Source organism: Gracilinanus agilis, chromosome 6, assembly GCF_016433145.1.
Source record: "Gracilinanus agilis isolate LMUSP501 chromosome 6, AgileGrace, whole genome shotgun sequence".
Classification (NCBI taxonomy): Eukaryota; Metazoa; Chordata; class Mammalia; order Didelphimorphia; family Didelphidae; genus Gracilinanus; species Gracilinanus agilis.
The window spans coordinates 176,473,450-176,617,628 of record NC_058135.1 but is presented as its reverse complement, the minus strand read 5'-3'; the positions used below and the strand labels follow the sequence as shown (position 1 = coordinate 176,617,628).

Genomic DNA, 144,179 nt, shown 5'->3' with positions numbered 1-144,179 from the left:
CCATTCAAGAATATTCTACATATTTATTAGAATGCATTATCAAACAGATTTTGAAACAAACATGCCAAACATTTAAACCAAATTAATTCACATCAATTTATTTTTATTTATTTTCTAAGCAGAGCATTAACATTTTGAAAATTTTTAAGATCCAAAATTGTCATTCTTGCCTTAGAAGCTATTATTTTTAGTATGAAGCTTCAATGGTATAAATTTCATACTATTTTCCCCAAGTTTCCTAGAATTATTGGATTTTATCTCAATAAATATTTTCATATACTACATTCCAGCAGATAGATGTCAAATAAGCATGTGAAAAGAAACTTTTCCTCTATTTCCCTGGTTTTAAGTTGAATGTGAGTTTAGGGGAACAGCATTGGGATAGAATTGCAAAAACCCTTCTGCCAAGCTTAATGATAATTTAAGTATATGAGGTAATTCAATAAAGCTTTTTTTGTAGGTTAATGATATCATCTATGAAATTCCAAATTTCTCACCAACTATTAAAAGTGTTCTTTGGGAAAACTGGCCATTGGATAAAGGCGTATTTATTGCCTATGATGATGACAAGGTGTATACATTTGTCTTTCATAAGGATACTATACAAGGTACCTAATTATCTTTTTTTTTTTTAAACCCTTGTACTTCGGTGTATTGTCTCATAGGTGGAAAATTGGTAAGGGTGGGCAATGGGGGTCAAGTGACTTGCCCAGGGTCACACAGCTGGGAAGTGGCTGAGGCCAGGTTTGAACCTAGGACCTCCTGTCTCTAGGCCTGACTCTCACTCCACTGAGCTACCCAGCTGCCCACCTAATTATCTTTTGATGGATTTGTTAATAGGATTTCTTTTGGTGACTAAATTAAACCAGAATAATCTTTGTACTATTTATACTCATATTTGCCATCAGCTTTGCCAGATGTGTCTAAAAATGTTAAAAATAAGAAAAAAATCTTTTTTTTTAAAAAAATGTTTCTATAATCCAGGTTCCAAGGTAATTTTGGCAGGTGGTACCAAAATTCCATTTTCTCATAAACCATTGCTGTTATATAATGGAGAATTAACATGCCAGACACAGAGTGGAAAAACCAACAATATCTACCTTAACACCCATAACTTCCTTGGCAATTTAAAAGACCCTGAGCCTAATGAGCTGAAACAAATGCTGACGCTGGCTTTAATGCTAAAAAGGTAGGATTTTAAATAGATAAATGTATATGCACACACAATTTTTGAACTTTTCATTTTCTTTTGCAGCAATATAGATCAAATTCCATTCTAGTTGATATATATAATTTCTAAGATAAAAATATTTAAGTTTTAATATGAAATTTTAATATAAATAGCTCAGCTCAATCTAATGAAAAACTTATTGTATAATTGTATTTGATATAGCAAAATTCTAATATGAGAAAAAATTTAGATAATTCTTCAATTTTGTTATACAGAAATTTGATCAGTTTCATTAATTTTTATTATAATATGTATTGATCAATATTAATTGATCTGTCTAATTAGGTATCAAATTAATATAGTTAATTAGGCATAGTGATCATTTTCTCAGAATGGCTATTTACCTGTCTCTGAAAGGCAGATTAAATTAAAAATTTAGATTAAAAATGGAAAATAGGATAAACTGTTAAGGATATGAATATATTATCTCATAAAGCAATAGATTTTTCCCAGAGGAAAACATGATCATAAAGAAGGATGTGAAGATTTAGAGAAATATTATTTTAAAAGGAAAATGGTTTATATTACCAGAGCAAGCTCTAAAAAGAAAATCACAGATTAAGAAAAACTTGGGGGGGAAATTAATTTCTATTTAGAAGGCATTTTTATCATATTTGGGTAGGGGCTTCTAATTTTTTTATAACCTCTTTGATAGTTTGGTGAAACATTTATTCCTAAAAATAATGTTTATTGACTATGTCCATAATTTAAGGAAATACTAAATTTCAATTAGAAGTTAGCGAAAATAAAGATGTAATTTTTTTTTCCATTCATTAGGACTTACTGGAATCTATCCATAAAGAACTTGTGTGTCCATCAATCCTGAGTTAAGAACTTCTGATCTGTGGCATAATTTTAAGTCAGTTTATCTTTGTATTATAGGTTTTCTGATGCCTGGGAATTGTGCAAAATCCTCAATGATCAAGATACTTGGAATGAACTTGCTAGAGCCTGCCTACATCACATGGAGGTGGAGTTTGCAATCCGAGTTTACCGTACAATTGGAAATGTTGGAATGGTGATGTCTCTAGAAAAAATAAAGGTAAAATATAAAAGATAGTTCAGGATTTCAGTGAAATTGCCAAAATAATTTAAACACATATTTTAGGTATTTCCTTTTTCTATTACTACGTATTTGGATAGAAAAAATAATATTCTCTTTTTGTTGTGTTCCCTCAAAAGATATGTGTTTTTATTTAATAGCTCAATTTTCATCATATTATTGTACCATTTCACATTTGGATTATTTAATTTGCACAGATTCGTTTTTTAAATTCTTTAACTCTTGAATTTAAAAAACCCAGAAACCTGTTTAATCATTTTCAAGTCTAGATATGTATTTAGATATAGTCATTCCTGTTTGACTTTCTGAACTGATTCCCCAATTCAAACAAGATAAATTTTAACAGGTATAAAATATATAATGTATTAGCAGTTCCCATGAAATAGACTGAGCAATCCCATGACTACAAACTATGTGACTAGTGAAGTGAGCAAGTAAACACACAGGGGTTTCTAGAGGGGAAAAGGATGAAGGAGGAGTGAAGGGTGATTGCTTGACACACAGTAACACACTAGAAATCTCACCAAACACACAAATACAGGATTTGGGAATTGATGGTAACAGTTGGGAAGCAACTGTCAATTCAGACCAACTCAGCTAGGGTTTTCCTATTAAATGACAATGAGCCCTTTGGGTTGTGGAATGAAACAGGAGGAAGTTATAAAAACACAGTTTAATAGCTAATTTAAGAGTAAAAGATGTGGGGAGAGGTCACACTACCCTAAATAACTATAGACAAACTACACTACACATAACACCTATGGGATCAATTCAAGGTTAAAGATCTGGGTAATCCCTACACTAACACTATGGCAAGCAGCCAGGACACAAGGGAATAATGGGATCTCACGCAGATGTTCTTGATCAGTAGCTCAAATGTACCAGTTAGGCCTAGAGCCAGCCAAAAGTCAGGGAGATTGATCTTGCTTGTCCACCAAACAAGACAGCTATTCTCAACCTGCACTTCTAGATCTTGCTAGTTGAGATGTTGCAGATGTTGCTCAAGGCACCAAGATACTCCAAATCCACAGGCTCTCAGGAAAGTGCTTATGACTTCTCCAACTCCTTCAAAATCCAACTGCCCTTCAAGAGAGTCCTCTGTGTTCAGTCTCTTGCTGTGTTCCAGGTTGTAATTTTAACTCCTGCCAGCCTGCCTAGCTAACTCTCTAAATCTGCTTTTAAAGCCTAATTCCCTATTACACTAGAGTATGTTATAACTATCCAAAATGTTAGTGTAAATCATACTCACTTCAGTAATATTATGTTTAAGTAAAAATTCAGTCAGAAAAAATAAATATTGCAATCATAGCCACATAAATGGAAATATTATGTCAAGGGAATCTAACATTCCTCTCTAGTTTGAACTGGTTAGATGTTACATGAATTGTATCATACTAAATCCTAAGTACCATAGTTTAAGTTATACAGAAACTGGAGTGTGTCCTGAAGAACAACCAAAAACCAGAAATGTTTAAAGTGGAGAAGAAACGATAAAGAGAAGTGATAACTAACTTCAAATGTTCATATATTTTATGGAAGGATTATTAGTTGGCTATTAACTGGGAATAACGAGTGGAAATTACTTGGACTGAAATTTCAACTCGATAAAAGAATGAATTTCTTAACAAATAGGACTCTGAAAATTAAATGTTTGGTATAATGAAGTAGGGAATTCCTTATCACTGGTGATGTGAAAGCCAGAGAGGCCTAAGTGACTAATCTTTAGGGTTAGTATATAAAGCATTCTTGCCAAGTAAATGGACTCAGTGACCTTTAAAGACTCTCATAGATCCATAACTATGGATCTATGAAACTGATAACAAAAGAAAAATTCTTTAAAAAGAAAATAATAGTGAGGGGGCAACATGGAAATTTGTCAGGGCGGTCATGTAGTAACTTAGCAAATCACAGTCACCTCTAAATTAAGAGTACTTTCCCTCTCCTTCCCAAATACAGCCTGATATGAAGCTTCATCAATTTCATTAGAGATTTTAGCTATGGAATGGTTTAATCTAAAATAAACCAAATCTAATTATCTGGGCAAGATTCTAAAACAAATAACATGATAATGGTCTGACCTTCAGGGCTTTGTGTTAGTGCCAATAAGTAATCTAATACCAGAGATTGCAATCGTATTTTCCCAAAATATCAAGACAATTTTGATCTTAAGGTTAGATTAGCAGCAAATGAAGATAAGACTTTTACATACCAAGTTGTGATGCTCTGACTCATTCTTCATATCTAAATATTTTCAAGGAAATGTAAATCTCATCCCTTTGCCAAAGGTTTCCCTAATTTCTGTGTTCATGAATTCCTAGAACCACTGCAGCCATCCCAGCATAGCCTCATAGAAAATTACATACATGCAATATTTATCATTTATAATTCAAAAATGCTTCTATTTTCAGGGAATAGAAGATCACAATCTTTTAGCAGGACATCTTGCCATGTTTACAAATGATTTCAGTTTGGCTCAGGATCTTTATTTGTCATCTATTTATCCCACTGCTGCATTGGAGGTACGTACTGAACTGCCTAAATTCTTGTATTAACTCTGTTTTTGTTTGTTTAAAATAATTTATGTTTTTAAAACCTTACGGCAAAATTGATTCTTAGCTAATATTTTGATATTTCTTTGTTGAATCTAATGTCATCACTATGGCTTTATTATCCACCCATACAGTTGTTACCCTTCCGTGGCTTCTCATCCAATGTAACTCTTATTCATTTTGCCCCATAAATCCTGCACAGTATATGTATCTAACATAATCTATGTGAAAAGGTTTGAAAGATATAAAGCAATATTGATTATATATTTGGTATTTCAATACCCTGTTGATTTGAAGCTTCATTTCCCTCCCTTTCCTCCTAGTTGAGGGGGGAAGGAGGGGGAGAGAGAGAGAGAGAGAGAGAGAGAGAGAGAGAGAGAGACAGAGACAGAGACAGAGACAGAGACAGAGAGACAGAGAGACAGAGAGAGACAGAGACAGAGAGAGAGAGATATGATTTCTGGATGTATATGCACATTTGTATATGATAGAAATTCCTTTCACTGACACAGATTGCCACCCCTATACATTTTATCTTTTTTTGAGATTAATTTTATTTTAGAAAAAATGTACACATATTAACACATTTATATTATATATAGGCAGCTAAATGGCAGAGTGGATAAGAGTGCCAGACCTAGAGTCAGGAAGACTTTCTTCCTGAGTTCAAATCTATCTGGCACCAGACACTTAATAACTGTGTGGCTTTAGGGAAGTCATTTAACTCTGTTTGTCTCAGTTTCCTCATCTGTAAAATGAGCTAAAGAAGGAAACGATAGACTACTCCAGTATCTGTGCCAAGAATATCCCAAATGAGGTTATGAAGAATTGTACATAACTGAAAAATGACTGAAAATTATATATACTTAAAAGAAAAAAAAAAAACCTTACCTTCCATCTTAGAATCACTACTGTGTATTGGTTCCAAGACAGAAGAGCAGTCAGAGCTAGGCAGTGAAAATTAAGTGACTTGCCCAGGGTCACACAGCTAGGAAGTGTCTGAGGCCAAATTTCAACCCAGGACCTCCTCTCCTCAGGCCTGGCTCTCAATTCACTGAGCCACCGAGCTGCCCCCGATTTATACATATATTTTAAAATTAATATGAGTTCAAGGATAACGTATAAAAATTTACCATTTTGTACTGATAAAGTACACATACCAATGAGATCATGAATCTATTGAAATTCAAAGTAATTTGAGATAGGTTTATTTTCTTCTAGGAATTCATTGATATTTTATGCTGCATCTTTTGAGATGCCCTCTGAACCTCAAAATTAAAATTAGGATTCAATGTTTTAAGAATATGTCTGCTTTTGCAACTAGGTCAATTTCTAGAGCGCACATGAGTAATGACAAAGAAATGATCCTCTTTCATCCCTGCCCAACTATGTGTAATAAGATCCCAGATCTGAAAAAAGAATTCACTTATAGAGTCAAAAGACTTAAGTTGGGTCTTCTAGTTCAACGCCTTCATTTTATAGATCAGGAAACTGAGATTTAGAAAGATTAAATTCCTCAAAGTCACACTAACTAACTCCAGATATTCTTTCTATTCTTCCTTGCTCTTCCTAGAGTATGCCAGAACTCCAAAAAGTGATGTAGAGAATATTTCTTAAATCTTGAATAAAATGTAGGATCTAAAAATATTTTCATATGAGATCATTTATGCCCTTGGATTTGTAGCTAAGTACAGGACACAGTAAACTGATTTTAAAGGCCAGGAAAAAGACCAATATCTTCTGTTTTATTTCTCTGTTTTTCGAACACTGTGATTTTTATATTTTTTTAAGATTCCTATGTGATATCAAATAGCTTAGCTGTGATCATCTTACCATTTAAATGTTGACTTTAACCTAATTGTGTAGATACTATTTTATTACATAGCATTTGTGGGGTCCAACTGATTCTTGCATGAGAATTTTGTCTTTGTCAAATTTAAAGTATTTCTTTTGTTTAACAGATGAGACGAGATTTGCAACATTGGGACAGTGCTCTACAGCTTGCTAAACGTTTGGCCCCAGAACAAATTCCATTCATATCAAAGGAGTATGCGATTCAGCTTGAATTCATGTATGTTATCTGCTTTATATGTCCATCCAAAATTATTAATAATAGCATTTTTTTCAATATTTTCAAAATAACATTTTTAAATATTCCTAAATAATTTATTGCCAGATGTGTACTTTATTCAGTAAAAATACTGACACAAATAGTGGTTTGATTCGTGTTCTATTTTAAACAGCTTTGGATTTTAAATTATCATCCATGATCCTAAAATAAATAAGCCAAGCAAAATTTTTTCCTTTACCTCTATCTCACAAGAAGCAACCTTTCTCCTTGCCAAGGTAAACTCCTAAACATGCACCCCTTATTCTCTTCCCTCTGTATTCTCCAGAATATTATCCCTTCTGTCCTTTTACTCTCTCTCACTAATCTTTAGCTTTCTGAATCTACCAGTTCCTTCCCAATGTCTACAGCATACTTTTATCTCTTTCATTCTGGAAAAACCCTTACTTGATCTGACCATCCCTGCTGGCTATCATCCTATCTCTTTCCTTTCTTTCTCAGCTAAACTTCTTGAAGCAGTTCTCTACAGTCACTGCCTCCACTTCTTCCCTTCTTATTTCTGTGCCCTCCATCTTCTTTATTTCTGCCTCCCTCCCTAAACTGTCTCACTTGATGATCACAGTAGGTCCCTTGAGTTTAATTATCATCTCTATACAGATGATTCCTATAGCCACATATCCAGCTATGATCTCACTCTTGAATCCCAGTCTCAGATTACTCATTGCCAACAGTCACTTTATTAGTCAATGGGGATACAAAAATGTAAAAAACATAGGTCATACCCTCAAAAATCTCACATTATCATAGGGAATACTACATTAAAAATTGTATATATCTGCTATATACAGTGTAAATGTAAGGTAATTTCAGAGAGAAGCAACAAGCAGGTGTGAGAGCAGGATAATATGGGAATGATTTCCTGAAGAAGGTGGCATTTGAGCTGAATCTTGAAAAGAGCCAGTGAAACCGTGACACACAGGTAGGAAGAAGAACATATTAGGCATGGAGGTCAGCAAATGAGAAGGCAAAGTCAAAGGATGTCACCTTGTGTGTGAGGAACAACAAGAAGGCCATTGAGATGGATTGTAGAGTATGTAGAGGGGAATTGTGTATAAAAAAGGGGACAGTTTGTGAAAGGTTTAAAGTGCCAAAAAGATATTCTGTTTGATCCTGGAGGTAACAGGAAGACACTGAAATTTGTTGAGTAATGAAGATGATATGGTCAGACCTGTTCTTCAGGAAAATCACTTTGGCAACAGAATGGAGAATGGATTGGAATGTGGGGAGAAAGAAGCAGGTAGACCAACCAGCAATGTTCATTATGAAGCTAGTACAATGGAAGCACAATGAAGAAGACAGTGAATGGAGCAGGTAGATTTGAATGAAACATTGGAGGAAGTCCAAGAAAGAATATTGTACTCTTCATTTTAGGTATTTGTCTGTCAGAAGCAATTTTTATTAGCTTAGCATTAGTCCAGCATTGTTGCTAAGAAGAAGAAATGTCCAAACTGGCATAGTTCCCCCCCATGCCTTCAGACATGCTTCTACCCCAAGACAATTTAAAGTAACACTTGTAGGAATCTTAAACAAGAAAAACATCCAACAAACATCCACCTTTTCTCCTTCTAAATTTTGTATCTCTTATGCCAACCAGCTAATTCACTTTACAATTCTTTCTTCCATAGTTCTCACTCACTTTCCAATTTTTAATTCCAGTGATCTCATTTCATTCATAAAAAAACTAACTTTTGTTTCATCTCTTCCAGAAATCCTAGTTGAATTTATTGCTAACCTGTATTTTCCTTTAAATCATTGCTTGTATATATTTTAGAGTCATGCATGCTCATGGGTTTTTGTCTTGAGTGTCTTTGTCAATAATAACTTTTTATAGTGGGATTCTTTTTCTGTTTGTTTGCTTATTCTTCCAGCTAGCTTCCTAAATTTGGACTTTATATTAGGGCCAATCTCTATGTACTACGAGGGAGAAGGTCTAGGCCCATGTTGGCAAGCCTATGGCACACATGCCCGAGGGGAGCACTCAGAGCCCCCTCTATGGGCACACCTGCCATCACCCCAGCACAGAGTTCACCACAGTTTGTTACTAGAAAGTCAGAGGGATGTAGGGCAGGGCTGCTCCCCTCCCCTTCTCCATGCAATTTGCAGTTTGTGCACTCAGTCTCTAAAAGGTTCACCACATTGGTCTAGGCCAGTGATGGGCAAACTATGGCCTGCGGGCCAGATGCTACCCCCTGAAATGTTCTATCCAGCTGCAAGGCATTATTCCTAATCTGACAAATACAATGAGCAGGATACAGTACAATGAAACTTTGAAAGAGTTGCCTTAGAAACAGACTGACAGATGAGCATTTCCTTTCCTTTGGCCCCCTCTTAAAAAGTTTGCCCATCATTGGTCTAGGCTAATCCTATTGCTGGAATATTGGATGTTGTGTTATTCTAAGATCTCAGGTACAGCTCAGACTCCATCCGCTCACCCAGGCTGGTGATTCACTATGATAATTCATGGATTTTCCCATTAGGATTTGGTCTGGTACATTTTCTAGATCTCTTTGGAGGGGGTTTGGGGAGATGCTTGCTGAGTCCTACCATCTTGGCCCTGCCTCTGATTAGTTGCATCATTAATGAATCTGAGCAGCATGAGGGCTGACTATGTCATCTATTTATTTTATATTCCCCACTGTAATTTATATCTATTGTAGCATCTGGCACAAATGGAACACTTGATAAATGCACCTAAAGTGAATTGAAAGAAAATGAACTGGTCTGCCTTAAATAGCCACTTTATTCTCAAAACAGAGTGTGTTATTCAACTTACACTTCATTCTACAAACAAATGTTAATAGAAGTATTCAATCAAATAATACTTGCTTGTTTCCAAAATTATTCCTGAGTCTCAAGCAACTCTGTAAGACTAAAAGACAAATTTATAAACGGTTTTTGTTGTGCATTGTTGGAAGGAATTCCCATGGAGACAAAATCAGAGGTCCTTAATGTATTGAAATGGGCATAAAGGAGTTAATGTAAGGTATGTGAACATAATATTTTTACTTTACTAAAATATGCTATGATTTCTCTTTTAGGGGTGATTATGTAAATGCCTTGGCTCATTATGAGAAAGGAATAACAGGGGATAATAAGGTAACCTTGAATAAAGACCAGAGAATTATAAATTCTTCTTTCCATTCATATGGTCACCACCCTAATTTAGGCCCTCATCACTTCTTGCTTAACCTATTGAAGCAGCTCCCTATTGTATTAATGTTTTCCTCTCCTCTCTTTAATCTAAATACTCCACATAGTTTCCAAAGTATTCTTCCTAATGCAAAGGTCTGAACAGGTCCATCCTTTTCTCCCTCATATACTCTAGAACATTCAATGGCTCCCTATTACCTCCAGCATAAAATGCAAACTCTTCAGCTTGGCATTTGAAGACCTTCATAATCTGGCACCAGCCAACCTTTCCAGGCTTATTGCACCATCACTCCTCATTATAGAATCAGTATTCTCACATACTGGACTACTTCATACTTACAGAACACAGACTTCCATCTTTTCTCTGTCTGCCTTTACACAAGCTTTTTCCCAGACCTGTAATGCACTCCCTTCTCCCTTTCAATTTAGAATCCTTAACTTCCTTCAAATCTCATTTCATATTCCTTCTCCTATGGAAAGCTCTTCCTATTACCTCCTTTTCACCAAATTATGTATATTTGTTTTTCATTCAGTCTTTATATCCTCAGCTTTTATCACAGTGCAGCACACATAATAACTACCTAGTAGCCACTTGTTGGATTTATAGTCCATCAATAGACAAATCATTATCCTCTTATTAATATGTTTTTTCATGGCCTACGTGCTTTATGTCCAGAACTTTATTTAACTTATCAAGTGGCTGGGTATGGTAGCACATGCTTATAATCCTTGCTCCCAGGGAGGCTGAGACTAATGGATTGCTTGAAGTCAAGAATTTTGAGCAGCAATAGGCAAAGCCAAATGGGTATCTGCCCTAAGTCCAGCAACAATATGGTGAGCATCCAGGGCTGGGGCGCCCCCAGAATGCCTGAGGAAGAATAAACCAGCTGATGTAAGAGACAGAGCATGTCAATCAGTAGTGGGATTGGGCTCATGAGTGGCCACTTCAATTCTAGCCTGGGCAAAATAGGGAGACCAAGTCTTAAATAAATGAATGAATGAATGAACAGATGAACAAATAAATAAATGTATGTGTGCATACACATATGTGTATATAGGTGCTTAGTATATGTGTATATAACTTGATATCTGCAAATAAATATATTTAAAGTAGAATCCAGTATCATAAATAAGGCACTGTAACAATCTAATAAAAAAGTTTATAAAAATAAAATCTAACCAGTTTTCTAAAGAAAGAAAAAATCAATACTCTGACAATTGGCAGATGTGAAACAAAACAATAAATCAGATGTTTTCCACATCTCCTTAAAGCACTGTTAAAAGATTTGATTAAATACAGCAGTATCTTTGCCCCAGCCTGGAAATGGTGAATTTTTATTATTTTTTTCTTTCAATAGCTTTCTGTTAACAGAATGTTTTAAGTATTTGTGTTTTTTTAATTCCAGCACCTAGAACATGATGAAGCCTGTCTAGCTGGAGTGGCTCAAATGTCTATTAGAATGGGAGATATTCGAAGAGGGGTCAACCAAGCCATTAAACATCCAAGTCGACTCCTGAAAAGGGATTGTGGCACCATTCTGGAAAACATGAAGGTATTCTTTCCCTTATGTAGATATTCATTTGAAGAAAATGAGTTAGTTATTCTCTTCATAAAGATCAAATTGTCAATACTATCCTATTGCAGCAATTTTCAGAAGCAGCCCAACTGTATGAAAAAGGGCAGTACTACGACAAAGCAGCATCTGTTTATATCCGCTGTAAAAACTGGTAAGAACCCCCCATATAATTTAGAAATCTTTTTTAACTTCCTTCTCCTCCATCATAATCACTTGTAGGCTTCTCTGCCTTTCCCCATGTTATTTTCAAATTGTTCTTCCAACCCTGATACTATACCAATATCTCTATAGACTTACAGAATCAAAGAATTTGAGAGCAACTTAGAGATAGGTCATCTAGTCCTCCTACTGTCTTCCTCATACAGGAATCCTTTCCTCAGGCGGCTCTTTTCTTTACCTTTTCCCCCTGCATTTTCTATCTCAGATAAAGAGACTGAAACTAAGTATTTTATATTGAAAATAAGAGTCTTTGAAGGTGGTAGTTGGTATGGTAATGTCCTAATTGGGATTAAATTATTAAATATTCAGAGAAATAATATCCTATCTTCTCTCTACTTTCAACACCTTACCACCAAGAAAAGAAAAAAGACATTGACTCTACAATATGATTTAACAATTGAGATTTTGAAAAATCAAGGCGATTTTTAACAAATCAAGAATTTATAGTAATAAGTTAATTTTAATTTGAATGAATAAATGAATAATTAAGATTTTTATTGTGCCATTTCTCTAGGGCAAAGGTTGGTGAGCTTCTACCTAATGTTTCTTCTCCTAAGATCCATCTACAGTATGCCAAAGCTAAAGAAGCAGATGGAAGGTTTGTATAATTTCTAGATTATGTAAAATGTTATATTAATATAAGTTTTAAAGTTAACTATCAAAAGGTGAACTATTAAAGGGGAGGCAGGGCAAAGAAGAGACATAGAAATCTATCTCCTTCATATTCAAAACTCTTAAAAAATATTGAAAGCAGCAGGAGCTGTTCCCCAGTAGTTAAGCTGTCAAAGGATATGAACAGTTGTCAAAAGAAGATCTACAAACTAAAAATGAAATAAAAACATTCTCTAGATCACTTTGGGAAGTAGCAAAAAACTAGAAACCAAGTGGGTACTCATCAACTAAGCAAAAGCTAAGCAAACTGGTGTATGAAAATATAATGAATATCACTGTGCTCTACGAAGATTTCAGCAAATTAAGACAAAGATTTGTATTAACTGATAAAAAAACAAAGTAGAACAAAATAATAAAATGCAGTATGAATAAAAGGATTATAAAAGGTCAAAAAGAGATCATATCCTGAGAATTCAAAAAGCAATAAATACAACAGATAACAGATAATGAAACAGACCTTTATTATATTATTCATAACAGAAAGGAATACTGCAAGATCAGAATATTGTTATAACTCATCAGATAAAGTCACTTGCTTAATTGTTTTTCTTTATTTCAAAGTGTTAGGATAAGGATTTTAATTAGCTTAGTTAGCTTTGGTAGAAGCAAGGGTCTCAACTCAGAAGTAAGGGTGTTTGCACTTTTGAGATATCCCCTTGTAGTGAGGAGAAAGATAATTTGCTGTGGATCCTTTAAGGATTGGGATAAGACTGGGAAAGAACTCTGGGCTTCTGTGTCTCTGGAAGCCTGTGAGAACAGAAATGGTTTTTAGCTCTCTCTCTGAGCAGTTGAAGATTAAGAAGAAACATTTAAGATAATTAAGAAGAAATAAGAAGAGATTTAAGTTAAGAAGCAAAGACTTACTATTTGAAGTTAAGTGTGTCATTGACTGAAGAGTTTTTCCTCCCCAGTTCCTGGAGGAAGAAGCTGCCAGAGAGAGGCTCTGCCCTGTCTCTCTGACTTACTTGAGCAGTTAAGAAGAATTTAGTTACTTTTAGATACTGTTTATTTTAGAGTGAAGAAATACAGTTTATAATCTGATTTACAGAGTGCTTTCTCCCTATCAGCCACAGGGAGCGCTGAAGAGCAAGTTAAGCTAAGCTGTCTGTGAAACTTGTGACATCAGCAGTTAGAATCTTTTGAGTGGATACAGAGAGAGGTGCTGCAAATATATATTAAGATGGTTAAGGAGATTTATAATTTAGAATAAGGTAGTAAGATAGAAGTTAATCAATAGATGGTAAGTGTAGTTTAAGTCAGGTCTACTTCAACAGACAAGAAGCAATCCTGTGAGGGACAGTTGGTTAGGTTGTTTTTTTAGAATAAATTAGAATAAGGATTTATTAATAGATCTCCTATTTAGTTTCTACTTCCTACTTTTACTCTTCCCTACTCTAAAAAAAAAAATAGCATTGTATTAGTCTGACTCCAGCCAGTTCTTTCCACCCCCTGAACCTGCTAGACCCTGACAGCTTTAGCTGTATCAATACCAACACAGTCAGATATATATATAAAACCTATTACTATACAAGTTTTTATTATCAACCTTTACATTATTAATACAAAAGTTTATTATTAACCTTTACAAAAGGAAAGCTCAATTAGTGGATGGGGTGTTGAAATGACTATAATAAAAAGACAAAATTTCACATCAATAAAATCTAGTTTTTTAAGTTAAGAAATTTCACTTGGACACTGATCATTTATTTCTTATAGATATAAAGAAGCAGTTCTTGCTTATGAGAATGCAAAACAATGGAACAGCGTAATCCGAATCTACTTGGATCACCTTAATAATCCTGAAAAAGCTGTTAGAATTGTCAGAGAAACCCAGTCTCTTGATGGAGCCAAAATGGTAGCCAGGTAAATTATTCAAGTAATCTCCTAGGTCTTCGGTAGATATCAGGTCAACTAGATTTACATCTTACACTTGCTTATGTGACAAAAAAAATAAAAATAAATACTACGCTTGCCTCTGTCCTACTTTTTTTAACCCAATTGATGGCACAGAAGTACTAACATTTCCCCAGCATCCTAACTTTGAAGAGCTAACTCTCAGCTAGATAGGGTTCAGTATTTCTTCTACTTTAGAAGCTTTCCCTATTCAAGGTAAACACCTCTCCTAACTTATATTCATTTTCTTCGCTAGATGTCCCACAGAATATTATTTTGAATGTCATCTTATAACCTTTTGTAATATTTAACACATTAATCCAGAAGGGTTTTATTCTTCCGACCTTCCTTCTCAAACCTCTTCAGTTAAGAGCACTGAGTTTGAAGCCAAAGGACCTGGGAAACCTTGAGTAAGTTAGTTTCCTCCTTTGTATGAGGAGAGAATTGGGCTATATAACTTCTGAAGTCTCTTCTGGTTTGAATCCATGATCCCAAGATCATAACCTCTTCAAAAAGTCCTTTGATGGGGATTCCAGATGAAAGAATTGTATCTAAAAGATTTGATTCCATTTTCTAAGACTTGGAGAAGGCAGTTTTATTTCTATGAATGTCAGTTTTTCTCCTGGCTTAAAATGAGATATTGAAATGTTTTTGTTATTTTTGTTTTTGTTTTTCTAGGTGAGCTAGGGAAAGGGCATTTCTAAGGTATTAATGCTTATAGTAGAATTGTTTTTCTAGTGCAAGCAAGCAAGAAATTTGGTCTTTCCCCTGTATCCCTTCAGGGGGTCTCTTCTATAACTCCAGGCTATCAGTCTCTTCCACTCCTTTTTTTTTTAAGAATGAATTTTTCTTAGGCTTAGCTACTTTTAAAACCTTTAGAGTCATGGCTAATTGGTTTATTTATCTCATCCTGTGGATCCAATAAAGGGATCACAGGGAGATAAGCCTTATTATCCCACAAAAACTTCATCCTGCTCACTATATTCTATAACTACATCATCCTACCCAATCACACTCACCCTGCCTTTGTACTCATAAAATTTTACATAATTTGTATAAAGGGTTGCTCCTATTGAGGGCTCAAAAGACTTTGTGTTTTCTTTTTTAAAAATAAGTAACAGATTAAGGGCATCTAGGAGCTCAATGGCTAGAGAACCAGGCCCAAAGATGGGAGGTCCTAGGTTCAAATGTAACCTCAGACTCTTTTTAGCTGTGTGATCCTGGGTAACCTCAGTTGACTACCTCCGTGTTGGCAAACTTATGGCACGTGTACTGGAGAGGGCTGCTCCCTTCCCCCTCTCCACCGTGCCTGAGGACATTTCTCACATGCCTCTCCCCTCTGCCCAACAGCCCAATGGGAGCACTTCCCCCCTTCCTTGTCTGAGGTAAGGGGGCGACTCACATGCAGTGTAAGGGTGCAGTTTGGGCACTCAATCTCTAAAAGGTTTACCATCACTGATCTAACCTATAAGGGGTAATAATACTTTCTGTCTTAGAATTCGTACTAAGACCAAAGGTAAGGATTTTTTTTTTAATTTTAAGTAATAGAGTACTTTTCAATATAAATTATAATCCAATTTGTGGTAAATAATTTTATTCTAGATTCTTTCTTCAATTGGGTGATTATGGCTCTGCTATCCAGTTTCTTGTTATGTCCAAATGTAATCATGAAGCTTTTACCCTGGCCCAGCAGCACAATCAGATGGAAACCTATGCAGATATCATTGGTAAGTTTAGGGGAGAAAGGAGTTAAGTTGCACAATTAATTCTTTAAAATAAATATTAAAAAACAAAATATATAAATAAATATTAAATAACCGGAAGTTTAGTGGATCAAGTAGGTATTTTAAAAATATATATTAAGTCTCCAATATGCTATTTTAATGCTCATCAATAGGGCCCTATAAGTGAGACCACTTTATAATTAGATCCATTTATTATTTTGGTTACTTAGCCCCTTTGTGGATGTATTTGACTAGTATTTAATAAATGTCACAGTAAAATTCCTGAGTGGCAAAGAAAATGTATTGTAATCTGCCATTAGGTTGGATCGTTTTTTAGTTTTAAGAATATTAATAAGTTAGCAAGTGAAAAAGTCATATTGTGGTGATCTGTGGCATGTATTGGTGATGACTGGTATTTAAGAAGTAATTATTAATCTATCAGTAAAGCTGTCACTGTGATTTGAAAAGAATCAAAAAGAGACTTATTCTCAAAATTCATAACTGAAAATTCTTTAAATAGACTTAGAAATTGTTGAAATCTTTAAATTTCTATTTTAATATCACAAGTCCTTATTTAATGTCCAGGAAGTCTTTTTGTGACAAAATGTTAGTGATAATTAGCAATAGTGGTACTGAGAAAAAAAATAGAAACAAAGGTTGGGGGGGGTTTTGTACCCAAAAACACATTGCAATTCTCTAATAAATAAATACCCAGGGAATATCCTTGCACCATATCTGGTACATTAAATTACATGTTATGACCTTCATGGTATCTAGGTAGGATAGTAGAGTACTGGGGCCTGGAGTCAGGAAGACTTCTCTTCCTGAATTCAAATATTACCTTGGACACTTAATGACTGTGTGACCTTGGACAAGTCACTTAACCATGATTACCTTGGTTCTCTCATCTGTAAAATGAGTTGGAGAAAGAAATGGCAAACTACTCCAGTATCTTTGCCAGGAAAACACCTAATGGTGTCACAAAGAATCAGATATGAATGAAACTACTGAACAAATTGTGAACAAATTTATGATTTTCATATTCAAGACTCTAAGTAAGATGAATTATTTATCTCATGGACTGTCTATTCCCATCTTTATTACAGTCATCAGGCTTCAGACCTTGAATCAGAATGTTTGTGTAGTATCTAGAATGTTGAATTATTAATGCTCAGCCTCTAGATCTAGGAACTTATGATCCCTGTTTAGGAAGAGGGTCATAAAACCTTGAATTACCTTCTTAATCCCCTCACCCTTTCTTTGGCAATCAAGAAAAATCAGAAAGCATTCTTTTCTCTTATTTCAAATTAATCTAATTTAATATCTTTCCCTAAGTGCCTAGATTGCAGAAAGATAGGTGCCCAATAGTTAAAAACAAAAGTACAATCCTGAGGAAGACTGAGGATAAAGTCAGAAAGAAGAAACCAAATATAAGGTAGGAAATGGAAGGGATAGGGTTGGAGAGAGATGAGAAAAATTGAAAAGGAGCAAGGAATAGCAGGGGTTAGTGGGGGAAAACTGCGTATTCCAATTACAAATAGAAGTCATCAAGTAAACTTTGTACCACTGTGATTTAATCTTATTTAGAGAGCTATCGAGTTATTAAAAACATGTAATTCTTTTTTTAAAAGAACTAAAATAAGAATTTTTAAAATATTAATTCCAGATTTCCTCATCTTTTATGACAGTTTGCTATTTCTAATTCATTTTTCAGAAAGAGAAATAGTGAAGTGCAATGGAGATGGTCATATGCTTAGAGGGTATTAACATACTCATCTGAGGGGAAGCTAGGTGTCCCAATGGATAGAGTACCAGGCCTGAAGTCAAGAGGATCTGGGTTCAAATCCAGCCCCTCAGACACTTCCTAGCTGTGTGACTTTGGGTAGGTCACTTAACCTTGTTTGCCTAGCCCTTGCTTCTCTTCAGTCTTAGAGTTGTTACCAAGACAGAAAGTAAGGATTTTAAAAAAGAAAAAAAAGCATGCTCAGCTAATGCAAATTCCTCATGTTAGAGCTTGCTTCCAACTGACTTGGAGGGAATATGAGCATTTAAAGACGTTGTATACCTGGAAAGTCCCAGGTAGATAATCTCTCTATGAAATCCCACAAATGTGCAGAGCCCAATTTTATCCCAGATGAATTTGTGCAAGTCACAAGTTTGCATGTGTACAGGCTCTCCTCTGGATCTAGGCTGGCTCCTTCCCCTCAGGGTCTAGGGCACTTTGAGCAATTTGGGAGAGTCTCTTTTCCGTTACCATTAGCTTAAACCCCCCACCAGCTATGTTCCCCACAGTGTTAGTGCCAGTGTTAGCTTCTCATACTTGAACTCAAGAGGCTCAAATTCAAAATCCTTTGTCTGGCATTCAAAGCCCCTCAGAACTTAGCTTTCCCTTCTCCTCATTCCCTTTCCAATCTTCTTATACCTTACCCTATCATCACCACCACCCACACGCACACACATACTCTCCTGTCCAGTGATGCTAGCCCTCTTGGATTGTTCTTACTCTTCACTTCTACCTCCTGGCTTCCTTCAGATCCCAAATAAAATGTCATCTTCTGTAGGACACTTTCCCAATCGCTCTTAATTCTCAGCCTTCTCTCAGTTAAATGTTTCCTATTTGTCTTGTGTTTAGCTGTTTACTTGTTGTCTCCCAGTCAGTTCTGAGCTCCTTGAGGGCTAAGAGAGTCTTTGGTCCTTCCTTTGTATCCCCATGTTTTAGCATAATGCCTGGGTATATAGTAGGTGCTTATTAAATGCTTATTGACTGACAGTGTGGTGATCCCAGTTCCTTTTGTGACCACTCAAAATCATATAGATTTTACAATTTCAAAAAATACAGGAACAAGCATCAACATTTCCCCCAGTACTTTGGGGTATGCTTCCCCCTACACCATCTTATTCTCTAGGGGAAGTAGATTCCAAAACCTAGTCCAGTTTCTACATAGCATTAATCCTACCAAATTCCTATCCAAAGGTAGCATAGTTGCTGCATGAGTCCTTGTCTCAGTCCTGAAGGCCTCCTTGCTTCCAAAGACCAAGGCCCATATCTCAGAGCCACATGGATTTAAAAGGGAGACGACCCTTATAGCACTTTCTTTCACCAGATATAGTAAGTAAAGGAATCCAACCATGAGCATAGCCAAAGAGACTAACCTGAGGCTGATTCAGTCAGTAAACATTTATCAACCACCTACTATGTGTCAGGCACTGTGCTAAGCATGATGGATACAAATATGAAAAAAGAAAACCAATCCCTGCCCTCAAGGAACATATAATCTAATGAGGGATGACACGCAAAAAGAAACTGCAAAGTAAGTGGGAGGGGGGGTGGAAGGTACATGACTATGGAAATGGTGGAAAAGTTGGAGAAATCTCAAAGTAGTGCAGTCATGTTAGAAATGAGATATTCATAGCTGAGCTCCCTCCTTACATGGAGATTTTGAGGTTCATGGCTCCATCCTTCATTCAGAAAAGGAAAAGGCAGTGGATTACCAAGGCTGATGAGATCTTACAGGACAATGAAATTTTTCTAATAATGAATTTACTGGGGGCAAAGTGGAAAATTCAGAGAAGTCACAAAGTAGTTCAACCAAGTGAGCAGAGGAGATGTTGTGAGCTAAACTCCATCCTTAATTGGAGGCTTTCAGAACTTTTTTGATTCAGAGCCTTTTCAAAAATGCTCCCAAGGGGCAGCTGGGTGGCTCACCTAGATATGGGAGGTCCCAGGTTCTGGTCTCAGACACTTCCCAGCTGTGTGACCCTGGGCAAGTCACTTGACCCCCATTGCCTACCCTTACCACTCTTCTGCCTTGGAGCCAATATACAATATTGACTCCAAAACAGAAGGTAAGGGTTTTAATTTTTTTTTTAATTCTCTCCTTTTTGGCTATACAGCCAATAAAAATGGATTTGTCTAACCATATGGTCTGCAAGTTGGATCCAGTTAAAAAATGGAAATGCATGGCCTATAGTCTCTCTTTAGCATTTCCATTCCATGTCCTCATGAGTCTACCAAAAGCAGGCTCCTTAAGCCTCTCTGCATGGGCAATCTATCATTCAAGTACAAAGATGCACTCTAAACATGCACCAGTCTCCATTGCAGAAGACCATAGGGCAGTGATGGGCAAACTACAGCCCTAGGGCCAGATGCTGCCCCCTGAAATGTTTTATCCCACCAGCGCACATTATTCCTAATCTAATGAATACAATGAGTAGGATACAATACAATGAAACTTCAAAAGAGTTGCCTTAGAAACAGACTGACAGATGAGCATTTCCTTTCCTTTGGCCCCCTCTTTAAAAAGTTTGCCCATCACTGCCATAGGGTGTTCTACCAAATGAATATAAAGTACATCAAGTATAATGTCCTTTGATTTTTTAAAATCTAACATTTCCTCCTTGCTCCCTCTTACGTACCTATTTTGAGAGGAAATCAAAAAGTGTTTTCCCTACATAATTCCTCCCCTAGTCCCAGCAGTTTATGCTTTATTGAAATAGCAGCCACTGCTGCCAGCAGAGCCTTCTGTAAGCAAAATGTGATTTGCCATTCCCAGATCAAGCAAAGAAAAAATTGGAAGAAAAGCACATTTCTAATAAAGGCAGAGGAGAGAGCTATATGGTACTTACTTAGCATGCTCTCACCTATTTACATCTTCCTCATTTAGTCTGATTATTTAGAACTATCATAACCTGGATGGATTCAGACTATAAGCTAGGGCTGTAGCAGCTACTTGAACCTTTGCCCCTTGGGCCAAAGATACTAAATCTGAAAGCTGAAACTCGGAAAAAAAAAATTAGCTTGAGGGGGCTGAAAACAATAAATATGAGAACGCTGAAACTCAAGAGAGTTAAGTGATTCCCTTTTTCATCTAGTGGCAGAGTTCCTGATTACCAAGCCAGGATTCTTATCATACACCAAAAAATATAAATATCTTTTTGCTTCTTAAAGATTATCTCCATTTCCTTCCCATTCTCATAATTACTTACAAAATTGCTGAAAGAAGGGAAGAAGTTTGGTCTAAGTTTACATTTCTTGATTCTTATCGACTCTTAAATCTATAATTGAGGATGAATTTTTTAGATTCAAGAAAATCACTGAGAGCAATGGTTAATTAAGCCAGGATCTCTTATAATTTCTATCCCTCATTTATCATTTTATGTCAAAAGAAGAAATCACTAGAAAAGTTAAAGGAAGACAATAGTACTGATAGTTAGCAAAAATGATACATTGTTCCACTTTACAAAACTACAATCCCTGTGATGTTCTAATTTTTTAATATTCTGTAGATTTTTTTTTAATTTTTACTAAATATTAACTTTGGTATATCTTGCTCAATGAACTTATGTTATAGGTTCTACAGACACAACTAATGAAGACTATCAAAGCATTGCATTATACTTTGAAGGAGAAAAGAAGCATCTTCAGGCTGGAAAATTCTTCTTCTTATCTGGTCAATATGCACGGGTTAGTATTTGCAAAGCAGAATACTACCAGAATTCATAAGAATAACTAAAGGAAAAAATTGAGGTTTCCAAGGGAAAAATTGAATATTACCTTCACTATCCCAGCTACATGGAGTCAAATCCTTCAGTCCTCTTTGATCATCACTTCTTTGTCCAATCAGTCACTAAGTTTTTTCTAATGTCCCTTTTCTTGTCCATAGTCTTGCCAGACTCTTATCACCTCCTGTGGATAAGAGCAGATGAAGAGAATTGAAAGATGACTTAAATCTTCTTAGTAAAGCAAGGTCATTTGTCATCTGCTTGGAGTGAAAGAATAGAATTCAGGATTTAAATAGTGGGGGAAAGTACTGGAAGAGTTGCTATGGAGAGTGGGAGTCTAATATTATATTATTTGCTGACAGAGGACCCTCTGTTACTACCAAGTTTCCTGCTCACCATCTCCTAAACACATTGTAGCTGTTCTCATGTTATCCTTTCTTTATTCCTTGCCTCCCAACTGGTAGACTTTACTTCTTTTCCCTAAAAATCCCACCAATCAAATTTCACCTATTTCATCAAGCCTCCTCCCTAATCACTAATAATATTTTCTCTAAAATATTATAGAATTTATTACAAATACCATTTATTTTACTCTGAAGTCATATGCTGCTTTGTATTATAATTTAATTTTACATAAGTGTGACTTTAAAATGATGGAATGATCATTGTAGATTTTAAAATTAGTTCCAATACTTTACTGTGAAACTGCATATAGTGTGTTTTCACAGTTACATTGTAGATTCCTTGAGAAGAGGGACAGCATGATATTTTCTTGGGTGTTCTATAATTCTTAAATGCTCAGAAAATTTTGTAGAATTGAAGTATGCCAATTATAGACTATGCCTTTTGAAATGAGGAAACATTTTCATATCCTTGAGTATCAAAGGTCAGAAAAACCAAAATCTTCAGTTCTCCCATCTCCTAAGTTTCTTCCTACTTGAAAAATATTAAGCATCTGTTGTTTTAGGCACTAGTTATGATGGAGACATTTTCAGAAACTGTTTACTCATTATATTCACTTAGAAAAATGTAAAATGTGAAAGTGGCTGCCTGAATAGAAGCAGACCAGCCAGCTCCCACAACATATTACAGCAAAAACCTGGAAAAACAAATAATGATCAAGAAATACAATGAGAAACAATAGAGAATTACTTCTTCCAGAATAGCACAAAAACTCATCCAGAAGCTATCAGTAATGGGAAAGTGGAGTCATTAGGAAAACCAGCACTAGCACAAAGAGGCAATTAGTAGCCACCTAGCATGGCCAGGTATGGGTTAGAAACTATAGGGTTCTAAATCTGAAGATAGCAATGTAGAGGACTCCCATAGAAAGCCCCAGAGAGGTTTGAAACCTCTAAGAGCCACAAGAGTGGAAGGGAGCAGTATGCTACTGTAGCAGTGCCCAGAAACCCAAAAGCTCTGAGTTTCCTCATACTTTATCTTAAGATACTTTAAAGGTACCTAAAGACACACAGCTCTGAATGTCAAAAATATAAGGCAGGGCCTTTGATCCAGCCATACCATTGCTGGGTTTATACCCCAAAAAGATCATGGGGGCAAAGACATGTACAAAAATATTTATAGCTGTGTTCTTTGTGGTGGCAAAAAAACTGGAAAATGAGGGTATGCCCTTCAGTTGGGGAATGGCTGAACAAATTGTGGTATATGCTGATGATGGAATACTATTGTGCTCAAAGGAATAATAAACTGGAGGAATTCCATGTGAACTGGAAAGACCTCCAGGAATTGATGCAGAGTGAAAGGAGCAGAACTAGGAGAACATTATACACAGAGACTGATATACTGTGGTAAAATTGAATGTAATGGACTTCTATACTAGCAGCAATGCAATGATCCAGGACAATTCTGAGGGATTTATGGAAAAGATGCTACCCACATTCAGAGGAAAAACTACAGGAGTGGAAACACAGAAGAAAAACAACTGCTTGAACCCATGGGTTGATGTGGACATGATTTGGGATGTAGACTCTAAACGACCACCCTAGTGCAATTATCAATAATATGGAAATTGGTCTTGATTGATGACACATGAAGAAACCAGTGGAAATGTGCATCGGCTACGGGGGGAGAAGGGGGAGAGGGAAGAGTAAGAACATGAAACATGTAACCATGGAAAAAATTTTTCTAAAAAATAAAATTTAAAAAAAATATATATACACACACACACACACACACACACACACACACACACACACACAGAGGCAAGGGCTAATACCCAGAGGTGGAGGTCAGTGAAGAAATGATACCAAGCAAAGTGAACTACTTCTACCTGAAATCTCACCAGGGACAGGGGCTGGGTCTAGCCCTAGCTCTCACACAAAGTTCCAATTTGAGAACTCCCAACTTCAGGGATAAGTAAACAAAACACACCCAACCATTATAAAAAATTATGGTAGATCCAGAGATCTCCTAAAAAGAAAGAGTAACAACACAGTTTTCCACAAGGACTTCATGACTACCTAAAAGAAATATAGCAAGAGATTTTTTTAAAAAGGAAATAATCCAAAAAAGAAGAGGTAGAAGGGCAAAAAGTAGCTTAGAAGAGAAATTGATAAGCTTACCCAAGTAACAAACTCTAAAAAACTAGTATGGACTAAATAGAAATCAGTAACTCCATGAGACAAGAAGAAAGTTAACAAAATCAAAAGACTGAAAAAGAAAAGAAAATGTAACATATATAATATCAGAAATAACTGACCTGGAAAAAAGGTCAAGAAGAGGTAATTTAAGAATCACTGGGCTCTGTGAAAAACTAAAAAAATTTTTAAATCCTGGACAATGTACTTCAATCATACCTGACAACTTCCCAGATCTATCAGAACTAGAGAACAAAGTAAAGATTCAAAGAAACCAATAATTTCCTGGAAAAAAAAACTCCAAAAGGAAAAGTAGCAGAAATACCATTGCCAAAATTCAGAACTCCCATATCAAAGAAAAAATATGCAAACATTAAAAAAGAGGCAGTTCAAGTACCAAGGAACACAGCTTTTGATATAAACAAGATCTTGGAATCCAAAAGGCAAAATAAATTGATTCCCAAAACAAATGCCCTCCTGCAAAGTTGAGTTTTGTAGGATCTTTCTGATAGAGAATCTGTAGGAGAACCCTGCAGAGAAAAACAACGGATCTTGAGTAGAATAGAGGACTTTAAAGCTTTTTTGATGACAAGACCAAGCCAAGTAGAAACTTTGAAACAAACAGAAGAATCAATAAAAACCTAGAAAGAAATATTTAGTTGAGCAACTGAAAGGAGCTATAAGCTGATGTGAAGGAGAATTTAAACTTTTTGTTTATTTTAACTTAATCAATCAAGAACTTGGAGACCCCCGGCTTTCACACTTACTTAGTTATTAACATTTAGTTGGTCATAAAAGATCACAAGCACTGTGCTGCCCCTACCCCAACCCTCCCAATCCCCAGCAGTACTAGGCAAATCAACTATGATTGGTTCCTGAGTAGTGATAGACCAGCCTACAGTGAAAGGAACTAGAAACCAGAGAGACAGGAAGTGACATGGAGAAAACTGCTTATAAAAGCCAGCCTGAGGGCATTCTGATTCATTCTGCTGCCTTGGTGGCTCTTGCTGAGGGAGGGCTTCTGCATTGGTGTCTGATTGGATTCTGCTGCCTTGGTGGCTCTTGCTGAAAGAGGGATTCTGCTGCCGTGGTGGCTTTTGCTAGACTACTTCTGCATTGGAGGGATTCTTCTGCCTTGGACTTCTGCATTGGAGATTGATTCTGCGCTGGTAAGACTCTTGCTGAAGAGACTACCATGACTCCTGTTTGGAGATCGGGACCTAAGGGAACCTTTGTCAGAACTAAGCTGGATTTCTTCGGATCTGAACTTAGAGAATTTAGCTAGGCAATATCTTCTACCTCCTTCCTACATTTCCCTTTCTTATTATCTCTACCTTGCTTGTAATAAAGCTACTAACAGCCTTTTGACTTAAGAGTTAATTATTATAAATGGTGACCACAATATTTTTTAATTCTTATATTTGTTTGACCCGTTTTAATTATTACAATGATGATGTACTAACATTCTAATAATAATTCTAATTCTAAAGTTCTAAATAAATAATAATTCTAATTCTAAAATAATTCTAATAAGGGGAGAACAATTGTCCTTTCTGAAACTTCTTAATGTCCTCTTTTTTAAAATACAATTTTTATTTTCTCCTGCCCCTTCTACCTCCTTCCCTCAATGGAGAAAGCAAGAAAAACAAAACCCATTTTAAATATGTATAATCAAACAAACCAAATTCCATGATAGCAAAATCAAAACAAACAAAAAAGCATGTCTTAATCTGTAATTTGAGTCTATCATTTCTTCTTGAAGGTGGTACTATTTCATGAGTCTCCTGAAATTGTGGTTGGTTATTGTACTATTGTTATTACATATTAGCATTTAGTTACCAACTTCTAAGTCACCCTTACCAATCTTTATTTCTTTCAGGCACTTAAACATTTCTTGAAATGCCCAAGCTCAGAAGATAATATGGCAATAGAAATGGCGATTGAAACGGTAAGAAATTTTTTCCAGCTAACGTTTTTCTGGGGATGTCAGTTATATCGACCTGGGATTTTGTTAATGTAGGAAATTCTTGGCCAGAAAACTCCTCTCCCAATGTATATTAGCACCTCCTCTGCTATTTATAATCTTAGAGAGTTGCCTGGAGACTGAGAGTTCAAGTGACTTGCCTTGGGTGACACATTCATTTTGTGAGAAAGGTGAGGCTTTTTAATTAAGGTCTTCCAGGCTCTGAGACCAACTTTCTAAATCCATTTACCTCACTTAAAACCTTATTCAAATTAATGATGAAAAATATAAAATTTTCTAAAAGCATTTAAAGTTTCTCAGAATTTTCCAAAAGAGAAAAGATTTTTCTTTTCTCCTCAAAGTTTCTTTTACCCTATCTAGGTCTGGCCTGGTAAGATGCTTTTAAGATAGAGTCTACTGTACATTTTAATATTTAGTATTATATTTTTTGTTAGTAATCAAACCTTATCTATTCCCAGGAAAACACAATGGTCTTGAAGCCACATTTTAGTGTTTGTTATATATCACAATTTATTCGAGCAGAGTTTTTGAATGACTATCACTCATATGAGTATATATGAGTGTATATATATATATATATATATATATATGAGTATATAGTATATGCTAGATATCATATATGAAAGGAGAGGTCCTAGATGCTGTCCTCAAGGAGAGGAAGCCATGTGGTATGAGGAAGTGAAGAGTGACACTGGGCTGGAAGTCACAAGAGCTGCTTGCTAGTCCAAGCATGAACTAACATGAAATTTGCTAACTCCCTGTGTATGTTCATGAGCAAGTCACAGACCTCACCGAGCACCATGTTCTCAACTAAAAATTAGAAAATGAGATAAAAAGATATCTATTTTTCCCTTCCACCTCTGATGTTCAGTGACTTCTAAGAGTGTGTGGTTCAGATGTAGTAAATTATTTTAAATAAGATCTTTTTCAAATCTCTTGTGTCTGTTCCATGTAACTATGAAATATGTAAGAGTGGAGATATCATTATATTCTTTTCTGCATGCTTTGTAATATATATGTGTACATATATTTTATACACACACATATATTTGTATATACTACTATCAGAGATTTATGTTTTTTCTTTTCTTTGATTTAATAGGTTGGACATGCTAAGGATGAAGTTTTAACCAATCAGCTAATAAACCATCTCCTTGGTGAGAGTGATGGCATGCCTAAGGTACTGCAACCAATTGTTTCATTTAACTTTTTAGGGTTTTTGTCTATGAGGTTTTCTATCATTCTGCCCTCTGTGTTTTAGTTTTTGGAAAAATTTTTTTATTCATTTGTCATTTAGAATGGACATTATAATTCATGAAACACATTGATAATTCTCTCTAGATAACACTGAGACAGTTGGGCCAAAGAGTAGCTCTACTAAAAAATGGTTTTTGAAGACATCTCATAAAATTATGCCTGTGCCCTAAAAGCCTAAGTACTTGTTATTTTAAATTCACAAGTTACAAGGAGAGAGGACAGAATGCTGTTTGGAAAGAATATATTATGCTCTTTCACTGAGATTCCATAAAGAAATATCCCAGGAGAAAAACAATGTATAAACTTATTAAGGAAAAATATTGAGTTATTCAATTCAAAAAATTTATTAGGCATTTAAGTATAAGACAATGTACAAGTCATTTGATCTCAAAAAGTTTATATTCTTTTGAGGAAGCTCAACATATTCCCAAGTATATGAAAAGTAATTCAAGGTTATTTTCATAAAAAAGAAATCCCATAACTCTGAAGGTAAGAGAAGGCTTTATGTAGGAGGTGGCACCTGAACTGTAGATTCAGGGAGGGAGCAGTGGGAAGGATGAAAATCCAGATTACTTATGCCAGGCACAGAGACAGGAGATGGAATTTTGTGCACAGGAAACAACCAACAAGCCAGTTTGACTGGAACGGAGAGTGAGCAAAGAGAAATAACATGAAATAAGAACAGAAAAGTAACTGGATGCTAGATTTGAAATTCTTTAAACATTATGCTGAAGAGTTTGTAGTATCGTATCTTAGAAGTAGTAGAGGAGCCTTTGAGGATTTTTATGTAGGGGGCGGCATGGTCAGATCCATGTTTTGGTAATATCAGCCTGGCAGATATAGACAATGGCTCGGAGAGGAGAGATACAAGAAGCAAGAAGACTTGTTTAAAAGCTATTTCAATCATCCAAGTGAGAAATGATGAGGGCCTAAACTAGGCTAGAGACTATGTGAATCAACAGAAGGGGTTGGATGTGAAAGATGTTGTAAGTGTCAGAATTACAGGACTTGATAAATGATTGCATATGGAGAGTGAGGGAGAGGGGAAGTGAAAGATGGCTCCAAGGCTACAAACCTTTGTAGCCCCCATTGAAAACATTAGCCCATTACAACCATAAGAATAATCCCTGGCATGATGCCTTGTATGAATGGGCACAAGAGAGTTTACCACAGAGGCTCAGACTCAGGCACCAACCAAAACAGACAACATCACAGAGCTGGGGCACAAGTGGATTGTGAAGCTATTGAACTTCTACTACAGTGCTATAGTGGAACAGTATCTGCCTGAGGGCAAAGAAGCTGGCCAAAAAAGGAAGACTTTAAGAAGTTATTGACTAAGAGAGGGGCTAGGATTAGGGTTCTCTCTCCACAATGAGAGGAGAACAGAAGGAAGGCCAAAAGGTTTCATAGACAAGGAGGACAACTTTGGAAGTTACATATTGAGTTCATATATATTTATAAAATCAAGTCCAAATTGGTAGAAATCCTCAGTTTCATGTACAAGCCCTTCCTTTTGTTTTACAATGTCTATGGAAATGCTTTTTTTTTTTTTTTGGTATTTTTAAACCTTTACCTTCCATCTTGGAGTGGTAAGTGCTAGACAATGGATCAAGTGACTTGCTCAGGATCATTCAGCTAGGAAGTATCTGAGGATAGATTTGAACCCAAGATCTCTAGTCTCTCAGCCTGATTCTCAATCCACTGAGCTATCCAGCTGCCCCCTTTTTTGGTTATTTTTAAAGTTCTGAATTTTAAAAATGAAAATAAAAACAAAAAAACCTAAAGTTCATAATAAGATGGCTGCTTGAATAGAGAAGCAGTTTAGCCCAACGCCTGCAAAACTACCTCAGTAAAAACCTAAAAATAACACTCGCCCAAATAATGATCAAGAAATCCAATGAGAAAAAAAAAAAAAAAAACAATAAGAGGGGGCAGCTGAGTGGCTCAGTGGATTGAGAGCCAGGCCTAGAGACAGGAGGTCTTGGGTTCAAATTTGGCCTCAGACACTTCCTAGCTGTGTGACCCTGGGCAAGTCACTTAACCCCCATTGCCTACCCTTACCACTCTTCTGCCTGGGAGCCAATACACAGTATTAACTCCAAGACGGAAGGTAAGGGTTTAAAAAAAAAAATAATAATAATAATAATAACAATAATAATAATAATAATAATAATAATAAAATTTTTAAAAAAAGAAATCCAATGAGAAATTTCTTCACTGATTTCATCAATCTCAAACCATATTTTAAAAAATCATGAAAAGCCCTGAGCAATAGGAAAGGGGGTCCTCAAGGAAAGCCAGTTCCTGCACAGATGAACAAGATATAAGCCTCCCAGTTGTGGGTAGAGATGGACCAGAAATACCCGTAGACTGAATTGCTCTCTGTGAAAGCAACAAGAGTAGAGACCTCCAACAAGAAAGTCTCAGGCCGGTCAGAAATCTGCAGTGTGTGCTTTGTAAGCAACCAGGCATGGCAGTGACCAGTTTAGGCCCCGTGTCACCCAGACTAGGATACTGCAGGCCTGGGATCCTGAGAATCATTGTGTCCTGCAAAACCATGAAGGACCTTGAAGACTCAGCATTCCAAATTTCAAAGATGTAGGGTAGGGAGGGACCCTAAAAGCTACCAAAATTCTTAGCACAGACATATTCCATAACTGGAGGTCAGTGCAAGAACTCAGGCGACACAAATTGTACAGTTCCATATAATCATCTTTTTATATTCTGCCTTATATATGATAGTGCTCATTTATTTGTAGTTCAGAGTAGAACAAAATAATTAATGGAAACCTGTTCCATCTTTAGAAAAACAAATTCATACTGCTTCTATCACCTGTACTTGGTCAACAGTGGTGAAGTTGTACTAAGAACATAAAAAAATGGGGAGGAGTTTCTAATGGAAAATAATTACCTTTTGACAAAAAGAAAAAGCCAATTTAAAACAGGTAGTTATAAAAGTTATTTAACAGTGTTGCGCTCTTATGGGGAAAAGTAGGGGTGTTATCTTAAATATTTATCTGGGTTCAGAAGGGTGAGTAAGAGACAGGAATGGACAATAGTCTGGGACCAAATAAGTTAGGGAAACTGGGTTTAGCTGTTTGGGGAAATGACAGTTGACAAGAATGACAGTTAGGCCTTAACTGTCACCTTGCTTCACCTGAACAGGAAATCTGTGAAACTAGCAAATAAATGACAAGAGGGCTTATAAATAAGTTTAATTTAAGGAAACTATAGTCTAAAGAAGGGAGAAGGGGTTTCTACTCTACCAGTCTATGGGCAAGTCTCAGGGACTTATCTACACTAAGTTAAACCTATAGCAGGGCAGGGCACAATGGAGATCAGGATGGAAAGTGGGATCCTCACTGCTGAGTCCTGTCAAAATCCAGCGATGGTACAACTTTCCCAGGTCTTCAGCCAGTACTCCTTCAGGTGGGTAGATCTGGGAGCTAACCCAGCCCAAGTTAACCAGCAACTCAGGTTCAGTGTAATAGTCTCTACAAAAAAATCTCCCACAAGCAGATGACAATCTTCCTTCTGGATCCCAGGAAATCAGGGTGCATGCTCCACTTCCTCTGAGGTCTCCCAGGGGTGAGTTACAACTTGTTCCCAACCACCATGGAGTTCATCTCAGAGAAAGCAGCACCACTTCCTGCTTCCCCATTCCATTTAGAATCCCTCAGCCCTGCCTGCTAAGTCTCCTAAATAATAATTTATTAATCTACCTTACAATAGCGCTCAACATTGAAAAAATCAAACCTTCTGATCAAAGTTTGATGAACTAACATTTTCAGTGTTACAGAAGGAAAGAATGTGGCCTGCCCAACTAGATAAGCCATTAATAATTAGAGGCAGCATTATATTGCAAGAGAGACAGATTTCATCCTTGGAAATGAAAGAGTGAAGCTTATCTTGAAACAAATGAGGCTTTCCCCACCTGTTTGTTTGTTTTTAACCCTTATCTTCTGTCTTCGAATCAATATTGATTCCAAAGCAGAAAAGCAGTAAGGACTAGGCAGTGGGGATTAAGTGACTTGTCCAGGGTCACACAACTAAGAAGTGTCTGAGGCCAAAGGACTTCCCAACTCTATCCATTGAACCACCTGGTTGCCCCTTCCCATTTGTTAAAGAGTATATTCATAACCAAATCACCAGCAAAAAAATTAACACTAAGTTCTTAAAGGAAAAAAATACATAAAAGTTGAAGTATTATAATAATTCAGCCAGATGAGCATTGAAGATTCCTGTTATTTCATCAAAAGGCACAAAGAGCTTTGTAAAAATCCTTGAATCTAGGCTAAAAATGAAAAAGTACCATCAAGGTCTGAAGAGTTTTGTTCTTTGTCTTATTTTGACTTTCTCTGACAATGATAGTCAGATTTGGGTTACCGGATAATCGGTGACAAAAGGTTAGAAGAAACACCCCCAAATAAGGCTCTTTTAAATCTTTTTACTACTGTGGAATTGATGTGTTTGATCATACTAGTTGAGAACTATGGAAAAGAATCAAGAGGTTCTCATGATAAATGAAATTAAAAGGTTACAGACAGTTAAAAAAGATGGAAACATTTCAAGAACAGGCCTGAGGTGCAAATAATATACTGTAACACAGAATAGCCAAGTATGATAAGATAACACCTGTCAGCTGGAAACAACTCTGGCCATTGAAAACCAAAGACTAAGCTTTCCCTCTGTGCCTTCCCAGATGTGCCAGGGGCCAGTAGGAGGGAATCTGCATATTTTCTGAAGCACTCTGTGACTGGACTTGAAAGGGAAAAAAAAGAACAAAATTCTCCAGGGATAAAAAACAATTACACAGCTACCAAGCAGTACCTTGGGTTGGAAGGGAGCTCTGGGACCAGCTCATCTAAGGCCCTAACCTTACACAAGAGGGAACTGAGGCCCAAGGGAGGGAAAGGACTTGCCCACAGTCATACCCAGAATCTGGGACAGAATCCAGGTGTCCCTGCCTCCCCCACCACACTACTTCTTAGATAAAATGGGGGGAGTGTTGATGTGTTTGCCATTCAGTTCTATTCTAGTCAGGGCTGGGCCTGTCAAGGCTGGGAAATAGGCACTCTTCAGATCAAGATGGTTTGGGATGGCCAACAGGTATGGAAAACAATGATAATTAAAGTTTTAATTACTGTAAAACAAAAAAGAAGATAACAAAGAAACACATGGTCCAACTTCTCTATCCATCTGTTCATAAATTGGAAGCATTTCTTTCAAACCTGTAAATCAGTAAGACAAAAAATTACTTTGCTAGTGTTGTTGGTAGGCATTACCAACTCCTGAAGGTCCAAAGACACAAATGACTAGCTATATTACAGATTTTTTAACAACTCATTGTTGCCTCCATTTAACAAAACAACATGCCTAATCAAAGAGAAAATGTTACATAATCTATAATAAAAAACTAATTATCCTAATGGTTTTTTGAAAGCACTGACATTTGAGATCATAAAGATTATTATTACAGTTTGTATTTTGGGATTCTTCTCCCCATTCCCATAAGTAAAAATGAGAACTTATTTGATCAGGATGGTAGGGAAGTGAGGGATGGGCTGTTAAATTAGCATCCTCAATTCTAAAATTGAGAATACCCCAAGAATAATTTAACAAACTCAGTCTATTCCTTCTATTTCCTTTTAGTTTCCTCCTCATAAATCTGTTTCTAAGGGAATTACTAAGCATACCTGCTTTAGGTAGATTTTTGGTTTAATAAAATAAAAGCATTCTAAGAGTGAGTGATTGTCTAAGAACGAAATAGAATAATGCCAATAAATGAAGAATGAATAACAAATTTTATATGTGAAATATAATTTACACAGTGTAAGGGTTAAAATTAAATGGTTGGACTTGTAGGCGAGATAAGATAGATATATAAATATGTAGATAAGGTTTTTTTGTTTTTTTTTTTTTTATCCTGGGACTCCATTCTAGGAGCATAGGGCCACAACCAGTAGGCAATGGGTCACACAGTCGCTCAGGGTCACCCAGCTGGGAAGTGACTGAGCCTGGATTTGAACCTAGGACCTTTCGTCTCTAGGCCTGGCTCTCAATCCACTGAGCTACCCAGCTGCCCCTATTTTAGGTTGCAGTTTCTTTAGCAGATGTAGTTTTTACAGGGTGGGGTTGCTAGCCCCACGCCCAACCCTCCTCCTTTTTTCATCCGGGCTAGGGACCGTCCTTGGCCCAGGAGTGGTAAGGGTGGGCAATAGGGGTCAAGTGACTTGCCCAAGGTCACACAGCTGGAAATGTCCGAGGCTGGACTTGAACCTAGGACCTCCAGTCTCTAGGCCTGGCTCTCAATCCATTGAGCCACTCAGCTGCCCCTAAGGTAGATAAGGTAGATATATAAATATGTAGATAGCAGCCAGGCTTGTTAGGCAAGGCAGGAGGGTTCCAATCATGGAACAGTGAGAAGGAAGGAAGTCTTTCCTGAGTGACTCTGGTATGGCTGAGGCAGTTAGATGCTGGTTTTAACTGTCTCTAGTTAAGAGCCCAGGAAAGTGGATTTGTCTCCTACAAGAAACATTAATCCTGTGGAAATTCAGGTTTGAGCAGTGAATTTAGCTCTGGATGGTGGACATCTAGACTGGTTCAGTTTCCTGTCTTCATCTCTGTGGATTAATTTGCTATGGACCTGTGTTTCTGGAAAACCTTAGATCAGTGATTCCCAAAGTGGGCGCCACCACCCCTTGGTGGGTGCTGCAGCGATCGGTGATGGCCACAGGTGCATTTACTTTCCTATTAATTGCTATTAAAATTTTTTAAAAATTAATTTCCAGGGAGCTAAGTAATATTTTCTCTGGAAAGGGGGCAGTAGGCCAAAAAAGTCTGGGAACCAGTACCTTAGATCATGGCTGGAGTTGAGGAGGACCCAGTTGTGAGACATCCACATCCCCTTCTAGCCAGCCAAGCTGGATCTGACAGCCTGTGTTAGTACAGAGTAGATTTGACCCACCTTTCCAGTCCCTGAAGTTTGTCCATAGATTCTTAATTTAATGTGACCTATCCCTTCATCTCTTATTATTAAACTCATTATTAAACAGTTTTCATAACTTACAGACTACTTCCTTCTCTAAAACCAACAAGGGACCCACTTGTGTCAGTTGTAATCCCTGGCTTAGATAAGAATGACAGGTTTAGCTGCCATTCCTAACCCTGCCACCATTCACTCCCAGCTGTGTCTTGTATTTGTGGGAGAGGGTGTGATTCCCCATTTGTATTTGTGTCAGGCAGTTATCCTTCTTCACCCCTTCATTCCTCCTTCATCCCCTTCTCCATCTACTAACCCCCAGTATTTATTATTTACCTATTTCAGACTAAATATTTTAAAATATGGTTGCCAAAAATGTATTACTCAAGTCAGAATGACTTTTTATGGTATTTTATTTACAAAAGGAGAAAGTGAAAGTAAGTGAAATGAGAGAGAGAGAGAGAGAGAGAGAGAGAGAGAGAGAGAGAGAGAGAGAGAGAGAGAGAGAGAGAATGAGAATATTACTCTGGCCTGGTCTGAACCAGGCAGGGCTTCAGAGGCCCCAGCAAAGGGGGGCCCAGAGGTAAATTAAACAAGAGTTCTACCCACAAGGCCTCCAAGACAAGGGGCCTCTCCAGAGGCTAGTACCTCCAGAAAAGTCAGGAAAAGGAGTTAGCCTTTTCATTCACCCACATGGTAGTCCTAAGGGAAGATCCAAGAGCAGTCTTACCAGAAGCAATCCAAGGTCCCAAGCCAGAGCTCCTCCAAGGCCAAGTTCAAAGGAGCAAAAGCTGGTCACAGGAAGTTACCACCATTTTTAAAGACAGTTCTTTGTGTCACTTCCTATGTCTTCCTTCCACTTTATGTGGACCAATTGCAGTTTTAGCTTTGCCCAGGGGGGCAGTCAGTTGGCTTTGATTTGTCACCCACTATAGCACATGTGGGTCATAGACCTCCCTCCCCACTTAAGGATTAAGTTGGGGTGTATACATTCCTGGGTGGCTAAAATCTAAAAATAGCTAGGGGAGAGTTAATCTCATCTTCACAACAGGATTAGCAAATTTTAAACTTTACAAAGGTGGCATATAGTATAAAACAATACATTTCTGGAATGTTATACATATATATATATATAAAAGTAGAGGTATTGTTTCTAAAATAATTGACAAATTACATGTTATCAATACAAACTTTCAGCTATTTGTCAGTAAATGTTATTCCAACTGAATTATATTTTCACTTGATCTCCAGCTATTTTGCTTTTTTAGCTAATTATCTGTAAAGGAAGTGATAGTTTCTCTAATTATAACTTCTATTATGTGGTTCTAATTAAGGATGCGAAATATCTGTTCCGCTTGTACATGGCTCTGAAGCAATACAGGGAAGCTGCTAGGACTGCTATTATAATTGCCAGGGAAGAACAATCTGCAGGTGAGTGCCTCAGGATCCAAACTGGTTTTTCCTATATGGAATCACTGTAATTTTCCATCTCAATAAGAATTGCATATTAGATTGTAAGAAGTCTGTTCAAAGTAGGCTTCTTTCTAGTCAAAGGCAATCTCATTCCATGTTTTATTTAACAATTTCCTTCTACAGTCATCTCATTATTTACATGGTAAGGATGAAGAACAACAGTGCAAAGTAGGCAAAACTCATTTCACTTTGAATTTGAATCATCTGAACTTTTTTTGTAAAGATATTTTATTTTTTAATTACATGTAATAACAATTTCCACGTAAGTTTTCTGAAGTTATATGATCAAAATTGCTTCCCTTCCCAAAGATGATAATCAATTTAATCTGAATTTTACATATATTATCATGCAAAACATAATTCCATATTGCTCATTTTTGTAAGAGAATAATCATATAAAACCAAAACCCCAAAATAAAACTGTAAATAAGCTAACATGAAAAATCATATGCTTTGATCTGCATTCTGACTCCAGTAGTACTTTCTCTAGAGGTATATAGCATTCTTTGTTATAAGTCCTTCAGAATTGTCCTGGAGAGTTGGTTTCCATCATTTTATTATTTAAAAAAAATTTTTTTTACCAATTACATGTAATAACAAATTTCTACATGAGTTTTCCAAAGTTATATGATCCAAATTATCTCTCTTCCTCCCTTCCCTCCCCTGTCCCAGAGCTGGCAGCAGTTTGATCTGAGTTATACATTTATTATCATGCAAACATATTTCCATTTTGTTCATTTTTGTAAGTGACTGATCTTATAAAACCAAAACCCCAAAACAAAAACCCAAATAAACAAGTGAAAAATTTCATGCTGTCCTCAGCATTCCACCTCCAACAGTTCTTTCTCTGGATGTGGATCGCATTCTTTATCATAAGTCTTCAGAATTGCCCCGGATCATTATGGGGCTGTTAGTAGCAAAGTCTATCATGTTTGATCATTCCACAGTCCAGAGGAGCAGAGCTATTTACACAAAGGCATGAATGCAAGAGAGAAAATGTGAAGGATTGTACATTTGGCCTCATAGCTTGGGCTGAAGTATATACATGGGGTTAAGATTTCTAGAAGATCAGTACACAGATAGTCACAAGCTTTATTGTTATGTGATGCAACAAACAGCCAAAATTAGAACATATATCCTTACACTAGTGCAGTGGTGAACCCTTTAGAGACCGAATGCCCAGAATGTACCCTCACAATGCCCGTGAGCCCCCCCAACCTTTACCCCAGACAGGGGAGAGAGAAAGTGCTCCCATTGGCTGCTGGGCAGAGCAACGGGGGAAGTGAAGAATATCCTCAGGCACACAGAAAGGGGGAGGGAGCAGCCCCTCCGGCACATGTGCCATAGGTTTGCCACCACAGCACCATGGCAACATAGAGACCTGCCCCCACATGCAAAAAACTCACCCAGCCCAAGGGTGAAAGAGATGTGTTGGGGACAGAATGGGCTCAGGGTGCTCAGGGCTGAGGAAACAAAACAAAAATGAAATAGTCCTTGCCCTCAGTTAGCCTGTATAGAGCCAAGCAGGCTAGCTCACATCTGGAATCACTGCTTCTAGGTAGGGTGAGGCTGAGAAATTGCTTGAGCTTATGAGTTGTGATCTTCAGTGCTTTAGGCAGCCCTGAGTATCCACACTAAGTCCAGCATTACCCAAAGCAGCCCATATCAGAAATGGAATAATCAAAGCTCCTTTGCCCAACACTGTGGGATTGACCCCATGAGTGGCCCCTGCACTTCCAGCTAACATAAGAAAGGGAGACTCAGTTTCAAAAAAAAAAAAAAAAGGAAAGCTTTTATTCTTTCAGAGGAAATGAATACATTCATTTACTCAAAATACAGAGTAATTTTGGGGTACGAAGAAATCTGGGGGAAAAGAAAGGCTTCATGCTTGAGACAGTGCTTAAAGTGAGTTTTGAAGGGAGCTAAGGCTTCTAGGAGGCAAAGAGGAGTGAATTCTAGGCCTAGAGGGGGCACAAAGGCACAGGGATGGCTGATGGAACCATGTGTGAAGAATAGCAAGAAGACCAATTTGACTGGAATGGGGAGAGACAGAAACTAGAAGTAGCCCTAAGCATTCCAAGAAAACTTTCTGGGATCAGAGTAAGAAATGTACATCTTTCCACAGACAGAAAACAACCACCTTAGAAAAATAACAACCTAAGAGTGAATTGTGCACCCTCTGCCTTGGAACATGAGGAAAACTTAGCGGTTAATTTAATGAAGGCCACATCCTCCTAGTTCAGAATTTATCTGGAGTTTGTGTTCAACACCAGGCCTCACCTTTTACAAAGGGCAGAGAAGGACAGCCAGCATAATGAAACCATTCAAGAACTGATTAAATGAACTGGAGATGGCTAGCTTACAGAATAGGAAACATAAAGGGAACATAGAAGATCTGTTTTGAGGAGATGGAAGGGCTGCCCTCTCTAAGAGAAATTAGACTTATTCTACTTGGTCCCAGAGGGCAACTCCAAGGATATTGCTTGGAAGCTGCAGAGGCCAATTATTTCCATTCTTTCCCTTTGCCCTTTTTCCTCAACTGTAAAATGGGGAAATAGCAGTGTTTATCTCCCAGGGTTGTTGTAAGGACTAAAGTATTTATAAAGCACAGTCACTGGCACATTCTAGGTGCCACATAAATGCTTATTCCTTCCTTCTTCTCCCTTATAGCTAATCTTATTGTTGTTTGGTGTAGTTATTTAACAGATTTTTTCCCTCCGAGAACATAAAGACTATATCATGTCTTTTTAATTATCACTCAAAACATTTAGCATAATCAATTAGATCATATAATTCATTTGTGAAATTAAAAAATCTGCTTCCACAATTTTTAGGTTCTATTTAAATTTGTCTTACATTCTCTGCTTTTTTGGTTCAAGGAAACTATCGAAATGCACATGATGTTCTCTTCAGTATGTATGCAGAATTAAAAACTCAGAAAATCAAAATTCCTTCTGAGATGGCTACCAACCTTATGATTCTGCACAGCTACATTTTGGTGAAGGTAATATATTCTGAATGAATAAGATTCATATTTAAGACTACATTTTGAGGTGGCACTTTAGAACTGTTTTATTTTGCATTTCCCTATTAATAATTTAGGGCATTTTTTTCATGTGGCTGGCTATTAATACTTGGATTTTCTCGTTGCGAATTACCTTTTCATATCCTTTGACAATTTGTCGATAAGAGAATAACTTTTATTTTTACATTCAATTCAGTGGCTTATCTACAAGTTCTTAAAGAACTCTGGAATGTGATTCTTCTAGCAAGTAAACAATGAATGTGCTGTTCCTGTTTTAGCAGAAAGTTCTAATAGATGGCTAAATAGATACATTACTATGACTAAATCTTCCCTCTGCTTCCAGAACTCATTATTTCCTCATTCTGGATGGATTTTATACTCCACCTACAGTGTTTCTTCTGTTTCATGCTCCACTAAATTTTACCCATCATTGAAATCCCTCTGTGGATCTCCTCACGAAAGGCAGACCTTTTTGATGTATAGTGTTATTCTTTGAGGCAGCTAGATGGTACGATGGATGGTGGTGGACTTTCAGCCAGGAAGACTCATCTTCTTGAGTTCAAATCTGGTCCCAGACACTAGTTGTGTGGCCCTGGACAGGACACTTTATCCTGTTTGCTTCAGTTTACTTGTCTGTAAAATGAGCTGGAAATAAAATAAGCTGGAAAAAGAATGGCAAACCACTCCAGTATCTTTGCCAAGAAAACCTCAAATGGAGTCACAAAGTGTCAAACATGACTGAAAAAAATGGCAATATTCTGTTAGCCTTTTTAGCAAATCTTTTCCTTTGAAGTGATACAAAAAGGCAACTTGGAATTTACAACCTTAGAACTGATACTTAGTATTGATTCTAACTCAGCAAAGTCATAGTGAAAACGACGATATTAATATCTAACTCATTGCATTTCCTTTTTAATACTTAAGTTTTCAGCTATAATTGCAGTGAAGTTCAACTGAGAATAACTAATTCACTCTGAAAACTCCTATACCAATTGAAATACTATTACTACTATTAGCTAGTAATTTTTTTGGTTTTTCCATGGAATAGTGACTTCTTATCTCTTAGATAATGGAAATCTAGTAGTTATTTCTGTAGAAACAAAAGAAAAAAACTAAAAAATTCATGTTTTCACATAAGCATTCATATAGAGCAGTGGTTCCCAAACTTTTTTGGCCTACTGCCCCCGTTCCCGAAAAAATATTACTTAGCTCCCTGGAAATTAATTTTTTTTTAAATTTTAATAGCAAGTAATAGGAAAGATAAATGCACCTGTGGCCATCACCACCTCCCTGGATTGCTGCAGCACCCACCAGGGGGCGGTAGCGCCCACTTTGGGAATCACTGATATAGAGGAATAAGGATATAAGTTTTTTTGGATATTTCCCTTTAATTATATAATTTCTTTTAGATTCATGTTAAAAGTGGAGATCATATGAAAGGAGCACGAATGCTTATTCGTGTGGCCAACAACATCAGCAAATTCCCATCACGTAAGTATTATGAAGAGCTCCCTTTTACTTATAAAAACAGTCTGTGATAAACAGTAATGCTGGGGCAGCTGGGTAGCTCAGTGGAGTGAGAGTCAGGCCTAGAGACAGGAGGTCCTAGGTTCAAACCTGGCCTCAGCCACTTCCCAGCTGTGTGACCCTGGGCAAGTCACTTGACCCCCATTGCCTACCCTTACCGCTCTTCCACCTATGAGTCAATACACAGAAGTTATGGGTTTAAAATTAAAAAAAAAAAAAACAGTAATGCTAAGGGTTATTTTTGCAGCTGCTTAACTCTTTTTGGTTCCAGATTTGCTCCAACAATAAGACGCATTTCTCCACGGCATTTTTTAAGTGCTAATTCACAGCTCTACCAATAATTTGAACATTGTGTTTTCCTAAAGTCCTGCCAACACTGCATTGAATCCCTATTGGTGTAACCTTGGAGTTATTTTGTTATTTCTATGATTATTAGAAGTTTGGGAGTGCCTGTGTGAACAGTTCTACCTTGGACAGGACTATCTGTGCAAACTTTGCCTCTGGGATTCTTTTTCTCTATCAAATGAGAGGGGCAGCCCAAGATTATTGGTAGGCTCCCCTTCCACCTACTGTTCTGTTTTTTGTTTGATTTGTGTGATTAACAATTTATACCTCCATTAAGAATTATTCAGCTTTTAGGGCCAGCCAGGTGGCTCAGTGGATTGAGAGCCAGGCCTAGAGATTCAAATCTGGGTTCAGACACTGCCTAGCTGTGTGACCCTGAGCAAGTCACTTAAACCCCATTTGGAACCAATACACAGAAATAATTCTAAGAAAGCAGGGAAGGGTTTTAAATTTTTATTCTACTTTTTACCATTATCCAGTGTGAGAATGTTTATTACTATTGTAAATGTATGTCATTTGCTTAAATAAAACTAGTCTTTCCCTGCATTAGAAACCATCTAAAATAATACAGCCATTGTTCTGGCCTGTTTTTATACCTTTAAAGAAATTTTACTGTTTTTCTGTGCTGTTTGTATTACAGACATTGTACCTATCCTGACTTCTACAGTCATAGAGTGTCACAGAGCAGGCCTGAAAAACTCTGCTTTCAGTTTTGCTGCTATGTTGATGAGACCCGAGTACCGCAATAAAATAGATCTCAAATATAAAAAGAAAATTGAAGCAATGGTGAGGTGAGTGGTGTCTGTTACTTCTTTGATTTATGTACCAAAAATCAGTGTTTTAAAATGTAGCAAGATCATTATCAGCTGGAAAGAAACAAATGAGAGAAAACTTGATTCTCTTTGATTACTGAGCCATTATCAGATTAAGAACTGTGTGCATCCAGAAAGCACCCAATGAGCAACTTGTAGGCCCTCTCCTACCCCTCTCCTTTATGAGGAGCAGCCCCGGAGGCACATTAGGTATATTCTTACTAACAGAAGCAGCCCACTACTCTCTAGTGTCTCCTTAAAAAAAAAAAACTATAAAAAATGTTTTTGTAGGAGAAAAATGAACAGAAGTAGAGCATAATTCTCAGCTACAGTATCTCTGATCTCGGAGCTAATGTTATATCCACATGGATGCCTCTGTTTTGCTATTCTACTTTCAGAATAAATAAGGTTATGCCTATAAATGATGCATGATTCTTCCTCACAGGAGACCTGACACATCAGAAGTAGAAGAAGTCTCCACACCGTGTCCATTTTGTGAATTCCTGCTCCCTGAGTCTGAACTACTCTGCCCTGGATGCAAAAACAGTATCCCATATTGCATTGCCACTGTAAGCTTCATGAAAAATAGCCTGTCCTTTGTGTTTTTCAAGTATTTGAATGTTTAAATGTGACCCACATTCTCTTTGCCTTCTGAAACAATTCTTTTATCTTCTGAAGCACCTATCTTTAATGAATATGTTAGTTTACACTTAAGATTCACAATCAGAAATGCTTATTGAAACATCAAATTATTTTTAAATCATTAGAGCACCATAAACTGTCTTAAGGATAGATAAACATTTTATGAATTAGGATTGTAATCTCAGTTAAGAATTCCTGTCTTTTTGTACCTTCTATAAAAAAACAAACCATTAACAAGTCTGTTACTTAGCTATCCAAGCCTAAACTGGCTTTAGTCCTTTTGGTTCTGTCTACTTATTTGGTGATTGGCTGCCTCTAATTGACTGCATAGAATCAGCTCTATGAAACACAGTAAGGATATTTCTTGTAGATGGTAGTAATTGAGTAGAGGCTTACTTTTAATAATGTAATATAGTGAATACTAAAAAAGCATACTTTTAAAAAATACTCATTTCTTTCCTAATGGTACTGGATCCAGGGTCGGCATATGTTAAAAGATGACTGGACCGTATGTCCACATTGTGACTTTCCTGCTTTATATACGGAATTCAAAAGGTAAGTAAAAATCATTTTATCCTTTGATGTAATAATTTGTTTTAAATGGGGATTTTAGTTGATATGCAGAAGATACATTTATCTTTACTTTCCCCAAATCCCTAAAAGTTGAAGTGGTGTTCCATGAATTTTAAAAACTTTTTAAAGAAAAGAGTTTACTAATAAAATAAAATAAACATGGTAACATTTCCACTCACCTCTTTTGTGAATAAAGGATGAAAAACTGAATCGTGTGAAAGGGAATTCTTTATTCTCTATTTTGAGTTAATACTTTGTTAGCCATCAATTCACTTGTGACTTGTGAATTCTCTTACTTGATGGCTAACAAAGTGTTAACTCAAAATAGACAAAGAGAATAAAGAATTCCCTTTCACACGATTCAGTTTTTCTGAAGGTATCAACTTTTTATCATAGGATTCACAAGTTTCTGACTGATTGAGTTATCACCCACTTTAGCAAATGACTTGCAAACACTCTTACTTAGTGTTAAGTAAAGGTGCTTTGAATTCTGGAGTTATCACTCATTTTAGCAAGTGACTTGGAATTCTCTTACTTCTTTCAAGTAAGTAACTTGGGAATTCTCTTACTTGATGGCTAACAAAGTATTAACTCAAAATAAATAAAAGAAAATAAAGAATTCCCTTTCACACGATTGGCACACAAATACATAAACCACAAGATGAATTATTTTTACACCTGATGTAAAAAAACAAAATCAAAAAATGCTCCGGATCTAATTTACCCTGATTTCCTTCCATTCAGCTTGCTAACTACAGAAAACACATGCCCTATGTGTTCTGAAAGGTTAACCACTAATCAGCTTCAAAAAATAACAGATTTTGCACTGTACCCCAGAGAAGTGGAGCACTGAATACATCCAGGTAAATGTTACAATACTAGTTCTCCTTTCTAAGATAGCATGGCCATAATTTAGAAACACAAACATCAAATATTTATATTACTAGAATGCATGTTATATCATGGGTAGTGGATGGGTCCAAAGAACATGAGGCCTACTCTGAGTTTTGGTAAAATCATAGTGGCCTGTAACATTATTCTCAGTAAAGTTGTCCAGGTAACATAACAAATATTTTACTATTTAAATCATGACTCAGTTGAAAGATTTTATAAGACATTCAACTTGTTAAAGGTTCCCTAAATTTTTCTTTTCCAATATTCATTTTTATCCAATATTCAATTTGTATTTTAAATTTCCTACTAATTTTTTAAAAATAGAAATTAAAGTTAACTCCATTTAATACAGCACAAATCACTTTTTTTACTTTCAGTTTCTGAATGGCCAAATTAGCCGTCAAATATACATGGCTCCAAGATAAGAGAAACACTTCCTATGGAACATGACTGAAGAGTATCCAAATGGAAGATGTAGTGACGATATAGTAATGATGTTTTTAACAGCTTTACACTGAGGATTGTCCTTCACAAGTGTCATCTTGAGAAACTGTACTTCAGTGGTGATGCCATCATTCAAAACATTCTTTATTGTGAATTGCAATTAGTCAGTTTATGAACCAACCAAGAAAATCAATCTTGTTTTTTCAATTCAACAAAAGTTGATTAAGTCTCTGCAGAGCACTGTGCTTAAGTGCTTAAACACTGAATTTATAAAAATAATTTCGATACTTACATAGCACTTTAAATGTTTATAACATATTCATTGGATCCTTGCGACAACCTGGTGGGCCAAGCGCTACGTTTTCCCATTTTACAAATGAGGGCACTAATGCCCAAAGGTTAAATATTTATTGTTTGGCAACATGCAACAAATAAGTGTCAGAGGTGGGATTTGAACCCATGTCTCTCCTGACTCTCTAAGCTCAGCATCATAAGTGCTCCACTCATCATCATGAACCCAACTCAATAAGCATTTGTTACACACCTACTAAGGGCACATACTGTGCTAAACAGTGGAGTTGCAGATACAAAAAAGCTCCCAGCCCTCAGAGAGTCTGTGTTCTCCTGGGGACATACCACATGAATAACTTGAGAGATGTCTAGCAGAGACAATCGAGGAGCACCTTGTGACAGGGGTGCCTCAGCTAAGCCTTGCAGGAAAACCAGTGAGTGCTAACACTGGGGACCAGCCTACGCAAGGCAAAGCCTCCCGTCACGGTCAGGAAAGCAGTTCCAGGGGTGGGATTAGTCCATGAGGTGAGTCAGGACAGGGAGAGGCCCTGAGGACCGGGGGCAGCAGGCCCATCTCCTTGGGCCTTCCGTGGTAATCACTGGACAGACACTGGGATGGGAGAGCTGCCTTCTGCTGCGTACAGGGCTTCTACGCTCAATACTCACCAGTGGTCAAAAACGAATTAGAAAGCAAACTTATTAAGGAATCCTTAATTCTTTGAACTTTTGGCTTGAACATGCTACTGATTTCATACTTTGTCATTACTTGTTTCCCAAAACCCCTGGAAATGACCCTACTTGTTAAAGAATAGTGTATAGCAGGTATTTCTAGAGAGCAACCCAATGGCACTATCAGCAAGTACATATCCTTAAAGTAGGGACAATGGACTTCATTGTTTTGCTAACTGTATTTCAACAAAATTATTTTCTTTTGTAAGCCTATATGTTATTGTATGCATTTAAAGACATTCTGACAAGGAGTTCATAAGCTTCCCAGTCTGCCAAAGGAATCTGACACAAAATAAGGTTAAAGAGCCCTAAACTAAACACTCAGCATCCCACATTTGTTAGGGGTTACTGAATCAATTTAGCAATATACCACAACTGCATCATGGGGATAATTCCAATGACACAAATATACATATTAATTTTTACCTAATTGTGTGATTTTCCTTGGTCCTGCATTTCTGAATCTCTCTTCACTAAAGGTCTTTAAAGAGAGACTAGACAACTATTTTTTGCCAACAAAATTTGTGTTCAGATACATCTGTTGCACCCCCACTCCCAACCCCTGCAATTTTTTCTTTATAGCATTAAGTAATAGTTTTTTCATAAGTAATAGAAAGGAACTAGATTCAACTCGAATGACTAGTATTCTGAATTTGTAATATTCAAACTGTTTTTATTCTTTAAAGAAAAAAAGAAAATCACACTTTTTGAAAGCCTCCTTTTTCAAGAAGCTACTTTAAGAGATCTTTAGCTTCCTTAAAAAAAGAATTAAGTTTTATAGTCTGCTTCAGCGATTCATTGACGAATGCAACTTAATAGCTCTTAAAAGCAGTTGCTTTCAACCCTGTCCTATTCACCATTATTAATACTTATCTCTTCTCTTACCAATTCTTTGAACCTTTATGACTTCCTACCTATATATTACCTAGCCCTTTCCTGAATATAAAAGATTCAGCTAGTATAAAATGTCTGTTCAGCTAGTATAAAATGTCTGTTCCCTGTGGATTGTGCTTCATTTTATTGCACTGAGTGGCCAGAACAGTAGCATGAGGCATTCTCTGAGATTAAAAAAAAAAAAAAATGGAAGCGAGTATAAATAATATTATGGCTGTTTAGTTTAGCTTTATTTCCAATTATTTGCATTTGCTTTATTCTCTCCTTCACCTATAATTATGTGCTGGAAAATTTTAAGACTCAGTTATAACAGATATTATAAACTAGATCATGTTCCCAAGATATCTGAAATGTCTCTCAAGAGGGCTTGTAAACAACCTTTCCTGGAAATAGTTACAAAGAAGATTATAGTTCAAGGTCCTTTTTCATATTTTTTCATATTTTTTGTTATCCTGGGTGTACTTTTCACTGCATAAGTTTTTAACTCCTCTCAATACGTCTCCTATAACATGATTTTGTAAACATTTATATTTTCATATTTTTATATCTTAAAATTAAATTGATGTCTGGTTACTTGAAATTAATCTCTTTTTATTTTCTGATCTCTAAAGGGGAGTACATCATCAGGTTTGAGAATCATAAATTATCACTGCAGTTTAAAGAGTGGTTAGCAATATTAGTGGTTACTAGTACCTTAGTACCTCTCAATATAGGTTTTTTTTTTAATTTAATTTTTCTTATTTTTTTTTGTTCTCCATATTTCTTTCCTGAGTTTGAAGGCTTTGAAGATTTTCCTTTGTGTACAGGAAAAAAAACCAAATGTATACAAGCATCACCATGCCTTATATTCATGATAAGTTTATAATAAGCTTCTAAATAGGTTACTTACTAATCTATTAATATAATAACTCTGATTTGAAACACCAATAAGCATGAATGACTTGTATTGGTAAATCATTTTATAGCATACAACTGAACAAAACCACCTCACATACCAACTTTGTATGTATTGGCTTTCTTCAGCAAGGATGCTGTCCTGTCCACTCCACTTAAATCCTGCTCCAATGGCTCATTGCAACATGGAGGTATAACCCTGTTTTTGAAGGTCAGACTAGGACGGTGGAGTGCAAACTCAAGGGAAGTCCTACTTAAGCTGGAAAAGTTGACTGTGGTCTGGATGATGTTTATCATCTGAGTACTAGCCTAGTTCATCACCAGATTGGCTACAGAATGAAGAATTTCATCTACTAAGACAAGAACAAATTACAACCAGTGTCAGTGGGGAGAAGAGTATTCTCACAATGAAAAGAATAATACGCTGATGCCACTTAAACAGGGTGCAGAACAAAGACAAGGCTATTCATCACCAAAGGGCCAAAAGAATTAAGTCCTATTCCTTAGACTCCTCACTCAAAAGATAGTGTTGCTATAATGGTTAGATAGATGGAGGCGAGATTGACAACATCTTGATAATAGTTTAAAAGTTTAGAGTATGGTCATAATAGGAAAGGCAGCATAAATTAAAATTGGTGACTCTTAAGGAAGATCCTTTTCTAGAGATTACAATCTTAACACAATCCAAGACTAAAAAATAAATGTGTATAAAAACTAATAACCATAAAATATGAGCATGATATATCTATTCCAGTATTAGAGGATCACTGGATTAACCTGGAAGAAACTAGAGGCAATCAAGATCAAACAAAAACTTCATTAAAGACAATAAAGAAATGTTGGCAATCATTTTTTGCCAAGTCTTCTAACATATATAGCATCATAATTCCATTCATGGTAGAGACACTGATGAAATATGTCTCCCATAGTGATAAATATAACTAAACATTATTTTTCAACAACTTTTTTTCAAATTATACAAACTAAAACATTAGATACACTAAAATGTGATCTTACTATAACCACAATAAGCAAGAAACAATGGATTTTTAAATTTATCATGTAAAAGTAATTTTATTGCAGATTTCTGTGACATATTTGACAATATACAAAAGAAATACCCACATCTGAGAAGTGGTTTTTCATTACGTTCTATTTACAAAATTTCGCCACATAATAGTAACTAGTTGTTTAAAAAAAAAAAAGAGAGACACACACACTAGCCCTATGAAGGCTACTGTGTATGATACAATCCATTCTGAAGCCTGAAAAAGTTACTATGTGTTATTGCTGAACCTAAGCGTGTTAATATTTGACTACTAAAATCTTCCCCCAAAGCCTGAATTTTCTAAGAATTTTACATGTTAGCTTTGAAGCACAGTGATGTAATTACGTTGCCATTGAAAAGTGGAAGAACAAGCAGTCAAACCACCCTCTATAAGAGGAGCATTTTTAGCCAACTGGTTAAACCCTTCTAGTTGTGTCATAGGTCTCTGAATAATGGGATCATCAAACACTTCCATTACTACCAAACCACAGTTCTTCTGATCACTACAAGGCTTTTTCCAGAAGCTCCAACCATAAATAGTTATTACAGAGTAGTTGAATATATGGGATAATTCAATTTACTTGGGTTTTTTTTGAACTTTTCCCCTTTGCTTTTTTGTTTTCTGTCTCTTTTTCCAGTTTTGAAGCCTTTGAAGATTGTGTCCTTTTCTGCTGAGAAAAAATACATGTACATAGGATTACCACATCAGATTTATAGTCAATTTGTAATTTGTAATTAAGCTTATGTCAAGGTAAATCAAATCTGATCTATTTTGTAGGCAACCACATCAGACTCCAAAAAATTCACTGTGATCAAGCTGGATTCATACCAGGGATTCAATGGTAACAACAATAATAAAATAATTAGCATGATTTATAAAGAGCAGAATCCACATGATTGTTTCAACAGAAGCCAAAAAGCCCTTTGCTAAGCTATAGCATTTATTTACATTATAAATCCTCAGAAGCATAGAGGTGATGGTTCCTTTTAAATGGATCAAAGGCATATGGCTTACATTTATACAGTTTTAATATATATAATTCATAATAATAATTATATAGTTTGTAAAGCATATTATATCTGACATATCCTATGATCTTCACATGTGGGAGAGGTAACTTAAAAATTTGAGCTGAGGGAGCTTCAGTGACTTGTCTAGGGTAAGAGAGATAGTTAAGTGCCTAAGGCAGGATGTGAACTCAGGTCTTCCTGATGCTTAAGGGTAATAGTCTATCCACTGGGCCTCCTAGCAGCCTCATTTTATATATGTATATAAAGCCAAGACCTATCATTATTTGTAATGTACAATTCTAGGCATTTTCCCAATACAAAACGCAAGCAAAGCAAGGATGCCCTCTCTCCTTCACACTTTATTTGATATAGTACTAGATGCTAATAACACAAAAGAAAATTAAAACTATAAACACTATCAAGGAGGCAATGAAATTATGCTTAGCTGAAAATGACATATTATTGCACTTTGAAAAAATTCGCCAGAGAATCAATGGGAAAAAACCATCATAATAAAAAACTTCCAAGCAATCCCAAGGACAGAATTAGAGGACAAAAGGAGGTCCCTTTCCAAGCTATTAGCTACAAAGGAGAAGTATTAAGCAAAAAAAGCGATAGAGTATTATATAACACGAAATAGACAATCTTAATTATATAAAATGTAAAAGCTTTTATATAAAAAAAAAAAATCAATGAAGATATAATAAGAGCAATTGTTGAGTGGGGGAAAACATTTGTACCAAATCTGAAAGAATTCCAACAAAAAAATATAGGAAACTCACACAAACACAAAAGACCAAAGCCATTCTCTACTCAGTGCAGGTAGTCAAAGCATAGGAATCATTTTCAAAAGAACTGAATACTATAAATGTGAAAATACACTCCAAATGACTAATAATTAGAAAAATGCCCATTGAACAGCTTGCTTCCCCTCTCATGCAAACAGAAAATTGACCCAAACTGGAGGAAGGAGATGGAGGAAGCCAGAGGGGAGGGCAGGCTCAGTCTGAGGTGAGGCCCAGGAGAGCTGGGGCCCGGCATGCCGGATGCCAGCAGTGGGGCCAGGCATGAACGATAAAAAGATGAACTAAAGGGAACAGAGCCCGAATACGGGGCTGGTTAAGTCGCTCAAAGTTCAGGACTAGGAAGGAAGGCCAGAGCTAGGTGACATGGCGGGGCAGAAGGGGGCAGAGTGTGGAGTGAGGAAGAGGAAGACGTCCAGGAATAAGGCTGAAAGGATGAAGCCTGCAGCTTCCGGGGTGACGAGGTGTTTCAGAACTGAGGATCCTGAAGGGAGGGTGAGAGCAGAGGGGTAAACAGTGCAGTGCTGGGGCAGGATGCTGGGGGGGAGAGGGAAGGAGAGGTCATGGAAACCAGGCCCCTTTCCACCCTAGATCCTTGCTACCTGCACATACAAGGGCAATCTACCTTCCAGCCTTTTTTGTTTTTAAACCCTTACCTTCCATCTTAAGAGTCAATACCGTGTATTAGTTCCAAGGCAGAAGAGCAGTAAGGGCTTGGCAGTAGAGGTTAAGTGACTTGCCCAGGGTCACACAGCTGGGAAGTGTCTGAGGCCAGATGTGAACCCAGGACTTTCCGTCTCTAGGCCTGGCTCTCAACGCACTGAGCCACCTAGCAACATACCCCCTCTTTCCAGTCTTTTAATCATTACTCCGTTTGGGGGGGCAGGGCCAATGTAGGAATTTGCTTGACTAGATTATGAATATTAACAATGGAGGGGTTATTTTCTAGTCTGGGTTTTTTTCTTTTGTATTTCAACTGAAGGAAAAGAGGCCGTGGAATCAAAGATTATAAGAGCATGTAAATTTTTTTTAAAACTGGGGCAGAAATGTGTATCGGCCATGGGTGGGGGGAATGCGGGGGGTGAAGGGGAAAGTAGGAGCATGAATCATGTAACCATGTTAAAAATGAATATTAATGTTTAAAATTTAAAAAAAAAAAAAAAACTGAGGCAGCAGGGTGTCTCAGTGGATAGAGCCCCACGCCTGGTTTCAAACCTAGCCTGACAGTAACACTGATACTTAGTATTCATTTGAAGACATATGGTAAGGGTATTCTTTTTTAAGTTTTAATTTTAAAGGAAAAAATTTTAAGTTTTAGGGCACCCCCCCCATCCTCCTGATTCAAGTGGTGGAAACCTGTTCCCACTTTTCAGGTCCTGGGTAGGGCAGTCCTGGCGACACCTGCCATCACACATCCCTCTCCTAAAGCCATTAAAGAGCAAAAAAAGTCCTCTTTTGTCTAATAGGAAGAAAAGAGAAAAAAGAACGACCAAGAGGAGAATGCTCTTTTTCCACTAATAGTTACATGTATCCCCAAACACTCAGTACACGGTGTGAAGCTGTATAACGGAGAGGGCTGAGCTACAAGTCAAGACAACATGAGGTGAAGCCCAGGCTCGGTGTGTGACCACGGTTCCTCTCAGCATCCTGGGCAATGCCAATCTGCCCCGGCAAGGGAAGTTCCTCCCAGGAGCATCTGACACCAATGAAATCATAGCTTCTATTTAAAAATTACAGCATATAATTGTATTAAACATTAAAAATTACCTTAATCATCGCATCAGTTTCAATACCGTCTTGGTCCTTTTCATCAGACTGGGATTCGTCTTCATTTAACTCATCATTATATTCTGAACTCAAAGATGGGATTCCAATTTGTTTAGACATCTTTGTTACTTGAATTGAATATGGTGTGAGGTGTACCTCTTTATTGTAGCCTCGTGTGAAGGCTGCCTTCACCTGTAAGGAATAAGCAGAGAGAAAAAGAACTGGGGTCTCAAATGCTTCTTGGAACTGATTTCAAGGCAAAGCAGCACAAAGAAAGTTTTCTGAAGTACTTTTAAAGTCACTTTTAATAAATACACTGATTGGTCTGGAATTTTTTTAAAAAATTTCCTAATTAGCAAAAATTCCACTCTCTGTCCTTGCCCCTCACTAGCCCTCCTTTATTTGAAAAAGGAAGAAAAACAAAACCTTTATAAGAAATAACTATAGTCAAGCCAAACAAATTGCCAGGTGTGACCAATTTGAAAATATATTTCTCAACCTCCACCTTGAATTAATCACTTCTCTGTCAGGAGGATTCCTGAATACTCTGAACTAAGTTGGTCACTGCACTGAGAATTCTTAAACCTTTCCAAAATTATTTGTAATGTTATTGTCATTACAGAAATTGTTTTCCTGATTCCATTCACTTTAATCTGTAACATTTTCATATACAAATTCCCAGCATTCTCAGAAACTTTCCCTTTCATCACTTCTTAGATCAAAGACATATTATTCTATCGCATTCATGTATTCGATTAATAAGTGCCCCTTTAGTTTCAGATCTTTTCCACAATAAAAAGAACTAATATTACTTTGTATATATTTGTCTTTTTCCTTTTTCTTTAATTCTTTGGCATATTAGACCTAGTAGTGGCATTATTACATAGCATTAAAGGACACATAGTTTAACTATTTGAGTGGGGGTTAGGGGTAGAGTTACAAATTATTTTCCAGAATTCACAACTCCTATGCCACATTAATGTATCAGATTACCCCCATAGTCTGTTCAGCATTGTTCTTTTTTATCAACATTGCCAATCTGATGAGACAGAGGTAGAATCTTAAGTAGCTTTAATTTGCATTTCTCTAATTGTCATTTAGAGCATTTTTTTCTTATTGGCTATTGATCACAGATTTGTTCCTCTGAAAAATCACAATGAAGTTCTAGGACAGTAAAAATAAAATGTCAAAATGTTGCAATAAGCAAAACAGCACCATCCAGAGTGTAATACAAGAAAAATCAATGCTGAAACAGATAGGTTTTGTATGGTAAGACTATCATATAATTCTTCTGGCATCATTTCAATTTTTTCACATTAAAAAAGAATTCTCGAATATCTGAGTTAACAAAGGGCACAGGTCATCACCTCGTTCAGCAGGAAGTCGGGCAGAAACCAATCTATCATACTCCTAACTGATAACAACTGAAGCACCACCTGAACAGTGAGACTCAAAACTTCTAGAGGACGCCCATCCCGCTGTGGGATATTCCTCTGGTTGTTTAGAAATTGTTCCTAATAATTACAACCTAAATATGCCTCTTCACAACTTCTCCTCATTGTTCCTATTTCTGCCCTCTAACACCAAGTAGTGGAATTCTTTTCTCAGGTGAAAGCCCTTCAAACACTTGACTACAACTATTATTCCCTACAGTTTATATCCATTTCATTTCCTATAACTAATCCTGGCATGGCATGATTTCTATCCCCCTCACTCTCCTTAGTCATTTCCTCCTCTGAATGTGGCCCAGCTTATCCATGTTTAAATATGGTACCCAGAAATGTATACATCAGATATGACCTGACTGGCTATGTTTCTTTTTAGAAACTAGGATTGGGGGCAGCCAAATGACTCCACAGACTGAAGGCTAAGACTAGACACAGGAGATCCTGGGTTCAAACCTGGCCTCAGATACTTCCTAGCTATGTGATCCTGGACACATCACTTAACCCCCAGTGCCTCGGCCTTACTGCTCTTCTGCCTTGGAACCAATACACAAGACAGAAGGTAAAGGTTTAAAAAGGGAAGGGGGGGCAGGGGTTGCTTTTTAGTTTCACATTCTTTCCATTACATCAAATCGCTAGTATGACTGTAAAATGTACTCAATCCTCCCAGAGTATTTGGTAGCTTTGGTTTAATAATGAAGGAGGCAAGATTCCCAAATACTGCTAAGTGCTGAATTTTATTTATGCACTTATGTGATGAATGGAAATGCATTTAACAGAAGTAAGAATAGTTGTGAATTTTACCTTGGGATCCAATTTAGAAAAGGAACTCGGTTTGCCTCCCCAAATACTTATTTCCATGATATTTTCAAAGTCTTCTCTCATGAGATGATATGTATCCATGAGGTCAACAACATTCTGTACACCTTCTGTTCCATGCATTGTCAAAGGAAGAACAAGTGCATCCCGCATGTGTGAAAGGTAATCCAGGTTGACAGTTCTTTTGCTAGAGTGAGTTCTTTACCAAAAATAAGAAAATATATTAACTAGGTCAGTTTTATAAAATGACCAACTTAAGTTTTAAATTGTATTAATCAGACAGTGATTCAATTCAAATTCAACAAATAATTTTTTCTCATCTACTATAGGTTATGTTGTACAAACCAGTACTGTGTTACAAAAAGATTTCCAGTTTTCTAGCTATAACTAGTTATGGAAATATTATTTACAAATATAACCATAGTACCCAGAAAATTTGCTTTAATAAAGAGATGAACTCAAAATATGGCTTTGGCTTCTACCATTATCTAATCTCAAGGCTATGGCAGCAATTTCTAAATTTTAATAATTGGGCCTATATTTTGGTGTGGTTGACAAAAATACTTCCCAATCCCCAAAACATAAAAATCAGAGGCATCACCTATAATTCTCTTTTCCAACATCCACTTCTACCATAAATATCTGACATTTCTTGGTTTCTGACTTTTGGTAAGGAGATCACCAGGGCTTTGGCTCTGAAATTTTTAGGTTGTGAACCAGGATTTCCTCTGGATTACACAAGACATTTCTGCATAGACAGATGGAACTTAAACTAGCTAGGTGACAGCAACAGGGAAGTAAAAAACACTTTTATCTGTTAAACCTAGAAAGCTACCATGGCCTTAAAAATAGGATATAACCAGAAGAAGTCTTCTTTGTCCTATCCCAATAGTCCTTTCCTCCCAGAATATAGGGAAATGAGAGAATAACTAAAATGTTCTAATTAATCTTCAACTTATCTATAGCCCTTTTTATTTCACAGATGGAAAAAATGAGAACAAGAGAACTGAATGACTTGCCAAGAACATACAGTACATTTTATTCTTCCTAAAGTACAGACACTAACATGTGTTGATGATAATATACCAATGTCTACTATAAATGCAGGTAAAAGGGTTCCAGCTAGAGAAAGGCTGAATGGGAGAAATAGTGACAGGCACTATAATAAGCACTGGAGAAATAAAGTCAAAAATACTGTCCCTGATCTCAAGTTCACAATCTAGTGGGTGAGACATGTCAAAAATGCTATGCATGTATAAAATATAAGCAGTATAAATGAAAGTAATCTCAGAGAGAAGGCCCAAGTAGGGATTGGGAGGAGGGACCCCATAATGACCAAACTAGAAAAGCCTCTTTAAGAAGTTGGAAACCGAATTGAATCTTGAAGGGAAGCCAAGAGGTGGGAGTAAAGAGGAAAAGCATTCTAAATATTCAGGAACAAACCAATGAAAAGAATGGAGTTACGATGTAGAGTGTTGCATGTGAGAAACAGCAAGAAAGCCAATGTACTTGGCTTACAGAGTGCATAGAGGGAAGGAAAGAAGAGAAACACAGAAAGGGCTTTTAATGGCAGGACTTTCTATCTGAGAGGCAAGCACTGGAGTCTAGAGTGAATGGCGGGGAGGGAGGAAGTATCAGCAGAATTACATGATCAGGCCTGAACTTTGAGAAAGTTATTTTTTTATCTAAGGAGATGGGTTGGAGTCGGGAGAGGCTTCAGGCAAGGAAACCAATTCGAAAGTTACTGCAATAGCTGAGGCCAAAAGTAATGAGTCTTGCTAAGGATGTTCACGAGTGGGGGGAGGGGGAATTGATGTGACAAAGGAGCTCTCAAATGGCTGCCCTTTTGGGGGGTTTTAGAAGTGGGGAAAAGTAATAAAGGAGGGTTATGAACAAAGAGAGAAAGGACAGATCTGAAAAAGACTAAGAAACTAATGCAAATAAGGAGCTAAAATTAGAAACAACACTGAGTAGCAGGATGACAAGACTGAGATTTCTGAACCCAATGAATGATAGAGTTAAAGTCTTTTAGTTCAACTCAGAAAAAAAACTAGAAAAAGATGGAAGAACAGAGTATTCAGGATATGAACTACAAAGAAAATAGGTCAGATGGAACAAAGTAAAAAGACAGGGGAGAATAGGAAGCCAAAATTTCCTTCTGGGAAAAAAGAGCAGAAAGAGACTTTATTTCCCAAAGAGCAAAGGACTTCTGGCTTTGGTGATGAAGTCGTTGGTAATATCAAATCAATTTCAACCAGAAGCCAGAAATAGATCTGGGTTTTAAAATAGAGTTTCCTTAGGGTGGCTCAGTTTCCTCTCAATGTTTTAAGGTAAATTATCAATAATGTGTTTCCACCTCATACACACACACCTCTCTTTCTAAGCTTTTATCCTTAATGAAAATACAACATATAAATGTCTTCCTCTACCTGTATTCTTTAAAAAGATTCATTTCTAATCATCTGAGTAACTTCCTTACAGCTAATGTCCTCATAAATACAGCTAAAAGTATCTTCTACAAGAGAGTAAGACATATTCAAGCATGTTAAAAAATTTTAAATACCATAGCTAAGACATTGCTACCAATTCTTGCTGATAAATTAAACGTCTCCAAAGCTTTGTATGTGTCTCATACTTCAAATACAAAACTGAATGACTTGTGTGTATACCTTACATCTTACCTCCTCTGCCAAGACAGTAAGCTTCAAAGTAGACTACTGTCCCTTTTTATAGTTGTATCTAATGGTTATACTTACTCAAGACTCATGTGTAATGCTAATTCTTGAACAATGCGATCATGTTTGCCTGTAGATGAGAATTTTCCCAACCAACTTGGGAAAGAAGGAAACTGGGTCATGTAACCTCTCATCAACTCTCCAGGAAGAACACTAGAATAAATGGCCTGAAAAGTCAAAGAAAATTACTTCAGATTGAACAAAATTCCAAATGTGTCACACTTAGGCATGTTAATGAAAAGATAAAAGAAGTTTCTTTCCTTTCACAGAATCTAATTTTTTTTAATTAAACTGAACATTCACAAAATTAAAAAGAAAAACAAAAAAGTTGGACCTCGATCACAAAAGATAATTAACTTCTAGTTTTTGAACAGATATAAATTTTACTGAATCATCAACACTAATAGTCAAAAGTGTTGGCAAAGGTAATCTAAACAAGAGACTTGGATTTGAACGTATTATGGGATTTCTTTGGAAGCCAATGAGCCTTCCTGATTATGTTTTTTTAATTAGTCTTTATTCATAGCCCTCACAGAGTAATGGTCAGAAGGCAAATGAGATAGTCAAGTTGATCCTAGCAATTAATGTTGATTATAGATGATAAGCTTTATTTTTTATTTATTAACAAAATGTAATATTTATTAACAAAAATACAACTGACATAGACCTTTAATAAACCATTTTTTTAAACTTTTTAAAATTATTTTTAAGCCCTAATATCTTTTTTATATATATCCTTCTATATTAATTATTTTTAATTTTGTTACAGGGCTAGGCAATGGGAGTTAAGTGACTTGCCCAGGGTCACACAGCTAGGAAGTGTCTGAGGCCAGACCTGAACCTAGGACCTTCTGTCTCTAGACTTGGCTCTCAATCCACTGAGCCATCCAGCTGCCCCAATAAACCATTTCTAATAACAAGTAGGTAGGGTTGCTTAGGGTTCAGAGCTGGTAAATGTCTGGGACAGAATTCAAACCAAAGTTTTCCAAAACTGAATTCTTGTGATCTATCCATTACACTATGCACCATTACACCATAGACCTTGAAATCAAAAGAGAAAATTTCAAATGCTATCTACCTGCAGCACTTACTACCTAACTATGTAACCAAAAATAACTCAAATTTTCTGAGCCTTGGTACCCCTTTCTTTAAAAAGGTGCCAGGGGGGCAGCTGGGTGGCTCAGTGGATTGAGAGCCAAGTCTAGAGACAGGAGGTCCTAGGTTCAAATCTGGTCTTAGATACTTCCTAGTTGTGTGACCCTGGGCAAGTCACTTAACCCCATTGCCTAGCCCTTACCGTAACTCTTCTGCCTCAGAACCAATACATAATATTGATTCTAAGGAAGGTATGGATTCAAAATCTAATCCAATTAATTAATTAATTAATTGGTGGGTGCCGGTTGTGAGACTCAAAGATTACAGCTTGGTGACTCAGTATATTGAGAGCCAAGACTAGAGAAAGGAGGTCCTGGGCTCAAATCTGGTTTCGTACACTTCCTTGCTATGTAACTTTGGGCAAGTCACTTAACCCCCCACTGCCTAGCCTTTACCCCTCTTCTTCTTGGAAACAATACACAAAGTTGATTTTAAGACGGAAGGTAAGGGTTAAAAAAAAAAAAAAAAAGAAAGAAAATGTGTGCCAAATTATTAGTACAGATTAAAAAGTAGGTAGGGTTGCTTTTTAAAAATTATTAATTAAAAGTGCTAAATGGTACAAGGCTAATTTTTGGCATATTCCTACCTCTGTATTCCTCTCCTGTGTCCAATATCCTAATGATAGCCAAAGCTATCCCACTAGGATACCCAACACAGACCTGCCCTCTCCTAATGAAATCAAATCTACTACTTCTTCAAGGGAGCCCTCTCAGCTAAGAGGAAGATAGAATCAAAGTAATTCATGGTAATGTGGAAATGACTAAGAGGTTTAACTAAAAGGCAGCATATTACAATAGAAAGAACATTGCTATCTGGAGTATAGAATTCTGACTGCTAAGTCCTACCTGAAACAAGGCCCTTGGTTCCCTGGGCTTTAGTTTCCTGACCTGTAAAAGGTCTGCAATGTCTTCTAAGGTCTCTTCCAGATCTAAATCTCTGACCCTGCATCCCTTCTCAAAGTACTTTCATTTTCAAAGAGAGGCTGATTAACTAACTTGGCCCAAATGAATCTCTTAGAGGGGAAAGATCAGATGAGGCCTTTTTATTGCAGACTTCAATAGCAACACAACTACCACACATGTCAACAACTAAGGATTCCATTCCTAAAAGGTTGCTAACACCCAGATTTAAGTAAAATAACCAACCAGAATACTTCAGTTCCAAACCTTTACAAGGACTGTATTGTTAAACATGTGAGTGGGCACTCCCTCCGCACACCTGAACATTTACATGAGCTGGCCATTTCTTAGAAGTAGGTTTGTTTAAGCTTTGTTTTAGTTTTCTGGGGTTTACTTACACAGGAAACAAAAATCAACAAATTCATAAATAACACAGCAGAGGAGTATGATAAGACTTGTGAACAGGATCATCTCAAGCTGGGGGGGTGGGGGGAATGTGAGGGAGACCAATACATTTCCCATATTTTTCTATCCAGTTGTAGTCCCTCAAGGTCTACCTTAATTCATGAAATTCTCTAGAACAGAAGCCCAACATCCCAAGATGATCTGCTGAGTGAAAAGAAAAAAATTCATCACTAAGTGACCAACCCTCTAGTACTGAGATCAACCTAAATACACCACGATGATTTTTTAAAAGCTGTCATTTTAAATAGCAGAAGGAAAAAAAAATCCTCTCAAAATCTTCCTATGTATAGGTACTTCTCTTAAGAACCATTGCCAAAGAAGATTTCATTTAGAACTATAACACTATCAGAAAAAATTCAAAGAAAGGTTATTTGGTTTAGCTTCTTGTTTCTAAGAAGTTGAGAACCTAATCAGAAGTGTATTCTCAAAGTAATAAGCTGAATGAAACCTTTTCTATTCGTATCTGAGTCACAGTCAGAAACTATTATTTACCATTCCTTTTTTTTGTCTGTTCTCAGAATACACAGAACCAACACATTTAAGGGCAAAAGTACTTTTAGAAGATAGTCTGGTATGAAAGGAATCACTGAAAAGAAAATATTTTAGTTTATGGCAAAACATAACCTAGATAAGCCCCGTTCGAAAAACCCCATGTAACTCATAAAGTTTATCTGGCATTCTCAAAACTTGCCAACATCTAAAAGCTACTAGTTACCATCTATGCTAAATACCTTTATGCATTTTAAGGGTAGCAACATACCTACCTGTGTTGGCAGAAGGTTCCAGTTTTGTTTACTCCGAATCTGTCGATCTACTAAGTCACCATCACATATACTATCTGCTGCTCTGCTCAAAAGCATCAAGTGTTTTTTCATGTCCCCTCTGCAGGAAAGAACAAGTTTTCATTACTATAAATATCCCCTAAAATGCAGGCCCTTCATAAGCTCTGGGCCCTTCAAAGATGCTTTGCATGTGAACAATTCCATCTTTCTCATTACTTTGAAATACTGACCCTGCAGCAGCAGGTTTTACATGTAAGTAGTTTTCCTGGACAAAAAGAGGTGCTATGGAGTAATCATGGAAGAAGAGATCAGATTTGTCCACAAGTGACATATGAGCAGTCTCTTCCCCAGCAGCAAACACTTTCCGGGCAACATCAAATGGGCCCTACAATGCAAGAATATACTATTACAATACTACCATAGATCAATAATGATGATGAGATGAAATAAACTTTAAAAAGGTAAGTATCTAAATCAACTTAGATAACTCAGATTCATCCCAACCAGATCACTTATAAGATAAAGTATGATTGAGAGGATACTTCAAAATTCATACCTATTGAACAATATTTACTCTGTATTGAAAATTATTTGTATTTTATATTTGCAACATGTTTGGTAGCTAATTATCTCCTTAATCAATGAAAACATTATAATTTTCCTAATTCCCTTCCATCTATCCATAGAATTGGTAAGTTCACAAATAAACATGATGCCTAAATTTCTTCTATTATTTCTACTATTTATTAATAGAGAGAAACACTGTCAAGTCAAAGGGCAACTAAGAAATAAAAAGTTTTTCTTACCAGTTTGATATCTTTTTTAGCCCTGCTGGAATCAGTTTTAGCTTGGTCATAGGTTAGGGCTTTATTTTCTGCACACCACATACTAAGATTATGTAAAACCTAAAATTCACAAACAAGGCAAGTAAGTAATCAGCAAAGAGAAAATACACTCTAAAGTGATGGTGATCACAACTGAGCAAATCACCACCAATGTTATATTATGAAATCTGCAACATAAAATAGAACATACCTGTCGAATATCATGATTTGCTGCCAAGATTATTTCATTCATTGCTGGAGGAGGGATCTTTAAACCCTCTTTAAATGCAACAGACATCATAGCACCCTGAAAATGATATAGAAAATAAGATTTCAAAAATGCAACAACAAACATCTTTAATCAACTATGTACCTGAAAAAGAAATGATCTTTGTACCTTAATCTGTTCAATCCGAGGTCTTTGAAATCGAAGATCAAAGCAATAATGAACTAAAGAACGTATCTTTGGATGGTTTCGATCATTACACATACAAATAATAGGTATTTTTGTGTGTTTGATCAGGCCAATTAGTTCCTAAAAAGCAAGTTTACAGGACCAAAATTAACACAGAAAAATTTAAAAAAGAACAAAAGCCATATTTTTATATTAAAAAATATAGTTCACTTTCTTCTACTTTAGAAAATATACATTTTTTTAATCAATACAACTTCCATATCTGAGCAGTTATAGAAGAGGAAAAAAAACCTGCTCTTTAAACATGAAAAGTACAACTAAATGAAAAATAAGATTGCAAACATGTAAGGATCCTATTACCTGAATTCCTCCTCTATCTTCAGTGCCTGCCATTCCATCTACTTCATCCATTATCAGAGCATGTTTTGTGCCTCCTGAATGAGCTGCACCTAATTCAGTGATAACAAACAAAATCAGACAAATATACAAAAGACAATAAGGTCTGATTATTCAAAAATTGCTTTAAAGGAGCAGTTAGGTAGCTCAGTCTATAGAGGGCCAGGGCTGGAGTCTAGGAGAACCTGGGTTCAAATGTGGTTTTGCTCATTTCTTAACTGTGTGACTGAGCAAGTCACTTAACCTCAACTGCCTAGCTCTTACTGCTCTTCTGCCTAGGAACCCTTACTTTGTATCAATTCTAAGAGAGAAGGTAAGGATTTTAAGAAAAACTGCTTTAAAGATTAAGTTACATGGTTTTAATTTAATTTAATAAAACTCTATGATCCTAAAAACGCATGTTTAATTCCTAGTGTGGGCATCTTGATTCCTATTATGTCTTTTATTTCTTTGTTCTATTGTAGAAGTACTCCCAAGCTCCCTTTTAGTTATGTATAAGGTTTTCGAAGTTACCACTTCCATTTTCCCCAAGTACTTTGCAAAAAAGGAACATTTTGAACCTCAATCAGAATTTCCTGCAAAGTACAATAGTAGATAGCAGGAAATGGAGCAGATACCCCAGAGATCACATATTTTGTTATACTCATATCTGAACACTGATTAATATTTCCTATAATTATTTATTTTTCTTGATTTGATATTTCCCTTTTAGTACTCATCCCAAGTTTCTAACATCCCATCTTTACATGCCCATTAAAAACAAGTCCTAAAGGCACATACTTGAACAGAAGTCTTTGATGCTAGTGTTATTCAGTGACTCAGCAACAATTTCTTTCAAACTGCTTTTACTCCGGGTGTCACTTGCATTCAGTTCCACATAACTATAACCCAATTCCTAATTAAAATACAAGAAATCACCATAATTGTAATACTAACTCAAAAAATTGACATAGACAAAAAAAATTATAAAAAAGATTGTTTTTAAAAGTGTGCTACTTTGAGTTTCAGAGTGTCTTGGTATGAAACTAACACTCACCCTTGATGGGAGAGCATACACTAAAGTCCTACCCTCATGTCTGACTCCAGGGAAGCAGGAATCCTGGGTTTCAAAGACGAAAACAGCAGAAAGGAAACTCTGATAGGTACAACATCAAGCCAGAAGAGACTGTCAACAGCCTGAATCTGTCATTTGAGCCACAGCCTACTTAAATTTGGAAAGGTCCTAAATCATAAAGTTAGCTACCCAATAAGTGATTATATTTGGACATAATTAATGTTTCTGTGACTATATTTCTACCAATTAAGAAAAGATGTCTAACAAAACCTGTATGGATTGGAAAATACGGCCTAAATAGAAGGAATGTGAAAACCTTGTAAAATTACAAATCCTTTAAATATTAAAATAATTAATATACCAATTTAGTTTTTAAAATATATGCCTCATACATTGAATACCTTGGTATTTTCAGGGGGGTTATTTTTAAATTTAAAGATCAGCATAAGACCTTGAAATTTTAATAGGTCTGATAGTGGAAAATCTATGAAGAGTTCATCTGACCAGCTTTATTGAATGTGGCTCACAAAATACCTAAGAATTAATTAAGCATGCTAACCTCATGATTCTCAAGCACGAAATCAATCATTTATCTAAAACAAGAGCCAAAGGGAAGATTATTTCTAGGCTTTACCAAATAAATTATCTATGCACAATGATTTTAACTAAAATGACTTTGAAATAAAGCATAAAAGACATTTTATTCACTCAAAAGAGTATAAAATTATTGTATCTCACTAACACACTTTATTAGCTTCTAAAATTTCTTAATAAAATTTATCAGCTTTAACAATTCAATCATTTTTTTTTAAACCCTTACCTTCGGTCTTGGAGCCCATGCTGTGTATTGGCTCCAAGGCAGAAGAGTGGTAAGGGTAGGCAATGGGGGTCAAGTGACTTGCCCAGGGTCACACAGCTGGGAATTGTCTGAGGCCAGACTTGAACCTACGACCTCCCATCTCTAGGCCTGGCTGGCTCTCAATCCACTGAGCTACCCAGCTGCCCCCAACAATTTAATTATTGAAAAAAGAAATAAGCAGGTAAAGGAAGAATATGATGTTTTGCAATTCTAAGGCATGAGATGTTTTCTCTCTTTGTCCAATCAATATAGGAAAAAAAGATTTTCTATGCTAGTCATATGCTCAGAAGGAAAAAGAAATCAGGTTGCACAATGGAAAATTAGCCAATGGGCCTAAAATCAGCGAGAATCTGCATATATGTATAAACCCAATGTTTTTGCAGCAGGGCAATTCTTAAGTTTCTTACCTATGCATGTGATACTGATGGCTAACAGGAAGAAAAGGATAATAACTAGGAAATAAGAATGCAGACAAAGCAAACCTTAGAAGCTTAGTGATTTTTTTTTAAACTACATACATGGCAAATTTGACTATATGTTTACCCCAAAGCTCCAAATAAGCTGTGTTTGAAGACCTACCTCACACACCAGAGAAGCAGTAGTGGTTTTGCCAACTCCTGGAGGACCTGAGAGCAGGGCTGCTTTAAAACTGGAACCATCATCTTTGCCACCAAATTTACTAACTTTAACTGTTGGGGGGAAAATAGTACCATGTTATCCAAACAGCCATGTAAATGCTAAGAGTGACTGTGCATAAAGCCAAAGAGTCAAGGAATAGATCTAAGGGGTAATGGTGAAACACTGATTCTGAGCCAATCCTTTTCTGTTCAAAGCAACTATTACCAGTTCTTTTTCCTCTGACCGAATAAGTGAAACAAATTAAAAATAATTGATTATTGATGACATGTATAAAACCAGCTTGCACATTTTAGATAAGCAACAGCAATTTCCCCCCATGTAAACAAATATAAGAAATTTGATTATTAATTCTCTTCTTCTTTTTAAACCCTTTACCTTCTGTCTTAGTAACAATTCTAAGAGAGAAGAGAGGCAATGGCTAGGCAATTGGGGTTAAGTGACTTGCCCAGGGTCACACAGCTAGGAAGTGTTTGAACCCAGGTCCTCCCAACTTCAGGCCTGGTGCTCTATCCACTGAGCTACCCAGATGTCCCAACTATTAGTTCTTCCAAGGCCTTAACATTTTTTAAACCTTCTCCAGATAACATCATTATAATTATTATTTTTCCAACTTTAAAAATAGAATTTAAGTTGAATCAATAGAAAAAAAGGTAGAACATAAATAGAAAAATTCTAAATCTAGTCCTGTGTCATACTAACTATATATTATTGAACTTATAAAGATATCTCCTGCCTTAGTTCAAACTCATTTGACCACCCAGATATCACAAAGTCATTTATCAACCTTGGAATTAATTCACTATAAGTCAGCAAGGTTAAAATGGGTACCAAGATACCTGCTTCAGGAGTATTCAAAAATCTTTCTAGAAAGACAGGGCCTCTGTGCTTAACTCTTAAAGATGATGAACATTTATGATCTAAAGATTATAGCAGTCTTAGTCTAATACCACACTGCTGATTAAATTGACCTATTATTTTCCATTTTCAAAAGTAAAGCATCTGGCTCCAAACAAACCACTGGCTTCTTTATTCAAAAGGGACATAGGAAAAGAAATGAAGTAAATTTTCAGATTGCTTTTAAAAAGTAATAACAGGCATAGACAGAAAGCAATTCTAGGCCTATTTGAAATCAAGTCTATTGTGCCATTCCTCTGGGATTTTATTTCTCCTGCTCCATAGAAGGGTAATTTAGCAGCGGTGTGCAAAGATCACCAGAGGATGGGAAGGATGGGAAGTTGGAAGTAGAGAGTGTCAAAGATCCTGGGTTAGAATCCAGGCTCTGCTACTTACTATCTGAGTGACCTTAGACAAGTCACAAAATAGCTCAGTTTCCCTACCGGTAAAGGGGGTAGAGGGGTTACACAAGATAATCTTTAAGGCCCTTTTCAGTTCTAAATCCTATGATCCCCAGTGCTGATGAAGAAACATTAACTACAAACACATGAAGAAATCTGTCAACACACACACATATCAAGTTAAGCTTTATAATCACCATGTTTCTTATCTTCAGACATGTTCTTGGGCCAGTTGCGGAGCCATCGTAAGAGTTTGTTAGCACAACTCTGGTCACCTTGTTGTCCAATTATGGTCTTAAGAGAGGTGGGCTTATATTTATCCACCCAAAGCAAACCCTCAGCTTTGTCTTTGCTTTGGTCGGCAACATATTTCTCTGGTTTTAAGACATTCTTCTCCCCAGCCACCTGCTTGAAGTCCAGGCCCTTTTGAAATTCACTGGTTTCTGTTTTGAATGAGTTCATAGAACTGACTTTTTGGGGAGTTAATTTGTTCCTTTTAGATTCAGAGTCCTTCTTATTTGGGCTAGTTTTTCTTTTTCCTTGATCAGTTTTTTGTGGCGTTTTCTCCAATTTTGATTTTTCCTTCTTTACCTTAAAATTGGAAAAGAGAACATTTCTAGAAGGAACATGTCAAGGCAGAAAGAATACCCATTCTATAATTTATACAAGTAAAAGTGCCCAGCTCATTACTATCTTTAAAGAAAGTCTTCTGTTGCTAGTGAAAGCATTTTCAAAATTAGAGAAAATGTTTTTCTAATGGTACAAAACTCTCAACATACATATGAAAGCACAAACATAATTTTCTTCCAAATTAGAGCAATTTAATTAATTTAAAATTCAAAAGCAAGGATAGCAGTGTCTTTACACTCATACACATCCACACTGGAAAATATATTGTTTTATCTCCATTTTTCCTGAAATTTGATCAGATGAGATAAGAATGTTAATGCTTTAAAGATGACCAACTAATATAACAGCAGTCACAGACCCTGCTACCTTGTCACTACTTTTTCCCTTTATCACAAGCCAAGTCTCACAAATCTAAGGAGGAAAAGTTGTGGGGGGAGTGGGTTTGAGGGGGGAAGAAAGATGGAAAGACAGAAGGGGAGAGGGTAAAAAAGATGGAAGGAAAACAAAATTCTAGGTGAAAATCATTTTATAGCTTTGGTCTTGTTTTTCTTAGCATGGGAAACTGTCCAGCTTTTGTTGGCCCCGGTAAGAAGGAGTTTCTAGACACCACACCCAAACACAATCAAGACGAGACAATTTGCCAATAGCACAGGAAAAGATAAACCCCAGAAACATCCAACAAGAGATCAGTGGCCAGAAGTGACTACCATCTAGAAGTTACCCTCGAATGCCTTGTATTTGAATATCTATACATGATGTCCTTGGTTTTTTGTAGGCAGAAAGGGGTGAATAGGTAGATTAAAAAGGCTGATTCAGTGTTAAGTGGGGGAAACAACATGAACAAAAGTAAGGAATGAAAACCATGAACACTTCATATCACTCCTCCTTTCCTTCTTCAAGCTCCTGAACTCTGAGTGTCTGCTTTGTTTTGGTGAGTGGTTTGGGAGATTAGGCAGGCCCTCTGAGCAGGATGATTAGAACAGTATAAGTAAAGAAAGTTGAAGAGATGCACTAAGGCAGAATCAGAGCTGCAAATTATCCCACTACTGCTGAGCTACACTCCTTACCCACCATCTAACTTTAATTATTTCATTCATTTGTCCAGTATACAGCCAGTTCTCCATTTGGCAGACCTCTCCCCTTGCACAGAGCTCTGCCCTTCCTCCGCTCTGGGTCTGGCCTGCAGCCAGAGTAGCTTTAATGCCTGCAGCAGAGGCGGCCTGGCCCAGGGCTGCATTTGCATTATGGCCACTGTCCACCACTGTCCCTGTCACAGCCACAGCCAAAGCCCCTTTGCTGGGGAGTTTAATTTGCTTAATGCAAATTTATAAAAAGTGTGAATTATATGCATATTTTTTAAATGCCCAGGATGTGGTGTATGTACACAGGGCTAGTTGCTGAGAAAGCAAACACATTAGAAGTAAGACCAGGGCCTCGAAAAGCCTATAGTCCAATAGGGACAAATACAAGAGGCAGAATTGGTACTATAGACTGCTCAGCAGAATAAGCGCTAAAGCCAGGATCTTAGTTGCTTAATCTTTCTAAGGAAGAAGGCATTTTAAATGTCCGAGCCTCCATTTTTGATTCTGTAAAGTGAAGAGGTTGAACCAGATGATCTGTAAGCCCCCTTATGAAGAAGCTTCTATTCAAGAAGCTTTGAATATATTCCACCCAAGAAAATGAGAAATAAATGGTGGCCATACAGAACATCCTCCTTTGTTCTCAGACATGCTAACAAATCATGCCCTAATTCTATAGAAAACACAATGCTTTTACTTTTGAAGGAAATAACAGTTAAAATTAAGACAAACTCGTTTGTCATAGGTCGAGAAATTCTGGAAACAGGAACTTAAAAAGGAATAATAAATCACCTCAGCTTCAACTGCTATTTCATATTTGGACTTCTTGCCAGGCAGAGTTCGAATGAGATCCAATAGGCCATCTTCATCAATAATTTTTGTTCCCAAAGCCAAAGCCTTAACAATTAAAAATCAAAATTAATTAACTTGCATCTCTGACATCAGACTATTCAAAACTAAAATAACCCAAATTACTTAATACAACACACATACACACAAATTCTCAGATGCCTCATTGAGTAATAACCATAAATGCAAAAGTCTCATCTTTTAGCAATTAGGATATTAGGATGTCCTTTTAGCAAATAGGAATTAGCAATAACACAGAGACATTATTAGAAAGAAGGGTGAGGTACTAGAAATACACTGGATTTGGCTCAAGAAGCAACTTTTAACAATCAGCAGCTATGTAACCATGAGTCCAGGGCCTTCATCTGTCTAAGCCTGAGAGTCCTTATCTACAGAATAAGGCTCATAATACTTGCACTACCTTGTAGGGCTACAATGAAGATCATGTATAGAACACACTTTGGAAATTGTAAAACTCTTACGCAAACTCTTATTGTTGGTACTCAAGGGGTCACCTTCTAAGGAATACTTTACATTACCTCCTCACACTCCGAAAGAGAAGGGCAAAATAAGTAAAGGTCAGTTCAGTAGCTCTCTCTCTCTCTCATGCTCTCCATCTCTCCCTGTCACTTTCTTTGGAAGGGCAAAGAGATGAGCAGTGTGCCATAAGTCTGCACTAATAAAATTATTGGTGTAAGGCACTTTGATTTTGAAAACTCTTTCCACTTATACAGATGGGTAACTCAATTATAATATAGATTTTCAAGAGTTGTACTTCAAATAAATAATAATGGAGACTACAGTGTCATATTGAGGAAAATGTATAGCTAGAAGAAAATTTTAAAATCTATGACAATTCTCAAAATAAAAAGCCAATCTAACTTCACCAAGTAAATAAGAAAATGAGGTAAAAAATTTCAGTAGGAAGCCAACTAGAAAAGATTATTTCCTTGCCTTTAAGGTGGACCAAAGAATTTCTCTCTAAAGGAAAATAGGACAATAGAAATGGTGGGATGCAGAAAATGCTTACTGTATTCTACTTCATTTTACCCCAAACATAAAGGTACACACCTTATCACTTTTGGATTGTCCACTATCACGTCCCATAACAAGGTAACTTGTTTTTTTGCTGACATTTCCAGTTACTTTTCCCCCATACCGCTCAATTAGAGACTTGGCTTCATCTCGTTCAATAGATTCCAGGACTCCTGTAATTACAAATGTTAGGCCTTCCAGGCAATTTTCAGCTCCCTGAGAAACAAAATGTTCCAAGAGGAAAGGAAATTACATGTTAGCATTTTAAAGGAACACTTGGAGACTATCAATTACAAGAAGGTAATTTTTTTTATTTGATACCCTAGCATGAGTAGCATGACAGAAATTTGCTTCAAAGAATAAAATAAATTACTTTTTATATTAGGTAACATTAAAAAATCTGGGGGCAACAGGGTGATTCAGTGGATTGAGAGCCAGACCTAGAGACAAGGAAGTTCTGGGTTCAAATCTAGAATCAGACACTTTCAAGCTGTGTGATCCTGGGCAAGTCATTTAACCCCCATTACCACATTTCTGCCTTGAACCAATACACAGTAGAGATTCTAAGACAAACGGTAAGGAATTTTAAAAAAAATAGAATCTGCATTGCAATTCAAATATCCATCACTATTAAAAAGACCTGATGAAGTTACCTATTTCACACATTCATTCTTGCCATCCACTCTCCCAAATTAGGATTCTTGAAAGACACAAACTACAGCTTAACTTTTACAACTACATAAATCACTGGATGCAAAAGGTAAATAAACCAAGAGTCAAACCCAATACAATTCTTTGTGACATTAGTTCTACAAATCCTGTCCACATTTCTTAAATAAGATTCCTGTTCTTCAGCATAGCAGCAAATCTTATAAGTTTCTTCTGAGTAATGGACAAGGTCATATCTAAGGCCCAAACCACCTTGCCATTACTTTTTCCTACATTACAACCTAACCTCAAAACTTTATAAATTCTCTCCAAAAAAGTAGAGGTCAGCTAAATTCTAGCTTATATTTTACTGCTTAGGCACCAGTATTTTGTCATTTATTATTACACATAAAGCACTTTGTCTGGTTTTTGCCAGCTGGAGGTAATAAAGGCCTGTCAACTTTCCCTTATCAGACACAAGTTCTAGTTGTCATACCATTGCAGACTCAACTGAGATGGATTTACAATGGTCTGTCACAGGCAGCAAAATAAGAATTTTATTGTATTGGACAAGCTCATGTCATCTCTCCCACAAATGAGAAAAAATTAAATCAGAGTAAATCTGCCATTGCAAAGCATCTTGCATAAAAGACCATTATAGATGAAAAAGTAATGTGTTTTAAGTATTTTCGAGATTTCCTTTATCTTAATATCCCCATTGTATATATTAAAAAAAACAGCAAAGCAAGGAGCAATAAAAAATATTAGTATAACACAAATCTACTAATTCTATGAAAATAGCTGTAAAACCAACAAAGAATATGAAAAGGTAACAAAAAGGCACACATACTAGTCCAATGGAGAAATTGATAACTCATGGACCATAGATTTTTTTAAGTATACAAAAGAGAAACAAGGGTAAGAAACTGAAGCTCAATTAAAAGTGTCACAATCCAATAAAATTGCTGATAAGCAGGTCAAAGGCTACTAATGTAATGAAAATAGAATTACTTTCAATTCTTATTAAAATTATGGTTTTACCAAAGAATGAGCTTCCAAATGAAAGCCACCTGAATAGAGTTTTGAATAAAAGTGGGGGAGGGGTGGAATTCCAGAATAAAGAGATAGTTAAAAGCACCTAAATGTCTCAAGTGGATTTAAGTCAAATCTCAGAACTGGCAGATGTGATTGTTGAGGTCAGCCAATAATGTTTTTTTAATAATGGACAATAGGAAAAGTTTTAATGGATAGAAGAAAGAAAAATGTCTTAAATTTCAAAACTTTAGTAAATTTTAGATAATATAAAATGAAATGGTTTGTAGAGTTTCCTTTGGAGATTAGCTCATGTCAATTTCTAAATGAGGACTTTCCTAACTCCCCCTTATTCCCTTCAGCTACTAGTACCCTCTCCCTTTGTATTTATATATTTACGTGTTTTCTCCCATAACAAAAATGTAAGCACTGTGATAGCAAGAATCATTTCATTTTTGTCTTATAGCAGGCACTTAATAGTCTTTTTTTAAAAAGCCAAACAGGGTTAAGTGACTTGCTTGCTTAGAGTCACACAGCTAATATCTGAGGCCAGTCTTTCTGACTCCAAGCCTGGTGCTCTATACACCCACTGCATCACCCACCCAACCTCTGTTTTGTAGTATTTCTTTTGTTTGGTTGGGTTTTTTTGAAACAAGCACTTAATGAAAGTTAATTGTCTAATTTGTTGTTTGATTTAGGAAGGAAAGCGGTGATCACTAAATCCAACATGGATTCATCATTCAAGAACAGATCACATCAGGCTAACTACATTACCTTTGTAATAGTTAGCTGTCAGATCAGGGGAATGCTATGGACTAATGTACTTAATTCACACCAACAAATTTTACAGTCTGATTAACCAATGTCACAATGAATCTAAACAGGATAATGATGTTAAGCTCATCTCTAATAGGTTTAAATGAAGGAAGAGATAGTATGGTTATTAAATTGACAATTAAACCATAACTGGAAAGGGTGGCTAACACATGTAAAGAAAGCCAAAAATCACAAAAAGTCAAGATAACCTAGAATTTGCTGGAGATGAAATTGGATTAAACCCTATACTTGAGTTCAAAATCATACTAGTACAACACCGAAGGGGTGTGACTATAGTGACTATATAACATATTATATATTAGGAGGGGAAAGTGGGGGATAGACACCCTTTTATGTTTTAATGATCTGCTAGTTCATCGCGAGTCAATAATATGACAAAGACAATAAAGCATCAAATGGGGGAGGCTATAGTTCTACTGTTCTCTAGCTCTAGTCGAACCTCATCTGAAATAACACAATCAATTCTGAGTGCCATATTTTAGAAAGGATATTGACAAACTAAAGTAGTAAGTCCTGAATGAAACGGACCTGGAAACCATGCTATCCAAACATTTGTTAAGGGATCTGGGAATATTTAGCCTGGAGAAGACTAGCAGAAGAACATGATAGGTGTTTCAAGAGTAGCCAGTCATAGGGAAAAGAAATTAGATTTATTCTGAGTCCAGAAAGGCAAAATTTGAGAAAACAAGTAAAAAGTTGCAAAAAAACATATTTCAGGATCTGAGTAAGGAAGATCTTCCTAACATATACAGTTATTCAAAAATAAAATAAAGATGCTTCAAGAGATACTGGATTCCCAATTACAAGAGACATTCAAGTGAGGACTTGGGTATCTCTTGTCTGGAATTACATAAGGAATTTCTGCTAAGGTATAGTTTAGGCTAGGTAACAGATTCTTAACTTATTTTGTGTCATGGCTATTTTTTGCAATCTAGTAAAGCCTACAGACCTTTTCTCAGAATGATATTTTCTAAGGCATAAAATAAAACACATAGAATTGCAAAAAAAAAACAAAACAAAAAAAAAAAACCACCAATTATGCCGAAATAATTATTAACTTTTTTTAAAAATAAGTCCACAAACCACAAATTGAAATCCTCTGGAAGAGATGGCTTCTGGTAAACTTTCCAACTCTGAGAAGCTACAGATTTTAATAATTCATTTAACAAATTCAAAGTAACTATATTAACTTCTACTAAAGAGTAAGAGATATACAACACACAAAAGACAATGATAATCACATTTTCAGTAAAAAAAAAAAACAGAAAAATATCAAAATTCAGTTGTAACTAAGCATCTTATAATTTATATAGATCTTTCTTCAAGTGGTATACATATGGCTGGCATATAAATAATACGCAATAAATTCTTATTCTATTTAACTGAATGAAGAGACAGATATAAAGGACACAGTTTATTTACAACCATACTGTTACTTACTTTTGGAATCTCCTTAGAGCCTAGAGCTTTAGGACCCTCTCGATTCAGGTAGCTTCGATAAGCCTGGTAATTAGTACGTTTTTTTTCAGTATCTTCAGGACTTGCAGACTTTGGGATTGCAATAAGAAAAAGATGGAAAAATCAATTAGTAAGGAAAAAATTTTCATGTTTATTTCAATTTGTTCAGTATAGGAATTCAAAAGAGATATCAGAACTAGAGTTATAGGTTTGGGAATCACCTGCAGAAAAGCTGAAATGGTCATGGAGAAAACAATAAGAGGGGCTGAAGAATTTTGTGGGTATGGAAAAAGACAGGTCAAGAAAAGAGACAGAGGTAGGAAGACAAGGCTAGTGTGATGCCATGAAAGGCAAGAAAGGAGAAGGAATAAATAGGGACAGAGATTACTCCTAACTAAAGAATCAGAGATTTGCTTCATGGAAGAGCCAACTTGGAATTATACATTAAAGAAATAGTAGACTTTTTAAAGGCAGGGGGAGGGGACAGGTGAGCATTCTAGGCAGAGAATAAAGTGACAAAAGGTACAGAAGCAGGAAAGCATGGGCAGAGGATGCTAACTAGTTCAGATTGCCAGAAGTAATACTTACTTTGCTTTTACCCCTGCTAGGAGAGGTGCTTCAAAGCTGTCTATATATGATGACTCCATTTCCACAGTACCTCAACCCGCTCCATCTTTGCTAGTCTAATAAAATGGTGATTTCTCAAAATCACCACTGATCTCCCAATTGCCAATTACAATGGCCTTTTTTTAGTTCTCACTCTCCTCAACTTCTGCAAGCCTGTCATGATTCCATGATGGCTCCTTTCTGGAGGATCTTTCCTTCCTCAAACCATGCATGGTACTCCTATACAGCCTGCATTATAATTGCTGCAGCTATTACATGAAGTTTCATATTTGTTTACGTATCATATGCCTCACCCAAACAGATTATGAAATCCATAAATATGGACCAACAACATATTATTATTACTACTGATATTATTATTCTTATTTTCTTCTCCAACCCTAAGCACTGTGCTTTGGATATAACAGATATCTAATAAATTATTCTTGATAGGAATTAACTTGGTCACATAAGAAACTGCTTACTATACACAATTAATAAAATTAGAATAAAATATAAAGCTTTAAGAACTTGATACACCTGGCACATTCTAAAACAGAGAGACCTCTATATTTAGCCAAAAATAAATCTGTATTCATCCTATATTTGATGCTTGAACTACAGTTAAAACTATACAAACCTCTAAGTTAGAAACATCACACACATTCTTATAACTGGCCCAAACAAGGTACAAGTTCATTTTAGAGAATAAAATATTCTTTGAGAAGGAAAGAGATCCAATAGCCATCATCCCACTAAGAAGGTGGTAGAAGGGAAAAGAAAGACAAGTGCTTTTTATTCCATTCTATGCACCACAAAATGACATATTCCCATAAAATAAATGCTGTAATCATCATTCAGTTTTCAAGCCCACAGAAGTAGATAATAGAGGTGAAATATATTTAATCCTATACCCTCTCTTCCTCAAATGGTCTTTTGTATTTTTATTCTTAGTCATAATCAAATCCTTTAAGGAAACATTTAGGATATAAATAATTAACAAAAATATTTAATCTACACCATAGTTATATTTTTAAAGAATATGAAATAACTATATCACTATTTTGGCATATAGTTCCTTAAGCTACTAAAATCAAAACTACACAACTATAAAAGCATTAAGGAAAAATAAGAGTCATGTAAAGACATTCCAATATTCTTAAGAATAAACATGCCTTTGGGGGCAGCTGGGTAGCTCAGTGGATTGAGAGCCAGCCAGGCCTAGAGATGGGAGGTCGTAGGTTCAATCTGGCCTCAGACACTTCCCAGCTGTGTGACCCTGGGCAAGTCACTTGACCCCCATTGCCTAGCCCTCACCACTCTTCTGCCTTGGAGCCAATATACAGTATTGACTCCAAGGCGGAAGGTAAGGGTTCAAAAAAAAAAAAAAAATAGACACGCCTCTCCTTCAAGTGGTTTAGCCTTTCTGGAAATGCAGCCCAGGCCACATCAAATAAATATTTTAATAAAGAACAATCTGATACCAAAAGTTAATTGTTTCTTCTAATATACTTATTAATTGCTAGAGCTAGAATAATTTTAAAAACACCATCATTTCAGTTTCTAAGATAAAAATGTTAATGGTGAGAACTGAAAAATATTAAATTTTCTGCTTTTAATTCAAATGATTAAGAGGCATGAAGAAATGAACAATTACTTTTCTTTCTAAAAATAAGATAGTTATAAAGATTTAAAAATAATACTTGATTGCCAAATTCAAAAAAATAAGAAATTTATAGAATGTATATATATTCTTAGAATCCTTTATAGACTCAAAAAGACTTTGAAGATCAAATAATGAAATTCCTTCACTGAATTGAAGGAAAAAAACTAAGACCCAGAAAAGAATTGTCCAAAATCAGAAAGAAACCCAGGACTCCAGACTACTGGTCCTTATGCTACACTAACTTTAATAGATTTTCCCTTAGGATAATTTTTAGCATCTCAACATGTACACAAAAAATAGCATTGTTATACATAAATTTGGGAAATAATTTAAGAATAATAATCCTAAATTTGCTAATTATTTAAGCTTCTATCTATGTATACAGAGAGTTCATAACACAGAACTACCCTTGAAATAAAACAGAAAGTAACCAAATCTGTATCAACATCACACCAACTTTTCTAAACTTCCTACCTCTGTCTTGGATGGAGAAATTATATTTTTCTTAGGAGATTTTTTCTCTTCTTTAACTACAACTTCATTTTCTTTTTTTCCTGACTCTGTGGATTCCCCTTTTTTGTAACTACTCTCTTCTCTTTTTTTCAAGAGTGCCAGCTTAGAGCTAACTTTCAACGCTGAGGGTTCTTCCTCTGTTTTGTGAGGTACTTTATGAGGTGATGACTTTGAATGTGGTTGAGAACCTCTTGAATCTTCACTTTTAGTTTGCTTGTTCAAATTGTAGTTCTTGCTCTCATATGATAAATTTGATGTTTTTACTGAAAGAATAGAGCAAAAAAATTGCTGACTTAAAGAAACTATTCTAGACAATGGTCTCCAACATTCAACAAAGTTTCATGTTCAAACACTTACTGTTAAGCTATTGTTATAAACAGTTTCCATTGCTTCTGAAATCATATCCCATAAATCTACTTGAACAAAGAGCAACATCTTTTGCAGTATTTAATTAAATTAATTAGCTCATCATAAATTTCATCTGCTGTGACTTCACAAAATTCATAACCTAAGCTCTTCTTCAGTTGCACATGTTTTTGTAAACACAATATAAATAATACATTTACTAAGGAAAATTTTTATTTAATATACGTACAAACTATGTTTTTCCTTATTTATATAACTACATCAATGTTAATTTTTCTTATTTTAAATTGATATAATTTGTTTTGGTATAACAGAGTTAGCAACAAATACTCAAAATAACCACAGCAAAATATATTTCCCCAAAAGTTATGCAAAGCTACCTAATAGTGACTGTAATGGTGCTTCACTTCTCATTCTTGCCGTTTATTATTCCTTAACAAAAAAGAATGCTCTCCACTGGCATTTTTAAAAAAAATTGGGGGGTGGTTATATTACAGACCAGATCTATGTTTTCATTGGTACAAGAACTCCAGGAAGCTCCTTCTAACAACGCATATCAGTATTTATTCTATAACTTATAATCTTAAATGAATTGCCTGGTTAAAGGCAGAAAGAGATTAAATGACTTGCCCAGAGTATAAAAGACAGTGAAGGGTGGAGCTCAAATTTAGATCTTCTGGACTCTGAGACCATCTTTCTATCTAAACTAGCGGGTCAACTCAAATAGAAATAGCTCCCTACAGGTGGCATCCTGGCTCAGAAAAGCACACATTCATACTATCTAAGTGGTACTATATTTTTGTTTACTTTGTTAAACATTTACCAATGATATTCTAAACTGGTTTGGGTCACTTAGGAGAGTGCCAGTCTCAAGTCTGACAGTTCTAAACTATACCAGAGTGGCTTCTTGCCATATAGTGTTTTTGTTTGGTAAATTTTGTAATCTTAACCTTCGGTCTTTCCATTCATTCAGAATGGATACTGAGCAGTGGTTCTAAGACAGAATAGTGGTAAAGGCCAAGTAATTGAGGTTAAGTGACTTGCCCAGGGTTACATAGCTAGGAAGTGTCTGAGGCCACATTTGAACACGGGACCTCCAGTCTCCAGGCCTGGCTCTCTATCCATTGAGCCACCTAATTGTCCCTTGCCATATAGTGTGGTTTGTTTTTTTTTAATTTTAAACCCTTAACTTCTGTGTATTGACTTATAGGTGGAAAAGTGGTAAGGGTAGGCAATGGGGGTCAAGTGACTTGCCCAGGGTCACACAGCTGGGAAGTGTCTGAGGCCAGATTTTAACCCAGGACCTCCCGTCTCTAGGCCTGGCTCTCTATCCACTGAGCTACCCAGCTGCCCCCCTGCCATATAGTTTTTTTTTTTGTTTTTTTTTGTTTTTTTAAACCCTTGTACTTTGGTGTATTGTCTCATAGGTGGAAGATTGGTAAGGGTGGGCAATGGGGTCAAGTGACTTGCCCAGGGTCACACAGCTGGGAAGTGGCTGAGGCTGGGTTTGAACCTAGGACCTCCTGTCTCTAAGCCTGGCTCTCAATCCACTGAGCTACCCAGCTGCCCCCCCTGCCATATAGTTTTAATGAAAACTGCTCACTATAGGAAAAGGCTCAGGGAGATATTATCCAGAGATATGGGTTTCAAGCCTGAATAAATATTCCATATATCATTATCATCTAACAAAGTTGATCTGAAAGTTTCTATTAAAAAAAATAGTGAGAAAACTAACCTTAAAGTAGATAGTACATGGCTGTTTTAACTATCTTACCAAAAACAATCATTATCACATCAAAATAGGTGTGCTGGTAAAATATATTAAAAAACCAATATTTTTAGAAATTTAAGATTTTGTATAAGAGTGCTAGATTGGCACAACCACTGATATTAATGTGGCTTGGGGCAAATAAGCTCCCTTCTTGGAGCCTCAGATGAAAGGGTTTGATTTAATCACCCCAAAGGTCCCTTCCAACTCTTATCTATGATTCTATGGTAGAAAGTTGGTAGGGGGAAGAGAACTAATTATAGAATTAGAATTATCAAAAATACACGATCTAACAACATTTGATTCCTGTTTCCATGAATCAGACCGAAGAACCACTTCAGAATATGCTTCAGAATACACATACAACATACAACAACAATGGTTCCCTCAATGAAATCATTTTAGGTAATTTTAAAAGATCATAACAACATCATAGGATCTGAAAGGGATCCTGAAGGTTTATCTAGTCTAACTTCTTAATTTTATAGATGAAGAAACTTCAGTCCAAAATAGAAAAATGATTTGGCTAAAATCACACATGTGGTAAATGGCATTGACAGGTTTTTTAACTGAAGTATTCTTGGTTAAAATGACATATTAAATTATATGTTTAACTCACCACATATTTAAGCCTTTATTTTACTCAATAAAGTAATAATTTTCTCATTATTAAAACCCTAAAAAGACAAACCTATCTAAAAGCTTCCAAGGTCTCCAATGTTAATCACCGAAGTAAACCACACACTGTAAGTCTAAGAAATGATTGAATACAATAAGCAAAAAAGTTTTTTAATGAGACTTTTTGAGCAATACTATCTTGTTTTTTTCTCCCATAAGACGAATTTTTTTATTTCCTTTTTCTCCTAATGCTTTTACCTTTATGTTTTTCTGATTTGCTTGAAGTAATTCGGTCAGTTGAAAATGTCTCTCCCTCTTCTGAATTCCTTCGGGCCTAAGCAAATGTACAAAGAGTAAAATACATGTAATCTAAGAAGCTAATATTTTCAGTACTTTTAAAAATATGTTACCATCAAATCTATAAAATGTATGCCAAATGAGGAGACATGCAAAAAAATCTGAAGAGTTATCATCCAAACCATACTAAGAAGATACTATAACTTTTACTATTCATCTATGGGGTAGTATGTGGAGCATGTTTTATTATCCTCATTTGACAAATGAATAAGACATAAGGCTTTAACAAATACAAGTACTTTTGAAAAAATTATCCTATCCTATAAATTAATATGACTGGGTTTTCCTTTTACCTCCTTCATCAAAAATCTCAAGGCATTTTATTATGCAGTGAGAAACAAATCAAAAAATGATTTAAATAAAGATATCAACCTTGGGTTCAAAGTCAAGATTTAATAAAAGAAGTACCTGTTCCAAAAAACCACTATTCTTCCAAAACCAAAAACATTTCTCAAGGCAGCAATTTTGAAAAGATACTCACTAAAATTATCAAATACTAAGAATTGTAATAAAATTCCTGATTTCTCAGAAATAAGAGGGGCACTTAACCCCTCCCCCCCATTGCCTAGTTCTTACCACTCTTCTGCCTTGGAGCCAATACACAGAATTGACTCCAAGACAGAAGGTAAGGGTTTTTAGGAGGGAAAAAAAAAAAAAAGAAATGAGGCTGAGCTTTTTAAGACAATGGGCTGATCTTAGGGGATGAAAGAGTATTATTTTATGCATCTCATAGAATCATAAGGCTTGAGACTTCAGGATAATGAATTGATATATAATTATATGATAAAGATGCAATCAAAATTGAAATTTGTTCTGCCTGATACTATTAGGTATAAAGTTCTTATAATAGCCTTTCAGAAAGGGTATTAAAGAATATTCATGCTATTGAGTTAGCATTACCAAAACTTGTAAACAGGAATTTTTAGTGTAAAATTCCCAGAGCCTACTCCTACAAAATCTTTCCATAGATTCAGACAAAATTTCCCAAATACTAAATTTCTCAAAAATTATGCAGATCTTTGATTTTACTTTTGCCACATCAATTTTTTAAAAACAAAAAAATATTCCCAATATAATTCCAAAGGTTAATAATAATAATAGAAGTTGTTATTATTACTATTATTAAGCTTCTTTCCATAGGCGGTATGAGGAATATCATCAAGAAAATACCAAGGAGGGAGGGGGCAGCTGGGTAGCTCAGTGAAATGAGAGCCAGGCCTAGAGATGGGAGGTCCTGAGTTCAAACTAGATCTCAGACACTTCCTAGCTGTGTGACCCTGGGCAAGTCACTTAACCCCCAATGCCTAGCCTTTACCATTCTTTTGCGTTGGAACCAATACACTGTATTGATTCTAAGATGGAAGGTAAGAGTTAAAAAATATATATATCATGCAGGGACAAAACTATATAGCTAATTGTCACCCAGAAGTTTAAAAAAGATTCCTATTTCTTATTGGAAGGTGAGTTATCAGGTGATATTTATTTACTCCTAATATTCACAGGACAACATACACAGAACATCTACATACTATTCAGTTTTCACAATATAAAGGTGATATGTCTATGAATGTCATATCATTAGCATAGTGGATTACCATGGCCTACAATAGTGCAGATGCACCTATTCTCATCCCACAAAGTGCTTCTCCATATCCTCTCCTAAATCTTCTAAAAAGGAATCCTAACAAGAGTTGAGGACCTTTCTCTATGTTTCCTGATACTGAATGGATAGTAAGGGAACATCACTATTGGGGCTGACCACTGCTCTTTCTATGGGAGCAGTCTACAGCCTTAACTAATTAAATTTGTCCTTTAGGGTACTCTTTATGATGTCTCTCCTAGGCAACTCTTCATTGCAACTACCTCACACCCAATATATGTCTTTCACTATCACCTTCTGAGTAACCCACAATTTCAGAAACTGTTGATATCCCATGACTCACAACCAGACTGCATCATTGAAAGGATACTAATGTTAAAAAAATGGGCCTTTATTTCAAGGAGAAGCTGTAGGCAATTTCCAAAGGCAATCCAACCCACTCATTTCCTACTTATTTAAAAACCAGGTTCACTGTGCATTTCTAGTACTTAAGCTATATATATTAAAAGAATCACTTTATGAGTTGCCATCCAACTACATATCAGAATCTGGGTAACAGACATTCTTCATCCAGTTATTTTTTTGTGTGAAGATAGGCAAAAATCCTTACTGATAATGAATTTCACATAAAAGATACTATAATTTTCTAGGACTTGATATAGGAAGCAAAATATCATCCATAAAAAGGAGTGCCTGGATGACCTCAACATCTACTGATTTTTGATAAATCTCTTTGATTTAGGCTCTCTGTTGAGCTTACTCTCCTCAATGACTGAAGTATAAGACTTTCATGAGCAGACAAATCCTTGCTTTATGTTTCACTTCATATTAATAATCAGGTTGAGAGGACAAAATTATTTCTTAGATATTTTAAGAAATTTTTTATGAAACTGACAACTGCATTGAATACACTTTGTTGGGGGTGAGCCTTTAAGTTAGTATTTGCTTTATCATATCAAATACGTTTTTACATTGAACAAAAAACAAATATAATGGAATCTTTTATTCTCTGTGACTTTGAGTCTACTGTGTGACTATCAAGATGTGGCCTGCCATAGAATATCCTGTTAGCAAAGGCTATCCTCAAATCTTCATAAAAGCTACAACCTTAATGAAAATAAAGCTGTAAATAATTCTCAAAAAAATTTTGTAGAGTTGACAAAGAACAAATCAACTGATATTTCCTTAGTCACCTTTTATGGATAATAATCAGATGTATGACTTTCCCCCTATGCATTTTGTATTGTCCCCTTCAGATATCTTAAGAACTGATCTCCAAAATTGTGTGGTCTTCTCTATGGCTCCCTGATCTAATCTTGCCATCTCGATTAGCCTTTATGCAATGTCTACTTACATGTTCAGCACACGGTAATGCTAATACTCTAAGTATCAAAGTACCTTGTCATTATAGGATAAGGTTTTCATATTTGCAAATCTTTTTAATTATTTTCAATAATTTTCAATTATTTCATATTTCAGTATCAAATCACTAGGATTCAATATCACACACTATGATGTGATGGTTGAATTTCCTAACAATCTTTTCTACAAATTTGTTTTTCCCTCAACTGCTTCTGTTTTTTGAGGTAAGATTATGCAGTCTACCATCCTTCCCCCTGACACTTTACAAATCAATTTCTATTCTAAACGAGTATTGCCTTTGGCTGACATCTCTCAGATAGGAAAGATTAAGTATTTGCTGGCCATGACAATTTCTAGGTTCTTTAGATTTATAGGTTCATTGTGTTAACCTATTTACAATGACCAAACTTTCTTCCTTTGTAAATGGCGATAGTTTGTCAGTACAAACAGTTCTTGTTTTTACATATGTGAATCTTTCCACAGACCTCTACATTAACTGATTTTTAAATAATATGAATTTAGGGAAGGAAAGGAAGAAGGCAAGAAGGGGATCAAGGACCTATGGAGGCAGTGGGGCTGGCATATGAGGGCTGGGGACAGAGAAGCAAGAGCAGGAAGAAGGGCCCATAGGGGCCAGGGTTAGTCACATGGTAGCTTGGCTGGAACCAAGAGGAAAAATGTGCTGGGAGCAAAGATGTTAGGGCCAGGCACAAACACAGATAGCAGAGGGTAAGTAACACAAAAAAGCCAGGGGCAGACACATGGAACCTGAGCACTGACATACTGAAGGCAAGACATGAGGGTGGGTGGGTATGGGTAAAGGTCTCCTTTCTCAGTGCTAGAGGTCTCAAGTTAAGTCCTCAACTCATTAGCAGTCTCTCCACACGTCTGTTCTACTTTTATTCAGGGATTTTTGTTTGGTTTCGTTTTTAAGGGTTTTTTGGCATGGGATTGGGGGGAGAGGGGTACAAGAGGCTGTGGAATGCCAAACTGATGGTTAGGAGCAACGAGAAAGAGAGAGAGACAGACAGACAGACACAGAGAGACAGAGAGAGATAGAGACAGAGAGAAAGAGAGAGAGACATCACAATACTGTACAGTAACATCAACAAAGGTGTTTTTTGGAATGTGGATTTCTTTCAGAATTCTTTACATGAAGTTGAATTTATATAATGTGAATTTATGTAAGGCAAGAACTGTCAGTATGTTCCTCTATAAAAATTTCTTGGCATCAACAGTTTGCTTAAAAAGCTTAAGTTGGAATTGTCTTAACTGAACCTTTCCCGTTTTTATTCTTTCTTCTAATATCGGTATTGATTTTGATTTCTGGACTAACAATTTAAAAGTCTGTTCAGTCTACCAACTTGGAAATGACTCCCAACCAATCATTATCTATTAATATAATCAATTTCACTTTAAAAAAAACATTATTTGATAGAGATATTTCAAATGGGCAATAAAGCTTATACTATTAGAGTATATTATTATTTTTGGTTTGGGTTTAAATTTCCTAATAAAGACAACATTCTGCAAATATTTCTTTTCAGAGATAATATTGTGCTAATTTTACTAAATTCTGGAACATAAGCCTCCTCAGCAAAATCCCAAATTATGAGATAGCAAGCTGCCTAAAATGTTTTACAAGAGCAGAGGTGTTAGTTAACCTGCAGTGGTAGCAAGAGTGTCTTCATCGAGGAGCTCCCTACACCAATGAAATCATAATCCAGTCCCTATCTAACCCTACATGGTTGGGGTTTCACCATGTTCAATACCTCCCAACTCTCTCAATGAAGAAAGTATTCTTGATATTTAGGCTCTTAATTTTGAATTATTTTCTAACATCTAAGTCAATGTTTACACACTGCTTAAAAACTATGTTCTTTTTAGAGCCTTTTGTTCCTTTTTTCCCCCATGTCTGTACCATAATCACTACAGAATGAGACAGAGAGAGTTAATAACTGATAACCAAGAAGCCAGTCTACTGATAATGAACCTCTCCATACTTAGTGAAGCTAGTGCTTAGAAAGGAGTTGTTGACTGTTGCCAAAACCCTACTCAAAACCTGCCAAAGGTCACACACTACTAGAATAGCCTTAGAGAATCTAGGGTCATTTTTATGCCACAATGAGATGATGAAATTAGACCTTGTTCATGTTTATGAAAAAATAACATTTTAAAGCTATATTTATATTCATTTCAGTTAATCCTTCACATATTTTCTTTTAAGCATGAGATATACCCCACAAAACCTATGCATAAAGTAAGTCACCTTTTTGTTCTTGGGTTCTTCATCCAACATTGCCAATGTTCTGGCAAATTCTTCATCCTCATGCAGTTGCCTCTCAAGCTACCAAAAAAAATTTTTCAATGAAAATGAAAATAATACAATTATATATAACAGAATATTACATGTCATATATAACAGAATATTCCTCAAGAAACCAGGAGAGATTTTCCTTTAAAATGATACACAGAAATGTTTGTATCAGTTCTCAGGTTTGCATATTCCTAATATGATCTACAAATTGAATATATTAAAAAAATGGGAAATAGTTCTTAAGGAGCTATCTGACTATATATTTCCCTAATCATTCTAAATGAAAGATTTAATGTTTTATTTTTACTTTTACAAATCTTAAACCCTAAAGTAAAAATTATAAGAAAATGTCCATCTGAAAAAAATGTATAAGAAACAGCATGAAGGAAATAAATCATTATGGAAAATTAATAATAAAATCTTTTTAGTGTATACAGTAAGTACATATAAACAAAAATTTTCTAAAATTTGTTTCCAATTTCTTATCTCTGAGTACCCTATATAGTATCTCCCACACCTATTAGAACAAAAGGTCCTTGAAGCTAGAAACTATCTTCACTTTTGTTTTTATCCCTAGTGCTTGAGACATAGTAAGAAGTTTAATAAATACTTTTTCATTCATTCATTCATTTGTTCATAGTGCCTGGCCAATAGAAAGCTTATAAATGCTTTTTGACAGACATTCAAAAGTGCATGCTGGTCCTTCATCAATTTTCTTAACAAGGCAAACTATAAACATCCTGGTTATCATGTTATTACCACCAACTACTTTTGGCTACAACAAAATTGAGTTCATCCTTAAGATAAGTATCTTCAACAGAATGTTAAAATCTTTTTATCCCAGCTAGTAAATTGTTTAATGTAACACTGGACACATATGTAACTGCTATTCAATTTCAATTGAGCTCTCACTAATGCATACCAACCATTTTTATCCTTTTCTCTCTATTGCATTCCTTATATCAGCTATTCCAAACCTTTTCTACACTATCTTCCCTACTTCCCTCTCATAGATGAAAAAAATTGAGTTCATTCACCATCAATTTCCTCCCCAATTCCATATTTCAAATCAGTTAATATTATCTCCTCAAACTCTATTGTTTTATCCCAATCTCAGAGGATGAAGTAGTCCCTCTCCTTACCCAAGCCAACACTTTTATTTATGCCTTTAGTATCATCGCCTCCTGTCTCATCTATGAGCTTATCTCCTTACATCCCTAATTTTCAATCTCTCATTATACATTGACTCTTTACCTTATACATTGAAACATGCCCATTTTTCCACATCCTTCAAAAATCTTCACTTGATACTACCATCCTCTCCAGTTACTATGTTATTTATCTGTCCTCCCTCTCACAGCTAAATTGCTTAAAAAAAAAAAAAAAAGTTCTCTCCATCCATTGACTCAACTTTCATACCTCCCACTCACTTTTAACATCTTGCAATTCATTTTCTAACCTCACCAACTTTGAAAGGTGATTTCTTTGCTGCAAAATTGATCAACCTTTTCTCAGGCTTATCCTTCCTGACTTTTCTGTAGCATTTCACACTGATGTCTCTCTTTCTAAATATGCTCTCTCTTCCCAGGGTTCATGACATTGATTCTCTTCCTACCCATTGGCTCTAATATCATTATCATTTGCAGATTATATATATTATACTCACTATTATTCATGGAATGTATGAGCCAATCTCTGTCTCAAATCATTGATTTGGTTTTTTAATACTAAAAGAAAATCTGCTTTAACTTAATGTTCCAAGTTTCTCCATAAGAAGTTTAAAACTGTATTTTAAATTAAAAAATACATAAAATAATGAAAAAAAATATTGACTGACAACCCTTCATATATTTAGAGACGGCTTTCAAATTTATCCCTAGATATGTTCTTCATCTTTTGACTGAAAGCTCTCCATCATCATGGTTACCACTTGTGGAATTGCTCCAACTTTTTAATCTCCTTTTCTTAAAAAGAAGCTAACATAATACTATAGATATACATTAACTGAACTGTCATGGCTCAACAAGACTACTGCCATCTGTACAATATACTTCAGAGAATATATAGACTCTAGAGTTGGACCTCAGCAGTAGCTATACCAATCTATATCTGAAAAGAATCCCCATTGTAATCTACCAAACAGTGATCATTTAAGTTCAGTTTGAAGATCTCCAATTAATTGTCCTCCTAAAACAGAACATTTAATGTTTGGTCAGCTCTAATTCTCAGCAAGTGTTTCCTAAAAACCTTTTTTTGCTACTTCTATCTATTGCTCCAAGTTTGCCATATGAGGCCAAACAGAACAAAGCTAATAGTTCTTCCATATAAAAGATCTTCAAATTCTTAAAGGTCAAGTCCCACCTTCATCTTATCTTCACCAGGCTAAACATCTACAATTATTTCAATTAGTCCTCAAATGATATGGACTCAAGGTTCTTTACCACCTTGGTTGCCCTCCTCTGGACACTCTTAATTTGATCAACAGCTTTCTCAAAATGGCTGCCTAGAGATGAACAAAATACTCTAGATGAAGTCTGACTAGGGCAACATAAGTAAAAATTAATATTCCCTTGTTAATGAAAGTTATGGCTCTATTAACAAAGTTCAAAATCCCATTAACATTTTTGACAATTACATCGAACTGCTGAGTCATATTGAGCTTGTAGTACCCCAGATCTCCCAGATTTTTTAAATTAGATTAGATTAAATTAGATTAAATTATTATTTATAATTATATTATTAAAAATTTTATTTAAAGATTATGATAATTAAAAAATTATTATTATTAAAAAATTAAAATATATTTAAGAAGCTATTTAAGCTTTCCTATCTAGTATTTCTGAATATGAGAGTTCCTGAATGCAAATGTAGAATAGATTTACATTTAACCTTTCCTATCTAGTACTTCTTAACATGAGAGTTCCTAAACACAAATGTAGAATAAATAAATTTACATTCATTCCTACTGAATTTCACCATCTTAAATTCAGCCCAATGTCTAGCCTATCAAGATCTTTTTAGATGCTGACTCTCATCTACTATTTTAGTTATCCTTTCCAGTTTAGTGTCATCTTCAAATCTGATAACTATCACAGCTGTTGTGAGGATTACTTAGGTATTAGTTTATATATAGTTTAAGTGGACCTAGCAGGAAGGGCTGGAGAATTCCACATGGAATGGGGAAGCAGGAAGTGGCTTGGACTCTCTGAGAAGGACTCCATGGTGGTTGGGACAGGCAGTAACTGATTCCCTGGGAGATCTCAGAGCTAGGGGAGTTGTATCCCTGGGATCCTGGAGAGTGGTGAAGGCTTACAGCAGAGGACATCAGACCTGCAGAGCAGCACTGAGTAGGGAGTGGTTTGTGATCTGGTGGTCAGCATTGCAAACTTTCTCTCCCTACCTGTATACCTTGGATCATCTGTTCTGGTGGAGTTGACTCCTGGCATCCTGAAACCAACCCTGGATTAGCCATGAGATCCCAAGTAAAGCCATCCTCAGGTCCTTAGCTAAGCTGACCAAACCTGGCTGGAACCAGGTTGGGAGGAACTTTCCCCTTGTGTCTCCAGTACTGCTTTCTTTGGGTCCTGTCTTGCTTAGATCTTAGAAGAGTGTAGTTAAGTTTCCCTTGACCCTGTGGTTTGCCCATAGTCTGTTAGTGTAGAAAAACCCTATTCCCATCCTTTATCTTAGTTTGTCCCTGATTAAAATGTGTTATTAAACTCTTGCCTTTACTTATCAGCTTCCATAGGCTCTGTCTATGGAATGTTCAGAGCTTCTCAGTTTCCAGTGTAGCTCTGGTTGCCCAAGAGACACTTCCTGTCTACCTCTCTGTTACCCAGCCACCCACCTGGACCCATATTTACTGCTTAAGGCACCTTTCTCTGGTTTCTCCCTTAACACAGCTAAGTAGTATAATGAATAAATAGCTGGACTTAGAGACTTCAGTCCAAATCATGCCTAATACTCTTACTGGTGATATAACCCTGGGCAAGTAACTTAAGCTGTCTGAGCCTTAGTTTTCTCTACTATAAAATAGAAATAATAAGTAGTATTCTCCTCCTAGAGTTATTGTATGGATCAAATGAAAAAGTATGTATAAAGCCCTTTACAAACTATAAAGTACAATAATATTTGTTATCAGCTATCTATGCCTTTATCCAAAATATTGATAAAAATGTTAAATAGATACTTAGGGCACTCCACTAGAGACCTCTTGCCAAGTTGATAACTGAACCAAGAACAACTTCTCTTTGACTACTTTTATTAACATGGATTAAAATTAGTTTTTGTAGCAGTCAAATCATTCTAATGGCTTATTGATCTTGTGTTTTTTCCAGAAGAAGTATTCAATTTGGTTAATGTCATCCTCAAATTTAGTATGTCATTTATACATTCGTATAAGAAAAAAATGTTGTGTGCAACATTTTTAGAAGGGCAGCACTCTAAAATATGCTATGTGAAGCTGAAAAAGAATGACCAATCAACACTGAGGACAGTTGTTTCACAACTTTTGAATTCAAATAATGACCTAAGATCTGTGTGTGCTTGTTGTTACTCCCCAACCTCATTTGTTTCCTTGAGGAAAGAAACCGTTAATCTTTATAACACTAAAGTGCAGCACCGAGATTTCCACATGGTAAGTGTTTAGTAAATAACTGCTGAATGTTTCTTTAGCACTGTCTTGGTGAAGGTGGCATGCCAGAGGAGGCTGTTCTGTTCCCCCTCTCCATCACACCTGGGGACAATGTTCACATGCCCCGCCCCTCTGCCGAGCCTCCTAATATGAGTATTTCCTCCCTCTGTGGTCTAGAGTAATGTGGGGGCCCACAGGTAGCTTAAAGGTGCAGTTTGAGCACACAATCTCTAAAAAGTTCACCAATATTGATCTAGCCTAAGATCACACTGGCTTTTTTAACTGTTTCTCATCTGATGACTTTTTTAAAGTCTGCAGTTCACTAAGAAGTCCAAGTCTTTTTGATATACATATCTAGCTATAGGCTTCTCTTCTGTATCTTATTCTAATTCACTAATAAAAATGTTTAATGAAACAGGGCCAAGGAAAGAAGCCGATACACACCATGAAAGCCACCCCTGCTAGAGAGACATCAATTCATTAATCATGACTTTGTTCAGTGCAGATTTCATCATAACCTAAATATTATTTAGATATCTAGTTCATACATCTCCATCAAAATATATTAATGATAAGCCATTCCCCAATTGATAAATGGGCAAGAGACATGAATAGGCAATTTTCAGGTAAAGAAATCAAAAGTATCAATAAGCACATGAGAAAGTGTTCTAAATCTCTAATAATTAGAGAAATGCAAATCAAAACAACTCTGAGGTATCACCTCACACCTAGCAGATTGGCTAAAATGAAAGAAGGGGAGAGTAATGAATGTTGGAGGGGATGTGGCAAAATCAAGACACTGATGCATTGCTGGTGGAGTTGTGAAATGATCCGGCCATTCTGGCTAGCAATTTGGAACTATGCCCAAAGGGCTATAAAAGACTGCCTGCCCTTTGATCCAGCCATACCATTGCTGGGTTTGTACCCCAAAGAGATCATAGATAAACAGACTTGTACGAAAATATTTATAGCTGCACTTTTTGTAGTGGCAAAAAACTGGAAAATGAGGGTATGCCCTTCAATTGGGGAATGGCTGAACAAACTGTGGTATATGCTGGTGATGGAATACTATTGTGCTAAAAGGAATAATAAACTGGAGGAGATCCAGGTGAACTGGAAAGACCTCCAGGAACTGATGCAGAGTGAAAGGAGCAGAGCCAGAAGAACATTGTACACAGAGACTGATATACTATGGTAAAATCAAATGTAATGGGCTCCTGTACCAGCAGCACTGCAATGACACAAGACAGCTCTGAGGGATTTATGGTAAAGATGCTACCCACATTCAGAGGAAGGACTGCAGGAGAGGAAACATATAAGATAAACAATTGCTTGAATGCATGGGCTGAGGCGGACATGAATGGGAAATAGACCCTGAACAAGGACACATGTTATAACCAGTGGAAATGTGCGTTGGCCATGGGTGGGGGAGAGCGGGGGGTGAAGGGGAAAGTAGGGGCATAAAGTATGTAAACAGGTTAAAAACAAATATTAATAAATGTCTAATAAAAAAAATTAATGATTCAATAAAATGGTAATACCTCTGAATTCTCTTCAATTTGTAGTTGCTCAGCAATAGCTTCATCAGTTAATCTGGAATCATTTGTATTTTGTGAAGGCTATATTTTAAAGAGAATTAATATTAATATAGTCAAATCTTTAGTATATCATCACCCACGTTCCAAAAAATGGTTATTCTATGACAGTTGAAATAATGAGAAAATGATTAATGAGATATTATATAAAACGTTACAACTAAAAAATCACACTTATTACACAAATATATGTCCCTATTAATTTTTTGTCCTTATGACCTGGAGGACCTGGACCTAAGCCATATGATTGCCACTCCTAAGCACAGAGATGTGATAATTTTACATCTCTTGAGCCTCTGGTTCCTCATCTAAAAAAAAAGATGAGAGTAGCTATATTACAGGGTGGCTTCTAGGAAAGTACTTTGTAACCTTAAAGCATTACGCATATGTAAACTATACTAGGATACCTAACAAAAAGGTATCCTAAAAATAAGTCACTCAAATCAGCCTCAAAGCTATAGATTCTAATAAAATGAGGAGTCTAATATTTTAGAGCAAAGTATTATGGGCAACTTAATATCATTACAGTGATTATGTATTTGTGTGTTTCAAAAATGAAAAGATCTAGATGGCCACAGCCCCAAGCAAAAAAAGAACTGTGCAAACACAAAATGTGCTCCACATGCTTGCATGACCTAATCATTAAAAGGCATATATTTATGATCCTTTGGACAGCAAACTTACTTTTCAATTTTATCTGGCTTAGGCTAATAATAATGCAAGTTTGCATTATCTGAGTACACATCAACTGATGGTAAGAGGAAGCAGCCCTGAAAAGAAAACCAGGCAGAAACTGATAATTTACCAGAGATTATTCTCAAAATGAAGAATTGACTCTATTGCTAAAGAGATCATTTGGGGAAGTTTGCTAGTAAATTTAATCTTATTTTCCTCATAATGATTTAAATGAGTCTTTATTTATGCCTAAGAATTTATAGCATGCTAATTTGAATTATTTCTCAATCTTTTTTTTACCTATAATCAAAGAAAAAAGAATCGCCACTGAAAAATTAATTTTCCTACATTCTAGTTTCTCTCGTTAATAATAACAACCACTGAGTTATTCTGACTTAATCAGCAGCCAATACTTACTTCTCTTCTTTTGCTTGCAACTAGCTTCTTCCCTGATCTTTGAACACTTCCAGTTCCAAAGTAATCAAGCACTGATGTGGGTGTAAGTTTGATAGGCGATAATGGCTTATTCTTAATCAAAGGTTTTTTCCCACTCTCTCTCTTCACATTTGATATTCCAGTGTGACTACTTGAAGATAATCCATTTTCTTTTGGCTTATGAGATTTCTTATGAATAAATTCATCTTCTTCATCTTAAATGAAAGATATTCAATTATTTTGGGTACAATATTTTAAACAAATTTTCATTATATAACATACAGTTTCTGCAAGGCCTATGAACAAGTTCCAAAAAAATTAAGTTTTTAATATTAATTCACTTTTCTTAAGTCTACCAAAAAATTCAGCTATCTTCTCACATTTACCAATATCCATTTTACCCATATCCAACCATATCATATTTCCTAACTGTATAATCTGTAATATATAGAAATATATATGCCTTCAGAAAAATATAGTTAAGGAGGTGATTCTCAACCTAGACAATTCAAAATTCAAATGCTTTAAGTAATCTGTTTCTGTGGTACAATGGAAAGAATCCTGAATAAGTCAAGGAATTCAAGTTTGAACAAAGGTCTTGTAGCTGCTGTGTGACTTTATACAAGTCATATCTATGGGTCTCAGTTTAATCATTTACCAAATAAGGAGGTTGGACTAAATGATCACTAAAGACTCAGTCAGCTCTAAAACTATCATCTTTTGAAGTACTATGGAGGATGGTTAAGTTTTAAATGAAAATAAAAAATAAATCTAAAAAATATATTTAAAGCACTACTTTTTTGCTATAGCAAAATTTATTTTTTTAAATGCAACATTTAGAATCACAGCTGCATATTTGATCCTCTTTTTCTAGCCTCCTTAGTATACAAAAATGTTCATTTTAATGATTTTCTATTTCATAATAATCAAATATTTTAAAACAAAGAAAAAAGAAAAAATAGAATTTGAACTCTTAGGAAAATTCTAGCACACAATATTAAAGTGATGATGTGAGCATTTAAAAAAAAAATAAAATTGTAATTGCTAAAAAGATTCAGAGCACTGGTGAAAATCCTGAAAAGGCAATTTTGCTATGATGAACCTATTTTCAAGTTGTCATAAAGCTTGTCATACAGATTCTTGACATGTATGGTTGTCCAACTTTTTTTTATAAATATTTACTGTCTTTAACTCTTCTTACCTCTGTTCAATGATCACCAGTATCTGAGGACAGTGTGTCTCTAGCTTATTAACTCAAGTGATTAAACAATGGTATAAATAAGTCCTCTTGTGGACCAGTTGACTTCATTTTATATTTTTAGGATCTTCCACCAGAGCCTTCCTCTAAATCTCAAATCGTCAAATCTTAACATGCTTGCCATTATAACAATGATCACAGTCCACTCTCTGGAAGAATAAAAGGACTCTCAGCCATCCTAGCATAAATAATATTGAAGTCAAGTATTCTAAAAGGGTAGTTTCTACTATTTCCTGAGAAAGTTGTCAGTAAAAAAAATGAAAGGGGAACAAATTTTCCTGAAGACCTGGCAATCTGAATATCATCCTCTACTTCATGTACAGAACTATAAACTAGGTAGGTGGGCTGCCAATCAGACAGGAAATAATAATTGATTGTTAGGAAATGGTTTCTAACTGAGAGGCTTAGAAAGCCTGAAAGCTTCTTGGCCAACTAGGTCAGCTGCTGTTGAATCTTAAAAAACAGTAACATCCCTCCATCAATACCTTTAAGAGAAGCAAGAACCACATGTTAAGTAAGAAAATAACAAAATAAAGAAAAATTGGAAATATAAACTATATTACTGTGTCAAATCCTGGGCTGTTTTTCATAAATGTTTAATAGCAATTGAAACTCAATAACAATGAGTTAAATTATTTATTCCTTTACTGATCAAACAAATATACTCAATGGTTATCCATTCAATTTTGAAAATATGGGCATATGGGAAGCTAGAAGGCTTTGCGGACAGAGAGCTAGGTCTAAAGATGAAAGGTCCAAGGTTCAAATCTGGCCACAGGAGAAAGAAAAAGTAAAGGAAGGAAGGAGAGAGGGAGGGAGGAGAAGAAAAAAGAAAGAAAATATTTGTCTATCTCTAATGACAACATAAACTAGTCTTATTGCCCAGTTACTGAAAATATTAGCAGAATCTAACAGTAACAGAAGCTACCCTTATACTACCACTATAAGAATGGTAATAACCACTACAGTAAAATCGAATGTAATGGGCTTCTGTACCAGCAGCAATGCAATGACCCAGGACAATTCTGAGGGATTTATGGTAAAGACGCTACCCACATTCAGAGGAAGGACTGCAGGAGAGGAAACATATAAGAAAAACAACTGCTTGAACGCATGGGCTGAGGCGGACATGATTGGGGATGTGGACTCGAAACTACCACACCAATGCAACTATCAACAATTTGGAAATTGGTCTTGATCAAGGACACATGACAAAACCAGTGGAAATGCACATTGGCCATGGGGGGGAGGGGGGTGGTGAAGGGGAAAGCAAAAGCATGAATCATTTAACCATGTTAAAAATGAATATTAATAAATGTTTAAATTTAAAAAAAAGAATGGTAATAACCATATTTAATTCAATTCAACAAGTATTCATTATATGCTATGTTTAAAGCACTCTGCTAAGCACTAAAATTACAAAAACAAATTAAAAACACAATGCCTTATTTGGCTCAACTAAATAAAGCTAGTGAAACAGAATCTATAATACCATTTCTTGGAAATTAAACATTTACAACATTTTACAATGTTTAATTTCATACATTACAATTCTATAATTATTTATTTCTACTACACTCATAGGAATATAGGTTTGGGATTCTACAATAACTATAAACAATCAACTAGCATTTATTAAGTTTTTGCTACATGCCAGACACTGTGCTTAAAGCACAGTTGTGCTTGATACTTATACTGCACAATACTTATAATGACTGGCAAAAACAGGCCCTGCCCTCAAGGAGCTTATAATCTAGGGGAAGAGATAAGATAGCTCTAGCAACACCAAAAAGCCCTCTAGGAGAAGGCAGCATTAATGCAATCTTTTTTTTTTTTTTTTAGAATAACAAAAAATATTTTACTAAAACATAAGATTTACAGAAGTTTCCAGACAAGCCATACAAAATGGTCACAAGCTTTTCTTGAAGGGAAGTTTCTACACTTGACAGCAGAATCACGATATTAGTGAGGGCTGTGATGTTTAATGTTCCCATTTTTGTTCAAACAACCAAGCTTGTCCATCTACAGCGTCTAAGGAGTTAGACTTGGCTAGAGGGCATATTCTAAAGTACAACTGGTTAGCTGCTTTAACCAACGCAATTAGCATCACCATAAAAAGGGAAAAGGAGCCCACAAAATTGGAAGGAAAAAAAGACACACCCCTGCAGCTAACCAACAACTACTTTCATTCACAGTGCTTATACTTAAACCATGATGGGAGAAATGAATAAAAGCAGAGCTGGGCTGCTACTGCTTTTAAACAATTCACAACAATCCAGATGATACTTCTAGCCTCTGCTCATGCGTTACAACAGTGAATCAGGACAAGACATAGATTTGCTAATGTGCATTTAATCACCAAAGGACTGAAGATGGTCTGGGTTTTTATTCTGTAATGTTTCTAAGACTGTGTCCATTAAATGCAAACAAAAAAGGAAGAGGTCTTGGCAGAACAGGAGAAGTGATGCACACTTGATGTTGAGATTGAATTTAAATATTATTCATGGCATATAGCCTAGTCCATGCTCTGGTTGTTTCTATGGCTTGGGCTTCATTGGTCTTCCACTGCTCAGCTACATCATTTGCTAATGGATCATCTGGATTGGGAGCACTTAACAAAGCTTGGATTGAAAGCAGCATTGTACGGATCTGCAACGCTGGAGACCATTTATCTTTCAAAATATCTAAACATATTCTTCTCAACTTGTCTACATTAGGGTGATAAATTTTGGTCATGAAACGTACTTTAGGAGCTGCCATTGGATATTCTTCTGGAAGAAATAGTTCAAGTTTAAAAGTCCCTCCCTCAAAGGGGGAATCCTGTGGGCCTGCAATGACCACATGAAAATAACGTGCATTGCTTTCATCTGGTTCTGCTTTTATCCCAGGAACTGGTTCTGCCAGCAAATGCTGGGTTTCCTTAATAATCCTTCGGGGCAGCCCGGCCATCTTGTCTGATCCGGAATTCAGCCTCCTGCATTAATGCAATCTTGAAGGAAAACAAGGAAACTAAGAGGGAGAGATGAAAAGAGAATATACCCCAGAAAACCTGTGCAAAGGAACAGTGAGAAGGGAGTACTCTGTGTGTGGGGAAAATAAAGCAGGGCAGTGTAGCAGGATCACAAGAGTTCATGGGGGAATGTAAAGTGTAAGACAGAAAGGAGCCAAATTATGTAACCTTAAATGCCCAAGAGTGTAATTCACATTTGATTCTGAGGGCACAGGGAGCCACTGGAGCTTATTGAATAGAGGGATGATATGATGAGATATACTTTAGGAGAACCACTTTGGTAAGCCATATGGAGAAGAGATCAGAGTGGAGAAAGTTTTGAGGCAGAGAGACCAATTAGGATGCAACTGTAATAATTCAAGCAAAAAGATCCATACTACAGAAATAAATATGTGAGTAGGAAAAAAAGACATATATACAAGACATGTTACAAAGAGAGAAATGAAAAAAATTGGATATATGTGGTGAATATGAATGAGGAGTCATGGAACTGATCATTAAGTATCTATTAAATGCCTATGTGAGAGGCAATGGGAAGCACTGGAGTTATAAGTACAAATAATGAAGCCATAGCTCCTAGCAAGGAGCTAACATTCTAATGATTCTGACATTGATTAGGAGACTAGGTAAAAGATGATGGTGCTCTTGACAATTAACTAGAAATTTAGGAAGAGAAGATTTGGAAGGAAAGATAACTAGTTCTCAGGCTGAGTTTGAGATGCCTGCAGAATGTACAGTTTGAGATGTCCAAAAAACTCTTAGGAGATATAGGACTGGTGCTCAGAGGAGAAATTAAGACTAGATATACAGATCTATGAATTATAATAATTGAACCTATAGGAGTTAATAAAATCACCAAGTGAGAAATTATAGAGTTCTAAGAAAGAGCTTTTCTTCTTTTTTGGGGGGCTAGGTAGGGTGGGGGAATACTGTGTAATTAGAATTTTCTCCCCAGAATTCTCTTTCCCAGTTTCCTATTTTCCTTCTCACATTATATGCTTATGCTTTGAAGATAAAGTTGTGAGTATAGCTTCTCTCTCTCTCTCTCTCCCTCCCCCTCCCCTTCTCTTCCCCCCTCCCGGGAAGGGAGTTGAGGAGATTGGGTGAGAGCCAGGCAGAAGAATTTAAGCCCACGTGATTTTACTTAGGCTTTATACTTTTGATCTTTTATTTCTTCTACTTCAAGTGATTACTAATAAACCTTATAAAATATAATACTTGGAGTTATTGATATTAATTTGAATCTTACAGTACCTATATGGATCTTGTTAGTGGGTATAACATGGATAAAAAAAAACTTCAAAGGAGACTGAGGAATGGTCAAAGATAAGGAATAAACCTAGAGACATCAGACACAAAAATCCAGAGACAAATGTGCAGGAGAAGGTGATCAGCAGTATTAAATGCAGGGGGAAAAAAGGTCAACAAGGTCAAGATAGATAAGACTAAGGCACTTAGGCAGGCAGACAAGAATTCATTAGGTTCCATATTACATTAAGTTCTAGGAATAAAAATGCAAGCAAAAAGAACAACCTCTGCCCTCAAAGAACTAACATTTTAATGAGGGAAGGAGTAGGGAGAGGTACCTACAGGCAGGCTATGTTTGAAAAGCCCAGAAAGTAAGCTGGGAAAGGAATGAAACAGGGCTGGCATGGGCTCATCCCCAAAATACAGGCCCCTAGATGGAACTCACTCATGTGAAAAAGCGGTCTATGTGGATAATTTCCAAAATAAGAAAGAAACCAAGTCATAGTGGTGAAGAAGCATAGAAAGTCATTGAATGAGAGGGAAATGAATCATGGCCAATCTCTACCGATCCCAAAAATGGACCACACCTCACCCCAAAAGACTCACCAATGGGAGAAGGGTGCTGACATGAACAAAAGAAGTTCCAGGGCAAGAAGACCCCAAGCACTGAGAGAAATTCCAAGGTGAGAAGGCAGTTGAGTCATGGTGGCAAAGTCCAGAGAGTCTAGAAAAGGCCATTGGATTTGGCAATTAAAAGATCACTGGGAAAGCACAAAGTTTTTAGTTTACTGTCTATTTCCTGTTCCTAAAAAATCAGAGGTGCATTTTTCTACTTCATTATGATAGGAAACTGGCTGAATGTCTGGGATTTCTGTTTGCAACTAGTTACACGAGGGAGTACTGTTTTAGCAGACTTTCCAAACTTAAGAGTTCTACCACACTACCAGCACTTACATTGTCTTGTTCTGTTCATTATTTTATCATGGATATAAACCAATAAAATATCACCTACAGGGTCAAATAGCCCCAGAAGCAGCAGGATGTACAAAAAAACTAGGTACTTATTTCCCAAAGGCATCTTCTGCTGTTCTAGTCTTCTCTATAATTTATAAGAGTTCTACAGCAAATGGCCTCAAAATTTTTAGGTAAGAATGAGGCACAACACTCAGATGACAGGTAGGAAAAGCAGGTACTATGGGAGGAATGAGAGGCATGAAAGTTTGAAACAACTGCCACAGTCAGTGGGACAGAGATTTGATTAGGGGAAAATAGAAGAATTACTTTGGAATGATGAGGGTCCAGTTGAGATTAGTTAACATAAATGTGTGACTGAACCAATAAGCATAGTTTCATGACTTCATGCAGTTCTTCTATTCAATAACACAAGTAGGAATGGATGATATGGATGACTGAAAGGCATGATAGACAAGAGCACTGGGACAGGAAAGTAAGATATGACCTGTGGTCAGGCATGGTTAAGGACACATGTCTGAGGGAGGATGAGGCTGGTAGATCATTTGAGGTTAAGAGTTCTGAGCTGCAAGAGCTAACCTAATTGGGTATTCACACAGAGTTTAGCACCAGTCATGGAAAGTATGGGCTGACTAGGTTGCAAAAGGAGGAATGAAGCAGCAAAGGTTAGAAATGGAAAAGCTCCCATGCTGATTAAAAGTGGGATTGGGCCTACACAAAAAAGGAAGACCCAGTGGAGGACAAGACTTTCAGCAATGGGAGCTGCCTAAGCAGAAGCAGATTATCCAGGTCCCATATGCCTACTCCAGCAAAAACCTGAAATTCACACAAGACCCAAAAATAAATAAATAAATAAAACATGAAATCCAATGACAAAATCAGTGATTTCTTCTAACCTATAATTGCACAAGACACCCAAAGCCAGTAGAAAATAGGACTGGGCCAACAAAACCAGTATCAGCCCAACCAATAAGCCAGTGGCCCCCCAAAATGATCCATAATGAATCAGAGATACATGTAGCCTAAAAATCTCTATCTCTACAGTTTTAAAGAACAGAAGCATCTCTACCCCTACTCCCATCCAGAAAAACAAAAAAACCTTAGGGAACAACACATAGAAAGGACAGCTCAAGCCCAGTTGGCTTCAAAGTCCCCAACACTGTCCTAAGATGTTATAAAAGGCCCTAAAGATCAGAACTCTGAAATCCAAAGATGCAAGGGGGCCTAAAACCACTAAGGGGGAATTCAATGGAGAAACACAAGAAAACCAAAATGATACCAAAGTCTCATTCAATAGTATAGCAGGGGTAGGGACAGGACCTACCATGCCTGAAAATGCCAAGAATTAAAAAATTATTGTAGATCTAGAGATCCTTCTCTCTAACAACTACAGACTCAAAAGGGAAATTTTCCCACAAGAACTACATTAATAGCAAAAAGAAATGAAGGAAGAGATTTTTTAAATGAAATAAGAAATCTAAGGGAAAAATTATAAGAACAGCTAAAAAGAAAGTGACAAACCTTACTCAAGTAACAAACTAGCTAAAAACAGACTTGGTCAAACAGAAATCTGTGATTCCATAAAACAGTAACAAATATTTAAATAAAATCAAGACTGAAAGAAGAAAATGAAGGATATTTATTTTCAAAAACTGACCTGAAAAGCATGTATAGAAAAGATAATTGAAGTATCACTGAACTCTATAAAGTCTGCCTCAGAGAAGGCAGAAGTAAACAATATAGCAGTCTGGGAGGTCAGTTAAGAAGCAAAATTAAGTTGGGGGAAACTGGGTGGCTCAGTGGATTGAGAGCCAGGCCTAGAGACAGTAGGTCCTAGGTTCAAAACTGGCCTCAGACACTTCTCAGCTGTGTGACCCTGGGCAAGTCACTTGACCCACACTGTCTAGCCCTTACCACTCTTCTGCCTTGGAGCCAATACATAGTATGGATTCCAAGACGGAAGGTAAAGGTTTAAAAAAAAAAAAAAAGTAAAATTAAGGGATGGACCTAGTATTGGCCCAAGAAGTAAGAAAGATATGATATATAGTTTCAAAATAAGATGAACAAATAGAATTTCTCTAAGATATAAAAAGAAAGAAGTGAGACATTTTAATCTTTGATGTTTAAAAACAAAGCAAGTCATTTTCTTGACGAGAACTCTTTTCAACTCATATCTATAGAATCTTACAGATGATTAATTCAAATAAGTACTTCTTTTTAATCAAAAACCTAAAGAAACGATGACAATATCAAAAGGAAATAAGCAAAAACAGAATCCCCTATTTTGTGGTAGATATCTTATAGAAATAACTACCATCCTAAAAAAGATGGGCTCTTTGTGCAAATGTACTTATTTTGTATTCAGCAAATGGTAACGAGGTCTTTTTTTTTCTTCCCAAGAGGCCTGGAATTTAAACTTTTGATAGCCATTTCAAATTGAGAAACACTTTATTTTTTCAAATGAAACTGTCATTAAAGAAGTATTTTTTAAAATTAAATCTGGAAACTTCACATGTTCTCTAAAGAATTCTGGCTTATTTCTACTTTTTTTAGTCAAACATTTCAGAAAGGGAATCTCTTACTCTATTAACTACAAAATAAATTTATCATTGGTTTCCTTATAGCTAATTGATTATTTCTATCTATTATTTTTTTAAAAGGAAAATTTACAGGGGATTTCTCCATTGTTCTGATTTTGGTATTCTCCCCTGACTTTTGTACTTTAATAGCATAGAACACATATTCCCCAATATACAATGATTAGTATTAATAATTACAGATTGGCAACTTCCTATAGAAAACAGTAATGTTAGGCGTCCTCCACTAGGAGATATAAAACTCTCCTTTTGAAGAGTAGAAGAAACCCCTTCCCCAAGTAGCTTTATATTAATATAAGCCTTTAATATACTCTTTCAAATATGACTAAGAGACTGCCCCTCCTTTCTTCTATTCCCATGGGAAGAAGTTTAGGGGTAACTAATTCCTATGAGAGAAATCTCAAAACTTACAAGTTATAAACCTTGACTACATGTCCCGAATAATGTTTCAAAGAGTTTTCAGCTTGAATTATTGCAATCTGATAAATTCTTGGACAGGCCTAAAACCCTGACTCAACTAAAAATTGCAACCTAAGGAATATTCCCATACACATGGAAATGTCAGAAGATTCTCAAGAGGGAATCATAGATCAGATATAGCAGCCAAACTAGCAGTAATAGAAGGTCCTGAGTTAATTTTGAACTTAGCAATCATAAATGAAACAGATTTATCCCAGGCATACGGTGAGAAAGAAATCAAGAAATGGAAACAGAATTTTAAAGCCAAGCAAATGAATGGAGTGTGGGTAGCATCACTGGGTAAACCAATACTACCAAGAACACTTTACAATCAAATTTGCCAATTGATACACTAGAATGGTCATTTAAGAACACAAGGCACAGCAGATTCAGTAAAGAAAACATGGATAGGCCCTGGAATAACAAATATTGCTTCAAAAGTTTGCGCAGTGTGTCTGATGTGCCAAGCTTACAACCAACATGTGTTTAGAGGAAAGGATTCAGCGGAAGACCTTTGGCTTACACTCCATCTGAACATTTACAAATAGACTTTATATCAATGCCAAAAGCTGGGCAATATAAATTCTGTTCAGTAATAGAGGACCAATTAACAAGGTAGCCAGAAGCATTCCCATCAAATAAGAACACAGCACAATTTGTAGCAAAAGTATTATTAAAAGATATAACCACATTTGATTTATCATCTAGAATACATTCGGAGGTAGGAACACACTTCACAGCCTGGTGAGCCAGGTAGGAATTTGATTAATCTATTGATCTTCTGTTCTTTCCAATATCAGGAAAAGGATAGGAGTATAACCGTGGTGCTTGATATCATGGTACAATTAGTGAAGGAGGTGGTGCCAAGTTATCTCAGAGACCTCACAATACCTGGGACCTTCACTGAGACTTTAAATCTCACAGTTTTGGATTGTCTCCGGTTAGTACCACTTATGGGAGTATTTATGCTGTTCGCATTGTTTCAAGGGTACTATCTGTATCAAGTATTTAGTTTAATCCTTACTAAGAAAAGGAAACAACTAAAAGAGAGATTAATGGAGACTAGATTTGCACATTTCACCATTTGAAATGTTATTTGGTCATCCACTCATGCAAGCAAGGACATTTAGCCCTGTTTATAGTTCAATGTTAGCTGGAGATACAATTGCCAATTATATAAGAGATTTACAAGTAAAGATCAAGGAATTGCATGAATTAGGAGCAAATGTACAGGCTGGACCTATAGACTTTTCATTACATAATCTATACCCTGGGGATAAAGAACTTTCAATGCACTGCAGGAACTCAGCCAGCCTGGGAGGGTACATTTCTTTTTTCTTTTTTTTTTTAAACCATTACCTTCCATCTTGGAATCAATACTGTGCATCGGTTCCAAGGCAGAAGAGTGGTAAAGGCTAGGCAATGGAGGTTAAGTGACTTGCCCAGAGTCACACAGCTGGGAAGTATCTGAAGCCATATTTGAACCTAGGACCGCCTGTCTCTAGGCCTGGCTCTCAATTCACTGAGCCACCCAGCTGCCCACCTCGGAAGATCCATTTCAAGTACTGTTGACAACCCCTACAGCTATCAAGGTAGAAGAGAGGACATTGTGGATCCATTATTCACATGTGAAAATAGTACCTGCCAACAAAAGTGAGTAACTATAACCAAGGACAAGACTACAAAGACAATGACAATTAACAATATTAGTGACAATGAACTTGACATCAAGAAAAAGACTACAAGGAAATCTGGATTCCATTTTCAAGAATATTTCAATAAACTCCTGAACTTATTTGTTGCTGTGGAATAAAAAGGTTTGATTTTTTCTTGTAAAGGTTCAAAATAGAATAAATAATTCTCAAAAGTAAGTATATAATTTATGTTGTTAGAAAATTTAAGATTGCTATTTTAAAATAATATAACTATTTATAGTATTAAAAAAACTAATTGATATGTAAATGGTAAAGCATTAGAAACTGTTTTAAATGTTAACACACACCTCAGGGGGGGATGTAATATTCACCTCCAGGGGGATATTAGCTGTATATAATGTGTATATATATATAATGTGTATATAAGGTTCTTGTAGAGGTATATAATGTGTATATAAGGTTCTTATTTATTTTTCTTGTTTAATTTTTTGTGCATAGTAATTATAAGGTTTATTTGGATTAATATCTTTAGGTTTTTATTTCTGTAGAGTATAAGAAGAATAGGTTTTATTTACATACAGTATGGATTTTGTGATTTTATAACTATAAATATTTGAAATTGTATATTTGAGACTTGCATGTTGCAAGAATTGTTTTGCTTTTTTCCTTTCATTACTTCTCCCTGTTTATAATATAGAGCAGGGGTCAGCAACCTTTTTGGCCATAAGAGCCATAAACGCCACATTTTTTAAAATGTAATTTCATGGGGGCAGCTGGGTAGCTCAGTGGATTGAGAGCCAGGCCTAGAGATGAGAGGTCCTAGGTTCAAATCCGGCCTCAGACACTTCCCAGCTGTGTGACCCTGGGCAAGTCACTTGACCCCCATTGCCTACCCTTACCACTCTTCCACCTATGAGACAATACACAGAAGTTAAGGGTTTAAAATAAAAAAAAAAAATGTAATTTCATGAGAGCCGTACAGTGCTCACAGTATGCGCTCCTGTAACAGCACCTGAAAAAAAAAATGACTTTATGGCTCCTGCAGAGAGAGCCATATCTGGCCCTCAAAAGAGCCAGATATGGCTCTAGAGCCATACGTGCCGACATCTGACATAGAGTATAGGATAGTTTTATTTGAAAGATCCATTGGGGAGACTTGTCTCCCAACGGATCTCAGGGAGGAAATGTTAAGAGAGTTTTTATAATTCCTCCCTTTTTCTATAAAAGAGGAAAAGGAGCAATAAGATTTCTCTGAATAAGAGACCCCACTGCTGCAGTTTGTCAGTTGATGACAGTTAGAAGGGTGTGGCCAAGTGTGGTTAGTGAGTTAAAGCTGGCAGTTGGAAAAGGGCTTTGCTCTCTGGGTCCCCTGGGGAGAGGAGTGTGTGGCTCATCTTCTCTGGGACTGTGAGGAGTCAGAAATGGATTTCAGGCCTTAACAGCCTTACTGATTATTGATTATCTTGGGTAGATAAGTAGATAGATAGTGGGTAAATTATTAGATAGAGTAGAAAAGTTAGGCTGGAGCCTGGCTCTGGCAGAAGGTACTGCCTTCAAAGGCAGATAGATTTAGGGTTTTCCAGAAAAATTTTAGCTAGGATTGGAATCTTAGGTATAGTTTTAAGCTATTATAAGATCTCTCTCACTTTCCTCCTTTCTATTTCCTATCTGTACTTTCCTAATAATAAACTGTTTTGTGTTTAAGAAACTGCTCTCCTGACTTTTGTTCAAACTCCTACCTCCAAAATTTAACCCTTCTCAGGAGGATAGAAGGAGGAGGGTAAAATAAGATACAGATGATGAGAAAGTAGAGACAGCATTGTGTTGAATCCTATAAAATCTGAGCAAATGTAGGCATTGATGCCCACTGTTTCTCTCTCTCTCTCTCTCTCTCTCTCTCTCTCTCTCTCTCTGCTCCCCCAACCCTTGTGAGAATACTGACCCTAGCACCCCACCCCTACCCCCCTTTTTGAGCTTGCTACCTATGCCCTCCCCCCACCTTCTAAGGACACTGTCTAAGGAGCAACAGTGTTCTTCACTCTATATGCCCTGCCACATCTCTGAATAAAGCCACATAAAATCTGCCAGCATCAAGTCTCCTGTATGCTCATTCGAGTGATTTTAGGGGTATGAGCCCCCCAGAATTTCACTCCACATACTATTGTGACTTCTGGATTGGTTTCTTGAGTCTCATTAGTGCTAAATCTTACAAAAGCATGTAAAAATCAGAGGTTTTTACTAATACTAATAATATATGTATTATATATCTATAATATGTATAATACATGTAATAATATATAATAATACAAAGTACTAATGCTTTTATGATAAAGCGAGAAGTATGACATAAGGAATAAGAATCATCTCATTAAATTAATCTAGTCACCTGCAAATTATTTATACAGGTTAGCTATTTAATGTGCACTGCCATAGAGATCCTAAATACAAATGTCATAGAGGATATAGAGAAAGGGAGTATTTTGAGCATTTGTATGTTATTAGTTTCAAATAATTCTAAATTGTCAAAAGCCAAAGGCTAACTCTGTTCTTTTCTCCCAATATATTTGTAACAAAAGAATATAAATAAGTCTTCCTAAATTTCTGAAATCTTGTTAAAAACCATAGACAACAAAAATATATAACTTCCCCCCAGGGCGTCTGTCTCCATATAAAAATCATTTATTTTTATTTATTTGTAACACTTCCTCAACTGTGGAAGCAGTTGAGTAAACTGGAATCATCCAACACAGGAGACAGTAATTGTCTAAAAAGGAAAATTGCTTTGTCATTTTGAATTATGAGCAGTCACAGAAGGATACCAAATAAAAGTCAAGAAAAATAATGTGCATGTCCATATAAAAATCTATTTACAAAATCAAAGAGAAAAAAATCTAATTCTGGAGTGAATACAGCTGAGTTTTGCCTTCTCAAATGAATCTCTGAACACCTTAATATTCCTTTGATTTCCCTTCCTATAGTCTGAAACATAGAAAAACCAAATTATTGACTGATACTCTGAAATTATCAGGTAACAAGTACAAAAGTAATTTTTTCTAGACAGGAAATCTGCTTATTAAAGATTTTCTTTCCTAAATTTCCCTTCCTCTTCTTAATATACAGGCTTTAACATAGTTCTTACTTTGAGTTTGAGGGTTAAGCAATTACTAAACAAAGTCTTATACATATCGAAAACTCAAATCAAATTTGCTGGTTAATTGACTGGATGAAAGAGGGTATGGGTACGAGTTAGAAGAGAAAGTAAGCAATTTCCACTCTCTCTTTCCCAAAAGCATCTCAAATACACACATCAAAACCTGAATTTATTCATTTATTCTTCTTCCAAAATTAACCTATTTCTATTAAGATTCTCTATTCCCTTTCAATCAGTCACTCCTATTTACATCCTAGAAATCATCTTCAACTCTTCACTCTCACTCACCCATACCATTATAATGTCAATGTTATCATATAAAAGTTCTACTGATTCTGCACACTGCATTAGTTTATACAGGCCTTCACAGATTCCCCTGGAAATGTCTCCATCATTTCTTATGAAGCAACAGTATTCTAGTACATTTATATACCCCAAATAGCCCATCCATGTTCTAATTTGGTTTATTTCTAGGTCTATCTCTGGGGTATAGACCCAGTAGTAATATTTCTGGGTCAGAAGGAATGCACATACATGTTCAATCTGTTGCTACAAAATAGCCATCACCTTAGTTCAAACTCTTCATCACTTAAAACTATTACAAAAGCCTACCATGTCTCTCTCCCAGGTTCAGATCTGCTTTCTCTAATCAGTTAGTATTATATACAGCTACCAAATTAATATTGCTAAAGTATGCCTGGCCATTTCACTTTCCTCTACTCAAGAAGTTTTAGAGGCCCCTACTATTTCTAGGATAGATATATACACTCCTCTAACATTCAAAGCCCTTCACAACTTGGCTACAGCTTGTCCTTCCTAGCTGATTTGCACTTAAAAGTTGCCCTAAGAGGAGTCCACCCAAAGAAGAGTGGGACAGTATAACACACTACATAGAAGGCTTTAAACTTTGGTCTAAGTCCTGCCTTTGACATACTTCAGTTATGTGAACTTGAGGTAAGCCAGAAGCTCTGAATGCCCCTATACATACACTGATGAAATCGCAGGTCCTATAGTCCTATTTCCCATCTTTCCCTCAACCTCTCTCTCTTTCTCTCTCTCTATCCCCCTCTTCTTCTCCCTCCCCACACACAGTGCCAATTTGTGTATAAGAGAAAGAAGACTATATAGGCACTAATGTTTACCAATTCTATTGGATTAATACTCCCTAAAGAGAACCTCAGAGAGATAATCAAATGTTCAAATAACAGGATTTATACAACTGGCCAACAGTGTATCATTGGAAACTTCCTACTTTAAGCTAATAGGCAGGAGACAAGAAGAACTCAAAGTGATCTAGTAGGTCAATAGTGTTATTCAAATCAACAAATGATTATTCACACTTATACAAAAAGGTACATAAAATATACTGGTCTCAACAGTAAAAAAACATTGTTTCAAATATATATTTCTAAACACCAACTCCATTTTTTTGATACCTTACACTGTTTCCTATGCTTCTCATATTATTTCACAAATATACAAAATTTCTAACAATTGGAATGCAACTTTTTCCCTTAAAAAAGCACATCTGCATAAAAATAATTATTTCATAGGCTCTTATACCACAAAAATGTTACGTCTTTTCTAATTTTTTTCTCTACATATCAGAAAGGCAATAAAATCCTACCCTCTTTAGAATTACTTCTCAAAAAAAAGAATTACTTTTTTAGTATAACTTTGTTTCATACACACCTTCATAATCAAGAACATTTAAAGGAAATCTTCTGAATAAGAGTAAAGTATACTTGCTAGGTGGTTAATATTTGAAGATGTAAATGACTCAAAGACACTATATTGGTTTAATTTATAAAAAAGAAATAACATGTAAAGAAGAGTTTAACTCATTTACAAAATTAAAGTCATTTTCCCTCCAACAATATGTGCCAGGTGAACAGTGAGCCAAGTACCTGAGCAGTGTTCCATTACAAAAAGGTGATAATTCTAACCACTGGAGTATTTAAGAGATGTTTCCTTCTATTTCATTCACATTTTCATTTACCTCATTTCTAGATAGGAGAATTGTGACATCAAAAGAAAAATCAGCCAATCACTATTCTTTGTAATGCAAACTTCATAATGATTTTTTATATTACTTTTGCCATTAAATCATGTTGTCAAGAAACTGATAATGGCTCATTTTGAGAAAAAGAGAAGTATTATCTTTTAATAGAACTTCAGTAAACATAAAGCATTAAGGACATAGGAATTGGCTCATTTTTAAAAAGTGAATCTATTTTTTTAAAACACCTACCTTCTGTCTTGAAATCAATACTATGTATTGGTTCCAAGGCAGAAGAGTACTAAGGACTAGGTGATGCAAGTTAAGCAACTTAACAATAGAAGTTAAGCAAAATACCGATTGAACCCAGAACCTCCTGTCTCAGGCTCAGACCTCAATCCATTGAGCCACCTGGCTGCCTCTTCAATTGTTTTGTTTTGGTTTTTTGCATTAGTGGTCCTTAAAGTTTGTTATGCCAAATGAATGGCCTCTGCAGAGCAAATGACCCAACAAATTAATATATGGCTCCTCAAAACCTTCTCTATTAAAAATGGCTTCTGATTCCCCTGAAGTTTTAATACTAAAGAATCAAAGGAAAAATGCTGCTGTGAGTTGCCAGCCACTGATAAGAGTGGAGAGTAGTATCAAAAGATTGTTCAACATCACTACCAGCCATATGGAGAACACTACCAAGGCAGTATGTTCTCATCTCCTTTCTGGGTCTCTCCCCTCCCCCAAAAACACAAAAGGAAAATATACAGAAAATAACCCACAATTTTTTAAAAATAGCTGCAAACTGATAAGTACTTCGTGGAGATCAAATTGTTGTCTTTTCATCAATCAGTTGGTAATATGTTATAAGGCATATATCCCTTACTGCTTACAATAACAACAAAATTTGCTGGTTTGGGGATTTGGGGTCTACTCTATTCTTAATGTTAGGTGCAGCGAGGTGGCGCAAGTGCATCCCAATCCTGGCTCTGGAGTCTTCATATATATATATATATATATAAAACCCCATTTGCTTTCGTTTCCTTATCTGCAAAATGAGCTGGGGAAGAAAATGCAAAACACTCCAATATCTGTTCCAAGAAAGGTAAAAGAATTTTACATGGATGAAAAACAACTAAACAACAAACTTAACTATGACCCAATGATTTTTTGTAGTACTAAGAATAAAAGAGGAAAGAAAACAAGGGCATTTTAGGAGGAATAAGATATTTCTTAGTGATAAAGAAGATGGATTCAGGAGAGGAGGCTAGACTAGTTAACTGTTAGCAATAAATTTACCTAAAGTAAATGTCTCTTTTTTCACTCTCTAATAACTGAGAAACTCACCGAGAATAGGACATATTCTACCCATGCAGTCTCGTCTAGTCCAATGACCAGAGGGCTCTTACAAACTAACAGTTTACAAATTGCACCTACAGAACCAATAGCATAAGAGGTCATTTAGTGAAAGAATTTAATAAATATATTAATGACCTCAAAGAAATGTTTTGCCTTGAAAGGATGAATGAAACAAAAAAGAAATATCTTTCTATAAAAAGTCACATGAATGTTGTTATAGACAAGCAAATAGCTTTGAAAGTAACATGCTGAATTTATTACTTTTTTTTTTTAAAGCAAGGCAAACAGAGATAGCAAGGTGGCTCAGTGGTAGAGAGCCAAGTCTAGAGATAGGGTTCTAGGCTCAAATAAGGCCTCAGACACTTTCTGTGTGACCCTGGGTAAGTCACTTAACCCCAACTGCATAGTCCTTACCTTGTATTGATTCTAAGACAGAAGGTAATAGTTTAAAAAAAAAAGAAGAAGAAGCACCTTAAGGGCAAGAACTGTTTTGAGACATCTGGGTTTTCAGTGGACTGAGAGCCAGGCCTAAAGACAGGAGGTCTTGGGTTCAAACCTGACCTCAGACACTTCCTAGCTGTATGACCCTGGGCAAATCAATTAACCTCGATTCCCAGCCTTTATTGCTCTTCTGCCTTGCAGCCAATACACAGTATTGATTCAAAGATAGAAAGCAAAAGTTTAAAAAAGAAAAATAAAAGATCAAGTTGAACATATTTATCACAATTACATATCAAATATTCTTTCTGTTCTATTTTGTCAATGGAAATGTTCTTTTTTTTATTTCAAGGTTAGAATTAGAAAAATAAAAATACACACACATTATTTTACACTATAATTTCCTTTAAAAGCAACTTCTAATCACCAAGAAGCAATCAAATTTAAATCAATTAATTATCAAATGTTGATTTTTATGTATTACATGGTACTATGCTCTGTGGGTATGTAAGGATAATATTGAAACTGTATCAGATTAGCTGTTGAAGTTGGGCAGTTGATACACTCTTAGGCCTAGTTAATTGACTGGCTGTAAAAAATCTCAGAGACAGATATATAAAAATATCTATATTTAATATCTTAAAGTTTTAAGGAAATGAAAGATAACAGGGTTCAAGGATAAGGAGTTCCCTAAAAACTATGAGGTCTCTAACTCCACCCACACCCAACTTCCAAGGTCCTCACGGACCCTCTTCTGTCCAGGAAACAGGACCTGTTCTTTCCTTCTTATCTCTATCTATGACTATTTCTAATATCTTATTAAATAACATATGAATCTCAAAAATACTGTCTCCAGATGGTATTTCCACAACTGTTGTACTGCCAGCCTAGCCAAAAGTTGGTTCTGGTTGAAGCAGGAAGGGCCTGAGTAGGCCAGAGGCTGTCCTCTCTCTACTTTCTCACAGAGATCAGAGAAAAAGATGTTCATTTCTTCTGTCAGTCTTTACTCTTCAACCACTGCCCAACAGTCACCTCTCTGTTTCCAAACTGGCACTCTGGCATTCCTGAAAGGTTTCACAGGGAATTTACCAGAGAGGAAAGAGAGAGAGAGAGAGAGAGAGAGAGAGAGAGACAGACAGACAGACAGACAGACAGACAGACACAGACAGACACAGACAGACACAGACAGACAGACACAGACAGACAGAGACACAAAGACAGAGACAGAGAGCAGCAACAGTTAGACACCTCCCCCTCCAATCCACCTAAGAATTCTAACAGCCACTTTAGCTCCAAAATTCCAAGCTGGAGCTTGAGACAGTTTCAAAAAATATCAGGATTTACTCCTGCTACTCACTTATAAAATCCAAAAATCTAATAATAATCCTAATAGGTGATAAGAATATAGCAATAGTTCTTGCCTTTATAAGTTTATGTAAAAGAATATTTTCTCCCACTTCTAAGGAAGCTTTTTGCTCTATATTCACAAGAACTAATGATATATAATCTATAAAGAACACTGTTACTTCTTTAGATTATAGGGCTCTACATAGGAGGAAAAAGGGCTTTGCATCCTCACTACCTTTTACTATGACATTTCCTCCACAAGTTACTAAAGTTACAATAGCCTTCAAAATAAAATTATATTTTTCTACTTTATATCTACTCCCTTCATTAAAAAGTGTAGGTTTTAAAAAGCTCTGAAAAAATCTATCTCCAAGCCCATTAACCTGCTTACAAAATTATGTGCTCAATTAAATTCCCAATGAGGAGAGAGAAAAAACACACCAGTTAGGATAAAATCACAAGCCCTGACGAAATAGCATAACAAGTCATCTTTACCAAACAAAACTCAAGGTCTCCCACTTCATTGAACAGCAAAGAGTAAATACATTTACTCAGTACAACAAGTATTTGGACTTCTACCAATCTACTGGAACATCTTACCAAGATCAATGGTTTAGCAATAAAGATATTTATAAGCAGCTCTTTCCTGTTTCTGCAAAATGAGAAATTACTGCTATTAAAGCCTTTGAAAATCCCTAAATAAAATAGAGGCATGATTTAATCACTTAGAAAACATTCATTTTGGAATTAAATGGTAACCTTAATAGGCAAAACCTATAATGTACATCCTGCATAGAAGCATAAGTAACAAAAGAAAATATGCTAAGAGCAGCTGGGTGGCTCAGTGGATTGAGAGCCAGACCCAGAGACAGGAGGCCCTGTTTTCAAATCTGGCCTCAGACAATTCCCAGCTATATGAACCTCGGCAAGTCCTTTAACCCCCATTGCCTAGCCCTTACTGCTCTTCTGCCTTGAAACCAATACACAGTAGTGAATCTAAGACAAGGTAAGAGTTTAAAAAAAAAAAAAGATAACAAGGTAGATGGGCATAGATGAGTTGGGATCTCAAGTAGGAGTACCCACTAAACACATAGCCAGAGAATTCTAAGTTCTACAAATACAGCTTCATTGCATAAAACAAGTATGTTCAAGTTAAGGTTACATAAATAAATACAAATAAGGTTATAAAAATAACAGATCTATGCAAAAGCTAAATGATATTTGATTAGCTTTAAATGAAATGAGAAGAAATAAAATATTTCAGAGAGCAGAAAAAAGTTCTTAAAAATAGGCCAATGATTTTATCAAGATCAAGAGATTACAGATACCAAATCACCTTGTAAAGCTGATTTTTTTTCACTTCTGTCAAAATTACAACAAAGCATTTCAAAACAGAGAATTACATTTTTACTACATATTATAATCCTTGATATCTAGAAACATTCTGTTCTCCAAATATACCAGCATAGTCCAAAGATTTGAGAAAAGCCCAAAATTCATATTCATGATGTACAATTTTCAAGTCATTTTTATAATTAACATAACAATGAATAAGTTTGTATTTTTCAATATCCTACCCTATAATCATGCAAGGACTGCAGAAAAAAAAGCTAATTTCTTCAACATATCTCATTTCACAGACACTCAGGTTTAATATTCATTGTGAAAAATACCAAAACACAAATACAAATACCATTCTAGAAACTAACAAACTCTATTTCTAGACTATGATTTTTTTTTTTAAGTTGTGATGGATGTTAAAGAAAAGTCTGTGACCATGATCTAAACTGTCTGGTTCTTTTGTGTACAAAATCAAAAGATAATGATAACCTTGATCTGTAGTTAAGGGTCACAGCTATCTACTCACTAGTAACCTTGACTGACGTTTCTAGGGTGTCATTGGAAAGCTTGATCACACCACTTTCAGTTAAACCTATCGTTTCCCTGTGTTGACCTATTCCTCCCACACTTTCAAAACCAGTCATCAATCATACCACCCACATACCTGAATCTAGAACTGCATTACCTCGTCAATCCAATGTGAATGAGTAGAAATTGAAACAAAACTACAAAATATTCTTTCTTTTATGGTAAGCTAAGAAGTCATTTCGTATAAAAAGCCATTTTTTAAAGTTCAACTGTACCACATCTTAGCTATACTTATTTTTAATTATTTTATTTGATTTTCAAACACTATACTGAAAACATTGTCTTCCCATTTCTACTCAGTCTGTTCCTGGACCAGTCTTGCTTGTTTTATCTCCAAGCTAACATAACAGACCCAGTGATGGGCAAACTTTTTAAAGAGGGGGGCCAAAGGAAAGGAAATGCTCATCTGTCAGTCTGTTTCTAAGGCAACTCTTTCAAAGTTTCATTGTATTGTATCCTACTCATTGTATTCGTCAGATTAGGAATAATGTCATGGACTGATAGAACATTTTAGGGGGCCAAATATCTGGCCCATGGGCCATAGTTTGCCCATCACTGGATTAGACCATACAAGAAAACTAACATATATCTAAAATGTCTTTCCATGTTAATGAGAGAATGAGGATAAATAAAATCTATAGGTAATACTAAAAAAATTTCAGACAATATTTTCAGCCCTTATCTTTAATCAATAGCATGGTCTGTCTACACATATACAGGATAAAAGCTATATAATTATATGATATAGGGCTGGAAGGAACCAAATGGATTTCCTACCCCAACCTCTTCATTCTATAAACTAGAAAACTGAGGCCATGTGAAATTAAGCAATTTGTACCCCACAAATTGTTGCCACACAAGTACTAACAAAGCCAGAAACAAAACCCAAGTCATCTGACTTTCAAATTCTATACTCATTGAAATACTCCTAAAAGCACTTTTTCCTGAGGCAAATAAATGCAAAGTAAATACCCATTAAATAAGACTGGTTAAAAAAATGTGGTACTTTCATGTAATGGAATATTATGGAGAATATAGAAAATACACAAATTTGAATAGATGCAGCTTAACAGAATCAAAAGAATAATATACATGATGACAACAGTATAAATGGAAAGCACAAAAATCAAAATGGAATACTATATAATTATTAAGACCAAGCTCAGTCCCAGAGAAGATAAAATATACTTTTCTCCCTTCTTTGCAAAAGTGGAAACTAGAGGTATGAAATGTTTTATACACTTTCAATGTTGTTAGTTTCTTTGAACTATTTCTTCTATATTTTTTTTATTTTTCTACTTGTTAAAAGAGTAAGGGAATGAGAGATATATTTGGAAATAAAAACTATATAAAAAGAACATATTTCAATAAAAATCAAAAGTATCAAATGATTAATAATAAAATTTTGAGTATCACTAGAAATTGCAAAGAACTCAATTATATTTGTTAAATTAAATATTAGATATTATGCCATCATACCCAAAAGAAAAATCCTATTTCAAAAAAATTATAAAAGAAGCCAAATTCTAATAACATAACATTCACTTCTTGCTAATGAAAATTAGAGGTGGGATGACAGCCATTTGCTAAGTCACTTACTACCCTACTATCCTTGAGCAAATCAATTCACATCTCTTGGTCAAATTTCTTCAACTGTAAAATGGGGCTAATAATACTCCCTACTTCACAGAGATGAGATCAAACTGATTGATAAAATGAGATAACCTATATGAAGTACATTGCAAATTTTAAAGCACTAAATAAAACTTGCTCTATTATTAGGGGAGCTCAATGTTCATATCAAAAGTAAATTTTTAGGGGGCAATTAGGTGACTCAGTGAACTGAAAGCCAGGCCTAGAGACAGCAGGTCCTGAGATCAAATCTGGCCTCAGACACTTCCTAGCTGTGTGACTCAGGACAAGTCACTTAACCTCCATTGCCTAGCCTTTACCACTCTCCTGCCAGATAGAAGATATAGGTTTAAAAAATTTTTTTATCCTAATGGTGATAAGGAGGCTCTGAAGGTTATGGGGGGTAAGGGGGTAACATGTTTAGACAAAACTACATTTTAGGAAAATCCCTTTGACAATAAACTGAAGGATGGACTGAAATGTAGAAAAACTTACAGCAGGCTGACAAGCGGGCTGCTGCAAGGATACAGGAATGAGGTGATGAGGGCTTGCATTGGTGATGCCAAAGTCAGAGGAAAGGGGCATAGGTGAGACATATTACAAAGGCAATACTGAGAATCTTTGGCAAGAGACTGAATATGGGGAATGAGACATTATGAGGAGTTGGGAATGACACCTAGGCTTAAAGTCTGCGTGATTGGGAAGAAGGTGGAGCACTTGATAGTAAGAGAGAAGATTAGAATAGGAAAAGTTTGGGGTGGGGGAGATAATAAGCTCAGTTTTAGAGAAAATATTTAAGGGGTCTATGGGACACCCAGTTCAAGATGTCACTAGGCAATGGAAATTGATGAGATCATCACATCAAACAGGATAGTGAAAAAGAAGGAGGGGCTTGACTGGGGGATACCCACTATAACCAGGTTGGGTTTTAGCTATTATTTTTTTTAAACCCTTGTACTTTCGGTGTATTGTCTCATAGGTGGAAGAGTGGTAAGGGTGGGCAATGGGGGACAAGTGACTTGCCCAGGGTCACACAGCTGGGAAGTGGCTGAGGCCGGGTTTGACAGGTTTTATCAGGAATGCAGAGTTGTACTGGTTCAACATGAGAAAGATAACTATCAAGCTGATAACATACATGATAACCATATGATCACAGCAATATATGCTGAAAAGGCTTCTGACAAAATGTAACACTTGTCTCATTAAAAACTCTAGAGGGGGCAGCTGGGTGGCTCAGTAGAGCCAGGCCCAGAGATAGGAGGTCCTGGGTTCAAATCAGGCTACCCCCATTGCCTAACCCTTACCACACTTCTGCCTTAGAACCAATACACAGTATTGATTCTAAGATTGAAGGTAAGGTCTTAAAAAAAATAAATTTTAAAAATTAAAAAAAACCTCTAGAAATTATAGGATTAAAAAGACCTTTCCTTAACACAGAAAACAATTGCTAATTAAATCTGGAAGAAACATTATGAGTAATAAAGAAGAATATAGGATCTTTCCATTAAAATCAAAACTGAAATAAAAATACTCATCACTACTACTATTTAACATAACTCTAAAAATGCTAGCTCTTACAGAATAAACAAGAAAAAGAAATTGAGGAAATATAGGCAAAGATGAAATAAAATTATTATTTTTGGTGATATGATAGTGTAGAGAAACCAAGAATTAACTAAAAAATTAACTGAAATAATATTAGCAAATTTGCAACATGTAAAATAAATTCCACAAAAATCATCAGCATTCCTATATATAGTCAAAAATATCCAGTAGGAAAAACTAGGGGGGAAAAAAGCTATAAAATATTTGGGAAGATATCTCCCATAGTACACCTAAAACTATATGAATATAGCTATAACTTCACAGAAATAAAAACACACCTAACTGAAGAAGTATTAACTGAACGTTAGCAAGTCAAGACAGTACAAAAAAATAACAATACTACCCAAATTAATTTATCTTAAAATTGTGGAACCAAACTATCAAAGGAACATTTTGTAGACCAAGAAAAAATAATAATGAAATTGATATAGAATCTCAAGGGTAACAAAAAAAAGGGAAGGAAGAATGTATATTAGTGCCAAATCTCAAATTGTAGCACAAAATAGTAATCATTAAAATAATTTATTAGTTAATATAGGTCAATCAGTGGAACCAATTGTGTATATAACATATAGAAGAAAATAAAATAGTAGCATAGAACATTAAAACCAAGGCCTCAAGTTACTGTGGGTAAATAAATACACACAACTTGACAGAATTCCTGAGAAAATTGCATATCTGTCTGGCAGAAATTAGCATTTTTAAAGTTTTTAAACAAAAATCTAATACAGTTATAGCTAAAATTAAAAGCGAAGGGAAACAAGTTAATAGAAAAAAAATCTGCATTAGACTTCTCTAATTAAGATCTCATTTCCAATAATAAACTGATGAAAATGTAAGAAGAGCCATTCTCCAACTGATTAATGATCAGATGGTATGAGCAAGTAGTTTTGTTTCTTCCCTTTTATTCTGACTAGAAATATTTTATTTCAGAAAACAATTAGATATAGTTTAACATCAGACATTTCTATTATTATTTTTTGCCAAGACATTCCTACTTTCTCTAATTCTCTTTCTTCTGTTCTCTTCCTTTTTATTATTTTTTCCAGTACTTTAACTGTATATAAACAAAGTGTTCAATGAACTTCAGAATCTTAAAAAAAGGTTTTGTGTTTTTTTATTGCAGCTATAGACAGTAATTAAATTCTATTAAAGGTTTAATTTTACATGAAAAGTTTTTAAAGGAAAAAATCAAGGCTATCAATGAACTACTCTGAGTTCCACCTAAAGCCTGTCGTACTACAAAAATAACAAAAGAGAAAAATGACAAACACTGGAGGGTTTGGGGGAAACTAGGTATACTAATGCACTACTGGTAGAATTTACTCAACTGCTCGGAAAAGCAATATGGAATTATGCCAGAAAGTTATAGCTCTTTGACAAAGCTATACCACAACTTGGCAAAAAGACCAAAAAATGAGGAAAAATACCTATAGAGAACATAAAAAAATTTGTAGCAGTTCTTTTCTTAGTAGCCAAAAAATTGGAAACTGAAGGAATGTTTAAATAAATTATGGCATACAAATATAATAGAATATCACTGTGCCATGAGAAATAATAAAATGGTTAATATCAAGGGAATGTTGGGAGGCTTCTATGAAGTGACACAGAATGAATTAAGCAGAACTCTGAATAAATTTATGAAATTATGAAATTATAATGATTAAGCAACTTTGAAAAGTCTTTAGAACTCTGATAAATGCAATGCTAAACAAGTCTGGAAAAATGAATATAAAACACATCATTCAACTCTTGCCAGATGATGAACTTGAAATGCATACATTTTCAGGCATGGCCAATGTGGGAATTTGTTTTTTTAGTTATTATTGTTCAAATGGGTAGGGAGATGAAGTGAGAGGAAGAGATTATAAAATACATGTAAAAGCAAATAATTTTAAAAAAAAAATTATTCCTATAATAATACAACTTTAAGTATAAGGTCCAAAAAAAAAAAACAAACCAGGAGCTATTAATTATAATTTTGGTAATTATCTCAAAACACAGGAAAATATCTATCAAAACTTAAAGTGGGAACACAGTGGATGGAGCACCAGGCCTGGAGTCAAATGAATTTGGATTCAAATCTAGCCTCAGACCCAACTTAGCTGTATGACTCTGGACAAGTCACTTAACCTCAAATGCCTAGCCCTTGCTGATCTTGTCTTAGAATTGATACTAACTGATACTAGAATTGATAGAACTGATACTAAGAAGGTACCGGTTTAAAAAAAAAAAGTTAAATGGCAAGGTAATTCCTGTGTCTTTTCCCAAAAAGCAGTAATGAATTACCTCAAAACATTTCTCAAAAAATCTCTGCTTAAATTTGAAGTGTTCTATTTATACAGCAAGTTCAAACATCTAATAAAAATGACTTATTTATAGACTTCTGGGTTAAGATGGTGGCAGAGCAGAGGCAGGGCCACTTTCTCTCCTTACAAACAGATATAGCATACCTCCAAAGGACAAGAAAACAAAATCCAGATGAAAGAAGGGACCCCACAAAAGGGCACAATATCGAAGGAACATGGGATTTGTGAACTTCCACACTATAAGGGAGGGAAATAGCTCCCATCAAAACTCAAGGGGAAGGGGGCAGCTGGGTAGCTCAGTGGATTGAGAGCCAGGCCTAGAGACGGGAGGTCCTAGGTTCAAATCCGGCCTCAGACACTTCCCAGCTGTGTGACCCTGGGCAAGTCACTTGACCCCCATTGCCTACCCTTACCAATCTTTCACCTATAAGTCAATACACAGAAGTTAAGGGTTTAAAATTAAAAAAAAAAAAAAAAACTCAAGGGGATCAACCCTCCCCTGCCCCACCCACAGTACCAGAATCAGAGGCTGCGCTCCAGAGTCAGAGCCAGTGGGGGCACAAAATATAGTTTCTTGGCAGTTAACTGACACCACTAGGAGCTCGCCCCTGAGAGCAGCAAGACCTGAGAACCCAGGTGGCTGGAAAACTAAGACCTTGGACACGGGAGTGGGGCTGCGAGAGGCAGCAGCAGCGCCCAGTGCACTCAAACTCAGGGGAAAATCTCAGGTAGAGGAGGAAATGTAGGCCAAGTTCCGGGCTCTGGGCAGCTGGCTAGGACCATGCACACTCAACCCTGAAAACAGCTAAACCAGAGACCCCAGAAGGGTCTCCAGAGAAACCAGGAGACTCACAAAGTAGCATCAGGTAAAAATTGCTCCATAACTCCATAAAAAGAGAATCAGATTGCTTTATTCAGACTCCTGGCGGATAAAGCACAATGATGCCAAGCAAAGCCCAAGAAATAAACAAAAAGACAAAGAAAAAAACTCTAACACTTAATAACTTCTGCATAGAAAAAAACCAGAAAACAGAGGAGACAAACAATTAAAGACATCCAAACCTTCCCCAAAAAATGAAAATGGGTCACAAGATCTTAAAGAGTTCAAATCTGAGATCATGAGAAAGATGCAAAAGATCCAGCAAGAAAATAACAGTTTAAAAGGCAGAATTTCTCAATTAGAAAGTGAGGCTCATAAATCAAGTGAATTGATAAGCAAATTGAAGAACAGAAATGACCAGCTGGAAGCCTTGAAGAACCAGATAGACCAGATTGAAAAGGAAAACCAAAAGATTTTAGCCGAAAATCAGTCTCTAAAGCAGGAGTCGGCAACGTATGGCTCTTTCTGCAGGAGCCATAAAGTCAATTTTTTTTCAGGCTCGGTTACAGGAGTGAGCACTGTGAGCACTGTACGGCTCGCACGAAATTACATTTTAAAAAATGTGGAGTTTATGGCTCTCAAGGCCAAAAAGGTTGCCAACCCCTGCTCTAAAGGATAGAACTGGGCAATTAGAAGCCAATGATCTCACAAGACAACAAGAATTAATAAAGCAAAGTCAAAAGACTGACAAAATAGAAGGAAACATGAAATATCTAAATGAGAAGTTAATAGACCAAGAAAACAGGTCTAGAAGAGACAATTTGAGAATCATTGGTCTTCCTGAAAAAGCAGAAATTAATAGAAATTTGGACTCCATACTAAAAGAAATTATTCAGCAAAACTTCCCTGAAGTTCTACAAGAGGGCAATATACACATTAAAAGGATCCATAGATAATCCTCTACACTAGACCCAGAAAAGACAACCCTCAGGAATATAATAGCCAAATTCAAGAGCATCCAAGTAAAAGAAAAAAAATAATACAAGAAGCCAGAAAGAAACAATTCAGATATCAGGGAGCACCAATCGGGATCACAAAGGAGCTGGCAGCCTCCACACTAAAAGACCATAAGGCTTGGAATATGATATTCAGAAAGGCAAGATAATTGGGTCTACAACCAAGGATCACCTACCCATCAAAACTGACTATATACTTCCAGGGGAAAGTATGGGCATTCAACAAGATAGAAGACAAGGGACAAGGGGGACTGGTCTAAAACAAACCACTAGTTTAAAAGGAAATAGCGTAAAAAGAAGGGGTAGAACTAGGAGAGGATACCAAAATGTTAGGGAATACACAACTGATAATTATAGCTCTGAATGTGAATGGGATGGACTCTCCCGTAAAACGGAAGCAAATAGCAGAGTGGATTAGAAAGCAAAATTCTACCATATGTTGTCTACAAGAAATACATATGAGGCGGGTGGACATACACAGGTTTAAGGTCAAGGGATGGAGCAAAATCTTTTGGGTTTCACATAAGAAAAAAAAGGAGTGGTGATCATGATTTCTGACAAAGCCAAAGTAAAAATAGATATGATTAAAAGAGACAGGGAAGGGGCAGCTGGGTAGCTCAGTGGATTGAAGGTCAGACCTAGAGACTGGAGGTCCTAGGTTCAAATCCAGCCTCAGGCACTTCCCAGCTGTGTGACCCTGGGCAAGTCACTTGACCCCCATTGCCCACCCTTATCACTCTTCCACCTAGGAGCCAATACACAGAAGTTAAGGGTTAAAAAAAAAAAGAGACAGGGAAGGTAATTACATCCTGATAAAAGACAGCATAGACAATGAGGAAATAACAGTACTCAACATGTATGCACCAAATGGTATAGCATCCAAATTCCTAAAGGAGAAACTGGCTGAGCTCAAGAAGGAAATAGATAGTAAAACCATACTAGTGGGAGAAGTAAAACCATACTAGTGGGAGATCTAAATATTCCTCTTTCAGATCTAGATAAATCAAGCCAAAAAATAAATAAGAAAGGGATGAGAGGTGAATGAAATCCTAGAAAAATTAAATTTAATAGATATGTGGAGAAAAATAAATAGGGACAAAAAGGAATACACCTTCTTTTCAGCTGCACATGGTACATTCACAAAGATTGACCATGTAATAGGGCACAGAAATATCACAAACAAATGCAAAAGAGCAGAAATAATAAATGTAACATTTTCAGATCATAATGCAATAAAAATAATAATTAGTAAGGGTACATGGACAGGCAAACCAAAAACTAATTGGAAATTAAATAATATGATTCTCCAAAACCAGTTAGTTAAAGAAGAAATCATGGAAACAATCAATAATTTCATTGAAGAGAATGACAATGATGAGACATCCTACCAAACTCTGTGGAACGCAGTTAAGGCAGTACTCAGGGGGAAATTTATATCCTTGAGTGTATGTATTAACAAATTAGAGAGGGCAAAGATCAATGAACTGGGCATACAAATTAAAAAATTAGAAAAGGAACAAATTAAAAATTCCCAGCTAAAAACCCAATTAGAGATTACAAAAATTAAAGGAGAAATTAATAAAATTGAAAGTAAAAGAACTACTGAATTAATAAATAAGACTAGAAGCTGGTACTTTGAAAAAACAAACAAAATTGACAAAGTACTGGTCAATCTAATTTTAAAAAGGAAAGAAGAAAACCAAATCATCAGTATCAAAGATGAAAAGGGAGACCTCACCTCTAATGAAGAGGAAATCAAGGCAATCATTAAAAACTATTTTGCGCAATTATATGGTAATAAATATAGCAATCTAGGTGAGATGGATAAATCTTTACAAAAATATAAATTGCCTAGATTAACAGTAGAAGAAATAGAATACTTAAATAATCCCATATCAGAAAAAGAAATTGAACTAGCCATCAAAGAACTGCCTAAGAAAAAATCCCCAGGACCAGATGGATTCACAAGTGAATTCTATCAAACCTTCAAAGAACAACTAATTCCAATACTATACAAACTATTTGACATAATAAGCAAAGAAGGAGTCCTACCAAATTCCTTTTATGATACAAATATGGTACTGATCCCAAAGCCAGGTAGATCAAAAACAGAGAAAGAAAACTATAGACTAATCTCCTTAATGAACATAGATGCAAAAATCTTAAACAGAATACTAGCAAAAAAACTCCAGCAAGTTATCATGAGGGTTATTCATTATGATCAGGTGGGATTTATACCAGGAATGCAAGGATGGTTCAACATCAGGAAAACTATTCACATAATTGACCATATCAACAAGCAAACCAACAAAAAACACATGATTATCTCAATAGATGCTGAAAAAGCCTTTGACAAAATACAGCATCCATTCCTATTGAAAACGCTGAAAAGTATAGGAATAGAAGGACCCTTCCTAAAAATAATAAACAGTATATACCTAAAACCATCAACAAGCATTATATGCAATGGGGATAAATTAGAAGCCTTCCCAATAAGATCAGGAGTGAAATAAGGATGTCCATTATCATCTCTATTATTCAACATAGTTCTAGAAACACTAGCAGTTGCAATTAGAGAAGAAAAAGAAATTGAAGGTATTAAAATGAGCAGTGAGGAGACTAAGCTATCACTCTTTGAAGATGATATGATAGTCTACTTAAAAAATCCTAGAGAATCAACTAAGCTTATAGAAATAATCAACAACTTTAGCAAAGTTGCAGGATACAAAATAAATGCACATAAATCACCAGCATTTCTACATATCTCCAACACATGATAGCAGCAAGAGGTAGAAAGAGAAACACCATTTAAAATCACCCTAGACAATATAAAATACTTAGGAATCTACCTACCAAAACAAACACAGTAATTATACGAACACAACTACAAAACACTTTCCAAACAATTAAAACTAGATCTAAACAATTGGAAAAACATTGATTGCTCATAGGTAGGACAAGCTAACATAATAAAAATGACCATTCTGCCCAAATTAATTTACCTATTTAGTGCCGTACCTATCAAACTACCAAAAAATTTTTTAATGAATTAGATAAAACTATAACAAAGTTCATTTGGAAGAACAAAAGATCAAGAATATCAAGAGAAATAATGAAAAAAATGTGAAGGAAGGTGGCCTACCAGTACCAGATATTAAAACTATACTATAAAGCAGCGGTTATCAAAACAATATGCTACTGGCTAAGAGACAGAAGGGAGGATCAGTGGAATAGACTTGGGGTAAGTGACCTCAGCAAGACTGTCTAAACCCAAAGAGCCCAATTTTGGGGACAAAAATCCACTATTTGACAAAAACTGCTGGGGAAAATTGGAAAACAATATGGGAGAGATTAGGCTTAGATCAACATCTCACTCCCTACACCAAGATAAATTCAGAATGGGTGAATGACTTGAATATAAAGAAGGAAACTATAAGAAAATTAGGTGAACATAGAATAGTATACCTGTCAGATCTATGGGAAAGGGAACATTTTAAAACCAAGCAAGAGATAGAAAAAATTACAAAATGTAAAATAAATAATTTTGATTATATTAAATTTAAAAGTTTTTGTACAAACAAATCAATGCAACCAAAATCAGAAGGGAAACAATAGACTGGGAAAAATCTTTATAACAAAAACTCTGACAGAGGTCTAATTACTCAAATATACAAGGAGCTAAATCAATTGTATAAAAAATCAAGCCATTCCCCAATTGACAAATGGGCAAGAGACATGAATAGGCAATTTTCAGATAAAGAAATCAAAACTATTAATAAGATCATGAGAAAGTGTTCTAAATCTCTAATAATTAAAGAAATGCAAATCAAAACAACTCTGAGGTATCAACTCACACCTAGCAGATTGGCTAAAATGAAAGAAGGGGAGAGTAATGAATGCTGGAGGGGATCTGGCAAATTTGGGACATTAATGCATTGCTGGTGGAGTTGTGAAATGATCCAACCATTCTGGAGGGCAATTTGGAATTATACCCAAAGAGCAATAAAAGAATGCCTGCCCTTTGATCCAGCCATACCATTACTGGGTTAGTACCCCAAAGAGATCATAGATAAACAGATTTGTACGAAAATATTTATAGCTGCTCTTTTTGTGGTGGCAAAAAAGTGGAAAACGAAGGGATGCCCTTCAATTGGGGAATGGCTGAAACAAATTGTGGTATCTGCTGGTGATGGAATACTATTGTGCTCAAAGGAACAATAAACAGGAGGAATTCCATGTGAACTGGAAAGACCTCCAGGAATTGATGCAGAGTGAAAGGAGCAGAGCCAGAAGAACATTGTACACAGAGACTGATATACTATGGTAAAATCGAATGTAATGGGCTTCTGTACTGGCAGCAATGCAATGACCCAGGACAATTCTGAGGGACTTATGGAAAAGAACGCTGCCCATATTCAGAGGAAGAACTGCAGGAGTGGAAACACAGAAGAAAAACAACTGCTTGAACACATGGGTTGATGCAGGCATGGTTGGGGACATAGACACTAAACGACCACACCAATGTAGCTATCCGTAATATGTAAATAAGTCTTGATTGATCACACATGTTAAAACCAGGGGAAATGCACATGGGGGGGGGGGGTGAGGCGGTGAAGGGGAAAGTAAAAACAAGAATCATGTAACTATGGAAAATTTTTCTAAAAAAATAAAATATTTTTTTTAATGACTTATTTATAAAGAAGTAAGCATTATAGACATTATTACCTGTTTCTGAAACATATGTAACAGGATCTTGCCTTGGAATTTTCTGAGGTTTGGAAGACATCAGCAATTTCTCTGATTGGTTTTGAACATTTTTAACTTGTACTGTCTCCTCTGGCTCTGAGTCTGTATTTAGAATAAAAACACATTCATCAAATATCTAGGCTTCAAAGTCATTATGTAGTGTATCAAAGTTCTTTAAAAAATATCTTCTGTAACGGAAACATTTAATAGTCTTTGATGATCACCAAATCCCATGCCCTTTGCTCAATCCTTATTTTCTGATGTTTCTAGACTACCTGACACTATTAACTCTTCCTTTCTTCTTGGCCCTTATGGCACACTCCTTTCAGCTTTCTTTTTACTTCTCTGATGATCCAATGATGTGCCTCCCCTACTCCAAGACTCAGTCCTCCATCTTCTTTTTGCTATATATAGTCTCTTCCTTGAGGACCTTTCCTAAACTGCTACTGCTTCAACTGTTACCCTTATATGGATAGAGTGCTAGATCTGAAGTCAGAAAGACTCAAGTTTAAATCTGGAATCAGATAGTTACTAGTTGAATGACCCTGCCTAAGTCACAATCTCTGCTTCACTTTTTTTCACCTATCATGCTCATTTGGGGTTTTCTTGGCAAAGGCATTGGAGTGGTATGACTTTTCCTTCTCCAAATCTTAAAATTATTATTTAATTCTTAAATTCTCCAAATCTTAAAGCCTTATTTAAATACTAGCTATCATATGAATTATTATCAAATTTAATCTTCATCCTTATCACTCAGATGAGGAGTTCTCGTGCCCAGATAACTCAATGCCCCACCAGAAGCTCAAACTGAAATGGGACATGAAAAAAAAAAAACACCTAATTTTCTCCCTCATGATTTCTCTTCTCTACTTGGATTACTAACATAACTAGTCAACCATACTAAAATTTTTGAAAGAAACAAAAAAAAAAATCAAATTTCCACCTGCTAATCAATGACCTTTCTATTCTACCTCAGAAGTCTCTCACAAATCCATACCCTGCCCATATCAATGCAGTAGTTTTACAGGATTTTAAAATGGAAGGGAACTTAAAAATCACTCCTTAATTTTAACAGATTAAAGAAACTGATGAATGAGGCCAAATAGATAATAAGTAGAAGATATAAAATTAAAATCAGGCAATCTGATTCAAAATCCAATCCTTTCTCTACTGTATCAGAATTCATTGTCAATGCTACCACCCTAGTTCAAGTCCTTATCCCTACTATCCAGGAGTGTCCTCTCAGGCTCTGTCTTAAATCCTCTTATTTCTCTTATTATCACGTGAGTTATCCCGTATCTTGTCACATTTTTTTTATTCTTTTATTTCTACAGAATACGCCAATGTTAGACACGCTGAACTCACACAAATGCTTAAATTGTCTGAATGGGGCCTTCTAATAAATCTATCAAAGTCCTAAAGAGTCATAAATTCTTTTGGTTTCTTTTGAATTTTAACTACTCAATCTAGATTTTCCATCACTTCCCCAAAAGCAGGGAAAAAAACTACCACTAATAGGTTGAACTATTATTTTAACATATAAAATATGTAAGCAAAAAATATAAGCTGTTTTGTTACCTTTTAAAAATCTTGTATAAGATACCAATGGCTTCTATTACCTCATTTTTGCAAAATTATAACTTTTATATTACTTTTATTTCAAAAATGAATAATGCTATATCTTTCAATGAAGCAAAAAAGACTTTTATAACTAAATTTAAGTGATAAAGTAAAAACTAGTAAGTCTTGAATGCTCCTCAAAATAATTACCTGAATCATAGATAATTCTCTTTTTCTTGTTTGCACGCTTTTGTTTTACATCATCTTCTTTGGAAGAATTTTTCACCTACAATTAAAGCAATCATTAGATGTTTTTTAAATTCTTATTTTTCCTTCCAACCTATCTTTCTCCCTTGAACTAAGAATGGAGTGGCTAGTGACCATATAAGGTAAAGTGGGAGATAAAAATAGAAAAGATAAAGCAATATCACTAATTTTATTTCAAACATGCCAAATAGGAAGCTTATAATAGAAGTAACAGCTATATACTAAGTCAAGTACTTTTTTGAAACAAACAAAAAAAAAGGTAAGGGCAGAAGCAACAATTAAGGAATCATTTGTCCTCTAGTAGACAATTCTTGTTTCCAAGAGTAATTATTTAAAATTGCAACTTCTTTAAAATGTCACTTCAGATTTTTAAATTTCATTTCAATATTCAAAAAGATGCCATTTAAATTAGGCTTAAAAAAGAGAAAGAGAGCCAAAAACCACTTTAATTCAATTTAAAAGTACTTTCTGTTGTTTTTTTTTTACTTTCTGTAACAATACAATATAATAACATAACAACCAGCTATCTAAGAGGAAAATGAAAAGGTACTTCTCATTCTTCTCCTATCTTCTCTCTATTAGGTCTGAAAACACATTAGTTCATGTCAAGAGTATAGGACTATATCACGAATAAGGACAAGGGTTACTCAATAAGCATTTCTTAACTATCAACTAATATTTATTAAGTACATTAGCTTAAACATTGTGCTAAGCACTGGGGATACAAAAAGGCAAAAGACAGTCTTTGACCTCAGAGCTCACAATCTAACAGGGGAGACAACAAGAGAACAAATATATACAAACAGGATATACAAAGGATAAATAGGAAATAATTAAGAGGAAAGGCACTGTAATTAGGAGAGGTTAGGAAAAGCTTCCTGTATAAGGTGGAAATTAATCAGGATGTGAAGGAAGCCAGAAAACACAGATAATGAGGAAAAGTATTCCAGGTATGAGAAGAAAGTCAGGAAAAAAATTAGATAATCTAGAGTTGATTCTAACTTAGATGATCAATACTCTAAACAACTAAAAATGATACACTTTAAACATCAAAAAATAATAAACAAGGGGGAAGCTGGGTAGCTCAGTGGATTGAGAGTCAGGCCTAGAGACAGGAGGTCCTGGGTTCAAATCCAGCCTCAGCCACTTCCCAGCTGTGTGACCTTGGGCAAGTCACTTGACCCCCATTGCCCACCCTTACCACTCTTCCACCTAGGAGCCAATACACAGAAGTTAAGGGTTTAAAAAAAATAATAATAATAATAATAAACAAGGCACACCAGCTATAAAGCATGAAAAATATAAAGAACAAAAAGAAATTTAGGAACAGACAGCTAATGAGTTTTTAAAGCCAGATTTTAAACTCGAGATGAGTTTTCCTGAATCCAGGCCCAGCACTATATTGACTGTGCAGAGTTCAAATCTACTTGCTAGCTATGGGATATTGGGCAAGTCACATACTTCTGTAAGCCTCAGTTTCTACATCTATAAAATAGGAATTATAATAATAGCATCTACCTCAAAGGATTGTTGTGAAGATAAAATAAGAGTAAGGCACTTAAAAGAGGGCCTGGCACATAGTAAACGGATTATATAAAAGTTAGCTATTATTAGTAGTATCAAATTCACAATCAACCAAATTTGGGAAGTTAGTTTATCATTCGTCTTTATATTACAATCTAAAACATTATTTGGAAAACTTACCTTGATTTCCTTTGTTCCTTTTTTCGTTTTTGATGGTCCTTCAACAGTTTTTGTATTCTCACTCTTTTTCACTGTCTCATTAACATGTTTCTTTCCACTTGGAACGACCCCAAAGAATTTCCGGATATCCTAAAATTTTAAACGACACTTATGAAATAATTCTCCCAAATTTTAAGTGGACGAAATCCCAACTTCAAACATAACAAGAATATTTTAAGTGGTGTTTGCAGCATTAGTCTATTCTGTCACTGTAGAATGACCTAGACTGTCTTTGTGAAAAGTGGCTGATAAAAAAACTCAGGCAAATATAATTTCGGAAGCTAAAATTTATACCAATCCTCAGGATTTAACAAAAATAGCTAAATAAAACATTTTCTAGCCCTAGCACAATTATTACATAAATAACCCAAAATGTATTTGTTGAGTAGCTATACCTTCTACAAAATCATCAATTTAGAGAAAGCCAAACAATAAGAAAATATTAACCCTTCCTTAAAGAGACCTATCTAATTTAGAAGATGAAACTCTTAACAATAAACATCTAGGGCATAACCAAAAATCTTGAAAATATTTTTTCTACACAGAATCTTCTAAAATTTGAAAGAAAAAATTTCCTTACTTCTTTAATAAAACATTCCTGTCATTTACCATTTATCACTGAATAATTCTTAATTAAAATGGAATTCCTAATGGAAATCCATGATCTAATTTGAATTGAATTGTATTGCATTAAAAATAATAAAGGACATAAAGTGTACAAAGCTCTATTGGGCAGTACAAAAAATACTTTATCAAAGTAGCCTAGTTCAAATCCTGGCTCTTCAACTACCTTGGAAAAGTCACTTAATGCCTCTGGCTTCCTTCAGTTTTCTCATCTGTAAAATAAAAGGATTAGATGAGATGACCTCCAAAGCCCCTTAGAATTCTGGATCTATAAACTTAAGGTGTAAAAGAAATACAAAATGCAGATAAAATAGTCACTAGCTTCAAAAAGCTAACAATCTGTTGGGGGAATTAACTCAAATTATTTATATTACAATTTATAATAAATATATTTATGCTCCTCTCCCTAAATTATGTCCTATCCCTCTGGATTTAGGTTGCCTAATTTTGCTACTGTGACCCATGTGTCATATCATACCTTCCTTATTGAAATCTCTAATGCATATGATAAGTCATTTTCTTCTAGTAGTAATTTCCAATCTACTTTTTTTATTTCTTCCAAAATCCTTGAGCTCAATGGCTCTAAAAACAACTTCTGAAGCACAATCCTTTGACACAAAAAAATCACTGAATTAAACAGGTAAAAATTAAATTATACTACTATATAATTATATATTTTCGCCAGAGCAGCTAGTCCTTGAAGATGGGCGGTGCTCGGTTCAAATCTGACTTCAGACACTTCTTAGCTGTGTAACCCTGGGCAAGTCACTTAATCCCCAATGCCTAGGCCTTACTCTTGCCAGCCCTTCTGCCTTAGAACCAATACATAGTGATTCTAAGATTAGGTAAGAGTTGTTTTTTGTTTTTTTTTAAGTTTCCCTGGTAGTGTACCTACTAAGTCATCTAGCACACTTAAATTCAAAAGTTAGCCTAATTAAAGTACATGGCCGAATAGCCATATAAATAATTCAGCTGTGAGAATTAAAATTTAAGTTACAAAATGAGAGTGGTGAATAAATTAAATAACAATCTAGACTATATCTTGCACAGAACTAAATTTCAGGTGGCCAACCACTTCCTTCCATAGCTGTAAAGGAAATGCGAATTTCATATCAGTTTCACTTCTGAGTTACCAAGCAACTTGCCATTACCAAAAGTAAGGATTTTTTAAGAAGAAAAAGAAAATTGAAAAGGAGGGTATGTCCTTCAATTGGGGAATGGCTGAACAAATTGTGGTATATGCTGGTGATGGAATACTATTGTGCTCAAAGGAATAATAAACTGGAGGAATCCCATGTGAACTGGAAAGACCTCCAGGAACTGATGCAGAAGAAAAGGAGCAGAGCCAGAAGAACACTGTACACAGAGACTGATATACTGTGGTAAAATCAAATGTAATGGACTTCTGTACTAGCAGCAATGCAATGACACAGGACAATTCTGAGGGATTTATGGTAAAGAACACTACCCACATTCAGAGGAAGAACTGCAGGAGAGAAAACATAGAAGAAAAACAACTGCTTGAACGCATGGGTTAAGGTGGACATGAATGGGGATGTGGACTCGAAACTACCACACCAATGCAACTAACAACAATATGGAAATAGGTCTTGATCAATGACACATGTTAAAACCAATGGAAATGTACATCAGCCATGGGTGGGGGAAGTGCGGGGGGAGAAGGGGAAAGTAGGAGCATGAATCATGTAACCATGTTAAAAATTAATATTAATAAATGTTTTGAAAAAAAAAAGAAAATTACTGGAGGTGGGAGAAACAGTGTCAGTCAATCACATGTAATCAGAATGTGCAACAAGGAGGAAGGAGTAGAAGAAATAGCACATCTAAACAAGTAAAAAAAAGGGAAGAACACACACACACACACACACACACACACACACACACACACAGAGAGTTTGATAATGAACTACACTTCACTCAACAGGGAAACTGAAAAGTTAGCGGAAAAGGAAACCCAAGCAAAATACAAGCTCTAAACAAAAATGTGCAAAAATAGTTATAGTTCTTTTTGAGGGGGTAAACAAGGGGAATCTAAGGAGATACTCATCAATTGGGAAATGGCTGCTGAAGTTATAGTATATAAATATGATGTGCTGTAAGAAATGAAGGAGGCAATTACAGAGACATCTAAGAAAACTTGAATAAAGTGATACAGAGAGAAGTGAACAGAACCAAGAGAACAATTCAGACTATGACAACCATATTCTAAAGACTAGAACTTTGAAAGACTTGGGATTTCTGATCAATGTAAAGATCAATCACAATTCCAGAGAAGTAAGGATGAAACATGTTACCCATCTCCTAAGAGGTGAAAGACAGAAGGCAGGATGAGATTATGTATGTAAAAATATATTTATATATCTGTTTTCTTTCAGATACATCCAAAGAAGAAATATGTTTTGCTTGATGTACAAGTATGTAAGGGGGTTTTGTTTTTCTCTCACTCTCAACAGAACAGTGGAGAGACAGATTTTTGCTGATGGTAATTTTAATTTAAAAAAGATACAAACTTTTCAAATAGTCCTCATAAATAGATGCTTATCTCCCTCCAAGAGATGCCTTCAAGACTTTTCACCTAGCATATGGTACAGGCACCACACACAGAGCTTTTGATATGGCTCTCCATTCTCTCTTACCTGAGCTTCAAAGACATACCTCTCTCCTGGTTCTAGTCTCAATCTCTTTTTTTGTCTCCTTTGCTGAATCTTAATCCATCTCCTACCTTATTCCCTGTATGGGCCTCTCTGCTCTTTTTAAAAGCACTGGTTTGGAGATCTCATCAGGTTTTACTCAGCTATCATGAAGTCTAAACAGATGACTCAAATCTATCTCAAGCTCAGTCTTTCTCCTGAGCTAGCCACCTGGATATCTTCTATATGCTTGAAGACCCTAAGTACAAGGACAAGGTTGGGGTTAGAAAAAGAGAATGAGTTCACATTCAATCTCTGCTACTTACTATTCTTGTAATTTTTAGAAAGTTATTGCCTCTCTGGGTCTCTGTGAGGCCTTCTATGATTTCTAAGGTATTTTCTCCAAGTCCCATACATACACTTGTGATTAGTTCTCTATATCTATATAAAGGTCAACAAACAATAAGGGTATGCTGATGGTTCTTTTACCACTGCTGGAAGACTTTTAAAGTTATATTTACTGCCTATCAAGGAAAGAGAAGTATAAGCAAATTATACTACCATATTCATTTCTATTTAAAATATTTTCATGCAAAAAAAAGTAGGAGTAACAAAGTGAGGTCTAACATACTAGACTCTGTAATTCTATTTTAAAAGCACCTATCACATTTCTCCTTCATTTTTTAGCTAGTCAACAAAAACAAGGATAAGAAAAAGTTCATGCAAGACACTGAAATGTGATGAACTTTTATCTTAAAACCCAAGAAAATGCAAAGTTGTATCTACAATATCAATATAAAATTATGAAATTGGCCAATATGACACTAAGATAATTTCTGATCATTTCTAAGATCTATTATAAGACAACTGATAAAAACAGCAAATAAAAAATTGGTCAACAATGTAATTAGATTGAATTATGCTAGTTTCATTCACTAAAATCACATTTTTTTTCCTTAAAAAAGTTCTCTAGGGACTCATGTTTGATTAGTTCAATACTGTGCAGTATTCAGATTTTTAACAACAAATAGATATTTTTAGAAAATAGATACTGACTTTTAAAAAATGATTCTCAGATTTTTATCCATACATTAGCCAAATCATTAAGTCCAGAAAACAATCCAGACAATTTCTAAGGCTGGCTTTCTCTCCTACTTTTTTTTGCTTTTTTCTACTGGAAAATATTTTAGAAAAATACAATGCAGACATGGATTGTTCCTTTTAATTATACCAGGATGACATGAGAGGAATTAAATATATGTGCAACTGAAAAATCTTACTTAACAGACCAATTTACTACCATCCTCTTTTAAATAAAGGAATAAATGTTAAAAAATGAGCATCAGAAAAAAATAGTAGAAAAGAGCTTTAATATGAAATTTAAACCCTATACTGTATGATAATCTATTCATTCAGTATGTCTGCTAACCATTGGAATCTACATCTATCAAACTATCTCCCACTGTACATACTACATGCAACATAAAGTACATCACCTGGGAAAATGACCTTCAAAAGACAGAGATTACATAAGCATAACAAAATATTAGTGTGCTATAAGAAATGATGAGCATGAGCAACATAGAGAGGGAAGACTTCTAGAAACTGAGGGAAAGAGAAATAAACACAATCCGGAAAGCAATAAACACAATGTAAATAAAAAGAACATTAGAATGTGATCTCCTTGTTCACTGACAAAAAGACATTTATAGCAATACTGTCTAGTAAAGAACTGGAAACAAAAAAGATACCAAAAAACTGAGGAATGTCTAGCAAACTGTGATACATAAATGTAAAAGAATCTAAGAGCTGCAAAAACAAAAGAATTTTCTTAATTTTTTTTTTATTATAACCACCTCAAGGGCAAGAACTGTTTTTGCCTTTCTTTGTATTCCTAGTCTTACCTAGCAGCATATGGCAATAAGTAAATTCTTATGGACTAAATAAAACCTATGAAAAGGATAACCATAGGTCCAAAGAAAGTTATGAGAAGACTCCTTCACTCCCATTCTGTGCAAAGGTTTGTGATTATGGATAATAGAATGCTGAACTGATGTCACAATTTCTTACATATATTGGTTAATTTTGCTGTATTGTTTTTTGTTCTTTAAAAGGATATATTGGACAATGAAAGTGATGTATCTCCCTTCTGAGGATCATATTTTCTTCATTCTTGAAGAAACATCACCATTTTTAATACTTCAGGATAATGTCACTAAAAACAAATAAAATGACAGTCTTTTCTGCAATTTAGGCAGAAACTATGGAAATCTGAGATAATTAAGCAAAATAATCAAGTATAAATATTAATCTAACAAATAATTGAAATATGATAAATATATAATGTGGTATATAAAATTTAGTGCACTCTAAAATGGGAACACTGACTAAGAAAAAAAAAAAAAAAGAGGGGCAGCTAGGTGTCTCAGTGGATAGAGCCAGGCCCAGAGATGAGAGATCCTGGGTTCAAATCTAGTCTTAGATTCTTCCTAGATGAGTGACCTTGGCAAGTCACTTAACCCCAGTTGCCTAGCTCTTACCATTCTTCTGCCTTGAAACCAACAGTGAATCTAAGACAAAGGTAGGGTGTTGTGGTTTTTTTTTATAACTTTTTTTTTTATTTTTAAACAAGGGGTGTTTAAAAAGTATCAACAATACTTACTTTTTTTAAAAAGTACTGATCATTTAATAGTAACCATCCATTCTTTTCAATGTAATGCATAAAGCTTCTCATCCTAAAAAATTTTTTTATAAATTATTCCTTCACAGGGCAGCTGGATAGCTCAGAAGATTGAGAGGCAGGCCCAGAGACAGGAGGTACTGAGTTCAAATCTAGCCTCAGACACTTCCTAGATGTGTTACCTTGGCAAGTCACTTAACCCCATAGCCTAGCCCTTTCCTCTCTTCTGCCTTAGAACTAATACACAGTATTGATTCCAAAACAGAAGGAAAGGGTTTAAAAAAAAATTATTCCTTCACCTCAGAAAAACTGGCATGTTGGAAAATGAGTTGTGGTGTTACAATACCCCTGATGCCATTCAATAGTTTTTTACTTTAGGGAGTTTTATAAGTTCATTTCTAAATAAAAATGTTCCCATAGCTAGGAAATATAATACATTACTATTTTCTGAGTAAGTAATGTGATAACTCACTTTTGCCAAATGGATTATTTCAGCGCTACATTTAATTGACTTATGAATTAATATCTTTTTAAGCATGATGTCAAGCTCCAAAGGAGGTATAGTGGAAGGAAAACTGGGCTCAGGGTCAGAAGACCTGAGTTCAAGTTCAAATGCAGGTTCTACTATTCACTATCTCATATGTGTGTGTGTCTTGACTTGGAGCAAACATTTAGCTAATTTCTCTATGCCTTAGTTCCTCTTTAAAAATGGTCAAAATCATCTCTGTAGCCCCTACCAGCTCTAAATCTATGAACCTGCATAATGAAATAGAATGGCATCTGTCAAATTTGTTTCTTGTAACCACAATACAATATATTGAATTTCTACCCACTTCTAATTTTCTTTTCCAAGAAAATGTATGTCATCAGTTTGATTCTTCTAAGATCAACCAAGCAGTTCTTCCACAAAAGTAAACCATAAAGTCAGAACCTCCCTCCTTCCCAAGAAGCTACTCTACCATGGAGCTCACACAATTTTCTTTTGGCTAGAAGCACATACAACAAACTGGGGGTGGGGGTGGGGAGCTTATTGTCATCGTCATTTTACAAATAAGGCAGCTAAGCCAGGGGAAAGTGATGTGACTTGCCCCTGTAACTCCTATAGTTCAAGTGTCGGAGGCAGAATTGGAACTCACATCCTATACACCCAATTCCAAGTGCATCGTCATCTAGCTGCCTAAATAGAGGTTTCATCCTTTCATCAGGGCCAAGGTGTGAAATGCAGCGCTTAGCGTAGAATCACCCTCCCCCAACAGAAGCTGGAACCCGAAAACTAAATCACCCCCCCCAGCAAAAACACAAACTTCTCATCCCCCTCACCGCCCCAGGCGGCTTTAGAGAGCTAAACTCCCTCCCGACAGCACCCAGAGAGGCACTCTCAAATTTCGCTCCTCTTCCCGCCCGACTCAGCAGTCGTCTGGCCTTAAAGAAGGACCCTGGGCTGGGGGTCCACAGCCGTCTCCCCCACCCCAGCAGTTACTCTTCCCTAGGCCCTCCCAGTCTCCGTCACTGGCATCCTAGTCCGCCTCTGTCCCCCCCACCCCACCCCCAGCCCCAAGTCAGCTGCCAGTCCTGGAGCTAGAGGTGGAAGCCCTGCTGCTCACCATGGCTTTCCGGGAGCCGACGGCGGGGGACACGGAGGCAGGGAGGCAGGCCGGTGGCAGAGGGAGGCCGTTAGCGGGATTCGGACTCCATTCGCGCCAACAAGTTCTCCCGCGAAATAGGGGCAGGGGCGGTGGCGCCCAGTGATGACGTAGGAGCCCTTGCGTCCCCACAGCCGGGATGAGGTCGCGAGATTAGCCACAAACTCTTCTGCGCAAGTACGTTGAAGTGTAGGGGAAGGATGAAATGATTCGACCCTGTCTTCAGGGAGCTTACATTCGAATAATTCTATCTAGAAATTATATAAATAGCTGTTAGGTAGCTAGTAGATAGAGTGCCGGGCCTGGATTCCAGAAGACCTGAGTTCAAATTCAGCCTCAGGCTGTTGTGTGACTTTGGGCAAGTTATTTAACCCTGATTGCCGCAATTTCCCTATCTGTAAAATAATCTGTAGAATGAAATGGTAAACCATTTCAGCATCTTCCCCCCACCCCACCCAAAAAAAAAAAAAAGACAAAACGTCAACAACAACAGAAACAGAAAGTAGCCTCAGGCAACAAACGTTTAAGAGTTTACTATTTGCCAGACACTGCTCAGGGACTGGGAGAGGGTAAAGAAAGGTAAAAGACAGTCCCTGCCCTAAAGAATCTTACATTCTACTGAGGGAAACAATATGTAAACAAATATCATTTCTAAGACAAGATAAAGGTTTTAAAAGATTATTATGATGATGATTATAAGGTGTATACAGTGTAAATGGAAAGTAATCTCGGGCAACAAAGCTGAGCTCTGGGAATACAAAAAAAAGACAAGAGTCCCTGACCTCAAAGAGTTCAGAGTCTAAAAAGGAAGACTACATCCAAACAACTATGTACAAACAAGATATATAGAGGATAAATTGGAGATAATTTGAAAGAGAAGGAATTAGCAGAAGAGACTGGAAAAAACTTACAGAAGGTGCAGCTTTAGGTAGAACTTCTAGGAAGCCAGAGAAAACAACAGATAGAGACAAGGAAAGAGGATTCCAAGCATGGGGACCAACCATTGAAAATCCACAGACATTGGGGCATTACAGGAGGTGCTTCAAATCAGTACAATCATTTTGGAAAGCAATTTGGAATTCTGCAAATAAAATGACTAAAATATCCATACCATTTGAGAATCCATTACTAGCTTATATCTACAGCTAGCACTGGATAGAGCATTGAATCTAGAGTCAACAATACCCAAGATCCAAATACTTTCTCAGATACTTAAATCAACCAATCAATAAAGATTTTTAAAATGCCTACTATGTGTCCAAAGCACTATACTAAGTGCTGGGAATACACAGAGTCCCAGTCCTCAAGGATCTCAGAATTTAATGGGAGAGATAACACACAAATATATATAAAGCAAACTATATAGAGATAAATAGGAAATATTTATGGAAGATGCTGGCAGTGTAACACTAGACAAATCACTTCATCTGTTTGCCTCAGTTTCTTCAGCTATAAAATGATCCTAATGATAGCACTTACGTTTCAGGGTTTTATGAGAATCAAATGAGATAATATTTGTAAAAGCTCTTAGTGTAGTGTCAGGCACATAGTAGGAGCCATATAAATAAATTCTTATTTCCATTCTCCTTTCCAAGGAGGTTATTGGTGAGAAAAAAGGTTCATACACACCAAAATTTTATATTGTTGTTCAATCATATCCAACTCTTTAGGAATTCATTTGGGGTTTTCTTCCCAAAGAGGTGGAGTAGTTTGCCATTTCCTTCTCCAGTTCATTTTACAGATGAAGAAACCAAGGCAAACAAGGTTAGGCAACTGGCCCCAGGATCCCACAGCTAGTAAGTCTCTACAGCTGAATTTGAATTCAGATCTTCCAGAATCTAGGCTGAGAGTTCTATCCACTGGACCACCCATCTGCCCCCCAAATTTTATAGGAGCATTTTTTTTTCTGATAGCAAAGAATTGGAAATAAAATTAATGCATATCAATTGGGGGATAGTTAAACAAATTGTGGCATATTCATATGTTCGAATACTATTGTGCTGTAAAAAATGACAAATGGGAGGAATACAGAGAAAAGAGGGAAAGATCTTTATGAACTAATGCAGAGTAAAATATGTAGTCAAGAAAACAATGCAGATGATGACTACAACAAAAGTTAAAAAAAGAACCACCAAAAAAAATCAAAAATTAATGTTGAAAAATTAAGAATTATGGCTCAGAAAAAAGAGCTAGAAGACCATATTCATACACAGGATTATACTAGAACCAGCTCCTTTAAGCAGCTGATTGTCAAATCTTCAAGGTGAACATTTACACTTCAGAAAATCAAATTGACAAACATTACAAATCTGAGTTCATTTTTTTGACTGTCTTAACTTAAGAAAATGTTAGATAAAATGTCAATAGTGGAGATTAAATTCAAAAGTGTATAGTTAATGGGGTTGCCTGTTAAACATTTATCAGTACACCCCTTCTGTTACCCATCCCTTGGCAACAAAGGGAGATCCACAAGTGTTTTATATTTACACATATTTTCAGAAATTCTCAGTGTAGTCATCAGATATATTGGAGTTTTTTTCCTCTTTCTTATATTTTTGTCTTTAAAAAAATTATTTGTCATAAGGGATGGCCCACTTGGGAGGGAGGGAAAGAAAGATACTGAGGTGGCCCTCATCACCTCAAGTCTAAACTATTGGCATAGCCTGTTAGTGTATCTGCTTCTAGTCTCCCCCCATTCCAGTCCTTTCAGTCACCAAATTAATTCAGTCACCAAAGTAATTTTACTAAAACACAGGTCTGACTGCCCTGACCCCTACTCAGTAAACTCCAGTGGCTCCCTATCACCTCAAGATTAAATACAAACTCTGAGGTATCACCTCACACCTAGCAGATTGGCTAAAATGAAAGAAGGGGAGAGTAATGAATGTTGGAGGGGATGTGGCAAAATCGGGACATTAATGCATTGCTGGTGGAGTTGTGAAATGATCCAGCCATTCTGGATGGCAATTTGGAATCATGCCCAAAGGGCTATAAAAGAATGCCTGCCCTTTGATCCAGCCTTACCATTGCTGGGTTTGTACCCCAAAGAGATCATAGATAAACAGACTTGTACAAAAATATTTATAGCTGCACTTTTTGTGGTGGCAAAAAACTGGAAAATGAGGGTATGTCCTTCAATTGGGGAATGGCTGAACAAACTGTGGTATATGCTAGTGATGGAATACTATTGTGCTAAAAGGAATAATAAACTGGAGGAGATCCAGGTGAACTGGAAAGACCTCCAGGAACTGATGCAGAGTGAAAGGAGCAGAGCCAGAAGAACATTGTACACAGAGACTGATATACTATGGTAAAATCAAATGTAATGGACCTCTGTACCAGCAGCACTGCAATGACACAAGACAGCTCTGAGGGATTTATGGTAAAGATGCTACCCACATTCAGAGGAAGGACTGCAGGAGAGGAAACAAAGAAGATAAACAATTGCTTGAATGCATGGACTGAGGCGGACATGAATGGGAAATAGACCCTGAACAAGGACACTTGTTACAACCAGTGGAAATGTGCATTGGCCATGGGTGGGGGAAGAGCGGGGGGGTGGGGGGGGTGAAGGGGAAAGTAGGGGCATAAAGTATATAAACAGATTAAAAATGAATATTAATAAATGTCTAATAAAAAAAAGATTAAATACAAAATCCTCTGGTGTTCAAAGCCTTTCATAACCTAACCCCCTCCCACCTTTCCAATCTTTGTAAACCTTACTTTAATCCAAAGACAAAGGCCTCCTTGCTTTTCTATGAACAAGATACTCCATTTCTGCTCCAAGCATATTTTTCTGGCTGTCCTTCACATCTGGAAGACATGGAATACTCTCCTTCCTCATCCCTACCACCTGGCTTCCTTTAAGGCCCAACTAAAATCTCATCTTCTACTAGAAGCATTTCCCAATACCTTTTAATTCTAATGTCTTCCCTCTTTTTAATTGTTTCCTATTTATCCTGTATGTCACTTATTTGTACATATTTATTTACTTGTTGTCTTTCCCATAAGAGTGTGACTTTCTTGAGGGCAGGGACTTTTGTCTTTTGTCTCTTTTTTGTATTTCCAACATAGCACAACAGTACCTGACACATAGTAGACATTTAATAAATATTTATTGACTGATGATTCTATAGCAGTAGAATTTTTTCCTAAAGCAGTAAAGTGTTCTGATGGATTTTGTTCTGTATAATTATCCTAAATGCAAGATTTAAAATCTTCTGGAGAAATTTTTAGGATAAGAAACTTGCTAACTCCCTGAATCAAGAAAGTGAACTGTTTGGAGAAGACACCATAAAGATGCCTGCAGAAACCATATATTGCATCAAAAGATTCAGAATCAACTTTGGGATATAGTGAATTGAACTGAGGTAGGTTAAATGTATTTACTTTTTTTTTTTTAAACCCTTAACTTCTGTGTATTGGCTCCTAGGTGGAAGAGTGGTAAGGGTGGGCAATGGGAGTCAAGTGACTTGCCCAGGGTCACACAGCTGGGAAGTCTGAGGCTGGATTTGAACCTAGGAACTCCCATCTCTAGGCCTGACTCTCAATCCACTGAGCTACCCACCTGCCCCAGAATGTATTTACTTTAAATGTAAACTCTTAGGCCAAAGGGGATTGCCCCCTAATTGGCCTTTTGTCAATGTGCCTGCCAACCATTGGTTTTGCTCTCTTTCTCTTTTATTCCTTCTTATCCCTAAATTATTGTAATTTCTCCTTAGACAGTGCAATATTGTATGCTTCTTTAGTAAGAGATCTTTAGAAATTTAAACTGGTTATGTGTAATGATTCTTTGAGGAGACTAGGCATGTAAATCTAGGAGATTCCAACATGCCCACTTCCCAATGGAATCACAGCAGGTTTTATGTATATAGAATTTACTCCCCAAGACTCTCTTACCCAGCATCCTATTTGCATGCTTACGGTGTATGAAGGTATGGAGGATAAAGTTTTGGTGTGACCCTGGCCCGCTCACTCTTCTTCCCTGAACGCCACTGCAGAAGCTGACTGAGAGCCAGGCAGGAGAATCTACCCATGTGGTCATATTTAAATTGGAATATTAGGCTTTGAACTTCTAATTTTTTTTAATTTTGTCTACTTCAAGTGGTTATTAATAAACTTTATGAAAAATAAGAACTTGGAGTTATTGATTTAGATTTAAATCTTACAGTTCCTAGCCCCAAGGGCTATCAGAATTCTTTGTGATTCAGACCCTCAGCTGGGGCTGCTAGAAAAGTTCTTAGAGATTAGGGGAGATTTTATTTTTAATTGCTTTTCTTTCACCTCAGCAGTCATTCTGGATTTAGTCTATTTTTTAAATCTGGATAAGAACATTCTGTTCAGTTTCTTTCAATTTATAACACATAAATCACCTTGGGAACTAGTGGGAAGAAGCTAATGCCCTTTGTCCAACTTTCCACACCAAAATTGCTACTCCCTCTGTAATAGTGATTTGCAATAGTGATCTCTTGATATGTTGATGATGATTTCATCAATGCAGGTATTCTTTTACCAATGCAAACCACAACCACTACATCCCTTCTCATCCTTTTGTGATTCTTGCCCTCTTTTCTCCATAAATCCTCCAGAAAGAACCTATCCTATTCCTTTTCTTTCTGTTCTTTTAGACTACTGTGGGGTACCAATATGGACTTAGACATGGCAAGGTGTAAAGAGAGCTTCACCTGGAGTCAGAGGAACAAGGTGCAAATCCCACTGTGTGACCATAGGCAACTCAACCACTCCGTTTTTTCATGTTTAAAAAGAGAGGTTGGCTTAGATATCTTCCAAGGTCCCTTCTATCTTTAAATCTATATCTCTCATTCTCACTTCTCTTATCATTCATAAATGTCCTGAGAACAAGGGCTTGACCTGTGATTTCTTGATTATATCTAGGAATTCTACATGAGGAAATATAGGTCAACTCTTCTCTAAAATTTATAATTTGAGGGAATGACCTGGAGCACTGGGAGGGTGGGTGAGTTGATCTAGGATCACACACGCCTGTGCTTCTGTCAGAAGCAGATTTTGAACTCTAGTCTGAAGCTAGTTCTGTATCCACCCTTCAATAAAATCTTTTATGTTATTTTAAAACAAACATCCTGGATAACATATAACAAGGGCTTTGTATACACTTCGTATTCAAGATTTTACTGAAGAGACTTTATGTTCAAGGGCTCAATGAAATTATTATACACTTACCTGTGAAAATGTGGGTACAGAATCTTGCCTTTAATAGGAAATTTTTAAAAATTTAAAAAGAATAATAATTCCTTTTCCATAAAACATACAGAAAAAAGAAAAGTATTTTTTGAAATACTTTTTGAAATAACTAAGAACTGTGTCAAATGATTAGAACACAACACATTAAAACTAAACTCTGATTTCCCTTTAGTAGTGGTTCAGTTAATTCAGTTAGGCAAATTAACTGAAATGAGCAATGTAAATTCTTTGGGTATAAATAGCTCTGCTGCCTCAGGAGAATTATCTGTTTAATAAAAATAAAACTTACTCATAATCACTTAAAGTTCTCTGACCTTTCAAAATAGGTCACATTTACAAAATTTAAACATTCAAAAATGGAATTAACTAAGAATTCATTTTCATTTTGAAATTTTCATTCTGCAACAATAATTATTAACTTCCTGCCCTCTATATAAATATTATCATGTCTGATTTATCTGTTTATTAGAACAATTTTCCTTATAGAAAAGAGTTGATTACCAAGCTTGTCCTTTTCTCTGTGTGGTAACTGCAGATCCAGACCAACAACAGTGACCATATAATCCATTTATGCACAAAAAGAATCATTAAGTCACAATCTATCAGTATTAGAGTGGATGCATTGTACTTTAGGAAATTAAGTACTAAGTATGTAATTTATCTTAATGCTGAATTGAAGTCCAAATAATCATCTTAATGTGATTATATGTGAGTAATCTGGATATGTATAAAGTTGCCTGATAGTTGACTTCTTATATCATAAAAATGGGTACTCCATCTCCTTGCAAATGAAAGATAGAAGGTTTTCCCACTTACAATTGTGATATTTACTTGGAAGGTAGCATTTTCACAAATAACATGAAAACATGTAGAATACTATGATTTAACCAAAAGTACATAATTTTAAATGTTGGCATATTCATTTGTTTTGAATTCTTTTTGGTACCAAATCCATGTTTCATCAGTGTATTGACATTCCTATGCAAAAACTCTGTCTACCAAATGAAGACTGGCCTCTCATCTCTAATTTAGAATTTTAGAAATCCAATTGGGACACAGAGAGATTAATTGACTTTCCAATGAATAAAACAAAGTAACATATCAAGGGTAGAATTTTTTTTAATATTAAAAAAATTTTTTTCCATGTTTACATGATTCTTGTTGTCTCTCTCTCCCCCTTCCCTTCCCACTCCAGGAGTTGACAAAGCAATTCCACTGGATTATACATATATTATCACTCAAAACATATTTCCATATTATTCATTTTTGTAATAGAGCAATCTTTTAAAACCAAAATCCCAAATCATATACCAATATAAACAACTGATAAATCATATGTTTTCTCCTGGGTTTCTGCTCCCACAGTTCTTTCTCTAGCTGTGGATAGCATTCTTTCTCATAAGTCTCTCAGAACTGTCTTGGATCATTGTATTGCTATTAGTAAGCAAAGTCTGTTACATTGGGTGGTCCCACAATGTTTCAGTTACTGTGGACGATATTCTCTTGGTTCTGCATATTTCACTCTGCATCAGTTACGGAGGTCTTTCCAGTTTCAAGGGCAGAATTTGAAAAGAGATTTGCATGACTCCAGAGCTGAATCTCTGCGTAGCACATGATACTGGCTCACTACCTGTCATGATAAACCTGTATAATGTTCCACATACTAGAGGTCCAGTCCTGCCCCCTA

At 35.9% G+C, this 144,179-nt stretch overlaps 3 protein-coding genes across 4 annotated transcripts in view; 1 reads left to right on the top strand and 2 right to left on the bottom strand.

Moving 5' to 3' along the window:
- WDR19 (WD repeat domain 19) overlaps positions 1–44,486 on the top strand; it is a 97,383-nt gene extending 52,897 nt beyond the window's left edge. The window contains exons 16-37 of the mRNA XM_044680079.1: positions 461–608; positions 985–1,189; positions 2,114–2,273; positions 4,703–4,813; positions 6,805–6,914; positions 10,010–10,067; positions 11,528–11,674; positions 11,767–11,849; positions 12,432–12,515; positions 14,306–14,452; positions 16,085–16,209; positions 21,558–21,670; positions 26,185–26,253; positions 27,392–27,469; positions 35,863–35,959; positions 38,881–39,005; positions 40,436–40,517; positions 41,539–41,689; positions 42,156–42,279; positions 42,831–42,907; positions 43,670–43,788; positions 44,197–44,486. Coding sequence (XP_044536014.1) covers positions 461–608; positions 985–1,189; positions 2,114–2,273; positions 4,703–4,813; positions 6,805–6,914; positions 10,010–10,067; positions 11,528–11,674; positions 11,767–11,849; positions 12,432–12,515; positions 14,306–14,452; positions 16,085–16,209; positions 21,558–21,670; positions 26,185–26,253; positions 27,392–27,469; positions 35,863–35,959; positions 38,881–39,005; positions 40,436–40,517; positions 41,539–41,689; positions 42,156–42,279; positions 42,831–42,907; positions 43,670–43,778 — 2,403 coding nt within the window. The 3' untranslated portion in view covers positions 43,779–43,788; positions 44,197–44,486. The remainder of the gene's footprint in view (positions 1–460; positions 609–984; positions 1,190–2,113; positions 2,274–4,702; positions 4,814–6,804; positions 6,915–10,009; positions 10,068–11,527; positions 11,675–11,766; positions 11,850–12,431; positions 12,516–14,305; positions 14,453–16,084; positions 16,210–21,557; positions 21,671–26,184; positions 26,254–27,391; positions 27,470–35,862; positions 35,960–38,880; positions 39,006–40,435; positions 40,518–41,538; positions 41,690–42,155; positions 42,280–42,830; positions 42,908–43,669; positions 43,789–44,196) is intronic.
- A 3,660-nt stretch (positions 44,487–48,146) lies between these two features.
- RFC1 (replication factor C subunit 1) lies at positions 48,147–136,356 on the bottom strand. 2 transcript variants are annotated; one of them, XM_044682399.1, is made up of 25 exons: positions 136,232–136,356; positions 128,634–128,762; positions 126,873–126,948; positions 125,082–125,204; positions 91,544–91,776; positions 90,398–90,475; positions 84,176–84,253; positions 78,846–78,921; positions 75,797–76,098; positions 73,033–73,140; positions 69,112–69,291; positions 67,984–68,088; positions 65,680–66,073; positions 64,128–64,237; positions 62,416–62,530; positions 61,600–61,688; positions 61,222–61,359; positions 61,036–61,131; positions 60,807–60,905; positions 60,231–60,385; positions 59,983–60,100; positions 56,721–56,866; positions 53,950–54,163; positions 51,701–51,892; positions 48,147–48,790 (listed from the first exon to the last, which is right to left on the bottom strand). In XM_044682399.1, exons 1-25 carry the CDS (start codon positions 136,232–136,234, stop codon positions 48,692–48,694), a joined length of 3,456 nt encoding a protein of 1,151 aa, XP_044538334.1. In that variant the 5' UTR covers positions 136,235–136,356; the 3' UTR covers positions 48,147–48,691. The 2 variants fall into 2 exon arrangements, with proteins under 2 accessions (XP_044538334.1, XP_044538335.1); XM_044682400.1 differs by having other exon boundaries at positions 48,147–48,787.
- LOC123253113 (ubiquitin-conjugating enzyme E2 N) lies at positions 94,663–95,776 on the bottom strand. Its single transcript, XM_044682401.1, has one exon. The coding sequence runs from the start codon at positions 95,766–95,768 to the stop codon at positions 95,310–95,312; it is 459 nt and encodes a 152-aa protein (XP_044538336.1). The 5' UTR covers positions 95,769–95,776; the 3' UTR covers positions 94,663–95,309.
- Positions 136,357–144,179: the final 7,823 nt, after the last annotated feature.

Coding starts and splice junctions, on each gene's coding strand:
- LOC123253113 (XM_044682401.1), bottom strand. CDS start 95,768: ATGGCCGGGCTGCCCCGAAGGATTATTAAGGAAACCCAGCATTTGCTG.
- RFC1 (XM_044682399.1), bottom strand. Junction 62,531..64,127: donor CTGCTTCTCTGGTGTGTGAG/GTAGGTCTTCAA, acceptor TATTTTAATTAG/GAATTGGGTTATAGTTATGT. Junction 54,164..56,720: donor GCATTACACATGAGTCTTGA/GTAAGTATAACC, acceptor TTTTTGGTAAAG/AACTCACTCTAGCAAAAGAA.